Below are 106,894 nucleotides of genomic sequence, written 5' to 3'. Positions count from 1 at the left end.
GCTGTCAGACTCCATAATAAAGACTTTAACTGATCAAGCACACACATCCATACATATGCAATAATACTAAGTGCAATAATCCTTTCTGTCATCGTTGTATTTTTACTCAGTTGTATATAGTATTTGTATTTGTATTCTATTTTTATCTTATTGTATATTTATTTTATTTTATTCTACTGTATATAGTATTTTATTTTATTCTATTCTGTACAGTTGTGTACTGTATTTATTCTTATTGTATTCTAATTTTTGCCTCATAACTTTTGCACTGTCCACTTCCTGCTGTGACAAAACAAATTTCCCACGTGTGGGACTAATAAAGGTTATCTTATCTTATCTTATCTTATCTTAAGTTATGTTGTAGGAATAACTTGGGGGCCCATGACCCTCTTACGGGACACGCCCATCTGGGACTTTACACCAGTTGCACCTAAGAACTGAAGAAGCTTCTGGGATGAGAGATGAAACGTCTTCAAGAAACTTAAAGAAGTGCAGACGCTTTTCTTTCCAAGCTCCTTAGTCTAATAGTTTACAGATTAAAATGAGAGAGAAGAAAAATAACTTACAGATGCTAAATTACAACACAGTTCCTCAAAATTATTGCATGAATCAACGTTTTGATTCTGCAAGGTTTTTTTTGTTTTTTTGTATTTTATTTTATTTTTTTTTACAAATAAATTAGTTATTCATTGTACTAAAACATTTTGAGATAAAGAAATAACAAATAAGAGCTGTTGAATGTAAAATCCTAAAATAACAGCTTTTTAAATGTACACACATCTAAACGCTGGAAACTATGGTGGAGGGTAGCTCACAGACTCAGCTCTGCTGTCAAAAGGAAGCTTACAGGAAATAACAGCTTAATGTCTGCAGAGTCCACACGTTAGTTTGTTACACTGAGACATTTGAATGTTTTCTGGCATTTGCCTTATTTTAGTAAAACATTTTTATTTAGTTTTATTTAGCTTTAATTCACATGTTAAGCTATTTTTGTACGATTTTTAAAATATTTTGCTCACATTTTCACTTGTTTTATTAATTTTCTTTATTATTTTATTCTTTTTATTCTACCCTATGTATATTTTCATTTATGTTTATGCTTATTTAAAACATTGCATGTTAATTAATGTGAGCACTTAAACATAAGCAACATTTTAACTTTTTATTTTATTTTGTCGACATTTTTGTTTACATCCGTTTCCTTCAGTTTTTTGTTGTTGTTTCTTTCTTTTTCAAATTCAGGGTCATATTTTGGCTGCTCTAACGGGAAGCTTGGGACAAATAAAGTGTATTAATAAGCGAACAGACTCTAGTAATTAATGACTACGTATGTACTGACGTCAAACGTATGCTGTAGGAGCGTGTTGCGATGGTAACGGACAACACACCGGACAAGAGCCGCTAAACAGGGTCGAGATGACCATGTCGCAGCTGGATGTCGACGGTTTTCCAATTTCGTGGAAAGATCCACAGGATGCAGACACAGTATCCATGTTTGATGTGATTTACGGCAAAGTGAGAGAGGTTTGTGTTTTTAACGGACACGTGGGTGATGTGTGAGTGAAAATGAAGCTGAAAGACCCCAAAACATAAGCAGCAGTATATATACACGCGTTGTGTTATGAAATGTCATTTAAATGACATCACACAGATGAGTGAAGAGTTAGCTGGACAAGATTTAGGATCGAAAACGAAAACAAAGATTTAAATAAAGACATTTTACTATTTCAGGAAAAATATGATCTAATGGCAACAACAGGTCTCAAAAAGGGAAGGGGGGAAAACAAAAGACTGGACAAGTAAATGGGACTAAAAAGAAACAGCTGGAGGAACATTTTACAAGTAATTAGGTTCATCAGTAACGTTATTGGGTATAAAAAGAGCAACTCCGAGAGGCACAGGCTCTCAGAAGTAAAGGTGGGCAGAAAACTACATCTACAAATTGTGGAACAGTTATAGAATATTCTTCCTCAGTGATGGAGTCAAAATGAAAGAGTAAGTTACAAGGAAAGAGTATGAATATCTCATCATCTACAAATAATACCATCAAAGAAATCTCTGTGCATGAGGGACAAGGCTGAAAATCAACTTTAGCACCAAGGGAAATGGCAGCTTGCACATCTGGAAAAGCAGTGCTGGAATACGTATACAGGTTTTAGTGCAACATTTACACCCATTCAGAATATTGCAGTATGACAATGCATCATCAGCATCATCATAGTATAGACAGTAAGAGTGTGTGTGCAAATCACCATGTAGACACCTGCCATCCCTACATGCACTGTCCTTCTTCCTGTTGGGGTTGAAGCACCCTGATTATGAGGCTGTGGTGCTCTGCGATTGGCTGCTGTGTTAATCGCACCAGTGTGTTTTGCAGCAGGCTTTGTTTAATAGGACCTGCAGAACAATAGGTTTCTAGGATATGCGCTTTTATAAACAGTGAAGGCGGGCAGCTCGCTTAGCCCTCACTCAGTCAGTGCTTCAATCGGACGGCGAAAGAAGTCAGACGGAGATTAAAGCAAAGAGATGGAGAAAAAGGGTTTTGAGGAAAAGGAGGAGGAAGAAACTAGGACTAGTTTATTTCACCACTTAGTGACACGGAGGAAGAATCTGGGGGATGATGTGGTTTGTATTTAGCTTAATATGGAAAGGAGCTCAGGTTGTAAATATTGGCACACGGCCTTAAATTTTAAATGCGCACCTGACAATGATCCTCCTTTTGTGCCTGGATTGCATGTCAGAGCTTATTCTGTTGTCACTCTGCAGGCTTTCTAAGTCCCCCCCACCTTCTCCCCACAGAAGATCATCCTGCAGCGGCTGATAATGATTTCTCGGCTCCCCCACGACCTTGCTGATAGGACAGACCTGGGAGGTCAGCCAGCAATTACCTTAGAGCTACAGAGACTGAGGGACTAATCACCTGATGCCAACTGAACCCAGTTTTTCTTTAGGGGAATGATCCTGTTATACTGGCAGGACAAATTAATACTCCTACTTAATTTGCTGCCCTGAAATACCGAGGCTTCTTGTTGAATCTTAACAAAAGCAGTGAAAGACTGTCTCGCTTCCTGTGTTTGGTGCTTTTATAGCTTTCACACCTCCATGTGTGAGTGAGTCTGCAGGCCTTACCTGTAAAAAAGAAATAAATTCTTTGACTAAAGTTAGAATAGAAAGCCCACAGAAGCCCCCAGGAAAAGCTGTGCCTGTGTGTCGAAAACAGAAGGAAGCCTGAATACAGAGTTTTTAAAAACTGTGATACTTTAAAAAAAATAAGGTCTTAATTTTTTTAATGATTTTCCAGTAATGAAACAAATAAATTATAGCAAATAAGATTCTTTTTGAAAATTATTTTTTTTAAATTAACCTCTTAACCCTCACCAGAAGTGTGTGCTATGAAACAAGATGAATGGGTTTGTTGGATTTGTTATGTTGCGATTAAAGTCAGACTTCTGTGCCGTGAAGGTGGCTCTCTTATTTACCTGGCTAGATCACCATGGCAACTGATTCTGAACACATAATTTGGTTCAGAGCAGGTCGTGTTCAGAGTTTAAAATAATCTGAAAGCGCCATATTTTCTACTACACTTCTGGAATCGCAGCTAAGAGAACACAGATAAGAAGTTTAATTAGTCTGTCTGATGGATATTTATCTGAGAGAATATTAATCAGTAAAATCAATTTCACTTTGATTTGGCCAAAGACTCACCCCAGATCAAAGGGACTTCTTGAATCTCTGTTCAGTGGCCTAAAAACTGAAGAAATATGCCATGTTCGGTCTTATGCTTAGCTAGTAGTTGTGGCTCGTTTGTAAAAGGCTGAATATAATACACAATTCTGCAATTATTAGGTCTTGAAAAGACTTTAAAGGCATTCATTTTGCTTTTTAAAATGATGAACACTAAAACAAGAGGGTTTTGTCTTCTGTTGTTTCCACGCAGCTCATTATGAAAATCTCAACTTTCAGCTGAACAAACAGTACATATGGGATCACATAACAGGCCTGCTGCTGATTTATCCATCCTACCTGCTGCACATCATTGAAGTAAGTTCTCCTGCACAGAAACAACAAATGTATGGCTGAAGTTTGTGAAAGTGTGTGCTCAAAGTTTGCTGTGCCTCTCTCTTCCAGTCGTCCAGGGATATTCTGACTTCTGTTTTGAGAGACGTCAAAGTCATGCAACAACAGCCACACCGGTAATCTTTCTCATACTGCGGGTGACTTCTATATATATATTATACGCTGAGATACGGTGCATCCCATTTCACTCATATTTATTGCTTGTCTGCTGTCTGTTAAGAAATTCATGCCACAGAGCCCACAGAGAGGGCAAATATAATCCCGTGGTTGCCTTGCATCAGTTCAGATTCACAAAAGCTTATGATGATGTCTGAGCAGTCGACTCCTTGCAGTGTGTTTTAGCATAAAGACGCAAAGCTGTTGCATCTCTGCTGCCGTCATCTCGCTCAGAGTGTCTGACCATTCCATACTTTTGTGCTTCCTACTGTTCTAACATGTCAAAACTAAGCTTTTGGTATGAAAAACAGCATTTGAACCTTAACTATCATAAATACATGTCTGGCATCTGTAATAATTCAAGCTGCATGGCAATTAGTAAAAAAAAATTTAGAAAGTTCTGGACTGAAATGATGAGGCGCTGTTGCCTCGCTCCAAAACGGCCACCACATTGACACATCTTTCCAGTCAACAGCAGTGGACCATTGTGGCATTTTTGTGTATATTTCTATGAAGCAGCTCTAGCTGGTCGGCTGTTGCCAGTGTGGCAAACCCCCACAGTGCTTTTGTTGCTTTAGACCAACAGCTGCTCGCTCTGGCTGCAGGCAAATAAATATTTAAGCTTTCACACACAACCTGCTGTTGTGTGTTGTGTGAGCCATAATAATTATTAGCACATCCTTTTTAGCACCTTGCTGGAAGTAAAGATTGTGTTTTTGGATCACAACCCTCAAAGAAGGCTGTTCCAGCAGTGGAGCTACAAGGTTAGCTGTCTTTTATCTTTGCACTTGATTGCTTGAAGTACTTTAATGCATGAGAGGATTATGAGAATACAAACGTTTTAGTACATAAATGAGACATAATAAATACCTTCAGTTGTAGCCAATCTCATGTTTTTAAAGTTCAAGACATTGGATTCTCTGATTGTCTCCTGTGTGTATGTATTGCTGTGTGACTGAAGGTGCTGGGTGCAGATCAGGTGATCAGGGATCCCGCAGTTAAGGTACTGGAGGATGAAGATGTCAGCATAGAGACCCTTGTATGCAGCGTCCTGTCAACGCTGCAAAATCTGAGCAAAAAGCTTGAAAAATCTAAGGTGTGTTTCTTTGCAGATGATCTTTTTCCGTTTTGAAAACCAAAACTTTCTCAGAGTTTTTCTATGACTTCATGATTGCAATCTAAGGCTCTTCCTGGGTCAGTGTTGGATGAGACACCGCAGCTGATCGTCCATCAGAAAATTCTGGAAAGGCTTTTGGGTCGAGAGGAACTCCTGAGCCTGCAGCAGTACCTAGATATGTACAAATCCACCTTAAACATCAGTATTGAGTTTGGTAAGTGACAGCTTCCAGTTGGTGTAAAGATTTATAAGAACATTTCCAATATGAAAATATTGGAACTTAGTAAATACGCACTGATCCTTGTGTTGGATCAGATACATATGAATGGAGATATGATACATACGTAACTCTGTCAATTTTCTGATGGTTTAACAGGACAGCTGAATCCAAGAAACCTTTTCTCCGCTGTTTAACCCCTGAACAAAATGTCAAAGGCCAACTGTTTCCTGACTGACTGTTTCCCTGTAGTGATTTTGGTTCCTACACTGAAAATATTTGCTGCACTTACTGTTCACTTATTCTAGTGATACTTGTGGTCGTCAGACATCCTCTGCCTTTCCTGTCTTTTATGATAAATAGTACGTGTCCAAAAGATCCATTCACTCTTTGCTTCCCCTTTATTGTCTGTGTACCTAGCCATGTATTGCAATCTAATAGTGTGGCATTGTTTTCCCATTCTAAAATAAAGACATATTCAAAAAATACATCACTTATGTCTTCCAACAGGTTTTTGTATTATAACAAGTCACGTGCAAATTGTCATCTGTCACAGTACAGTGGTCCACTACATCCTCAGTTAATAAATGCCAATAAATGAATAAATGCTAGCATTCTGCTACTGCTAACACATACTTGTGCTCAGTTAAAGATTTATAAGGGCACTTCCTTGAATCTGGATTAGTTAAAACAGATTAGAAGCTTTCATGTGTGTATAAGAAGCTGGTGGTTATGCAGGTTAACAAGGACAGTTAAGGCTTGATTATACTTTCCGCCGCTGTGTCTGCCTTGGTTTGAATGACATTGTGAAACTGATCATATGGGTTCGTCTGGACTTCTATGTGCCGCCCATCAGAGAATTTACTTTAAAACACAGCAGCTGCAGGTGGTGGAGTTCATGCTCGGCTGTGGTGTCTGCAGCTGTCCACGTTCCTTAAATCAAAATGACAGATGCTGTAAAGAGGCTCCTGATGCTGTGGTGTCCCGAACACTCACAGGAAGCTGTTTTACTACAGTCAAAGGGGTCTTCATGTTTTGTCTTGAGCTCTTCTAATAAAAACGTGAAGAAAAAGTTTACCTACAAAGTTTTCAGTTTTTGTTCTATAGTTCAGTATCTTACAGGCTCCCTAAAACCGAACATCGGTGAGCGGAAGTGATATTAGAAGTTCTCTGAAATACCCCGTGAGGATTTAAATGTCCTTTTTCACTGTTGTACTTGCCGGAAATATTTTTTGCACTCCTGATATTCCAGAAGCCTTTCTGTCATCAGTTACACCGATTTAAATGACATTTATTTGGAACAAAAAGCACAGAACATCCGAGTAATATAAAAAAAAACATTTTTAATAGTTTCAACATTCGGATGAGGATTAATTTAATTTTTTTCTCATTTTATCTTACACTGTGTTCCACTTGGCGACTGAGAGAAAGCAAGTCCAAGAAAAGGCATTTCATCTGTACTCCAAACTTTAAAGAGTCCACAGCATCACTACAGTTTGACACAAAGAACTTTTTAAAAAAAGATTCCTTGATCGATCACGTTTTCCCTTTTTGTTTTGGCCCCCGTTACTTGGAACTTAAAGTTATGCAAAGAAAAGGATGAATGGAGATGGCTGCATGCACCACAGTGTAATCTACAGACTGCGCGGGTCCACGTGACCCTACACGTCACAGTTTTTTTCTCATTTGTAGTTGATTTTAGCAGATGTTCAGTCCTCTGAAAGTGAATTATTCTGTCTTATCCTCCATGTTGTTTCGTTGTTGGTCTGTTTGGAGTCTGATGTGCTTTTCTTGATTTGCTATAGATAAAACCGGTGGAACATATGAGGATACGTGGTGAAAGCAAACAGGAAATCATGAATGATTTAAATAAACTCTTAGCAGAACTGACGGGGGAGCTTGACTCAAAAAGGTCAAAGGGCAGCACTGAATTTTCTTCTTTTCTTGCAAAGGTCGATCTATTCACTTATAAAAAATAAATACAAGCACATTTAAATAGGACCAAAGATGAGATGCATTTCATAGGCATGGTTAAAAAGCATGCTTCCGACTTCCACACAGCACAATGTCGATATTTGATACCCCTGCACACTCTTACTCTTGAAACTATGTCACAACACACACAATCCGCCTTTATCACAACCTATGTGGTGGACATTGTCTATCAGTACATTCCACCGATGTAAAAAAAGGCCTTTGAAGTTTAGTGCTCAAAGGGCATGCTTGCAAAAGCTGCAATACTGAAAACTGTCTCTGGAATCTCTTGCCGGCTGTCTTTGCTCGACTGGGTTATTGTTAATAAAGTCGTGTTTGACGTGTTCTGTATGTACAGGCTTTGATCTGAGACCCTTTAGTACAAAAACGAAGAGCAGCACATTGTAACACAGAAACAAAGACAGGACAGACCATTCACCTCAGCACAGCCTAACTGCAACAGCAAATTTGAAAAAGAAACTTTTTTCTAAATATTAAATTTATATTGTAAAACCATGCTGCATTGATTCAAAATCAGCATTTCTTTTATGGCAAAAAATAAGAAGTTGGTAGATTCAAAGATCATTTGAGTACCAGGAAATAATCTGAAACTGTTTTTATCAGTAATTAAATGGATTTTCCAAACATAACAGAGAAATCTGCTCAGATTTGACAACTTTTCTTGGTGCTAAGTGATAGAAAGCTTTCTTTTTCTACAGTTTTTGGAGGAAGCTTAATTTATAGTCCTGTGCTGAATCTGCCTATGCTAAAAAAAAAAATCAAGGCCCTGAAAATTTAAAATCCGGGCCACACATTTAAACAGGTTCTTAATGTTCGGCCTGGCCAGTGTTCTTTGTGGTCTGCACAGCAACAAGCGTCCCATCAAAATGACATAGACAGGCAGACATCCACAGCACCTGCAAGCTAACAAGCTAGCCAACGAGGAAAGCAAGAAAGGGCTCGGTCTCGTAGTAATAGAGCTGCTTCATTCACTGTTATGTGCATCCAGAAAGGCTCGGCTATGGTACAGGGAAACAACACGATCAAAGATCATGATCAATCTACGTCTCATGACGGCTTTATGTCCACAAAGTGAGGAGGCTATATGAGTGATACATTATTAATTAAAACTACAAATTAAAAATGTCTGGATCCTCGTGTGATTTCTCTTTCCTATCATGGTCCTTTAGTGACTCCCACGCCATAATGAGTGGCGTGGTTTTACAATCATACTTGTGCACTGTTGTGTCTGCAGTGCTCTGCTGTGTTGGACTTGGAGCTGATAAATGCGGAACAACGGGAAAGAGAGAAAAACACCACACGATTACGGTGGTAAATCAGACCCAGCGTTGCTTAATCTTACTGCTCTCATCAGCGTTGGTTCAGACTAGATCTCAGGACCAGTCACTATGAGATCACAGTGGAGCATTTAGTATCTTGACAGCCAGACATTCCTCTGAGGAGGTGGTGGAAAGCGAAAACACAGGTAAATAGAGAGCAAATAGATAAAAAGGAGCCAGAAACACCTGCCCAGCTGAATGGCAATGTGGCTCCGCAGCTACTGGATGTGTAAAAACCAACTGTTTAAAATGTCCTTGTTGGAATTACAGTCGTAATATAAAAAAAATAAACATGAATGGAGTCATTTCCCCAATATTCAATTCTATTAACTGTCAAAATGAGTTGTTTTTCAGTGTTACATTAACACTGGGTAATGAATTAGCACTGTGAGCACACTAAATGCAACTAGAGCCTATTACACGTTGGTTCACAGAGGCATTATCCTTGTAATAATCAATATACATTTTTGAGCATATTACCGCCACTGTAGGCTGCGTTGCCACAGCAGCAAGGTGGATGCCAGACTATGCCAGAGGATATAGGGTCTCTACAGGTTAATGCAGCACTATAAATTAAGCTTTAGTCAGATAAAAGAAGCATCTTGATGGTTTGGATGACCTCTGGTATTTCTTTTTTGTACCAATTTAAAATTTTCTGCTTGTAAAAAAATCTGTTCTATGCAAACTGTTGTTTAACGTCTGTTTTCTCTTAAACATATAACCTCTGTTGCATTGCTGTCTGGTTCTGCTGTCTAAAAGACAGTAATGCAGCAGTTTTCATGCAGAGTCTGTTTAAACCTTTCAAACTGTGATCGATGTGTCACTGCAATTGCAGCACCCCACAGACACTTATTTTTATTTCTAAAGAACACACAATCACATTTCCACGAATCTCAAATATACCAGGAAATGTGCTCAAAGCTGCACGAGACGTCTTGAATTTTCACGTAGCTGCAGTGATGTGTTGTTGTTTTTTTGTTGTCTAAAATCAAATCTAAAAGTTCAAGAGGTTCATTCTGAGGTCAGAAACTGCAAAACAAGCACTAGATTTGACCTTTCAGTCTGCTGTACCATGTTAGGCTTATGCTAGTTCCAGCAACATTATAATATTATACATATAGTATGGATGTTCATCATCATTTATCCTTTTCAATACAGTATTTGTATATATCTATATATTTATATATATATATGAATTTCTCCCTTCAGTATATACAGAACAAACTGTATAGAGGCTTCGGTATTTACAAGAGTCCTGTGAGTGATATCGCGCTTTAAAGAAAGACACAGGTAGAGCAGCACAGTGACTTTGAGGCCATGTGTAGTGGATGTTTTCAGGACAAAAGGAAAGTCGTATAAATCTGGATAGGTCACAACAAAAACCCACCGCAAGGCAAATAGCAAACTACTGCTGTCGTACACAAACCTTGTTACTCCAGTTTAACTGATTTTCAAGTTTCCTCTTAAACTGAACCTGCGATTCCTGAAAAGGTTTTGATACGGCAGCAGAGCAATTCTGGTCCCACGTTTGAATACTTGAAAAAAAATTCCTCGGATTCATGTGCAGCGGAAACGACCACAGCTCCTCATACCTAGTAAAAAGTATTCAGAAATATATCTGTATAAATACTCTCATCAAAATAAACACATATACACACATATCTTTGCACTTGCCTCTGGTTCACTAAAATAGACCAAAAATATCAGCATCATCAGGCAGGGTTCCTATAAACTGTAATGTGAATGTGGCTGAAAATGACAGAAAAACTGTGCTTATTTATAAGAGACCAAGCACCTTTTTTCTGAAAGTGTCTCTAGACTGTTTTCTGGCTTTGCTACGATATGATAGGATGTTAAATGTGTCAGGGCTGTTGCTCTTTCCCAAGAATGGTTCAATATGTCAATACAAGTTTGCACTGTATGAATCCTGGAGTGTGATACAGCAGGTTCATAATCTCTAAAATCTTTGTTTTTTAGCATCTTTCCACCTGTTGTTTGCGTTCTGTGTCAGTCTTACTGGTTTCATCAGTGTTGTTTCAAACAACATCTGCTAAGCTAACAGGAAACACAAAGTTAGCAGCTGGCCGGTGCATTTAATGGAGTGTTGGGCACCTAAAGAGCCAGATATGTCTCTCTCATCAAGTGGTGGAGACCAAAAACTGAGCTAAAAAGAGAAAAAGTATAAAGAAAAGCAGATGAATTGAATGATATTGCTTGCTAAGGGTGTACGGCAATCACACATGCCTAAATATGACTGCCTAGCAACCACTGATCGCTAAGGAAAAAGTTATATTGGCCGAATCGTTGGAGGTGAGTGACGGGTGAAATTGGTCACAAAGAGGGTGTTGCACCAAGAACCTCTGATCTAAATTATTATTGCATGGCACAAGCATGCAATTGGGTTTCAGAGTGCAGTGAAGCACATGCTACTTCCTATGTGGAAAGGAAACTAAGACTGTTCACCATCAAAGTAAAAGTCGTGCCTTACAACTGCATCCAACACCTTTCAAAACATGAAACTTTTTTACTTCAACTGTTTTTAAGGCGAATGATCTCCATTTCCACTTTGCATCCCACTTTCCACAGTTTCATTACTGCTCAGCAACTGTGGCAATCTGCAAGCAACCAAAGCAATCACAAGGTGGTCTTTGGTGCATTACCGTATACCGCTTTCTGACCAATTTCACCTAGAGACTGCCAGCAATTTCTAGCAACCATTTGGCAACCAGTACAAATTTTCCCTAGTGACCGGTGGGTACCATGGGATCACTGACAGGTCTTTAGGCCTGTGCGACTGGGACCTTAATCTACAGAGTCAGGATGAGGAGGTTAACCATTTAGGAGTTCAGAGTAGATCTGCCAACTCAGGTGGTTTGATTATGATGCCTCCTAAGTGAAGTGTTGTCGGCATGTCTTACTGGGAGGCGACCTTAGCCCAAAGCCAGCAGACGCTATTCAGATTTGAGCTCTCGGCTGGCTGCAGAATTCCCCGGTTTCCCACCAGAAAACCTGGAAATTGGGAGATCTGGGCATCTCTGCCTACCATGGCCTGAACCCAGGTAGGCTGCAGAGAAATAATGGATGGGTGGATAGCAGGTCCAAAAGTGATACAATATAAATTAATTAGGTTTGCCAAATTATTTAGCATAGTGTTTGAGGACAAGCATCGAATCGCTATCGAGCTAATGCGCTGACCAACAGTTAGTGGGAACAGCACAGCAATGAGCCCAGCAAAAGTAAAGAGAGGACAACTACCTGCCAGCAAACTGCCAAGTAAACAATGCAAAATGTTTAATATTTAATAGGTTTCTGTCTAATGTCTCGTGACAAAGGAAACACACAAGAAAACCCCACAGGGCACCCCACCCACAGAGCTGGCCATTCAGAGCCTCCGCTACTGCTATGTGGATGAAGTTTATTTTATTTTTAAAAAATAAACGATGTGGTTATGCACTCCAGGCTTCACAGTTACAAACTTGTACATCCTTGAAACTGAAATGATGCCTAACTCGACAAAGAAAAATGAAAGATCTCATTCGGCTTTGCGTCCTGCCAAAAAATATTTCTGAGTAAACACAATTGAGTTTTTCATTTTTCATACTGGTGGACGTTTCATAAACTACAGCATGTATCTCATATACTTTATAGCTCCCTGACAGCATCAACTATATAGCTCTCCCATGGATACAAAATATGATCTGGGTTAGATTGTTAATCGTATCATACACTCTGAAAATGTACAGTATAAACAATAAATATCCAGTGACTGATATCCTGACTGAATGCCTTGTTATAAAGAGAAAGGAGTGATTGGGCGTTTAACCGCTTCCCAACCTGCTTAGTTAACTTCTAAACATCTAAAACATTCATTCCTGTTTTTGCTCCACGACACCGACAGTGCAACATCATATAATACAATTACCACTTCACTTAACACGTCACACACACTAGCAAAACACACACGCGCGCGCTTTCCAAAACGACACACTGGCACACTCAAAGTGAACGCTCAAGTGGGACTGAAATTCGGGGCCAGAGGCGTTTCAAGCCAAGAGGAGATGAACGGTGAGAGAAGGAAGTTAACAGGACAGATATACAGCACTGTGTTAGTTTGTTCTGAAATTCACTCATGAAAAGCAGCAGCAGCAGCAAAGAGCACTCATCCTCCCAGCAGCCTGTTTCCAGTCTCGTGTGAGTGAGGTTAAAGGCAATATTGCAAGTGAATCAAATAAGGCAGAAAGAAAAAGAAAACATTAAGTTAAATTAAAAAAAACAAACATCCAGCCAATGCAAAATGTCAAATCTTCCCCTGACAACACTGTCGCCAAAACCGTGTGTATGTGTGTTCACCAGATTTTTTTGTTTTACTGTATAGAAGTGCTTTTTTCTTTTGTACGCGCTGGCCCCTCTGGATCGAGCACAGGTGAGGCGTGATGAGGAGGTCCAGAGGTGGCCGCTGAGGCCGAAGTTAATGCAGCTGGAGAGGTGAAAGGTCAATGAATGATCGAGACGGCACAGCAGTAGCTTGACGGAGAGGGTGGGGGAACTCGGTGGCGTCATAGCACTGTGCTCTCAGACTCTTCCTCCGAGTCCTCTTTGCTGTTGGCCGACTCCAGCTGTGCCACTGAGTTCCTGAAGGGGGAGATGTGGGTCAAGTCAAAAATACTGTCCAGTTCCATGTTAATGACGGGGATGTCCAAGTTGCAGAGGGAATCTGGCAGAGCAGAGAGAACAAGCAGAGGATAAGCAGACAGATAAAAACCGTGCAAACAGAGAAAAAGATCCTTCCAGATGTGATTCATCAGCGCTGAATGATGTCACACACAGCAGACGTCCAAACCAAGGTTGGAAGCGTGAAGAAATAAATTAAAAATGCATGACAGGGATTCACAGTGTAAAAAGTGTATGTGTCTGTTGAACATCACCATTCCCTAATGGTGGGCAGGGGTGTCAAACATGAGGCCCAGGGGCCAGAATTGGCCCAGAGAAGACTCCAATCTGGCCCGTTGGATGACTTTGAAAAATGTGAGAGCTTGTGTCTGTGTGGAGCTAGCTCTGTGTAGAGGGGACAATGACACAACAAACACTAACTATCGATAAAGTTAGATCATTTTGACCAAACTAGCATTTTATGCAACACAATTAAGATTTCCTGTCACTGAAGGCTATTTGTCAAAATCAAAATCCTGCTGATGTACCACATGGACTTAATATATGCAGGCAAAACAAAATCCAAACAATATCTGTGCAGTTTACAAGCTCTTTTTATCCACTGCAAGCAAGCAGGCAACAAAGGGTCATGGCTTCTGAGGCAAGGCAAGTTCAGCGTACCCAGGATCTCTTTCTGTTATCTGGATTCACCCTAACGTCAACAATCAGGCTAAACCCCGGCATGCATCAGTCTAACTATGAGAATCTGACCAGACACTTTTATCAGTAAGACTGGAAAACAATTGCTAAAAAAAACAAGGTTTAGTCTATATTAACCCACAAAAGAAAACTAAAAACTCAGACTGTAAGGCTGACAGTAAAAATTTGATGGTTTACAATCAAGAGGCTCAAGGAAACATGATGCTATTTTACAGAGAACTGATTGGTCAGTAGGTGGTGACTTCATAACTGTTAATGTCTAATTTTAAACATTTTCTGCTTCGATCCAGGTTAAGTCTACGCCATGTTACCATGGTAATATACCTAGTAAAGGCAAACGACCTACATAATACTGAAAACCCCAGGTTAGACCTGAAGTTACCTGGATAAGCTGAGCTCTCCCTTCATATATTACAGACCTTTGGTGCTTGTGCTTACCTACCTATATAGAAATTTGGCTAGTATGCCATGCAGTACATGTGTACTTATATAATATATTACTATAATATTGACAGTGAAGACATCTAGTGTACAACATGTGATGGAAAACTGGTGCAGACAGGAAGTGCGCTGACTGAGGGGCAGAGGTGGAGTCGGCGGGAAGCGTGAGGGGTGTGTGGGTGGGGTGACAGATGAAGCCAGGGAGAGGAGGGGCAGCTGGAGCAGGGCATTATGGGTGGGAATCCTAAGCGCAGGAGAGGTTGGGATCGGTGGACAGTCCGGTATGCACGCCCATGTAAGCCATGCATCAGTCTCAGCCACCATGCAAAGGCCAACAAAATGAGTAAAAGGTGGACTGAACACAGCGCCTGTATGGTCATATGAGTGAGGCTGCCGTAGAGCAGCGGATAATCTTAAACCTGCATCTACTGGCAGCTTCACTGTGTTGTGAGCATGTCAGCGGGCGGCTCCATGTTTGGGGTTTGAGGGTACCGAAGAGGAGGGGAAGGGAGGCTTTAGCACAGAAACTCCTGCTTACCCTAAAAGTCCCTCTCACACACAGAATCACACTGAACCTCTCGCCTCATACCGCTGCAGGTGAGACGATAAGAGGGGAAGAAATTACATGAAAATCATGATTAGAACCTGCAGGTGATGGAGAGGCAAACAAATGCATAATACACGACTCCTCTCCTGATGGAGAAGGACACCAAAGGATAGTCTGCTGTTATCCTACATCTATCATTATTGCCAATAAATGTCATGAATAGACCAAAAACAGTGCATATACATCCAAGTACATGAACTTAAATAATAAGAATTCATAATATTTGTCAAACTATGGCATATTATTTATCAAATCTACATATAGCAAAAAGAATTACGAACACAAAGTGCTTTAAAAAAAACGGTCAAGTTTAGCATTACCAGTGGACATGCTTTCCCCAGGAGAAAGGCCGTCCAGGAGCCCAGATGAGTGCTCCAGAGGCTGGGGACTAGTGCCAGGTGTGGATGGAGGCTGAGGAGGAGGCAGGCTGGGTCTCTGCCGGGGCGGCTTGGGGGTCGGTCTGGCCTTGGTGAGAGTCCCAGCCAACGAGGGCGGAGAGGACAGAGACGGGGTGGTGACCATCTGCAACTGACCCGGGGAGCTGATGGTGGCATATCCCTGCGGGTAGCTGAAGCCATATGGGGAGGGGGTGCTGGGAGGAGTGGGAGACAGGCTGACTGGAGACGGTTGACCTGTGGACTGGTCGGACATGGCTCCCGTTGGGCAGTAAGGGCCTTTAGGCGGGATCGGAGCCAGCTTCTTTGCTGTAGAGAGACCACCAAGAAAGAACACAAGATGATCGGGGTCTGCAATATTTCCAAAATAAAAGGCATTTAGGAGTCTGCTAGCATGTCTGTTTGTCAAATTAAAAGTGTTCAATTTTTATAGAAATCTGCGGTGATGCTTTAAAGTACCAGATTTTCAACATAAAAGAAAAAAAAACAAACTTTGACATGCCCATTTTTCCAAAGTAAAAGAAATTTGCTTTAATTTGCCAGATCTTCAATATAAAAGCTGACAGTTATAAAAAAAAAGTTACCATGATAACAAATGTCTCTATATTTCTGAAATAAAAGCAACCAGTTTGCTTTAAGAATAAACAAATGTTTTGACATGCTATTTCAAAGTAAAAATCACTTTTTAGTCATCAAAGTTTAAGTGTAAAAGAGATGCTTGTCTCGTCTTCAGTCTAATAAACTCTGAAGTTCCCCAGACAAATTTACCCATCAAATTGCTCATTAATTATAATATCTGCCTTAATTAAACCCTTCAATCATACAGCATCAAGTCAAGTTTATTTCTTCAAACTAAACATCGCCCTCTTATCCTTCGAGTCTGAGGATATTTTAGCAGATAAAACTCTACTGCAGCCGTCAGTCAGTTATTATGTGGTTTTCCAAGGACCTTTTCCCCTCTTTTGTGCAGCAACCAGAGTGGAAACAATGAATGAAAACACACTTTTGCAGATTTACATCCTCTCCACACGAGAGGTTCCACTGTAACTTAAAATGACCTCATTCACAGCACTGACTAATAGATTAGACAGATTCTATTAGAGCCTGAGAGACAGCTAAATGAACACAGCGTGCTGCATCTTTTTTTGCTGTCACAGTACTGGGCAAGGTGCAGAGTTTTTAAATCCCCAAAAGTAATTACTTTTACTATTTTTACCATGTTTTTGAGACAAGCTGAGATCCCTGTCATACACGCCCAGTTAGTTGTATTACCTCTCCTCAAGGTGTGCGGACTGTGGTCAGAGAGCTGCGACTGTCCACTAGAGGTCACTGCTCCCTGGAGCCCCTTCTGTCCAATCACTGGAGACAGCTCCTTGTTCTTCAGAGTACTGAGGAGAGAGTGAAGGACAAAACACACAAACACACACATTATGATATACTTTCTTCTGTAATTTACTAACCCTGCCTCCATAAATCTCTTTGTTTTATAAAAAAAAAGGAAAATATATGAGAGCAGCCATAATTCCCGGTGACCACTGTTGCAGATGGACATGTAGCTTATACAGTTGAGCAAAAAAAGAAGGAAAGAAAATTCAAACATATCCTGACAGCTTAATACATTTTCCTTACTCCTACAGCCCAGTGTAGCCAGAATGCCAATGGGAAGAAGGTCTTAAGGTCAAAACATAACCAGTTTACTCTCTGATCGACTGACTCTCCTCAGCTACGCCTCAACACACTCTCACTCTTCAGCAAACGAGACATGGAAGGCGACTGAAGCAGCCAGCATTCAAAGGGAAGCTATTATGCTGATACGATATCTGGATTTTCATATTAAACATGGCTGAAGTTTCAAATTAATGAGGTCAGCATATGTAAAAGTAATATCTGTGATACTACTACTACTTACCTTCTGCCCTATTTCAGCCAGTTTTTCCTGCTCTTAGCTCTGAATGATGTCAGAGAGAGTGGACAGACCACCTGCTGTTCAAATCTGTTTATAAGCGGCAGACGATAGCAATGTTTTCTGATATTTACTAAGATGTATTTGACTGTTCAACACCTCCAAACATCTCTTACAGGACTGTGACCTCATCTTTTTTTTAAAGGACGCTTTATGAGACTGTGGTTGTCTTTGGTTTTGTCTGACATGTGGTAGTTAGCAGTGTGTACTTCCTCCCTCTTTTAATGGTTGCTGGTAATCAGCTTGTAGATGGGTAATGCAACCTTACATAAGGGGAAACTATTTATTCTCTATCAGTGCAAATATGTATAAAAAAAGCAAAATAGGTCCCCTTTAAACTCATATGAACATGTTGCTGTAAACCAAAGCAGATGTTTTTTGGGGTTTCCTTAAATATCAAACAGTGCTGTTTTGCTCCTGCATACATCATTGCCTTCGCATTCAAAATCTCACTGACTCATTAACGCTGACTTTTATAATCATTGACTGAAAGCTTTGGATTTCCTTTGTTGCCTGGCAACAGGCTCCTGAATACCCTGCTCACATGGAAAGTTATGGATTGCATACATGGCAGCAAAATTAAAGATGGATGTGATAATGGAATCCTTAAAGCGCTTTGATTTCTATAAGTGACAGCTGCAAACCAAGCGAGTTAATAGGACACAGAGTAGGGTGGCACTGAAGGGAGTTTCTTTTTTTCTTTTTTTTTAAAAATCACCCCTCTCTTGTGCTTCCTTGTCCCTGCGGGGGCCTCTCCTTACTTGTGTGTGATTTGTGTTAGTGGGAGCGGGTTGAGCAGGGCTCTGTATTTACCTCGTCAGCTTGGCTCCTCTCTCCCGGCTACAGGCACAGGCTGCCCATGGAGGTGGAGCAGGGAGAGGGGTGCTGGGGGTTTTCGGGGAGCCAAGGAAGAGATCGTGACGAGTGAGAACGAGCGGGGGTTTGATGTAAAGGGAGGAGCCATTCGTTTCGGACGGGGGCCCATGCGGAGCAATAGACGGGGAGGCCGGTTTGGGCAGATGCAGGGAGTTAGGTTTGGGGTTGGAGTTGACGTCAAGCTGCTGAGGGGACGGGCACAGGGAGTGAGGGAGCGGGGGCGGGCTGTACCCAGTGCGGCGGGGTGGAGGGGATGGGCCAGGGGGCACAGATTCGGGGCTGGGGGCAACGGGACGCATACCCGGAGGTGTTCGGGTGCGGAAATGGTGGTGAGGGAGCGAGTAGGAAGAGCAAGAGGAGGAGGAAGAGGAGGAAGAAGAGGAAGAGGGGTAAGGGGGAGGCGGCCTCTCCTCCTCTGGGGAGGGGTAGGCGTAACAGGAGTCCGACCAATTGGAGGATGCATCGTCTGAACTGCAATGATAGAAATATCAGTGATTCAAGCGGATGAATTCATTAGTTCTAGGACGAGGGATGTGTGGATTTGAAACTTTACGTTTGGTCCATAACGAGGGAAAAATCAGGGGAAAAATCAGGTGAGGAGTAATCGTTGTTGGGACAGTGAAGTGAAGGCTCCAGGAGGGGAAGAGCACAAAGAAAACAAAATAATAAAACAGAAAATCAGCCACCTCATCCATTGCAGGCTCCTGCGACAATGGACCGTTATGCTGCTAATGATGCTCGGACTGATGGCAAAAGAAAAATAGAGATGTGATCCATGCACATGCAGCAATAAATAGTTTTCTACTGAACTGTGGATGAACCTTTCAACACATTTTGGTTAAACCCAGCCCTAAGTAGAAGTGAAATCTTCACATGATATGCAGTATCACCACTCAGGCAGAAAATTAACTCCACGCGTGACTCAGGAAATTCAGGGGGTGAGGAGATGTTGAAATGAAAAGAAGTTCTAAATGACATGCCTCATCAGGGTGGGTTCACACAGAGGTGAGGATGAACGACAGACAAGAAAACAAGGGGTGGAGGTGGGGTGGGTGGGGGTTGGAAGGGGCAGACAGCGCAGTTCGGGTGTCATTTGCAGGGCGCGGCAGCAGACGCGGTGACGAGCGAGCAGCGGCAGCAGGTGTGTGTGCGGGCGTGGAGCAGGAGTAAAGGAGGGGTGGGGAGGTGAAACAGGAGGACGGGTGGGGCCACAACTGCCTTACCTGGCTCGGTCGCTGCTAGTGGGAAGAGGGGTGGGGGAGGGGGAGGCTGAGAATTCCCCAGGCTGCTCGGGGATGAGCGCGTCAATGGGTGGGGTGGGGGGGTGCACACTCGGTGGCGTGGACAAGGATTTACGCGTAGACGACGATCCCCTGCGCGACACCCAAGTAGTGTCCATCACCCTGACACCCATGCTGCAGTGGGACAGAGATGCACAGCCAATCAAGTCAAAGGGCGTGTTTGTCTGTGTGTAGTTCAGGGGTCAGGTTTCCACACCCAAAACACATCATCCGGGGGGTAAAAGGGATCGGCTTTCCTGTCTCTCATTTATATCAGTGCATTTAAAAAAGGCCGACCCCAGACGAGCAGGTAGGGTCGCTCAGCTTCACTCACACGATTCCCAGCATGCAACAACACACATTCTCCTGCAACATGATGGAAAATAACTAATATATATTTTAAATAACTCAACAAACAAAAATTAGTTTGGATGAAACAGGATGTGCGTTTCCGTCCTTTTCATTTTAAGTGCAAATCAGCAGAATTAATTGATGGCTGCATGCAAGTGGAAACGTCCAGGACTAAGGAAATGAGGCCAGAGCAGGACTTCGCGAAGCAGTGTGTGACATCACAGTTGCTACATCCATCTTTTCCACTGTCTCCTGATGAGAACGGTATGTTGTTTCAGGGCTTCAACTTATATATAATTCAGACGGCTGGTGCTAATCCAGTGAATTTTGCAGGGTTTTTAATGCATTTATCCCACTGTGGGCTTGATTCTGCTAACTGAAGAAAACAGTCATTGTCAAACTAATTAATTACACATGTACTTTCCTGTGTCATTAAAACAGAATTGATCGATCTCATATAGGTCTCTTGGCTGTCTAGAGTTTGAGGAAGATCGATGCCACACTTAAGGTTTGTCAATTCTTCTTAGGGTTTGAGGTAGTTTAACTTAATATGGCACAAAGTCTGTTGAAACAGCAGGCCCAAGGTAACTAAATCCACCCACCACTCCCTTCTTAGCTGCTCTTCTTCTGTATAAAACCAAATGTGGTTTTATGTATTTTATATCTAAGGTGACCCTTGCCTGGAAACAAATGCCTATAGAAAAAAAAAGAAAAAAATGTAATTGAATTCAAAAAATGAAAGAAATCTACACAAGCCAAGCCAATACAAACAAACAAAATAAATAAATAAAAATAAAAAGATGGATATGAAAAGATATGAAAGTGAAGCCAATGCATCAGACCTGCATTCTTTCAAATGGCCAGCAGGAGGCAACTCTTCTGGATCCAAACAGAAGTCAGATTCTATAAAAGTAAAACCTTTCCTCGCAAGTTTATGCTTTGAATCACTTTGTTTCTTAGCAAATACAGCATTATGTTGTAAATGTTGGCCCTATTTAAAGTAAACTAGAGGAAAACCTTGGTACATTACCTACTGTACTACGTGTGATGTCAAGGTGGCTACTTTAAAGTCAATAACTGTCTCAAGTTGGATACTTTGTCTATACACTTACCATAAGCACACAAGTATACTACTACTAGTGTAGTAGTAGTGTTGTCTTAAATCAAACACAAAAGTAAACTTTTCAGGGCGATGCTGCAGGTCATAAATCACTAAACCTCCTGAGTTTTCCTTTGTTTAAAAGAAGTATCCTCTAATGAGTCTAAAATGCGTTTTGGACAAATGAATATTAGAAAGAAAAATTCCATCACATGTAGACAGCTGACTCCGGCTGATGGAGCAGAGCTGTGCTGGAGGGCTGATCTAATTCGAAAAGCTTTTTATTTAATTACTGAAAGGCTGCACACTGTATAGATGGTTGACCACAAGCAGCAGACATCCCCCTACACAATCTGCACTTAGACAATAACACAGATAATGCAAGGTCAGTAAAAAGTATAGTGTTTTACCCCAGCTAAACTAACTGGCTTCCATTTCAAACAGATTACCACAAAAACCCCTCAATTAGTACGATAAGACAAAAACAGTAACTGTAACTATGCAGTCAGGTGAGATAAGCAACAAGAGACTATTGTATCCACAGGCTGAACGAGTCAGTTCAGTATCAGAAACTGCAAAGATGCCTCTTACTTATGTAAACAGAGAGAAACAGGCCTGTTTATTCATGTCCCCCCACTCTGCTGAGACACTGAACTACAGGAGTCCAAATATATAATTTCACACACACCCCTATGAAGCAATACACACTCAGACACATGACAAATGAGAGACAGCTCCTTTCAACGTGCAGCTGAGACGAACAGATGATGAACAGAGTGACATGAGGATGAGTGGAGGAAAAGGAGCTATACCGTACCTTTGTATCTTCCTAATGCTGCAGTGTTAAAACAGAGACAAGCACAGTGAGGACACGAGCAGAGACCACAAAAGACTCATACGCTTGGACTCGATAATAGCATTGTTATCAAAGAAGTGAAACAGGATAACGCTTTAAGAGAGGAGAACAGTGAAATATTGAGGCCATGTCGAAAACTAAGGAGGAATTTAGCTATAATCAGGTCAATGTTTCCCTGCTGGATACAGTAAAATCCCCCAAAACATGCGAGAGGTTTCCTGCAGCTGCAGTGAGTCTTTAGTAAGTGTGGTTTCTCTGCAGTGGTAGAAACACAAAGTAAAAATGACTGGCACTTTGTCTTGACATTCCTTTTTGTTGGTCTCTGATTGAGCAATAACAAGCATTTCTACTGATATTACCAAGCGTGTACACACAGCCTGGGAAGAAACAGGTTTTATGAAGGATCTTTCAGTGAGTTTTGCACAGACTTTCACTCCCAGTCACAACCAGCAGTGATTTAGTGTAGTTCACGATAAAGGACGTGTTTCAACAGGCAGCATTTCTGAACTCTCAACATCTGTTTTCTATAGAAATCCAGCCTATAGTCAGACCCTTTGGCAAGTCTTTGAATATCAATTCTTTCATCAAAATCAAGAAGTGAACAAGATTTATATTACCAACATTAAATATAAGGGTGGCAGAGAAAACCTTACCAAAGATGGTTTTGTAACCCATAGCAATGATTTGCTATAGGTTACAGAGACTCTAATGAGGCATCAGTCTTTCTTATCGGTTTACACGAAATACAGATGTTATTTTGAGATTTTTGTAACAGTTTTCCTAAAAATGAACAACTTTCCCAAAAGATCCCAACAAGTCATCAAACATCAGTAGGGGTTAAAGTGGGATTTGGCAGGTGGAGGAGTCCTAAGATCTGCTGTAATAGGGCAGCAGGAGACTTAAAAAGGCATAAAATCTCTATGGATTTAACCAGCTTCGTCATACATTATATATAAGCAGATGTTAGAAGAGCCATCATGGCTGCTCTCCAACCCCTGGCCAGTATGAAGCCAGTATAAAGGTGGAATGTGGAAATGTTGCTAAAGAGCATCACCAGCTTAAAGGACTTCAAGTAGTTCTTCTGGGAGCAAATCCTGCAACTTGGCAGATAGCATGAAGTACCTCTATTTAGACCTCAGGAGAGTGAATGAGTCCTAAAACCTGGAATGAGTTAGCATTTTGCACTTCAAGTTCCCTGAACTCGCAGGCAGTGGGTTCTAAAAATGTTCATTTTTTTTTAATGCTTTAATACATTCTGTAGTAGTTTTTGTAGCTCTGAACATGTTTTTGTTCTATTGCAAAAGATTACGTAGTAAATACCTGACTCATGAAATTTGAAGCTTTTACTTCAGGAGATAAACGGCTAAACAAGCAAAATTAACATTCAGGATAATTGCGGTGCACATAGAAGCTTAGTGGTGGTGATTTAGCATTAGCGTTGCACTTCTTGTGATTGATTCAGTGATTGAGTGCTATCAATCAGGTTGTGTTGTGTAACAAAACATAAGTATCATAAGTCTAACTAGTCTAATGGAAGCCCCACCCACCTGCTGTTCAGACCTTCTGTTTGTGTGGCTCAGCCAATCAGAAGAAAATGGTTGGAGCTCAAACTGTGAGTTTCAGACAGAGGATGAAGAGAAGGGCTGTAGCAAGGCTGAGGTAAGACATACTAGGATTGTTTTGAATTGTGAATCATGCAAAGCTACTCCAGGAGAATCCAAAAATAAGATTACAGGGCTGGAAATGGCCGTAATAAGTGCCCTTTAAACTTACACTTTTAACATTAAGTGAATATAATGATTGTTGCTTTTTAATCCAAGCTGGGATCTAATCTGTGCTATCAGTGTCAAAGAAGAAGAAGAATGTTGGGCTATTTGTCTAATCATCACCTGCTCTCCCAGAGTTGCAGAGAAGTGCCGCAAGTTTAGTATCTAAATATTAATTAACTTATTAGACTGACATAAATTAAGTAAGAAATTAAAGAGGACTCATGTAAAAGCAGACTTTCTTTTGGTGGAGCAACAGCCTTTGGTTCTAAGGACTGTTTCTACTGAAAGTTGAGCTCTATTGATCCGACCCACACAGTCCAGGTTTAATTAGTCGGGCTACTTGTGGCCCCTGGGCTGCAGAGCTCAGGCTCCCCTCAGGCCCTGATAAGACCATGGGTGTATTAAAGCATTAGAGAAAGACACTCAGATTCAGACAGTGAAAGAGAAAGAAAGCGATTGACTGGTTTTCAGCTAATCCCTCTTCACAGTTTGAGGATTGTCGGATTGCTCATTTCACAGACTAAATGTCAGCTCACCCTCAGTCTTTTTCTTTCTCACTTCCAGATGTCTCAGTGAGCTGCAGAGAAAAGTTATGAGGGCAGGTCCTGTAGATAAAGAGTGAAACTGTATCGTTTTCTGTCCACCTCAGAGTGAAACTGAGCTTCTCACTGAGGTCACTTCTCACGGCAAACTTGTGTAATCGTTGGGGAATTTTCCTTCTCTTACTTCACACGTCCAACCCTGTCAGGAAGCAGTCGTGTGGAAAGTTTATGAGCCTCAATGTGGCCTTGTGTAGAAAAAATGTCTCTAGCTGTCAGTCAGCTGGATGACAGTGTACGCAGAGAAGACTGCTAATTAATTCAGAGACAGGTTTAAACAGGTGGAATCAGTGGAAGTTTTAGACGAGAAAGTTTTATTTAGGGAGTCAGTCTGTGCACATATAAACCGTTTATATTTGCATATTAAATTCATGCTGCAACAGACACCCACCAGCCACTTTATCAGGCACACCTGTTTAACTGCTCATTAATGCAAATTATCTCATCAGCCAATCATATGGCAGTAACTCAATCTATGCAGACATGGTCAAGATAATCTGCTGAAGTTCAAACCAAGTATCAAGAAGAAAGAACAAAATTGTGACTGGCTGACAGAGAAGCTGGTCAGAGTATTTCAGAAACTGATGATCTTCTGGGATTTTTCCACACAACCATCTCTGGGATTTACAGAAAAAGACCAAAGACAAAAAATATCCAGTGAGCGGCAGTTCTCTGGGCAAAAATGCCTCGTTGATGCAAGAGGTCAGAGGAAATCGGCTAAGTTAGCCTGAGCTTATAGAGAGGCAACCATGAGAGACACAGAAGAACATCTCTGAACTCACAAAAGGTCAAAGCAGACTGACTCTAGCAGCAGACCACACCAAGAACAGGAAACTGAGGCTACAATTTACATCAGCTCATCAAAATTGGCCAATAGAAGAGCAGAAAGATGTGGTCTGGTCTGAAAAGTCTTGATTTCTGTTGCAACTTTGCAGTAAACAGCACAAAAGTACGGCTCCATCCTGCAGGTCAGGCTGCTGGTGGTGTAATAGCGTTATTGGCACACTTTAATTCCCTTAGGACCAATGGAGTGTCATTTAAACGCCACATCATACCTGAGTATTGTTAATGATCATGTCCATCCCTTAATAATAGATGTCAGGTCACAAAGCTCAAATAATCTCAAACTGGTTTCTTGAACATGACAGTGAGTTGATTGTACTTAAACGGCCTCCACAGTCACCAGATCTCAATCCAGTAGAGGACCTTTGGTGTGCGGTGGAACGGGAGATTCACATATTGGATCAGCAGGAACTGTGTGACTCTATCACGTCAGTATGGACCAAAATCTGAGGAATGGTTCCAGCACTTGGCTAAATCTATGCCTTTAAAAATGAAGACAGTGTTGCAAGAAAAAACAGGGTCCAACCGAGTAGTAGCAAGGTGTACTTAATAATGTGGCTGGTGAGTGTATATTCTGTACTAACCTACACTTTCATAACTTGCCCAAGCCAATCTTTCCAGATCTGCAGTGACTAAAAGTACACTGTAACCCTTCTCTCGCTTGTTTCTAAGATTATGTGCATTCTTACTTTAAAAACAGTATTGGGATTAGGCCTAATGTACTGATACTTGATTTTAAGGCCGATATCAATATTTGGCGATTTAAAAATCTAATATATTTGTTATGTGCAGTTATCTATGAATCTATGACAGTACAGCTTAAAAGTAATCTTGTTCTGTGAATTATTTGTTTACGTTCTGCTTGGATCTGCTGATTGTTGTGTTTCAAACATATATGCTGCCAGTGGGAAGTTGCAGAGAGCTTTCTGAAACAAATCATACAAGATCAACTCTCATAATTTTCAGCCGTCATAAATGCCAGTACCAATATCCGCAAATAGCTAATATCTGCCAACATATCGGTCGGGCTCTGAAATGCATCGCTAAGAGACACAGAAGAGTCATACCCGTCCTTCTTATAAAACTCCAGCATCATGTTGTCTGTGGCGACGCTGAGCGGCCGCCGGCTCTGGTCGTTCTGCTTGCGATCCATCTGATCCATATCTGGAGACGGCATCGAGCTGTAGTTGGCGTTGTGGTTGGTGTGGACGGGGCTGCCGTAGTTTCCTGTGACATTGAACTCGATCTCTAACGAAGACAGAAGAAAACAGGAACAACTCAGTATTTTATTTTCTAAAATGCCATTTTAAGACTTCAAGAACAAACAAAGCAGGGCTGTTTCCTCTTCTTTTTCCCTCCTCACCTCCTGGGAAGAACCAGTCGGCGTGCTGGATGATGGGCTCGATGATGCCGACGATCTGTAGGGAAACTGTCGTCATCATCTCCGTGATGTTCCTGGAGCAAACGGAGAAGACACACTTTTTTTTAATTGGGGGGGGAGAAGTGTCTGTCTGTCTGTAAGAATTTCACACAGAGGGTGATTAGCACATTTTCATGATATTACCAAAGCATTAAAATGAGAAAATTAAAATCATTTCAGAACTGTGGGCTATTAAAGTACTAATTAAAAGTTAAGGGGGATGACGAGTTTGTAAGATTTACACAGAGATATAAAAGGAGACGTCCTTCACCCTTCACCCTATTCAAAACTGCCAAGTCATCATCTTTCTCCTAAATATATACGGTATAATAACAGCAGTCTCCTATGGATGAAGTTGTGTGTCTGCAGGCCTTTTTGTTAGTAGCAGCCCATGTTTTTTGATTAAGGAAAAAGAGGAAGAGAAACTGAGCTGCAATGAGAGAATCCCTTTGAGTCCCTCCATTCGTTGTCTGCCACCTTTAATCATCAAGTTACTGCATGAAAAAGTGATTTTAAGGGCCGAGCAGGAGGCAGTGCATGATAAAACCTGCAGCAATTACAATAAAACTAAAATGACTTCACTCGCTTGCCTCTAATTAAATCTGGCCCTTGCTTTTGTTTGTTTAACTTCATAATTAAATTGTAACTGCAAGTCATGGTATAGAAGGTATCTCAGCACATGCATAATTCATGATGTGAAAATATTAGGATGAGATAGCAGGATGAAATAAGTGCACAATAATAATCAAATCAAACACACGGCACAACTCTTCCTCTCATCATGAGCTGATTTGTTTCCATGGTTCACTGGTACCAAGATCCAGCATTTTGTGTTCAGTTATGATCACACAGAAGAGGATAAGGTAACAAGCCACATGTATATGCATCTGCTATAACTTACCCATCATTCTGAGTCCACAGCAGGTTGGGTCCGAGGACAATAGCAATGTTTCCAGGCGTCATCTTGTTCACATCCTGGTAGTCAGTCAGTTTGGACAGGAATTTGATTAAATACCTGTTAATTAAGGTGCAGAAAACAGATTATTCAATAAAAACAGAATTTAAATGTACATTCAACCTCTCTATCTAAACATTTAGACCATGAAACTGTTACTACTATAAATATTCTGATAGCTGTCATAGGGCGAGAGGCGAGGTAAACCCTGGACAGGTTGCCAGTCTGTTGCAGGGCTAACACACAGAGACAGACAACCATTCACGCTGGCATTCATACATATGGGCAATTTGGATTAATCAATTAACCAATCCCCACAAGCTGCATGTCTTTGGACGGTGGGAGGAAGCCAGAGTACCCGGAGGCAACCCACGCAAACACAGGGAGAACAAACTCCACAGAGAAAGACCCCAGCCTGATGGCGGAATTGAACTCAGGACCTTCTTGCTGTGCGGCAACAGTGCTAACCACCGTGCCGCACGCATTTGGAAAAAATGTAAAACAAAAATTAAACATTACTAAAGCAAAATTATTATTTAATCGTTTAATTTAAAATAAAAACACCATTTATAAATCAACATTTTAAAATGAATTATTAATCCATTAATAAATACTTCAAAAATGAATTTCACAAAAAAGTATTAAACTCTCAATAAAAACCTCATTTCAAATTCCAAATTTAAAAACTGATTTTCACAATCTTTTTCCAAAATCTCAAGCAATCCAAATTAGCCACGAGGTGTGACTTAAGGAGCTCACTGATTGGCTGGCTGTCTCGATTTTTCTACACTGCTGTTTTGTGCTCATAGCCTTGCAGCGCGTGTGTGTGCTTGTATAAAGGCCATTCAGCCTCAGTATTTACACTCTACCCAACACGGATATATGATGAACGAAGGGTGTGCGCCTGTGGACTCACCCTGACCACCTGTTTCAGGTAACGTGCTAACACGGCTAACGCTAGCGTCACCGCATGTTAGTGAAGAGTTAGGGGCGTGGCTGTTTTGACTGATTGGTGCTACTTGGTTGTAGTGATGGGATTTCCGACTCTTTTTAGAGAACCGATTCTTTCGGCTCGACTCACTAAAAAGAGCCGGACCTTCAGGTTGTTTTGCTGCTTTAATTAATTTATATATGTTTATATATAAATATATATGGTGGCCCCTAGAGACAAAGCACGTACAAACTCCAAAACACATTTCTAGCGTTAACTGAACTTCCAAAACAGAGCTACCTAGAGCACTTAAATTACACAATTGAAAGCATACGTGTATTGTTTGTGTATTTATGCACAAGCATTCATATATACTCAAATAATTAAAAAAAAAAATGTTCATTTACCTGTTACTACCAAACACCAAATCCGGTAGTTGGTACTTCCTGGCTTGTGTAGCCACTAGGTAACAAAAGCTCAACACTGCCCCTAGCATCCTGGAGCACTTCTGTTGTGTTTGTACATGTTTTGGAGTTTGTACGTGCTTTGTCTGTAGGGGCCACCGTAAATATTTATTCACTCCACATAAAATGTAAAATGTAATAAATAAATCATATAATACAAAAACCAATTATTTACATTTCAACTTTTAACTATTTAAATTTTCAGCTTTTTCCTTTTAAACAAATTTAAACACTAAACACTGCAAACCACAACACAATTAAATATAAATATGAAAAAATATAAAAACAAAAAGAAGATGCACATTCTCTTTCATATGGGCCTGCATCAATAAACTTTCTGAATCCTTTATCATCTGTAACTGAAAATAGTTGTGGATGATTACTATACCTTTTTAATATGACGTTGTTGTCCCTGGCTCCCTCCCGCTCTGTTCCTGTGCTACTGAGTGTAACTATTGCCCCTCCCCCCTCTTCCCAGCGCAAAGCACAAGGCTCGCGTGCGGAGTGAAGCGGAAAAAAAGTGCGAGAGAGAGGGCGAGAGAAAGAAAGGAAAAAAAACAAAACACGACTCCCAATAAGGAGCCGGCTCGCGTCGTTCACTTCAAAGAGTGGGCTTTAAGAGCCGTTTCATTTGCGACTGACACATCACTACCTGGTTGTGATACAGGCAGCTGGAGCCAACTGAGATGTGCTAACCCCACCTCTCCTTCAACTTTGTAAGCTGGACCTCGTTTTGATGCCTTTTGGAGCACCTTAAAGAGTTTCTGTGCGGGTTTCAGTTTTGGTGTATTAGCATTATATTAGCCTATATACATGTTTCTGCGCATTTATGGATACAGCTGTATCCTGCATGCTGGCATTTGCTGATAAGTTAGCAGTCCACGCTCTCTTCCAAAATATGATCACTTCTGGCTCAAAAAAACATAATGATGGCTACATCCATCCCAATATGTTCCGGTCAGTTTCAAACAGCAGATACTGTAGTGTTACAGCTGCAGTCTGAATGATAACTGCGTGCCTGCTGAATGCACAAACCACACTGAGTCAAAGCTTATTATTGCAGCCAACCATTTCTGTGTCTGATGTTTTCAGAAATGGATGGGCTGGTGGATGTCTGTAGCTGAGCTGAATGACTCATCCAGAGCTGAACATCAGGCCGCTCATCACGGCAAACAGCAATCATCTGGACAGGCCTGACAGGTCTCTTCAGAGGAGCACCGTCTAAAAATACGACGCATTTGTGCGATTCGATGATGATGCTGACAAGTGCCGCTGCACCTCGCTCTCCTCATTTCTGTACCATCACTTCCTCTCTTCCCTTTCTCTGTCAGGCCTTTCCACTTTCTTCTTTTGATCAGGAGACAAGCCTTTCAGCATTCTGCATTTAATCCAGCAGCCAACACCTGGGATGCAACGCCTCTTTCTCCACACTGTTTCATAAAGGTCAGAGTTTCTCTTTTCTGGCAGGTGGTGATAAGTAGCGCACAATGAATCAGCCTCCTGAAAGCTGGAAATCATTTTTCAGCTTTCAGGAAGCAAACAGATACCAAGAAGTGACTGAAAATGAAAGAAGAAAAATCCTCGAGAATCAATAGAGGTAAAGCGATATAGCTACGAGTTATTATCTCCCGACTCCACAGCTACCCTCTGATCTACAGAATGGTATTATCTGTATTGTTTTTGGTTCACGCTCAAGTTTCTGAGGAACATTATTCCAGTGTCAAAATAAATAAATATTGTTGCCAATAGTGAAGTGATAGAAGGAGGCCTAATCACAGATTGTTGGTTTAATAGTCTGGCTGCCACCATCTCGGCTTTCATTAATCTGAACCTGACCTTATTTGAACCAGTACTAAAGCTGGCTAGTTCAGGTAGACAGTGATATTAAAATAGATGCTAATCACGGCTAAAAAACAGGTGTGAAACAAAAACCTTTGCATCTCCTCTGAACAGTTGACTCCTGTCAGTGTTATTTAGAAGAGAAATAAGCATATTTCACAGCCTGCTACAAAAATATATTTGGTTTTGCCTCTTTTGCCACAAGCGTACTGAGGATGTATGTCATATATCTCTAGTTTAGAAACTACAGTGCCCCCACTTCACACACTCGCGCTACGTTCCCATATCACGTTTTTTCGATTTCTCTGTAATCTAACAATAAAGTTTGTTAAATCTTATCACTGTGTCCACTTGAGTCTGCTTGTGGGTTCACTCCCATTTACTGGCCACTGTGACAGTAAACTAGGTCTGGTCAAAGAAGAGTATAGTCTAGTGTACTCTAGTTTAGTCTAAACAAAATGCTCCCAACCTGTTATCCTCAATAGTGCATAACTTAAAGCCTTAAAACAGCAGTAAAAGAAATGTGTTACTGGCGGCAAAGACACTTATTTCTGCTCTAAATTTGGGCATTTTGAGGGGATTGATCTTAGACTGTACCAAAAAGATGGGCTTAGCCTCTGTGATACATTGTGGAAGTGTTTGGTCACCATGATGGTGATTTGGAGCCAGATGTGACCATATTTAGACAATAAGTTGCACTTCTAAATTATCAATAACTAGCTTTTTTATGCAAACTGCAATCATACTCATAAAATCTACATAAATATGTGCAACACATAAACACACATACCTGCTAATTAGCCTAAATCACATAAATATACTGGAATTTCAGTAACTATATGTGAGTCACAAATGTCTTGGATGGTCTATTCTTCACAACAAGTCAAACAGTTTGTTGGATAATAAAAAAAGGCATAAACCAACTGTAAAAGTCCAGTTCATTGACTAATTAGCAGCCATGAGGCTAAGGAGAAAACAACTGGCAACAACTCCTCACCAATTAAAACCACTGAGCTGCCCTCATACAGTTTTTATAACTGAGGGAAACTGTGCCCTGAGACCACAGCTGATTGTAAACATATTCCTGCTTTAAAGTTGGGCATTTTAACATGAGAGTCTGTGGGGACTGACTGCCTTTTGGCATTTGCCTCAAGTGGCCATTAGAGGAACTGCAGTTGTTGGCGCTGGCTTATTTTGCAAAGCAATTTTGATTTAGGTTTTTCTAAAGATTTCTCTTTGAACTTATTTTACACACTACAGATGCAACAGAAACACTCAGGGACAGTCAGCAAAGATACAGGTGACAGACTGGGGGACTCAATGATATGAACATTTTGGCCCAGCTATTTCTGACCATCAGGTCACTTTGTCATGTCTTTGGTGGTTTCCTTCAGTTAAATGAACTCCTCTTTATAGGCAGAGCCAGCCAGTCTTATATGCAGTTATATAAGGAGGTAAGGCGGAAAATAGACCTGATTCCTTCGATATGCAGTTAAAAAAACCAAAATGAGACTGACTGGGATGTTTCAGCTGGTTAACCAGATTATTTGGCCAATATATGAAAAAAGAGAGAACCAGGAGGGGAGTGAAACATGGAAATGCTGACTCACTTAAAGTTGGTGTTGTTGGCTGAAGGGAGTTTCTCACAGGCATTGAACAGAGCCTGCAGGCGCTTGTCTTGATCTTGAATGCTGCAGGACAACATGAAAGATTGGTTATAAAACAACAGTAGGTCGAAGAAATGTCTTTAACACGAAGATGGCAACATTGGTCTGAGATGATACACACTTTGAGGCTTGGATCCAGTCATTGTAGAGTTCAAAGGTCATTAATGGTTCAGGGAGCTCGCGCAGGTAGGACTTCAAAGCACCTGGAGAGAGCACAGCAAGAACCATGGTAAATACATGTCTGCACCCGTGTATTTCAGCACATAGAAGCAACCGTAGAAGGAAAGAAAGAAAGGGAGAAAGATGGAAACAAAACAAGAAAATAGAGAAGCAAAGAGAAAAAGCGGGAAAGAAAGTAAAAGGAAGCAAGTAAGGAAAGAAGATCGCAAACAGGCAAGGAAGGAAATGAAGAAAGTAAAGACATTTATCAAGAAATAAACAAACCACCAAACAAAGAAATAGAAACAAAGATGATAAACGTTTTGAAGCAACCATCTGCTCCATGATTAGTGCTTCAGCGTGGACTCTGTCTGATCCAGCCGAGCCCAGATCTGATCGTATGTACTGCATGAGAGTGAGTGTAATTTCCTGCAGCTCACTGCACAATGGCATTAGATTTCAGATTAAATCACTTTATATAGGAGCACATCTTATGTGATGTGTATATATTCAAATTCCAGGCTGAAAGGCCTTCCTTGCCAGCAGTCTCCATTACTCTGGTCCCCATGACAAAAAGCCAGAGGGATTTTCCATAATTACAAACACAAGTATGTTTATTCAGAACAGAAAATCAAAATCAAATGATTGTTTTCATGACTAGAAAAAGTTTATGTGCCTGTGAAAAGTCTGTCTGTGCACGGTTTGTCCTATCAAGTGCTCAGAAATGAGTCCCACTGGTCTACGCAGCTATCCTGTAAAACTACACAAATCCACATCGAGCTTCCGTCTGACCAGAACTGAGTTTTCCTTTACTGATGAGGAAGGACACAGCTGACCGGGTTTCACTGCGACGTGTCGTCTTCTCTCTTTGGCCTGCCGCTTCCATTCCCCAGAGGGATGGACGACAAACAGCTGTGTATACATATGCATATACATATAGGTGGTGCACTGATGGTGCAAAATAAATACCTGCAGTTACACTGAACCAGGGCTTCCACCTCCTCCTCCACAGTGGGACGAATTAAATTTGCTGGTGGAGCTGACCCAGTTTAATATGGGACCATTAAAGGGGAATAGAGCGCAGAATAGGACATTTTCTCCACATGCTCCGGTGAGCTGTGAGTTAAATTGAGATTTAATGCTGCATTATTCTGCACTGGTTGAAAATGACTCTTTTTTTCTGACTTTCATACTCGGCTGAGAAATTAAAATCTTCACTGTGCATCAGAGAGGTTTTCAGTTTGTTTGTAAAAGCAAAGATTTAATAGTTTGGTCATGAAACAATTAAGACACATTTTTCCAACAGTAGTACGACAGCTAGGCGAACAAACACAGGACTTAAATGATCTGGCTTATATACAAAAAATAAAAAACTGCGTTTTTGCTACAATATTCTGTTGCAAAAAAACAACCCAAAAACACAAGGACATCCGTAAAGTACGGCGGTTTCCTCAGCAAAGAAAACCAAAGAAGCCACTGAACATAAAACAAATGTTTTTGAAAACACACTGACAAATAATTTACTACAAATGCTGCAGATGATTATAACTGAGAGCCTCGTCATTTTAGAAATAAAAGAAAGATTACTAGCGAGACACCTCTCTGTGCTGAAAGGATGCTTACCATTAAGTTTTATTTTTCGATAGAAAAACAGCCGGTGTGATAATTTTAAGAAAAATGCACTTGTTTTTAAGATAAAAATATTTTCCACAGCTTGTAAAAAGCTTTTCATTTGGAGATGTATGGTTTTCATCTGACAACAGCAATATGCTGCTGCAGTAAAAAAAAAAAGATCAATAACAGCATCATAAAAGCTTGAAAGCTTTTCTTTCTTTTGTAGTTTGTCACAGTGCAGCTTTAAAAGCGAATACGTGACAGAAACAAAAAGACGTTTTTTGTTGCATCCTCTCCAGAAGATGAAGAATCTGTCTGACACTAATCCCAGTTATATTTGGAATTTATCACTGGGCATTTCTTGGATAGTTTATTGAAAGTGGAAGAAAAACACTTTGCTTTGTCTGCAGACACGCGAGCAGTGACCACAGAAGCAAAGTGAATCCTAATCGAGCCTCAAGTTCCTGTGTCACACCAGCAAAATAACCTTTAAGAGGAAATTTACTGCAAACAGCAGCAGGAGAAACAAAGACAGGCAGCAGAAGGGATTAAAAATGTTTCTTTGATGCGAGCAGCCTGATTATGATTATATTCATTCATTGACAACAGGAGGGTAGCTCAGCATAAGGAAAATAACAGAAATGTACAGAAACTAGACTCGAACAAGCCAACGGGGGCCAACTCATAAATCTACCCCTGTGAGGCAAATTTCAAGGGATTATCAGTTGTCATGGGAACACATGATGTACAACCAGGAGGCAGGGAGGAGGTCTAGGTATGTGGCAGTGTTGATGATAGCTCACCTGCGATGGCGTGTGGGTCTGCGGAGTATTCTTGCACGTCTAAAACCCCGCAGTCCAGAGACGCCTTCAGCTTTTTGAGTTTGGAGGCCGAGGGAGCGATTCTGAACAAACCCTGAGACACAGAAACGAAGCCAAGGTCACTTAACTCCAACAGCAGGAGAATTACACAGGCTGAATTTATTTTGTGTTACAAATGCCTGATTCTCTTAGTAGCAGAAGAGTGTAAAATGCTACATTAAAAGTCCAGCTTTCAGAATTAAAGGTGTCATTTCCCATTTCATCCATCCATCTATGCTCTACTTCTTATCTGAGTCACAGGGCAGCACTCTGAGCAGTAAAGGCTTCTTCCATTTGATACTGACACCCTCCTAAAACACCCTGGTGTGGGGTGGTTGACCCATAGTTTTGAGTTTTGGGCTTCTAAGTTCTGTTCTGTAGTCACTTCATGTTGTTTCTTAGTTGTCGTGTTTTTCTGTTTTGTTCCAGTTATCTATGTTAGTCCTCCGTTCAGTTTACTCTGCCTCCCTGCTGTTCCTCGTGTATTGTTAAGTATTCGTCTGTTCCTCTGTTTAGTTATTTCCTGTTTTATTTTGGTAGCCTTTGTCTTGTGCATTGGTATTTTGTTGTGCTTTTCCTGTCTAGTTTACCTGATTTGTTGCAGCTGGGCTCCCTGGTATTTCCCATCTCCCTAATTACCTGGTGTGTTTTTAATGTTACCCTCTCTGATGGTTGTGTCTCCTTGCCTTGTGTTCACTGAGTTTTTGCGTGGTTTGAATTTCCTGCTCTGCATGTAATTTGGCTTTCCCTGTATTGTAAAACACCAGGATTAAGGATGCATTTTGAATTCATTTCTGGATTTGTGAGTGCATTTGGGTCCAAATCCTGGCTGCTACACAACCAAACCTTGTGCTGGGGCTGCTGCGAGGTCTTCTGAAGCTTAGACATGTTTGAAAGACCTTGTCGAGAAGGTGTCCAGGAGGCATATTAGGAAGTTACCTGAATCATCTCAGCTGGTTCCTTTCAATGCTCCTGACCCTAATCTCTAAGGCAGGTTTGAAATGTATGTGTACACACAGGCTTTACCCCTAACACCTGATATGTAATTAATGGGTTACCTGTAGAATTTTTGAGTCACGTTTTCACTTTGTTTCTAGTAGTTTTAATGAAAAGTTAAACTTTTCAACCAAATCACGTCATGTCATAGTCAGGAAGTGACGTGGTTGCTTGTGCAGTTTGCCATCAAAACGAAGGAGAAATTGATTGTAGTGATATGTGATCACCTCGCTGTACAGGAACAAATATCGTAACCTGCAGCTAGCATGGCTCAGTTAGTTTGTCTTGTGAGTGAGTGATTGTCTGTATCACTTTATTCTCACTTTACTCTTTTCTTTCACCCTCACCATCCAGCAGGTCACAGCACATATTTAACCCTCCATGAGCCTGGTACTGCTGGAGGTCTCTTCCAGTTAAAAGTGGGTTCTTCCTTCCCACTTTTGCCAAGTGCTGCTCATTAGGGGATAATTTGATCCTTGGGATTCTCTCTGTAATACTCTATTTACCTTACTATAACAAACACCTTGAGGCAGCTATTGTTGTTAGTTAAATAGCCCTAATCATCTGGCATGTGTGAGTACTGCCCAAGTGAGAGCCCAGACATCCTTAGCACCCTTACAAAGCCAGCCTCTGCAGTTTCTCTTGTTTTTTTGAGTCACCCACCCACAGTTTATGGTCATAGATGAGAACAGGAATGGATATTGACCGGTAAATCCACAGTTTTGCTTTCATGCTCAGCTCGTTGTTCACAACAGCAGATGGATACAATTTCTGCTGCACCAATCCATCTGTCAGTCTCCTGCTCCACTCTCCCTCACAAGACACTGAGATCCACTTGGTGCAGCAGCACTCGGAGTGGGTGCTACATCCTTTTCCAGCTGAGAGAACCATATACTTGGACTTGGCGGCGTTAAACCTTGTTCCAGCTGCTTCATGTTGGGTTTCATAAAGCCAACAGCAACACAAATTCTGCAAAAAGCCGATCCTGTAACCACTGAATCAGTTGCTTTTCAGACATATGACATTACTCAATTATACCTATGGATGTATTAATGTGTGAGCATTAGTTTAATGTTCCAGCTGATTATTCGTTTCAGGCTTGGCCCCCGATTAGATTTCCCTCTGGTAATTAAGACTGACTTCATCTCTGCGGTGACCTCTGCAACATTTCACACCCATAAATGTGTTTCTTGTGTGTCGTGTGAAAAGCGACCGGTTTGTTTACCTCCTCCTGCATGCCACACTCCAGCAGCATGGTCACACAGGCCTCAATGGGAAAGGCAATATCTCTCCCGCTGAGCGCTAAGTGCTCCTCTAATGGCTTCCCGTAACACGGTTTCTCCACCCAGGTCTCTGTGAAAACACACACACACACACACTTAGAGTTATTCACAATCAAATGCCCAGATCATTCTGCAGCAGCTCTGCTTTTATGATCTTATGACTGCAGCGATTCAGAGTTTATCAAATAATTTTTTTCCAGACTGCAAAGCGATGCCAAAACAAATGCAAGGTTTTCACTATATGCAATAGTTTCCAACCATACCATTACAGAGTTATACTGTGAATGCCGTAGTTAACAGAGACAACAGTTATTTGACATATTTTACTGGTAAAATGACAAACTGCGCTAACAAAAACACATTCATGGATAACATGACTCAATCACTCGGTCATCCACTCTATCAATATATAAAGATTTAATATGATGTTGCAGAAAACAACACAGAGTTTCACACACAATTACTGTAATCACATTACATTTTCCTGTTATGTAGTAATCAAGTGCATTACAGTACTAATTTAAGTTATTAAACTACACCTGATAGTCACAATTATGTTGTTGCTTGAGTTTTACAAGTTCTTTTCCCTCCATTGAGTCGTTTAAAACCAGACTTATTTTACCTTTGATTCTCTCTGATTTGCTCATTTCGTCTCCTGTGACTTTTCAGCCACGACTGTATATGTTTAGCACCTACTAACACGTAGTTGACTTATTTCTTATCTGTTCTGTGTTTTGTGGAGCAAATTTAACAACAGAAACTACTCTGCTCAAAATAAGTTAGGGAACACTTCATCATCGCATTACAACACAAAGCCAGTTACACTTCAGGGACACCAATCTGTCCACTTAGGAAGAATAAACCACTGTGGACCCATTTCCGCTGCTTTGGTGCAAATCAAAGTGACAGCAGGAAAATTTTCCCTCTTTATCCCTCCTGGCTGATTTTTGTCTAGTTTTTGCTTTTTGTTAGTTTCTTGTCTCTATGTCTAGGGCTTTTATTGTGAAAGGAAACACATGCATATCATCAAATCAGGTTTCTGCTCCAGATTGGACATTTTGGTTTCTATTAAAGCAAAACACTGTAAAGTGTATCATCAGAAATGTAACAATTAACAATTAAATGTAACAAATTAAAAAAATTTAAATTCTTCATGTTTAGTGGTATATGTGAAGTGAATGGGGCGACACTACAACTTCCATCAGGCATGAAATAACTTCAGTTAATGTTATAAAGAAATTCTCAGCAGCGTCAAACCAGAAAACACAATGTAGGTAAATGGGTGATAAAAGCACTTGAAAGGATAAAGCACCACTTTCATTTGTACAGCCCGACACATTGTGTTTACCCATTGTCGCTGTAATATGGACTACAGCAGAGGCAAATGTAAGCAGTTAGAGAGAAAGAATAACAAAATAAGACTGCAGCATGTTGGTCTGAGACTCACCCTGATGAGCTTTGATCTGAGGCAGAACACTCTGAAGCAGCTCTAATGACTTCCTGTGGTACTCTGCCTGGACTTCTATCAGCTAGACAGAGACAGACAGAAAAAGGCAATCTGTAGAGTGTGTTTCTTTTTCTTTTTTGTCTGTTTTAGAGACGTGAGTGCACTTACTGTCTGGAAGTAGCTTGCATAGTCAATTTCTTTGGCCACAAAACTGTACATGTCTGCTGATAACTGATCCTGAAAACACATTTTGAAACATAGAACGCATGAAAAACAAAAAGAGACACAAGGCATGTAACAGTCTGAAAAATGTGTTTTTGTAGTTCAAACTTTTGTCTATTTAGAGCAGGTGTATTATTATTATTATCATTTGATATACTGTCACATTAAAGAGTCCTTAGAAAGCATGGCAACTCAATTAATGTAGCTGAGAAAGAGCCATTATTAATGCCATTAGATACACTGATACAAATCAAAATATATGCTTCAAAAAGTGTTTAAAATAATTATTAATATAATCAAAGTACTCTCATATTTTTGGGAATACCTAAACCCAGAACTTCACACTAATTTATGGCTACTTGAAGCCAGCTAATAGCTAAAAGTGCTCATATCTGTATGTATAGAAGTTAGGTTAAAAAAAATCTCTCCTCTTTCTTCTATTTGCTCAAAGTTTGAAAAATTTTGTTCTATATTCTTCTGCTGAAAGTGGAAAGTTTGTCTGTTCTCACCTCATATCAGATTCAGTTACACACATTTGTGCAGCGTTAGAATACCAATCAGGTAAAGCGCCAAACTGTGCTGAGCCAAAAAAGCCCAAAAACTCTATTTTGGTTTTGTAATTTCATAAATGACAAATTTCACAAAACTTTTGCCTTTCTTGTCTACGAGAGATAACATATCATGGCTGACTAGGATGCCTATAATGACGCGAGTCATTGCTTATTGTAGTAATTACACATGATTTCCTTGTTTCCTGTATATTGTGCACATAATAGGTCAAACGGTCCGTTAAAAGGATGTATATGCACATGCAGGATGTGGAAGCTTGAACACTCTTGGAAGCAAGAATGGGCTATTTCAGGACATTTATAAATATCCTTGTAGGTTCACTTTACAAAAACATCAACAAAAAAAAGATGACAACAATCTACTTGATACATATAACAACAGCCTAGATAGATAGATAGATAGATAGACTATGACTGGCGCTATGTTAGTTAGTTTATTGGGATAAAAAGTGATCACTGACTCGACAGATCTCCATGCGGTTGGCTGCCTCCTCCATCTCTTCCCTGAGGTGGTCGGCCTTGGCTCCTGTTGGCTGCAGGTTGCTGGACAGTCCAGAAGATTTGGTAGACTGAGTGTACCTGTGAGCAGAAGGTAGGTTTCAGTAAGAAGTGAATTTGAGTCACAAAAGTATTCAGGATTTTTTTAGGGCAGCATGTTAAACTGTTAGAAGGCATTTTTCTTTGCCTTTAGCAGATCTAGACTTTTGTTCCCGAGTGAGAAAAGCGTTGACAGCGAGACCTGACAGCTACTTTAACAAAGTGACTCACATAAACAAATCAAACTGTTGAAGGCAATGGATTAAGTCTGTGGCTGACAAAATACTAACACTTGTCTTTCTATATACCCTCATTTATTCAGCTTAAGCTGTTTTGTCTTTTAAGTATTGCTCTCAGACTCTCCTCTTCCCCCTCCATCCATCTGTCTGTCAGTGTAGATAATGTGTAGAACTGCCAGAGGAGCTCAGCACACGGCAGCATAATGGGAAAAATTGCTTTAGATTTGGGTCACTAAAGAACTGGCTGGCTGGACCGCAGTGAGGAAAACAACATTTCTGCATGTCACTGCTCAAAATGGCAGTGAATCAGCTGAAAGAAACTGTGGCAATTGCACGTTTCAAACAGGATCAGGCACTACTGACTTTATTCTGCATCAGCTAGACACCATTAAAAGTTAAATTTACCTGAAAGTTAACTGAAGTTAAGAAATAGCTGCATAAAAACCCTCAAAGTTACAAAGCCAGTGCAGCTGTGAGACATCAGACCAATCCTCTGCAGAGTAAAACGGATTATGTGGTGAGTTATTAATGCATGTGTATATATTAAAGCTGGATGCAATCGATTGGTTTAAGAGGCCACATTTGCGAAGCCTCGAACAGCTGCCACCTTAGCTTTTTGAAACCAAACATCACGCGCAAGAAACCGCGGGACAGTCCATGCTCATATCGTGGACATACCTTGCTTTACTGCCTTTCTGGACACTAATGGGGACCATAATTTAAAAACTGAAAATGATGTTGTTCTTATTAAGACAGTAGTGTCAAAATGCATCAAGAGCCCAGAAGATCATCGAAGTACATGGAGGACATTTACAACACACGCCGCCTCAGCAAAGCCACCAGTATCTGTGTGAACCCCACACGTGCATCACACATCTGAACCCCTCCTCGCGAACACCCAGAGACATACGAGCGCTTAATGAGCCCATCATGTTTGGACTATCTCACTGCAGCCGATAAAGCTCACAATCACAGCCTCATCTTCAACAATTTACACTAATGAGCTATATTGGCAGATATTTTATATTTTTTTAAAATTTTAATTAGTTTACCAAGTTTCTAAGGAGAAGTTCCTTTTGTATCTCATTGGACTGTAAATAAAGGAATTATTTAAATCCATAAACTAATCAGGAAAACAATTCCTGAGTCACAGATCAAGGGAGTCTATGGTTGCTTTCCCGTAGACTTCTATACAACAAATGTCTTTTTGTGACCAGGGGAGTCGCCCCCTGCTGACTATTAGAAAGACTGCAGGAAGCTACATCCGTTCTCTAATTTTATAATCTGATATAAAGCACTCCTATGTCAACACAGCCATAAAATCAGGCTTAGAAAGCCTCTATCCAATTTTGTCCTCTAGCATTTAGTTCTAGTCAAAAATAATAAACAGCACCCTCAAAATAAAAGTCCGCTTCTACAGCAGCTCAGGAAGTAAAGGTTTCATTTCAGTGTTTGAGCCTATTGCTCTAAACACCTTCACACTGATACACAATCTGTTTAGCAGGAAGTGTGAGGAGGAATCAGCCAGTGGTCTGTGGTATTTGAAGCACGAGTGTAACAGCTACAGACATCAGTATGAAGGTCCACACTGAGTGTGTTCGTTACAGAAAAAAAGGACAGTCTGGTTTAAAGTGAGGTTTTCACACACGGGCAGCAGTCTGCGGTGTGAGACAGACGGCGGCGTCACGGTGTGCAACAAAATCCCAGTGACATTCAGTGGGAAGCTGCACAGCCAGTCCATTCACAGCTGATGGAGTTTCTCCGATAACAGCCAAGCCTCTCTCTCACACACACTCACACACAGAGAAACACACTCACCGTGTGCGTGCAGAATCCATGTCCAGGACCAGCTTCGCTAAATGTTTCCTTTGTTTCTGGATATTTGGGATTTCCACCTGAGAGGACAGAGCAGAGATTTTCCTTCAGTCTGCTGTGTTAGTGTGAAAGAGGACAACAAACAGCCTCAGTATTGTGAGGCTTTGCACCTGTAGCAGCAGAATCAGTCTGGGCAGCACTTTCTCATTCTCATGGAGATTAGCTTACTGGCTAATTTGCAGAGCAATAAGTAGAGTTCATCAGAGAAGTCCCGTGTTTGGGGACTGGAGGCAGGAAGCTCCAATCTTCTTGCTATCAGTTTCTAACTTTTTATCACTTCAAAGTATTTTATTCATAGATACAGGGCACCTTAATGAGCAAAACTACACAACAGTCCTGTCATGCTGAAACAGCTCATACCTCGTGTGAATTAGTTGTCGCCCCCTTTCCTTCTTTTCTATTTTTCTATTAAAAAAATAATGAAAAATAAACCATTTTTATAATGTTTTTCTGCCCTGTTGAATTTCAGATGCTCTATAATCATATCACAATTATATTTCCACTTTTTCTTACCAGGACGCATTTTGGACTCCTTTTCTAATCAGATGCTTGCTGTTACTGCTGTTAATGTGACTGGAGCTCATTTATTAAACAGTTAGTCGCACGGCATTGTTTCTGTACCTCTGCGAGCTCGTACAAGGGTTCGGTCACGTCCCTCTCGATGGTGAGCTCGAACAAGATGAGCTCCTGAGCGAGCTTTTCCTGCGTGTCGCCGCAGAGCTTCAGCATCTTTCTGCAACAGGAAATATCACAGCGGATTCACCGAGTGCAACATACGCAGGTCAGTCAGTGTTACAGCTCGCTTCCTGGTTTGTAATATTGAGGTTTCTCTTGAATCACTGTGAAAAACTCATTTCTTTATAGTTTGCTTCTATAATATCTGTAGTTGGACACTGGCTGCTTTTTCACTCATGCTCAGTACAGTTCTTGTACCTAACCATTTTCAAATTGTTGTTTTAAGTCACTTAAAGTGACTCATGACTCAATCAAGCAATAAAAATGCAACTCAGACATTAAACCAGTGTTGTATCTGCACATAATAAACAATTATTAACTAGCAAAGAACCTTGTTTGTTGCAAAAGCACATAATTTCTTCCCATTTCTTTAGTTGAAGCCGTCTGACAGGCATAAAATACTATTTTTGCACCAACGAGGTGACTTCTAAAGAATGTCATTATATATCATTACAGATATTATTATTATACTCGGGATGTGAAAAGCAAATCAGTTCTGGGTCATAAAAATGTTCCTCTCTGCATCAGCCTTTCCAAACAAAAAGTTTCCAATCTCATCGATGATCAACAATAATGTAAATTAGTGTGTGTGTGTGTGTGTGTGTGTGTGTGTGTGTGTGTGTGTGTGTGTGTGTGTGTGTGCGCGTGTGTTTACCCTAGCAGAGACTCGTCTCCGAGCACAGCTGCCCCCTCCACCATACATTGTGCTAGCGTTGCGAGCGGAAGCTTTTTCTGCACAGAAACACAAACAGTCGATGAATCAGCTGCAGTTCATAAATAAAACCACAAACACAGAGAAAACATCATAAAAGCATACGAAGATTATAAATTATCTTTAATATAAGTACCAGAAGTTAAAACACGTGCTCATGTCACATCAGTTCATCACTTTTTCAAACTTTTATTTTATTTTTAATTAATGAATTTTAAAAAAGCTTATTTTTCTCTCTTTTTTTCCTTGGCCTTCTCACGAGTTACTGTCTTGGTTCCATCTTAAAACATCTTCATCTCAGGCTCCTCTAAGCTTTAGGATGAAAACATTTTTAATCCAGTGAAGGATTAAAAAGATTAACTTTCCACAACACAAATGGCACATTATTGTGCAGCACTTGAATATTTTGTCACTCAGTCTCTTGGTTTGCAGGAAAATATTTTCTCTGTTTGTTTTTTTAAACATTTACTGGAGGATGAAACATGCTTTCCAATATCGTTGCTAATCACCTGTCAGTGTCCTTCTGTCCTCTCTGAAAGTCTTAAAATTTAATTTGTCATTAGGAAAACGTTTAGTCTGAGTTGTTATGAAATTACTGAGAGCACAATGAAGAAAAACTGGATAGGTAGAAAATGATTCATTTTCATTCTATTCCATTAAAATATAACAATGAATATTAAGTTGTGGCTGCTGCTGATTAGCATGCAATGTTTTTAAAACAAATCAATAAGACAAATGAAGAGCAGCAGCATGCTCTGACTGTAGAAATAAAGCGTAAAACATGCCCAGAGGGCAGATAAGTCTGCTGTTTACACCAATCCTGGAACATTTTACTTTGTATACTAAGATTTAACCGCATAAACTTCACTGCAGTATAACAACTATTGATCGATTTATTCAATTCATTTGAGCGTACACACAGGCCTCGATTTGCTTTTCTTGTGTTACTAACCATCGGTCACTAGTGGACATTCCAGACCCCCGGTTGCCTAGGTAACCCTCTAACGCATTTACCAACTTGTCATATGTCCGTCAACAGTGTTCTTTGCTGTCACTGGTCAGTGATACCCAAATTCTTACCACCTCTCTGCCCTTTCATATACATAAATGTAAAGCCAGAGGCAGAGAGACCAGCAGCAAGACCACGACACAGAACAGAGCAGGCATGAATGACAGCAGATGTGCCACTGAATTAACCAGCATGAAAGGATGAGCTAGGTAGAAGGTGGAAGTGGGTTGCAAAGTGGCCTGCAGATAACCATTAAATGTATGCAGACTAAAGCTGCCTACAGAAGCTGCCCTACGTGAGATTCGTCAGTAGGATATGAAGAAAGGTGTCAAATGAGCAATCAGTTTCTTCTTCACGTTTCTTCTAAGTCCCGTCGTTGTTGGACTTTTGGATGAGTTATAAAAAGATTCACGTCTTCTCTGAGGATTGGACCTCCCAGTGATCGTTTATTGGTTAGGCAAATGTGTAAACCTACCCCATCATATTTATGGCTCCAACCTAACATGGCCAAAATACTAAGGCTGTAAAAAAAAATGTATATGGTTGTAGATCATGTGATTTGTACCTTGATCAGCACACAAGCCCACACTGGTACGGTACAGCTCAGCTAAAATACCAGATGACAGAAAAGGTTTTATCAGATTTGTAGTGTTTATTTTCTCTCACCGAGGGTGACCTGACAGACTTCTTGTCCACGTCCACGCCCTGCTGGCCCTGCAGACAGGCGGTCAGCTTCTTGTGTGTGCTGTGGGAAACCTGCTTCACCAGCTCCAGACGTTTCTCCACCTGAAACACACACAGAAGGGAAGGAAGACAGAAAAGTCAGGGCACAGGCCTCAGCCAGAACCATGCACACACTGTGAGCTCCTTCCACTAATGCACAGCTTGTGTCAGCTTCAGTTACAGACATGCACTCAAACCTCAACCCAGAACAGGGTTAGATTTAAAAATAGAAACTCCATCTTTCCATCAGAGCTTTTCCCCCAATAAAACAACATCATTCTCAGTTGGTGTGAATGACGCCGCACCATTACCTGTTGGGCTTCAATGCGTCTCATTTCATTATTAAACCAGCTGAGTGGAAGCGATGTGTCTGCCACTCAGAGCATCATTAATCTGATCAATTACAATATCGCACCCCAAATCAATCAGCGAGGACGTTTCGCTTTTTGTCTCGCAAAGAGGTTCAATTTCAGCGTTCGTTAATGTTGCCCGAAGGCAGTTCAGAAAGCCATTAAAAATAACAAAATATATTAAAAAAAAATTCATGCATGCTGAATATTTTGCTCCACTAATGATTTTTCTTGTGAGATTTTTCTTGTGAGAAGCAGTGACTATCGAGCCAAAGAGGAAAAGCATTCGCACAAACACACAGATTCGATGAAGACTCATTAGTACCTGCAGCAGATCTTCACTCAGCACTTCTGTTTTTTCAGCCCTGGAAGAAAAGAGAAGAGCGGCTGTTAGGATGACAGAGAGAGGGAAACGTTAAAATTACAGAACTTGTTATTGTGGGAACTTGGCAAGTAGCGCACAAACCACTCAATCACTGTAATTGCATCATTTGCTCGACTTCTGTGCAAGAAATATAAAATGCTGCAGCTGCCTGGAGCTAATCGTGTAAGAGGAATGTTTATTTTCACAGTTGCACAGGACTCACGCTGGTCTGGTTTAATTACAAAGTCTCAAGTTGGCAATGTGACAGAAAACAGAGACTGACTGACACTTACAACATTTTTAAACTCTTTGACTTATCTTCCAATTATTTTATGGGTTGGGAATTTTTTCTATCCTAATAACTAAATAAACAAATCTAAAAACTATCAGAATCATCTGAAAACACACAAAAAAGCTTCTTTTAGTTCATGGAAAACGTCCAAAAACTCTGCTCCAAAAGTGAGTCAGTCTCCATAGACTCTCCCAACTTTACAGCCAAATAAACATGTTTATAGCCCGCTGCAAAGAAACGTTTTGGTCTCTATAGCTAAAGCTCCAGTCAGATAGTTAGCAACCAGTTGGCAACTGCCGGGCAACCACTGGTAGCTGTGAAAACCTCATCCACACAGGCCTAAAGACCAGTCAGTCCCCTGATGATAAGCAGCTGCTAGGAAAAAATGTGTGTCCCTAGGGCTGGGCGATATGACCAAGAATTCATATCTCGATATTTTTTAGCTGGATGGCGATATAAGATATATATCTCGGTTTTTTTTTTTTAAAGCCATAAGTTAAGAACAAAAAGAGAGTTCTAGTCACACTGTGTCCCAGATGTGGGCGCTTTTATTTACATACAGCGTAGATGTACATGAAGAAATTATTCAAAAATAAATTATCAGCATTTATTAAATAATCATGGTCCATAAATAAAAGAAAACAATGTTTTTTTGTGCATAACAAAAAGCTCACAATTGTGCAGTCAAAATGTAAACTAATAGACGCTGAGCATAGTAACAAAGAGACAGATTTCACAGCTGCACCACGTCTCTGAACAGGTGCCGTTTGTGGTCCTTATACACACACAGTACGGTAATATTACGTTGAAGCACAGTACGTATCACTCCGCGAGGCTCCTCCCCGGTAGCCCTAATCCTCCAAGACAATCCATCAAGTGGTGCAGCTCCGTAGCTTAGCAAAGTCATATTAAAACATTTTTTGACAGATTGCTGAGCGCTGTATACCACATAAAATCGGTTCGCGGTCAGTAAGCACAACCAGAATTCATACATAAGGCGCACTGTCGAGTTTTGAGAAAATGAAAGGATTTTAGGCCGTGCAGCCCCTCCTGGCTGCATGTCGTTAGCGCGGTTAGCTCGTTAGCGCGGTTAGCTCGCTAACACGTTGACGCCGTCCAGCCCCACGCACGGTAACTCGCTAACGGAGATTTTCCGCTTTCATCTTGTCATTGCCTGCAGGTGAAGCTATGGGGGAGGCGGAGTTGTGTTCAGTGAAGGAGAGGCGAGGCCGAGTAACGTTGCGTAGAGACAAAAGTGGACGAAAGAGAGGCAAACCTGCGGCTCCACAAGTATAATTATAACGTAACATAGACTATATCGATATAAACGATATTGTCACATCTTATATCTCGTATGAAAATATATCGATATTTTTAAAAAACTCGATATATCGCCCAGCCCTATGTGTCCCCCCAACCAGTTGGTGAGAGCTTGTTTGCTGTCAGTAGGTGAGATTAGTTCCCAAGAGGTTCTGCCCCAAAAGCCTCTTTAGAGTTGCTTTGGTTGCAACTGGTTGCCACCGTCCCCTGTAGTTTGTATGGAAGACACCAACTTATCTCCAACTAAAAAAAAAAAGTGCAACAAATTCATCCTCAAAGTAAAACTGGCATCTTTTGCAGCACGTTGCTCTCTGAGATAAGACACAGCTTTTATTTTGCAGGTGAGCAGTCTCGCCTTCCGGTCTGTAGCAACCAAAACAATAACAAGGAGATATTTGATGCAGCAACCTTTTTTGTGACTGATCTCATTTACAGTAGCAACAGCCAGCAACCTCCATCAACCGCTCGCCAGCAGTTTCACTTTCGTGTAACTCCACAGGGTGACATTATTTAACTCACAATTTCAGCGTGTATTTAGTTCCAAAACTATATTTTTTAGCGGGGCTTCTGCTTTGACTGATAAGTGGATGCTGAGTCAGGTAACCAGAGCCTATAGCTGTCTGCTAGGCCTCACCTCTGTCAGTTTAAACCACTGAATGTGACCTTTCAACCACATTTGTGCTGTTTGTTATTATTATTTAATACGTTTCTGTCTTGGTGATGCACCCATACAGCTTTTCGATTCAGCTTGCTTGCGTTAGCTGATAACTTAGCACTCCTCTATCTGGATCAACAAATATGCAATAAAATATTATAAAGACACTACGGTGGTGACTCAACAGAAGAAACTACCGGGAACTTCTAGTGACAACAAGAGAAATAACCCTTTACAGAGGCAAAGTGGGCAGTTCCTGATATTCTCAACCGTAGAGTGCAGGACTGAAGTGACTGATATTTGAAGGGGATCTAGACAACTGCACACCTGGCATGGCCATCAGCCAGCAGCCAGCTATGAAGCAACAATTACAGTGTATGTGTGCCAGGGCTTAAGAGTCAAGTCACAAACCGAAATGCCAATGTTACCATAGAAACATGCTCCCAGTGGCAATGCAGTGTTACTGATATTAACTTTGTGTACTGTTGATTATGTTCAGTGAAGATGAAAGGATGTAAGGAGCAGAGGTAGTGAAGGTGGATGAGTTTAAATACCTGGTGTCAACCATTCAAAACAGTTCAAAGAAGAGATGAAGAAGAGAGTGTAGGCTGACAAAGACAGGATACTGGATTAATTTTACATTTCCAGAACTAAGTATGAAAGTATTACCCCAATAAAAATTTATTAAAAAATGTTAATGTTGCCTCTTTCAGAGTCAGACTTTCAGTTAGTGTGCATCAAAGTAGTAAACATATGTATACATATAAGAATGTTTCTTATTTATCTTTTCTTATTGTCAATAAATCCCACATTGACAAGAAGAAAGAATCGCCTCCTCAAGCTGACAATGGTTCATACTGAAGACGCAAGCCTTTAAAAACAACCCACAAATATATCATTTCATTTTCCAGAAAAAAAAGAGCTTAGTAGCCCTAAAACAGCTGCTCTCCGCAGGTTTCAGCAAATGTTTCTCAAACAAGAAGAAATGGAGCTTTTGTTGGAGACTATTATCTGCATCGCATTAATGTACACATGGTACTCTAGTGAGTTTTTCAGGCAGCAGGATGGTGTGTTTGTGAGATTGAACCATTATAAACCAGTGTATGTGTTCATGATAATGAAGAAACATGTCACCCAGTGCAACACTGATGTGTTTTTAATAGTTTCTGCACAACAATGAAGCTCGATAGCACGCAGGAATAAAAACTCTCAAGCTTTAAATGTGCAGACAACACATGGGTGTTGTTGTTATTCATGGGTGTTGTTGATATCAGGCTTTAACTAATGATGAATGATTTTAATCATACCAACGATGTAGCATTTAGAAAAACATATTCTACTCCATTATTTGATCACCAGTTCCTTCAGGAAGCCAAAGCGCCATGCACTGAAATAACACTAACAGACTGCAGCACTGCCTTCAGCAGCAGTTGAACAGCTGATGGAGATCAGTGTGGATATTTCGGATGCTAAGATGACCTGTAGGTTAATAACAAAGACAGCCTCTGGAGGAAAACGTTGCCTGGAGTGTCAGAAAGCCTTTAGACAATAGATCTGATAAGATGCATAACAACAAGCTGCAAATTTAAAATAAGGCAAAACCTGCAATTACTGGTCTTATTTCACCTGGCTAACGTTTGCAGAGATATTTATCTATTGGCATCTTCTTTTAACGCTAATAAGGAAGTTTTATGCATTTTTTAATTGTCCATTTCTTGAAAGTCTCTTAACATTTATGTCTATCTGCTGGTTTAGCATTGCTTACTCCTGCTTTAAAATCACGGGGGTCAGACAAAGACATCTGTGTCCAGTAAAGATGCACAAACCTACCCGTTTGAATTTCAAAATCAATCCAAACACCTGCTAAAACCAAATTTTTGCTCTTTCAAAGTTGACATGAATGCACGACAATTTATAAAGTTTCAAACATCAATCCTGAGATGAAAGACATGAAGGTTACAGTAAGTTTTTTCCCCCCACATAAGTATTTCATTATTTTTTGACAGTTCGAATGCGTTACTGTTAAATTTCCTCTGATGGCTGTTGCAGTATTCCTCTATTGTTGTTCATAAGCAAACACAAAAAGTCCGAGTGTATAAATAGCCAAAATGCTCATTTTTTGTTGCTTGTAAAACTAAACAATGATGAGAAATAGATCCAGCAGTTAAAGATGAACCACAGCATCCTCACCGCCGTACAGGTTCTTTCTTGGGTTAACTTTCCTTCTCTCGCTCTCTCTTGCACATTTCCCCCTGACAACCAGTTAGTTTAACAAAGTTCAGAGAACAGTTAAAACAAATCACAATGCAGATACTCGGAGCTGTAAATAGAACAGATGCAGGCAGATGAGTGGATATAAAAACAGAACCAACAGCATTGAAACTACACACACACAGCTACAGCAGACATTTCTTCTCTCTGTCTGCTGCGATTCAGCCTCACTCACACGTCGATTATACATCAGGCATCAGTTTCCTAAAAGCATCTTAAGACGGTCTTTAGAGCGCTGTAATGCTCAGAGAGAAAATATGTTTGGGAGCTCTGGTTTCAGACTGAACTGCTGCAGACAGAAATGATTGTAACTTGAGTGGCTTATCTGTCACTTATGAGTAGCAAAGTGCAATTTGGTGGGACCAGCTTAGCAAGTGGTTTCAGGTATCAGATCACCATGTGTCTTAATGGATATTTTCACGTGTATTTAACACTGTGCACTTGTGATCTGATAACCACGGATGCACTTGAAAACCAACTGTAAACCGGGCCAAGATAAAAAGACTAACTCTGTACCTTGTTAAAGTTTTTGTTCTGCTGAATTTTATCAGCCCTGATGTTACGCTCTGCTCTGAACAGCCTTTAGCAACTGTTTCAGTTTGTATTCAAAATATCAGTAGCAACACTGATAAACAGGTAAGTGTGAATCACCTGCGGTGCACTTCCTTCACCCTCGCAGACAGAGAAACCTGTTATTAAACAGGCAGATTAGGTTTTACAAGGTCACCTCCAGAGCCTGGAGTCTTAACTACAAGACTAATTCATTTATTTTACAAGGTCATTACCTTAATGCCTGATGTATCATATTTGACAAGTTGAGTTTTGTGAATTTGACATCAGTGTCACAAAAATTAAAATTCAATGTACTGAATGTAAATAGTTGGAACGTACTTACAGACCAGATTTGTGTGACTAAGGTCTTAAATAAAAATATTATTTACAGTTTTCCTTCACAGCAGATTAAAACTGTGTCAAAAGCATCCGTGAATAAAACTTTAAATAAAGCCAACTCTGTCTAAATGCTGGATTAGCAGAAACTCTTTGATGAATAGATGAAAATATGTTATTTTCAGTGTAACTAATATAATATATAAGTTAACACATTCAGCAGCCCTTTGCTTTCTGACCGAGAACACGCACCAGACCAGTCACACCTACCTTACCTGCCTTTCTGAGCAGCACAGACACATGTTCCCCTCTAAATGTACCTACTGTCACATACAGCTATACATTTCACTCAAATTTAGCTCAAATTCAAAATAAAAAATAAAACACAGAGTGAGCCTGCTGTGGCCCAGTGGACTTACACAACAATTCTTTTTCTGCTCGACCTCTTAGTCTTGCCAGAAATCTGCAGCTTTCTCCTCCACATCCCCCCTTCTCACAGAAAGGAGATCACCTGTTTTCAAGCAGGAGTTCTGTGACCACAAAGAGCAGAGAGGAGGTGGCGAAAGTGGGAGGAAGAGAGGGAGGGGAAGGGCGGCGTAAAGAATGAGACCTGACTATCTGGTCCTTTCACTCACTCATCGTCACCAGCCTCTGCTTTATGTTCCCCTCTGTGAACAGATTGGACTTTCAAATATGTACACATTATGTGTTTATGACTGAACAGACACACATCTCTTTCTCCCCAAAAGCCAACATTTTACATTTTGTAATATATTTAAATTCCAAGGGTGTCCTAATAGTTTTTTAGCCCTCAGTACTGAGTAAAAAGACCCATGCTCTGCTTGTATAAGCTGCGCTCTCAGATTCGTACCAGTGGAAACAAATTTATTTTTTCAAAGAATGGGCCATGGAATTTTCCACTGCCAATAAAGTCCAGTTTATCTAGCCTTAAGTGTTAGATTTAATCCTAAAATGTGAGTTGTAGCTTTCACTGTGAGGTGTTATCATGTTGTTTTTTTCACTCTAAAACTAAACATTCAGTTTGAGTCCAGATGAAATATTAAATTAAGTACTTCACTTTTCAATTCAGCACATGGAAACTCGTTATTCTTGTGAAAACATGAATAAAGTTTTCTGTTCTGAAGATTATTCAGACCGTGTGGAGTGGTAGAGGAGATCCCAAATGCAGAGATGTGAAAGCAGACTGAGTGGAACTGAAAGTAAACCCTTTATTGACTGGTTTCAAATTCTACAAGAGGCAAAACATAAAGTCCAACAAGGAAATACTGAAAACTACAAACATCTGAAATATAAAGCAAGAAACTACACAGGGGCAAGTCGGAGCAGCCACTCTCACAAAAGACAAGGGGAGGCAGTGACTATATATACACTGAAGGGCAATCAGAGAGACAGCTAGGGAGACTGAGACGGCTGAACTAAATCACAGAAGAAAAACTTAAAACAAAGCACAAAGAACACTACGTTTCAAAATAAAGCAGGAAGTGTGATAAGTAAACTGGGAAAATACAGACACATGAATGAATTTGACACAAGAGGATGAAACAGTGAGGAAATAATTTAAGAGGAATAAACACCAAGAGTCAAGACTATGACAAGAGCAGTTCTGTGAGGCTGTACTTAAATAAAGTAGCACTATTAAGCCTACCCTTATCATGCTAACATGCTCACAGTGACAGTGCTAATATATCTTATGTTTAGCAGGTATAATATTTATCTTGTTCCATCAATTACTATGTTAGGATGCTAACATTTGAGCCACAAGATGTAATCTCTCCAGCGTGTCCTGGGTGCACCCTGGGACCTCGTCCCAGCAGAACATGCCCAGACACAGGAGGACACAGGATGTCTGAATGTTTCACCTCAGCTGGCTCCTTTTTATGCAGAGGAGTAGCGACTCCACTTTGAGGTGATTGACAGAATTCATCACCCGTCTCTAACGGAAAGCTAATTTCTGCTGCTTATATTGGTGATCTTATTCTTTCAGTCATTACTCAGACTCGTGACCACCGGTGAGAATAAGGGCATAGATCAAACCGGCAAATTGACACCTTTGCTTTTATGCACAGCTCTCTCTTCAACCCATCGCCCTAAACTCCCACTCCCCTAATGCTCCCCTGTGACTCATCACCTCAGTGTGGTGGAAAGGTTTGTGTGTTTCTGTCATTCCATGGGCTTTTATGTTGGTCCCCGTGAAAGCTAAAATAACAAGGGACCAGTTTACCCTGCCAAGGAGAGGATGCCCCCACACTGGAACAAGACCTGGGTAGGAAGCTTGAGGGAGAGTGCTTGGTGGTCTTAGTCCATGGGGCCTGGCTAAGCACAGCCCAAATGTGTATCGGACAGCAGTCAAGACCGGAGGCCCTGATGGTCCAGTCCCCGGCTGCTGATGCTGGCTACTGAGGTTTACAGTTGGGATTTAATGATGTCTCCATGACATTGTGGTGCTGAATGACAGTGTTTCTGTTTGCAGTCACAGTTTCCTGCTTCAGTAACAAAACTGAACTTATTTCTGACACAATATGTACAAACCGCTGCTCTTTCTCTCCCTGAATTCGTCTTCTCTCTGGCACTAAAGAAGTCTAAGCAAGATTCACAGTCTCTGGATTTAACAACGAGATAATGATCCTTATGCAAACACAGAGATACACGCACGCACACTAATGATGAGGTTAGCAATTGCTCACCCGTCCTGGAAAGCCAGTTGCTGCAGAGAGATGGAGATTAATGCACGCGCACACATTGAATCCAAGCATGCTCAAATTCAATGCACATTGTCTCGTTCCCTTTCCTCAGTGACAGTTTTGTAGATTTCACCCAGGTACACACACAAACGTACACATCCACTTTGTCTCTTTCCAGGTGTGACATAATTAATGTGAAGGCTAACACAAGCAAAACAAACTGCTGTCTGCTGTCACGGTGAGTTTTCACACCCAGGAGATAAAAATTCAGACTGTGTGCATTATGTTTGCAAAAGCACCTGCATAACTGAGAATAACAATGTCTAACGGACAGTTGAATAAGTCTTCAGTTTGAACTGTCCTGTCCTCAATTACCAGAAGGAGGCAAGATTCCATAATACTTTGACCACACTTATCCCAGATGGAAAAGGATGTATTATTAACTGTATATTAAAGCTATAATGTGCCTGCAGTACGACTGGACACATGAATTTGAAGGTAGATTTCTATAATGTGGGTTTGGTAACTACAGCAGCAGCAGAGCAAGCATATGGACATACACCAGTCACCTTTCTGCAAATATAGGGGAAAAAGAGACATGTTTGCACACAGTTCATACTACTGTGATCAGAAATGCCCTTTGAAGCATCTCCATCTAAAGGTTTAATTCTCCAGTTAAAATGTTGTAATTCCCAGGAAACGTGTGCTGCTAGCAGTTCCTGATGCTTGGCTGCGACTCTGCATATCTGCACGTGTAAGGAGAAGGTCAGCTGTTTATGTTGTGCTGACGTTTCCACTCGGGGGATTTGGGCCTCGTAACGCAGCATGACTGGGGTCACAGCTGAGGAAGGGAGAGGCTAACAAACACATGGTTCATATTTTGGAAATGCCTGACTCAATGAAATAAGCAGCTACATGTTGTTGACGGCCGTGTTTGCTCCAGGAAAAAAAAAGTGGGCAAACAGGAGAAAGAGAGCCACGTGTGATGAGTCTAAACCGCACTCGTGATTCAGCTTGCTCTTCTACCCTTCTCACTGCAGGTTTTTTTTTGTTAATTGTTTGACACATCAAGGGCACTACAGCATCCTGAATCAAAGCCTCAGCAACAGAGTCGGTGCTTTACTGCGGCATCAGCTTCTGGCGTCACAGCCGGGATTCCCACCGGCACAGAGAGGCAAAGAGGGGGAGGCAGCGAGAGGTGATGAAGAATACAGAAGCAGAAGAAGATAACAGATGTGTAAAAGGGATTTTTCAGTCATAAATCTTGTGAGGGGGAGCTGAAGTGACAGAGGTTGGGAATACAGAGCGTTCTCTAAAATGACTCAATTCTGTTTCCCCCCATCTCGACAAAAAAAGTCTGTCTGAAAACTTTTCGCACAGGTAGTGCAGTAAAAAGAGTTTCTCTGAACAGCACTTGAGTTAAGTTATATCGCTAATAAAGTGCAATAACAGAAAAAGGGGTTTTTGGTATGAAGCAAAATGCTGATTTGTTTGAGGGAGTGAAAATAGAAGCATGTGGAGAATTCTGCACAATCCACATTTTTCGAGTTATAAGCAAAACATTTGCAATGTGACATTTTTTCTCGCTTTCCTGGAGTTGTCTTTAACTGCCTGAAAAATGTGAAAGCCCAATCCATCAGAGTCATTCAGAACATTAAAACTGTAATGAAACAACATAAGCCTTGTTTCTTCCTCGATTTTTCTCCAGTAAATGCTTCCAGGGGAGCTTTTTTATTTAAAGCCATTGTTTCTCTTACTGAAATATGTCATGGTCCGGGTGAGCACGGGGTTTTTCCACTCCGCTGGGTTCTACCTTCAGGCAGAGACTCCAATCAGCTTCCACACCTGGTTCCAATCAAGTCACCTGCATATAAGACCAGCATTCACAACAGACCTCTGCCAGATCTTCTGCTAACCCATGTCAGTGCTAGGCTGCGAACCCCTTGTGAGAACCCTCAACTACTGCTTTTCCCTCACCGTGTTTTTCTTTGTCATAGGACCCACCTGGCAGTCACGTTTCCCGAACTACTCTCATCTCCGCCTGGACGCTGGTTCTGTCATCTGGTTTCTTCCTCTCCACCATCGGACTACACCTGCCTGCCTCCCTGCCAAGTCCCTCACTCCACGCATATTCTGGATCCTCTCTGGACACTCCTCACCCGGAACCCCCTGGACACCCCTTCCTCGCATGACACTTTAAACCTGCAACGCGTAAGCCCTAACCTCCATAGCCTAATCCTGCAGCTGTGATTCACTGGACTGCCACTGACTACTTGTCTCTTCTCATTATAGTGACTGTGTACCTCCATCCAAGCCGCTGCCCCTTTTTTCCATCCGTGAAATCCAGCACCTAGCCATAGCACTCAGTTTCATGTTCACAGTTTGGCCTCACAGTTCACAGTTCATAGCATTTCATAATTCATAGCATTCATAGTCTCCTGTTGTGTAATTTCACTAGACACTTGTAAATAAAGCACTGTGTTCACGCCCGTTTGCCTCCCTCTGTGTCTGCATTTGAGTCCACACCCATAGCCGGGCCCTCTCGGCCGTAACAAAATATCTGTCAACACGCCACAGCAGCAGTTATGTGTCAGCGCTGCTCTTAAGTTCTTCAATCAACTTTACACAGCTTAACACTTGATGTGTTTTCACTGGTGCCGATCTAAACCTGCTCAGCAAACCAAAGACCTTTTTATAAACAGCCTCAGTGTTGACATATTAAACAGTAATGCACGTTGAAAGAGAAGAGAAAAAAAGGAATTCAAGGTCACATTCAGCGGCTTTGACTCATAATGCCAAGCCACACCATGTTTTCATCACTGGATTATTAAATTTTATTAAGGTTAATGTTTAAGCTACTCAGATCTTAATTATACCTGTTACAATAAATAAATACATTTAAGATTTTAAAAAGCGATGTAACGGAGTAGAAGTCTTAGGCTACATCCACACTAGCGCGGTTCTGTTATCCATTTGAAAATTTAAGATTGATTATTTTGTGTGATTATTTTCAAGATGCTTTTTAAGGCAAAGTCAATCAGACTTACATTTTTTCGTCAATTAATCAAGTGCATATGATTTCCTTCACTTTTAATTCCTATAGAAGCAGTAAGGCTATACTTAGTTTTTCACAGGACTGCGCAGAGTCCTGTGAGGACTATAGAGTGGAAAACATAAAATTATCAGGATCTAGAGTCTATCCCAGCTACCACTGGGTGAGGAGCAGGGCACACCCTGGACAGATCATCAGTCTGCTGCATTGCGAACACAGAGAGATAGACAACCATTCACACTCATAGGCAATTTATCATTACTAATTAACCTAACCCCACTAATAGCATGTCTTTGTACTGTGAGAGGACACACAACATGATGCTAACGCCACAAGGAAAAGCCAGATGATGAAGTCCACCTTACTGTGAGTCAGCATTGCTGACCACTGCACTGCTTCCTCGTTTGCTGTGGACAAGTGCTCTGCTGCTTGTGTTTAGACCCACAGACCCACAGCTAAAAGTTAGAAGCTGCTTATTTGTGTGGATTAGTTTATAAGTGTAGCTTATAATTATTAAATGTTTTCCCAATAGAAAACAGAAAAATACTACACTAACCTTTGTTGTGTTCTTATTGAAAATCAAGAAACTATTGCTGTGGTGATTTTGTGCTTTCAGATCAGTGATTCAGAATGAGACGATTTTATTCAAAATACATCAGCAGAATTTTCTCTGTAACCACCAGCGAGTGTTAACGAGTAAACAGGTGAACTGAGCTGAGAAATTCAAAGATTAGATTTATAAACTGAGAAAACACATCAGCGATGTTTTGACAGTTTGTGTCCTCAAAGGTGCTTTTTTTGTTTTGCTTCTCGCTCTTCTGCTGCCGGGGAGTTTCCATCAGTGACACAGAGATCCGACACTCAGAAGCTTCAAAGAAGAAACTGAACAAGTCATCAACAGAGATTATTGTCCAAACTTTGCCTGTAAATAATTCACTTTGCGAATGTTATAAGACAAAGGAAGTGCATTTGGTAGGCCTTGAGGATGTACACGGTACTTTGTGAAAAGAAAACTGAACGTGGAAAATATAAATACTTGTAGTTCCTCGACTCTTATTGTAAAGGTGTTTCTAACACAGTGTTCAAATTCAGGCTCTACAATACACACAGTGAATACTATCAGCTAAACTACACTTCATATTCTAGACAACTCTATCAAATAAACCACATTCATCATTGCAATTAGACCTCAAAAGGCTACTAGGCAGAGACAAGCCATGTTTCTCTACTTTTTTGTCTATTATGAATAACAGCCATATATATGGTCATATGCTTTATCAAAAATGAAAGTTTTAAGCCTAATCTTAAAAATAGAGAGAGTGTCTGTCTCTCAAATCCAAACTGGGAGCTGGTTTCACAGAAGAGGGCCATTTTTACCTTGCTCAGTTTTTATATTTGCTTTTATACTTTTATGACTGTTTATGTCTAAATTTTATCTTACTATGTTTGCTATATATACATTTTTCTTATGTTTTTATGGTATGTTTACGTGTTACTGTAAGGTGACCTTGAGGGTCTGAAAGGTGCCTATAAATAAAATGTAATTATTATTATTATTATTATTATTATTATTATTATTATTATTAAAAAAGCTGAAGGCTCTGCCTCCCATTCTACTTTTAAATGGTCTAGGAACCATAAGTAAGCTTGCATGGGGCCAGATTCTTCAAGACCTTTCATGTGAGGCGAAGGATTTTAAATTTGATCCTATATTTAAGAAACATACGATGAAGAGAAGCCAATATTGGAGAACTATGCTCCCAGTCTGCATCGTGGCTCAAGAGTTGGCAGTTCGCCTTGTAATCGGAAGGTTGCCGGTTCGAGCCCTGGCTGCAACAGTCTCGGTCGTTGTGTCCTTGGGCAAGACACTTCACTCGTTGCCTACTGGTGGTGGTCAGAGGGCCCGGTGGCGCCAGTGTCCGGCAGCCTCGTCTCTGTCAATGCGCCCCAGGGCAATGTAGCTTCCTATCCCCAGTGTGTGTGAATGGGTGGATGACTGAATGTGTAAAGTGCTTTGGGGTCCTTAGGAACTAAGTAAAGCGGCATACAAATACAGGCCATTTACCATAATATCTCCTATATGTGTATACAAAGCCCCTTTTATACATAATACCATGAATAGTAACTTTCCAGCTTTTTATTTAATATCACTGCAAATCATAACTGTACAAATATACTTATTCAAAACCGCAGACTGCATATAAAACACGGATGGGGCTTTGAGGTCAGGAATGGAAGTCCTTAAAAGTGCATTCATTCTAATGGCCAGTAGGGGGCGACTCCTCTAATCCGCCGCTTTCTTAATCTTTAATCTTGAATTTTTACCTTAGCTCAAATGGGAGGATAAAGCAAGTTGTGATTTAAAAGGTTTAAATTGAGTCTTCACCAACTATCTTTTATACACAGTTTAAATTTAAACATATTCTTTAGTCCATTCCCTGAAAGCATCACATAGTAAATATGCACAAATGTCTGAAATTTAACAAACTTTACGTCTGTAGATATGGGATCCTTTAACACGGTCCAAACAGATGAGCTTATATTTGAAAACGTCTTATATGCTAAATACTTAATTCAGTCCACCTCGGGCAGGAAAATTGGTGCATGATGAAGGAAAAATGGTTCAAGGACAGAAAAGTCCCCGAGGAGAAACGTTTTAGGTGAAGTCAAATTACCCAGCATGCTTCTCTCTCACTGCTAACCAGGGTGGGGGTGGTTTTGGGGTTACTATGGAAACGGCAGAAGGATCAAGCGTGGAAGTGAAGAAGGAGGGTGAAGATGAATGAATAGCTGGAGTAAAGCGGAATCATTCCTCCACCGGCAGCCCGAGGTGCGGTGCCGGCGGTCGAGCTGTCGTTTGTCACAATGGCAGAACCAGCCGAGATGAGATCTGTATCTTTATGTCTATCACACACACACGCTCACATCTTCTTTTGGCTTCAAGGTCATTGCCTCTACTCTTTTGGTGACTGTGGAGTGGGGGTGGAATAATAAACCTTTGAACGACGAGTTCCTGGTGAGCTGACGTCTCACGAAGATGCAAATCTGTGAATAAAATGCGGGCACATGTGCCGTACGTGTGTGTGTGTGTGGATGAATAATAAACTTGTCAGAGAGATTCTCTCTCTGCAGATGAAAGCAATAAAAAGATCTTTTTCGACCATATTGTATTTATAGATGGCTCTATTTTCAGCTATTTGATCCACACTCAATATAAAACACTACGCGAGACAGATATTTCAAATTCAGCAGTCTTCAGAGCACAGTCAGTCTCTGAGCATTAAACATGCTGAACGTTATCCTCTGATTATTCACCGCTCCTTACTGCACGTTCATTAAACACAGAACTGCATATGTCAGCCCAGTCAGGCATGAACTGCAACAGTACTGCTGGTAAAAACAAACAGTTTGTTTTTTCATGATGAATTTTAACATTTTAATTTGAAATTTAATCCTCTTGAAAACTCTAATGTCAGCTAAACCCCGTTAGGACTTTGTGAAGTTTGAAAACTGAAAAGCTGTCTTCTCAGACTGTGGATATGACATCCCTTTACATCTAAGAGGCAGAATTACTAAACGGGGTGTGACTGCAATCCCCAAATGAAGCCTGTGTGCAAGTTCACTAAGGAAGATCTGCATTCACTCATCTGTCTTCTTGTCCAGGTGTTTGGCTGCTAGTATGTTAATTACATCACTTCCACTTTCCCACACTGTAAAACTCAACGACGACATCATTTCTGTATCTTCAATCAGTCTCCACGCTATAATCCTGCTCCTCATCTTTCATTCTCCCTTGCAGTGTGCTTTGTGCAACCCACCTGCTCACTCCATCTTATCTTCATCACCACTGGCATCTAGACTACAGGGGGGTCTTGCAATTCCCATCACCGCTGGGATTTCATTCTGCTGCGATGGGCCATCCGAGTCTAATCGCCAAATAGCATAACTGAATTCTGTATATCAATAAATGACAGTCAGCTCCTTCTAATGATCTCTCCGTATTGAGACAGCACTCATAGGTGTGGTTAGTTTTACAGGATTTTACAAAAGTTGTTTAACTGTTGGATGAATCCCTCTGGGTAGCTCATCATGATGAAGATCAGGTAATCCTGATTCACATATACTGGGATCACTGGTTTTGGGGATAATTATTACCAGGGACAAGAGATTTTTTTAGATTAAAATGATGTGACTATAGTGCACAGATACAAAACAAGACAACATGGGTAGTATTGCAATTTATGCTGCAAAATCTTTTAAAACCTAAAACATTTTCGGGCTAACTGAGTAATAAAATTTAATTCTTAGTGGAAAACAAAACAAAACACATGATGATATTCAGCCTTGTGCTGTCTACACAGACCACCTTGATTCAGATGTCCAAGCAGTGTTGCATAGTAATCAGCGGGCACACAGCACAGGATAACAACACATAACCGAAGGGGAGGAAAAGCCTGTTCCTAAGAGCACAACCCATCAAAATGCTGCTCACAGCCAAAAGTTTCGAACGCCCAGGTCCAGCTCTCCGGAGAGCTTTCTATTTTTCTCAAGGAGCACTAAATCCCTCCAGCTTCTCTCCGATGAATACAATGAAATGGCCTGACTCATTCCAGATTCACCCGGAGTACCTCGGCCTTGTTGGCCCTCACAATTGACAAGCCAACAAAACAGAGCAAAGCCTGGAAAAATAAAATCCACCGCAGGAGGTTGTGAACTGCTTTAAAGCTGCCAGAGATTCACTTTTCACCTCCTCTTACTAAATGTTTTTGCTTTTAAGTAGCACAGAGCGTACACACCTCTACTTTTAGGGGTGAAGGAGCCGAAAGCCTCTTATACACAGCACACAAAGATGGATTAATGTGGCCTGGAAAGTGAAGGTAAACAGAAAACGTATTGTGAGTGAACAGGAAGGAGGCTGAAATTAACATAAAAACCTATTATTAAACTAAAGGATGTGTTTGTGAAGGATTTTCATTCTTATTTCCTATTTCTTGCATTCTTGTATGTTCAAATTAACTGTGTAAAGAACAAATAATTAAAAATAAATGTTGGCAGAATAACAAAGAACAGAAATATACTGTAAATCACTGCATTGTAATCCTTATTTCATCCTTATTTTGGCATTTGTGATTATACTTTTGCATAGAAGGACCTGGTCCACTGTTTATCACTGATTAATGTTAAATTCAGCCTTATTTTTATGGTAATACAGGACAATTTAAACCTTTTTTTCAGACCAAAGTAATATCTGCACACAGCTCCAGCAATAAGTCTGTATAAGAGGACAAATTCAGGGGCAAAATAAACCGCACTGACTAGAGCTTGTAATAACTTAGATGCTCATTTTTAAATTATAAAAGTTGAGAAAAGTAGGTTTGTGGAAACTGAAGGGGAATTTTAAACTCTCATCCACCCTTCCTACCTGAGATTTAAAGGTCTTTATAATATGATCTTTTTAAAAATGATTTTTTTAAAGAGCAGGAATCGCTCAGGCAGAGCAGACTGAAACTTTAATGCTCCATACTTTAATGATATCAATATTGCAGTACAGCTAAAAATACAGTCATTTTAACATAGAAGTAAAAGGCTGGGAGCTGTAAGGATAAACCTCTGATAAATTGCTTTCTCATTAACTTACCTATTTATATATAAAATGGCAGAAAAAAAATCTCCAAAGCCCAAAAATAATTCATTAAGGTATAAAATAGAAGCAGGAAGAAGCATAAATATGTTTGCTGATGATTACTGATTACGCTTTTCAGCTCTACACATGAATCACAAGCTTTAATCGCAGATAAGTTTAGGTTACTTTTGTAACCCTGGTTCTCCGAGTTGCATAATTGAGACGTCTCATCAGACAGCTCTTCTTGCTGGAGCAAAGTGATCAAAGGAGTTTATTTTGATTAATAGTAACACAAGTAACACTATGTTACTATTGTGTTAGTAACATAGTTACTAACACTAGTCATGCTTTCCAGCTAAGTCCGTTTCAAAGAAAAGGAGCAGAAAATAAACTCGATGGCTCTGTGGATCTCTGCCAAGGACCAACAGTCCACTCTTCTATGAAAGTCAACAAACAAATCATTGGAAACATCAAAGCTTTTTTTTTCTTACTTAATATTATAGTAAATTCCCCCCAAAATGTGAATGATTGGGTGATCGCATTTCCTGTTTTTTGACTCTTTGCCACTGATCAACTTTTGAAAAGGAAAAATCCACATACTCTAATATTGCTCAGGAAGCTTTGTCTGACGATCATCCGAAGCCAAATTTGGTGAAGTCTGGAAAAACTTTTGGTATGAAAAAAATACATATATGTCGTCCTAAAACGCATTTGTGCCAGAACACTGTGATTGAACTTGTTTTGATGTGAGAAATGCAAAAATAACTTAGTTCAAACATTTTTAGCATAACCCCACCTAAATTAGTCCTACTTGCTCAAGGCAGATAAGCCAAAATTTTAATGAAAAATGTTATGTTGTGTTTACTTGATGTTAATTGGCAGCTCAGTGGTTCACAGCAAGAGAGTGTGAACCTGCCCAGAGCACGTCTGTGTGAAGTTTGTGAGCTTCGGGTTCCTCCTTGGTGGAGGTGACAACAGTAGTAGATAAAAGACAAATAAAATAATTATTATATTATTAGAAAAAAGTGTTCTTTTTCACATTTCCAGCTGTTCTCAGTAAGATTTCAGCAATTCCTGACACAACAAATCAACCTACAGCCTTGACTGCAGTTGACACACCATCTCCTCACACACGCATGAATGTGATGTGCGAACCTTGCTGTCACTGCGGCCACCCTGCTTGAACTCTCCCACACTCTGCATCTCCTGAGCTGTGAAGAGCTGATGCACACACAGAGACAGCGAGCCCTCCGACCCCATGGTTTTATTTTCATGTCTTTACACAGCTGGTCTGAACAAGACCGGTGGTTCTTCCTGTCACCAGAGACCCTGAAATATGTTGAAATGAACAGGCTGAGGACACTGACTACAGACTGACTGACTGGACATCTGTGTAGTGACGTTCTCAAAGCTTTTTCTAAAACACAGAAATCCTGTCTATTGCTAAGAGTTCCCAATGTGTAGATTTCAGGATGGTTTTTTTTATTTTGGCTGAATGTGTAGCACTGTTTTATCTCTCTATCGCCTTTCTTTGCTAGTAACTTACAAGAAGTTTTTATTATGTATCTACTGACAGTGTTGCAGACTAACAAGAGTGTTTGGTGGCATGCAATGTTGGGGTGTTTAGACACACGTGTGCGAGGTTTAAGCCAATATCATACATGTAGCCCAGGACTTATCTAGACACCAAGTGTATAATAATACTGGTTTATCAAATCTGCCAGGTCAAGGTTGAGTTTTTGAACTCAAACCCACAATCTTTTCATAAACCTCAATCAAGAGATTTTTAATGATTCAACCAAATAAAACCAAATGGGATGTGAACCACTGGCTCTTAGGATATAAACCTACTACAACGGGACCGCTCCAACCAAACGCAGGCCAGTATTGCTTCTGCCAATGCAGCTAATTATGCTTACTGTTATTATTATTAATACTATTAAACCCGTTTTTAAAACGGTAGAACCATTGAGGTCAACTATGTAACAAGCTTATGATCAGCTCAGTTCAAGAAAATTGGGAGATCCAACCAAAGACTTAAGTATCTTCAGCTTTATAACCATGTAGGGTTTGAATATAGACCATGAGTTGGATACTTTTAGGTGACCTTGTGAGAGATTTCTGAAATCTAGTGGAGACTTTACCTGAACTCTTTACACTCTACTGTCTAAGGCCTGCCAAGTAAATATGAAATCAATTAAACAACTGATGATCTGAACTGATTGCTAATGCCGAAAGACAAACTGATTATTTGACAGCCCGAATTGAGAACATGTTTTTCTGTAATTCAGGTGCAAAAAATACGTTTCATTAGAGGCCCTTTGATTCGTTGGCCCCTTGCTGAGAGGTGCTGCTTCAGAGAAGCAAAAGCAAACCTTTAAAATGTAAGACTAAAACACTTTGTATCTGATCAGGTGAAACCCCACTGAGCTATTAGTCTGCAGCTTAATTTGATGTTAACAGATCCTCCAGGGCCTTTCCTGGATAAAACTGAACATCTGGCGAAGTGGCTGTTCTTCAGAGAGCTACAGACATGTTTTGTTTATCCTGCCCCCCTCCAGCCACCAAGTCCAAAAGGAGTTGGGTCACAGCCAGCGATGGGTTCCACAAGAGCCTTGCATATTTTGGCAAGCAGGTCAACGCTCTGCTCTGTTCACTTGTCCTCTTTCGCTCTCATTTTTTTAAATTTTGTTTGTTTAGTTTTTTGTCAGCTCAGTCCCTCCCTCCATAAAATCAAGCCATTTCTCTCTGAGCCTCTCGTCCCTCGTTGTAGCTCAGGAAACACACAGCCGGGTCTGGCAGCCGGGCTGAGGACAGCCCATTGGACTGGTCTCTGCAGGAGTGCTGATTGAGCAGGGGAGGCCTCTCTCCTGCCAAGTTCTCATCATACTCAGCACTTACAGGGAATGACTAATAGCTGTGAGAAGAGGACTGAAGAGGGAGGAGAAAGACAAGACAAGCACCCAAAAAGTTAGAAAATGCACTAAGGGTGAGAAATTCCTTGCTTGCAAACACGCCTTTGTATTAATGCTGCCATTGCCAAAGCTGTGAAATAACTCAAGCAGGTGACAGGCGGGACGAGACAATATGCTGCAGGGGCCTGGAGCAGGAGCAGCATTGTCAAGCTGACGCGAGGTTTACAGTTTTAAATGGAGTGTTTTGTCGTTCATCCCACTGACGGCTAACAATAACGATGATCTGCGAGAGAGCAGGGATGAAAGGAGTCGGACGCTCCCTGAGCTTCCCTCCCTCCCCTCTCATATCTTCAGACTTTCTGTCTCTGTGAGGTTAGGCCGTCGCTGTGGATACCATTGACCTCGCTCATCCTCGGTCAGGCTCAGCCTTTTGCGATTTCACATTTCTCGCAGTGACATTTTATGATGAAAATCACTTCTGAGGACAGCAAGCTCTCGTGCAGGACCACAGTCCTAGTTTTCTGCATGCAAGCTGTGAGATCACTTCCTGTCACTGACAGCTCTGATACTTGTGAGCCAAGCATGAGCATACAAGGGTGTTGCATGGCTGGCAAATGTATCTGAAATGTTGCATCTGAAATGTTGCCAGCACTTGTAATCTAAGCGTGAGCTCACAAAAGGCTTTTGGCAAATTGGCATCTCACAGCATCCAGACTCATGAGTTCAGAAAAATAAGAAAGAGACTGGTGGAAATCTATAAACCTGTGCTGTGATAGGATTCCCCAGCGGCTCTCTCTGATTTTTAAACACATTAAAATCACCACAGAGGATAAATCACAGTCACTGCAGTCAGATACTCTCTGAGTAACAGCTTTTTCTATTTTCACAGTCAGCTTCTGGGACTTTATCATCACTCACACATTTTAGTTTTTAATGTTATCAAAATCGAGCAGTGCAATAAAAAATCTGTACCATGTTATTTGTAACATATTAAAATAAATCTCTCAATCTATTTGTGTCATTTCATCTTTTCATAGTAAAACAATAATTGCTGGCAATGGTTAAGCATCCTTTATCTGTAAGCCTACTAACTCAAGGAGTGGCAACGCTGTGGGGTCTAAAAGTGTGAGAGCACATCAAAAATATGAAATATTTTCATCTAAACTTAGAAATTATCTGAAACTTGTGAGAATTAAGAAACATAAGCTCTGACATGTGGAAAATGGAGGACTGTGGCTCACATCAACAAGGCTCTGGGTTCAAACCCAAGCAGGTTCACCTGTGTGAGGTTTGCATGTTTATCAATGGAAAATGCACTTACTTAAACCATTCCTTGCCCAGGTCCCATCATTGCTCAATTCCAGCTCAATATTTTTGTCCTTGGACTCAAATAGAGCAGATTTTATGATTCATAGCTTAAAATATGTATTTTTGTTTTGTTTTGTCTTTTCTTCGACCTTGGTGCAGCCCTGAGTTCATGCTTTTTCTGAAACATCAGCCCGATCTCATGTGGATGAACAACAAAACACTCCATTTTAAAAAACTCTGTTTCTTTGTGTTCATGAACACAAATCTCTGCAGTGTGTAAGTAACGTATTTAGAAATGAGGCATTTTTTATTATTTTGTCCAGACAAAGTGGGGACGTGTTACCACAGCAACCAATAAACCCATACAATAAACCAAAGAAGTGGCTACCATTGTATTATAACAAAAAACATGAGATTTTTCTAACCTTATCCAGTGATTTTAATGCTTAAACTTAACCGAGCAACAGTTTTTTAAAATAAAATAATGTATTTTAAAAGGTATTATACAAATGAAGTGTTAAAATCTTTGACGTGTATACATGAAATGTGCGTCTCTGGTGTGAGCTTTCAAATGATTTGGCCTGACACCATCCCCTCCAGCCTCCAACCGAACACCTTTGCACCTTTAAGAAGTGGAAAATATAGGGACACACAAGAAAGGTGTAACTTGAGTCCACAATCATGGATCAACAGACCAGAGATCGTGTCTAAACTATGAAGCAGCCAGGCAGGAAGAAAAGAGGAAGACCACAGCAAAGGTTCATGGATGAGGAAGAGATGCGGATGAGAAGCAGGATACAAGGGAGAGATGGAGGCTTTGGTAACCCCTAAAGGGAACAGCTGGAAGAGACGGAGGTGAAAGGTGAAAAAGAAGAAGGATGAAGAAGAACAGTGACAAAGAAGGAAGAAGAAGAATGAAGAAGATTTTTGCCACGAGAAAGAAGATATTTAAACTCCTTCCTCTCAAACAGAAGGGGTGGAAGCAGGTGGGTGGAGCTTCACAGCCAGACCTGTGTGCCTGAGATGCCACATTAGGGAATATTCACTCTCTGACATCACAAAGAGCCAAGAGCAGAAAAAACGATCCGAAAAAAGGAGTACAAAACGATGTGTTTTGTGGTCAAATGTATGTGGACACTTGAACATCACAGTTAAAACTCTGCTGCTCTAACAGCCTCTGCTCTTCTGCCTGCAGACTTTCGAGCAGATGTTGAACCTGCTGCAGGGATTTCATCCACAGGAGCTTTAGCGAGGTCCAACACTGATGCTGGGTGATAAGCACCGACTGGCTCACAGTTGGCGTTCCACTTCATCCCAGAGCTGTTGGACAGAGTTCAGGTCAGGGCTCAAGTTCATCAGCACTCCAATATTATCAAACTGAAACAGGAAACTACTACACAAAACAGCATCATGAGCACTTGAGCCAAAAGCTCAATGAACTGATTAATCATCAGAGATAAAATCAATCTGCAACCATTTTAATTAATGTTGAAATATGTCAAACTCTTGCAGATTTCAGCTTATTGCACACCATAATTTTCTGTTTTCTTTGATATTTATGTAGGATGCATATGTCATAAAACATATATGTGGGAAAAAGCTGAAAATCTTTGGGATTTGGGGGAAACAAATGACTTAGAGATGTCAGATTGGACATTTACCACTGAGAAAATAGCTTACATGCATAGCTTACAGTGAAAGCAGCTCCTGGCTGTGACCCTAACTTTGTGCTGCAGCATGTAGATTTCCCTTAAATTCAATTTAGCCTCAGGCAGCCTCAGACTAACAAAAGCTTTTTGTACAATACAACTGTAGTAGGAAATCAGCTCTGGCATATTTTACTCTGGTCTATTTTGAGGACACAATATAAAACATATAGAAATAAAATGTAATTCAATTCAGTATTAAGTGAGAAATGTAACTGCTATCTTCTCATTTTTCCTCCATATATGATGTCAAGCCTGTTACTGAGCAGAAATAGATCTGAAGGCAGGGATCAGGAGACACAGATGCACATTTAGAAAAACTAACACACACACACACACACACACACACACACACACACACACACACACACACACACACACACACACACACACACACACACACACATATATATAAATTATGTTTAGTATGCAGTCTCTGAAATGTCCTTGTGTGCATCGGACTAATAGCCGCCTTGGGAAATCCTCCACTCTCACAAAACATGAATCTGTGCCAGCAGCTTTGTTAGCACTTAACCAGCCCCTCAGTAACAGCTATGCAGACATCTATACATATGCATGTATACACACAGGCTCAGAGTCACACACACTTCACACTCATGCACACCCAAGCAGCAGAAAGCTGCTGGGGATGAAACTTAATGGATTTACAAGGCTCTTCACAGGAATGAGCAGTTTGGCCAGTTTGTATAAATACAGATCAACGTATGTTAGCAACAAAATAATATTTGTAGAGCACAAAACAAGTCTGCTCTCTCAGCTTTTTCCAGCTGTTTTGGCAGCTTCTGAACACCTGAGACTGCAAGCTTGACTGTTTCTAATAGGACCCGCCCACACCTGGAGGCAGAATCTGTATAAAGGACAGCATGCGATTTACAGGTGACAGGATGTCTCTTAGTTTAGCTTCAGTTGTTATGGATCTGCACTGTCCACCAGCATACATATAAACAATCATCAATAACACTGGTTTCAATCAGCTGTGTAATCCGCTCTTCATCAAATTAAAAACACTCACATTTAAAGCCCACAGAGTCTTTGAATTTGTTTCAAGCGTCCACCGAGAGAAAACTATGTGTTTAATACCAAATCTATGAATATGAGGACAATTTGATTTGAATTTGGCTTTTCTGTTCTGCTGAGTTCTCACTCTGCTCATCTGGATATGACTATTGTCCATTATTATTGATGTGCGCAAATTTATTATTATTGTATTTATTAATTTTGTATTTAATTTTATTTATCTAAATATCTAAAAGCAGTATTCAATTCAGATGTAACTGGGTAAACTGTTTTCACTTTATAAAGACAAAAACTTTGATTTTATTGGATGACAGACATTCTCCACCATCTTGAAGCGGAGTACCGGCTGTAGTCCTCCTGTCACCAGCTGTAGTCAAACATATGGAGCTGTAGAGCATCCTCAGGCTGAGAGACTCACTGCTCAGTTATTCCTCACAAATTAATTGGTAAATAATGTCATTTGGAGGGGAGAGACTTGTAACTATAAGAAGAATTAACCCACCCCACTATCGTTGCACATGAAAAAAAACGACACTCAGTGCACACGTAATGATACATGAAGAAGAAGAAATGCCCGTGTATTTGCTGCTTTGGTGCCACATCCCTCCTTAAACTGTCATCTTCCTCAATGCAATAAATTCCACCACGGTGAATCATGAAGCTGCTAATTTTGACTTTTTGAAGTGTTAAACACCTGCGTGTGTAAATAAAAACACCGATATCCAACTGCATTGTATCGATGATTGCTCAATCACAAGAGAAAGTAATAGGAAGTATTGCAATAAGCAGTACTTCAACCAGGATCTTTGAACATGTTTTTAATCTCATGCTATTCATTCCTCTCTTACTGCTCTGTCTAAATTATGTTATTAAGTATTAAAATGTTTCTGTTTGAATTTTGCCAGGTGTCATTATACCCTCCCCTCATCTTCATATTTCAAATAACACAAGTAAACATCCGACTAATTGAAATATTGAGTCCACAGGCTTCTTGAAAACAGCCATTAGTCCTCTCAAATCTTCTCTGCCACAGTAATTACTGTAGAGAGAATTTAATCTCTTTCCATTACTGCCACCCTGACCAATGGAGACACGATCTCACGGCATAACCAAACTGAATTGGTTTGTCCTGAGAAACGGGAGACTTATAACGGTGGTGTGTTTTGTTTGTTTGTGTTATGAAGATAAGGGGGAGGCTTTGCCAGGGCCTCGATTTACTATGTGCAAATCAGAAATGTGCCAGCAGGTGAGCGCGACACATTGTGTGAGATATGGCAACCATGCAGGTAATATTCCTGCAGGAAGCATGCGGTTATACATCCCGCTGATGGAGCCAGAGATGTGTGCGTGCGGGTGTCGCTCGTCCATCCAAAGATTTAAATCAGCCGTCACAACAAACACAAAACAGTGGGTGGAGCTTAACAGCAAGCTCTTTAATAATCGTTTCATCTGTGGCTGTAGTCCTTTAAAAATGTGGAAAATGGGCTTTTTGATTAGTCAGAAGTACAAACCAACGTGGCTATAATATCATTTTGACTGTTATAAATAATAATTACATGTGTCTATATATGTATATAGCCTCTGTAGAAACTATCTACACCCTCACTTACCTTAACTGCACTACTGTATAGCTCTGTGTAAATAATCATTCTGTACATACGATAATTTTTAATCCTACAACTGTTTACAACTTGCATAGTTCCCATTTCTGTATAGCTGTATATCTCAGATTTCTGTAAAGTTATTTATTTCATATTCTGTGTAGTTTTTCATATTTATATCCTGTTCATAGCCTGTACATAGCTTGTACTCACTACAGCCTGTACATACCTATAGTTATAGAATATTCACAACATACTTCATACCGTGTACATTGTAACATACCATAATAGACCCATTTCTGTAATATACTCACATATCTATATTATTGCTAATATATATTGTAATATATCTACCGGTATATCACTAAAGCACTTCTGGATGGATGCAAACTGCATTTCGTTGCCCTGTACCTGTGCATGTGCAATGACAATAAAGTTGAATTCTATTCTATTCTATTCTACGACTTCAGAAATCTAACTGTTGCAGATTTCCCTTCCTGATACAACCCCAAAGGTATTTGCGCCTGGGATCAAACCAGAGATTTTTTTCCTCTTTGAGCTTACATGTAAACCACTACACTATAGAGCCAATTACTCTAGTCTAGTTGAAAAACTGATCCCAAACCTTTAAGTGGGATTTAAAGTTGCACAATTGTGTGTAGAGGCATTTTCACCCAACCTAGACGCACTCCTGTGCAGTCCTTCAAAATCCTAACCGCGCATTGATGTCAGCAGATGATGTAAGCATCTTCCAAATGCTGATTGGTTGACTAGTGTGGAGCAGGGAAATTATTTTACTGCTATTGTTAAATAATTGTCATCATTACCATTGCATTAATAATATAATCTGGAGTTTATATTGCATTCAGGGGTTGAACAGTGTGTCTTTCAGAAAGGCTAAAAGTCACAGGCTGACAGGAAACAGGCTTGCAGAGAGTTTGCAGAAGCAGGAAGTTATTTTGAGCAGCAGGCTAAGACGAGGCTTTAACAATGTAACAGATAGCTTTAAGATGGCCTTAAGATGTTTATGATGATGTTAATTTTGTATTTCAGGTGCAGTTATGACTATTTTATACACAATGCATATCTGTGCTTATTAAAGAGTTGGAGCTCGGTCAATTAATTGGGGGTTGGAAGCTTTGTTCGGCGCGATGTCCGGACAATCTATTGTGCAAGTGACTTGGAGCCATAGAAGGAATTGCAATACATGCTTACAAAACACTTATATATCAGGTCATTTTATATTAAGGTTTTAGTAGAGGTTCTTGGTTAAAACATTTATTTAGTAGAAGACATACACATAGTCTCAGTGAGCCTCTGTCCTGGTGAAAGGTCAGAAGTGCAACAGGTGAATTGAGAAAGAGCATTTGAGGACGAGACACAGACAGTTAGTAGGTGAAGAGGTGACACAGAGAGCATGTGAGGTCAACATACACACACACATGAGTTAGATTTATTTAGAGGAGAGATTAGTCATGTCTCGGTAAGAAAGAGGAACAATTCACTTTAAGACAAGAACGGAAAGTACCAGCCATGAAAATAGAAGATGATCTTCTGGGTTAAAAGTCATTGTGGTGTTGATCTGATCTATGTATAAAATGTATCTGTGACGCATGAAGGGGCGTCAGTAAATCAAACCCTGATGCTATAAAATATCTGTTTATGCTTTGATTAAGTCGGAGATCACTTGCTGTCAGCGTACAGAGTGTTCTTCCCACACGTGTGTAGTCATTAAAATCATTGTTTGACCAAGACCTTCTGGACCAAGGGTGGTTTGTACTCTCCTTCCTCAATTTTGAACCTTAACACTAGTGTGCCAGAATAGAGCAGTGAGCAACAACGGAGTTCACTGGGAACGAACAAACTGTGAAAAAAAACTTCAAAGATCAAAAAATATAGAATGAAAACAGAGACGTGACTGCAGTGGACGCTTTTCATTGGCTTTCACACTCAGTTTGTAACCCAGACCGCCTTCACCACGTCATTTGTACACTGCCTCCATCTGACATCAGTGCTCACTTCATCCCCGGAGCAGAGCGGACAGCAAACGTACCATCTCCGCTGGACCATAAGTCCCACTTTACTCACTCTGACGGACACAAACAAGAAAATGAAGCTTTTATTTTTTTAAATTTCTTTCCATCTTCTGATGATTCACTCGTTCAATGTGATTCCCCATCAACAGCTTTGCTTTCTAAAATCAAGTTATTTCCAAATAATCATGAGATATAAGTTCAGGATCAAAAATAGCTCAGAAAAGGAAGAACAATAAAAAGAAAATAATTTCTAAAACAACACAGATTTGTTTCATTAGTTCAGTTTCTTAAAGGTGAATAATTGTAAACTTTAATCCAAAAGGATTTTCTCCTATAAAATCTGAAGAAAGCTGTGTCTAAAAAAAGAGACACAGACACACACAAACACACACACAAAAGGACATGAATTAAGATTTAGAGTTAAAAAATAGGCCTGTTAAATGTACATTTAAGAAGATGCAATTCTTTATAATTATAAGCAACACGTACCATCGTATGTGTCGTAGTGCACAAAGCACCAAAGACATTTTCTCGAGGTGCAGAAGTGGATTAATGAGCTCGCCACACACTGGCACAGCTGGGGTCTCCGACTGCGGGTGCGGAATAAATTCGACACATTTGCTTTAAAGTTGGCCTCAAACCTGATGAATGACCTCTTTTTACGTCCATGGAGACACGTGGGGAACTTCCCAAAGTCTGGCTTTCACAACCTTACACGCTCCCAAATCAGCGTTGCCCTGAGTTGTGCTGCAGGTGCACTAACCTGTTGTTACCTGAATAAGTAACGCAAGCTTGGTTGTTACTGCAGTTACTTATCAGCAATGTGGGTGTTCAGCTTTGTCATTACTCATGTATTTACTTATAGTTGTATGTCAATGTATGTCAAACTCAGCTGAGGCCAAACCTTTTTGGATTGGCCTGCATCCCCGGGGCACGCCAATAACACTGACGCCGATTAAACTAGAGGTCATCCATGATATCGATACCAAAGCTGGTATTGTTACTAGCGCAATAGGATTGATACTTTATTTCTATCTTCAAAGTTCAGTATGTAGCTTAGTTGAACTGTGTTTTTTTAAATGTCTGAACCTTTTTGTGTTAAAATAGCACGTCTATTTTATTTATAAATCACACTTAAACATCAGAACTTGATCCAAAGTGCTTCAGAGACAGAAACATTTACATTCCAGGTATCCAAAAAACAAAACAGCTTAAAAATACATGAAAAGCTGAAAGGTGTTTTTTTGTTGTATTAAAGTGAAAAATGTGATTTAGTGGTCATTAAAATGTGTTCAGAATTTGATAATTAATGATTATTCATCCCATGAATCATGGCAGACTGCTCTCAACATAAGCTGCCTTTGTAGCTGAAAATATCAGTGTTGTTATCGGCCCTGTATTAAAATTTACAGTATCGCCAGCTCTGTTCTAGGATGCCCTCTGGACCCAGTGGAGGTGGTGAGTGACAGGAGAACGGCGGCTAAGCTGTCATCCCTGTTGGACAACGTCTCCCACCCCATGCAGCAGACTGTGACAGCACTGAGCAGCTCCTTCAGTGGGAGACTGCGGCACCCACGGTGTGGGACGGAGAGATTTCGCAGGTCTTTCCTCCCCACTGCTGTCAGACTCCACAACAAAGACTTTAACTGAACAAACACACACATCCACACATGTGCAATAACACTAAGTGCAATAATCTTTTCTGGCATCGTTGTATTTTTACTCAGTTGTATATAGCATTCGTATTCTATTTTTATCTTATTGTATATTTTTATTCTATTTTATTCTACTGTATATAGTATATTATTTTATTCTATTCTGTACAGCTGTGTACTGTATTTATTCTTATTGTATTCTAATTTTTGCGTCATAACTTTTGCACTGTCCACTCCTGCTGTGACAAAACAAATTTCCCACGTGTGGGACTAATAAAGGTTATCTTATCTTATCTTATCTTAAAACCAGATTGATTAGGATTATAAGTACATCTTATCTGGTATGTTTAGCCTAAAGATTAACCCATATAAAACTTTAAAATATGATATATTTCTAAGTGAAATTAAGAATCGTTTTTTAATAAATTTTTGTAAATAACCTTTTGTAGCCCAAATTCTTGCTGTAACCGAGTTAAAACTAGTTACTACCAAAAATGAGTGACCACCAGAGGTCATTGTGTCTGTTCATGTTCATCTATTCATATTACGATTTATAAATACATATATATGTAAACATATATATAAACATAAAATAAACACATATAAAAATGGACGCAGCTTTCAGGTCTGAGAAATTAAGCTGAAAATGAAAATGTTCATGATGACTAGCAGAGGGCGACTCGTTGCAAATAGAAATTGTATTGAAGTTTGACCTACGACCTCAGTAAACACTTTCCTGATGGGTTTTTGGTCTCAGTTACTAGTTTCATGTTTTATTGAATGAAGCGTAGATTTATTTTTGTGAAATATTGTTACATTTAGACAGAAACAAACAAAAAAGCAGGGCTTGCTTTGAGGCATGGGGTTGCAAATCCCCTCTGTTTCTCTGTCACAGCCTCCCCTCACTTCAACAAACAACTTCACTAATAAATGACACCCATCTTTTCTATGCAGGCTATTGTTTCACCTGGACTCACCTTTATAAAAGAAAGAGGCATGACTAAACCACTTTCAGCTCTCCGCAGGCAGCACTATCAAAGGAGTCATGTGTGCCTTTTACACAAGAACAGCACAGCACGAGTCTTCCCCCTTTATATTTTCCTCCCTTTCTCTCTTTGTATTTTTTTGACACAAAGGTTTTTTTTGCTTCTTTCTCATTTTAAGGAACTCCACAATGCCTGGTGAAACAAAAACAAGAGATTCTCTGCAGATGAAGTAACTCCTCGCCTCGGGCTCCTCAGAGCTCCTCTGGGTTTCCTTGGACCTTTTTACTTGTGAGCTGCACAGCCCTAATAAAGCACAACCATTAAAAACCAGAGAGAGGGAGATATTTATGGCGCTCCCCGCAAGGCCTCGCTTCCTCGCTGCGACCCACATTCTGTAACGGTGAAATATTCATCGGCGTTATCGCTGCCGATCAGGATGGAAGCCTTGAACAGCAGCGTATGTTGTGTTTGGCGAAGCCGCATCAGGCAACACTGAATATTTTAACAGATAGCGACCAATGTGTTTGTTCCTCTGGATTACGCTCTCACGTCAACGTGATAAATTTTCAGCACGATCTGCGAGAGACGTGAACGTTGTTAGAAATCCATTTACGAGGCAGAAAAGGTCGCTGAAGGAGGAAAGAAGTGGAAACAACAGCGTGGAGGAAAGAAAGAGGCAACGATGGAAGGAAAGGGTGAGAAAATTCAGGGCAAACATAATCCTTCAGTTTACTTTATGCTTCCTTTGCAGGGCGTGGGGCTTTTTTTTCTTCTATATGTCAGCTGTGATTAGATCAGACGCCGCGAGGCAGCAGATGCCTTCTGAGGAGAGGCCCTCAGGCCGCACACACAGACTCCATCTTCATTCAACACTGCAACAACATGAGCCAAAAAGGTGAGGCTGCTGCTGTTCTGCAACCCAGTGCCAATGCAGAGCTTATTATGGGTGGAGGCATGAAAAAGAAAAAAAGACAGACTGCATTACAGTCTTGGGAGGAAGACTTTGAAGAGTAACACACCACAGAAAGCCTGCTTCTTTGCATGAACAGAGAAGATCACCTGCTGTGTCATTCGGGAACATATGCTGCCGTTCTCAGCTATAAGTCAGTCAGGGAGCGTCGCTGCAGGATGATTTGACAACAAGTGTTTCAAGCCAGAGGAAGCCTTCAATCACTATAAAAAAGAAAGTTGTATGTTCGAAAGTGCTGCGTGAATACAGACATTTAAGGTGTGCACAACCAAACCATCTGCCTGTTTTTGAAATGCTGAGCAGATTTATAAATTTGAGGACTGTTTGATTCAAAAAAAGAATTGGAGGTCAAATAAAAAGCAGCTTTAAAGAATCCTGTTTGTAGGTCTCACATCACCTTAAACTTGCCCTGTTTTCCTGCTTCCTCTTCTCATCCAATGGCAGTGCAGAGAAATAACCATGAGCCGCTTTTTAATGACTGAAGCGAGGCAACACTTAATATCTGATCAACTGATAAGGACCCAACAAACAAGCCTGCAAGTGTGTCGCTGCTGCAGAACAGCAAAGAGTGCCGGGAAATCCTTTACATCGGAGCTCAGAGTCATGATACTAGATAAGATTCTATGAAGAACCACTAGTACAACGCTTTCTGCTGAAGTTATGTTTGATTGCCTTAGATGCAAAGAATATCCCACAATTTGTTTAGGAGACATTTCTACAGCTCTAATATACATTTACATACATAAACTCAAAGGAAAATAGGTTTGGCCTAAGTGCAAAGGCTTAAATCACATACTGGGATCACAACATTTTAGGTTTCCTCTCTGTCTACACCGACTAATGAAGGCAAAAAGCTGTTAAAACATCAAAAGTAACAAACTTAGACACAGTGTTGAGTATGTGGACAACTTAGAATCACTAATTAACCTAACATGCATGTGTCTGGACTGTGGGAAGCCACAGAACCCACAGAGAACCCAAGCAGGCACAGGGAGAACCGGGACAAAAGGAAAGAGGACCAGTGAAGTTCCTAAGTATCATCCCGAGGAGAAAATGAATGTCTGCACCAAACATTATCCTAAGCTGGGAATCCATCAGCTCAGGGCAGGGATAGCTCAGTAGGTAAAGTGGTCGCCCCATGATCGGAAGGTCGGCGGTTCGAATCCACTTAACGGCTACCCTGAGGTACCCCTGAGCAAGGTACCGTCCCTACACACTGCTCCCCGGGCACCTGCTTGGTGGGCTGCCCACTGCTTCACTGAGTGAATGGGTCAAATGCAGAGAAAAACAAGTAATTTCCCCATGGGGATCAATAAAGTATCCATTATTATTATTATTATCTCATGGTTTAGCATCGAGGGCAGCAGCCAATATTTTGGGGTTTCAGGACCAGCAAAAACACATGGTTCACACTTCCTATTCTGGTCATTCCTCTGTTCCAGTCACTGGTTACCTCATCCTTTCTTTTTTTTAAAACACCAGTTCCCCACCTGAAATAGGGCGAAAGGCTGAGTAACGCCAAACAGGTCACCCTGCCACCATCACAGGGTGCATTTCAGCCAGACTGCATTTCCTTTTGCTATACATACACACTGTTTACCTGGTGCTCAAACATGATTAATCAATACTCCTCAGATTTCTGTGAGCTGAAAGCTGAAAGCTTTTGATACCTGCCTACAGATGCTGCATCTGTAGAGATTACAGCATATGGCATCATTGATGTTTTAGTGTGAAATATGAACAGAAAGGCGAGCTGGTTTAGCTCAGCCGTTAGCCCACACCGAAGCCCTTTTTTCACAGGATCAGTTTTACAAGGAGACCTCAGGTTATTTGAAAATGTCCCCATAACATTCATGTTTCATGCAGAGCATTCACACTGCTTCAGTGAAGTCTGTGTTTTACTGACTTCTGCAGTCAGCAGTTACAAATCAGATCTTATTATTAAGAGGCTGCAACATAAAAACTGTGGAGACAGCAGCATGCTGCTTACCAAATGCTGCCATGCGTGTCATCCATCTCATCTCAGCATCCTTTGAGATTTCACTGTGCTGATACATTTCACTTTATTCTTCCTCAATATAAATTCATGCCCTCCTAAATGTTAGTCAAACCTTCTTTTATGATTTCCAGTAAAAAAGCTGAAATCACCAAGATGCCTTTATCACAAGACCTGTGTTTCTGGCAAAATATGGTGGGTAATGTTTAACTATACATATATTATGATCACAGGTGACCTCTGCAGTTATCGCATGGGTGGATTTCTCTGAGTTTTAAAAGTAACACGGAGGAGAGGATGCAAATGCAGGACACTCAGAGATTAAATAAAACTCCAAAATGCAATTCTTTAATCAGAAATAAGCAGTGAGGCAAACAATCAGCAAGAAGTTAGGTCATTAAAAGGTCATGCACAAGAAGACAATACTGGAAAAACAGTAGTGAGGGTCAGATACACATGGAAGGAGACACAGGTGAAGCTAAAGAAGGTGTGTCAGACAACACAAACTTGTCCCTTGCACACTTAAAATGCAAGCAAGTTTCTCTTTTTGAAAACAGGAAAAAGCTAAATGAGGCAAATAATTGATCATCTAACACGGACATGCGGCGCTTCGAATAATAACTCAATTTCTTCTGCAAGAAATCTCACATTGTTTTAAAAGCCTAGATGCGCACGTAAGCGTGCGACAACAAAAACACACACAAGCCGAAGCCTTTTCTGTCCTTTTAATCAAAGGAATTCCTGATGATTATGAGGAGGCAGATAAAAGGGAAGTGCTCCTCTTATCTGCCAGATAATCAATTTACACTTTCCAAATGTTCGCCTCTGTCACTGGCCACCTCACAGAATGGATGTCATTTAAATCATTTTTAAAAACTGAACCGTGCCAGTATCTGAGAGCAAGCCTCCACCAAATCCCCAGCATTCAGCTCATTTATGTAACTTCGATGCAAACAGGATACTGTCATTTACCTGCATACTGTAAATACCAGCCGTGTGTGTAAGTGATGTGCTCCAACGTGAACTCTAATTTTAGCTTCGATGCAGGAGAGAAACCTGCGGCGAATGTGCAGGAACCTTTCTTCTCCGGAGCGATGGAACGAATTGCTATTTACTGTGTTACATAAATGACATTTTCCATTATGTGTGTACGCCACTGCTTGAGCCAGCTGCGTGGGACGATGCAGCTCGAAACACGCTGCAGAAATCCATCCTGAGATGTTAAACCGAGGCAAGATGTAACGGGAAAGGGGGGGGGGGAGCGGGGAAGCCTGGCCGGGTGAGTCATCACCTGCATCATTTACCTGCAGGCGGCACCGACACTGAGACAGTCTGAGACTTAAAGACACCGTCCAGGAATCCTTTCAGGTCTGATTACGTGCATAAATAAATGCTAAATGTAAGATATTAGGAGGTAAATGGACATTATATGAATTTAGGTGAAGGCAGTTTAATAATAATGTATCACTGAAACAACAATCATGGTGTTCAGTGAAAGTGAAATAACAAATGATGATACTCAAGATCATGTGTGATTCAGAGGTTACATTACAGTAAAGTACCAACATACAGCGCGCAAGACAGACGGGTGGAGACGGGTGGAGACGAGTCTCAGGGGATTTGTGGCAGAAAGTGAAAGGGAAGGTTTACGAGACGACTGTGAGACCTGCGATGATGTACGATTTGGAGACGGTGGCTGTGACGAGCGAACGACAGGAAGCTGAGGTTTTCATTGAGAGTAGAGACGATTAGAAATGAGGACATCAGCGAGACAAAGTTGGAGAGGCAAGGTTGAGATGACTTGGACATGTGCAGAGGAGGGACAGAGGACTCCCTGGACAAAGGAAGACGGAGCTGTCAGGCAGGCAGAAAAGAGGAAGACCTCAGAGGTTTGTGGATGTAATGAATATTAATTGCACATAAGCGTGTGTGAGCAGCTCTGTAAAAGCAGGATTTTACCAGTGTGCTGGTCTGGAGCGTTCAGGTGTGTGTTAACACAATGCCACAATCTTCTCAGCAAATTCACCCAGAGGTCAGACCACGCTGTCAAAGCCTAAGTTAGAATGTTAAAGGTTAAAGTTCATCACACTACAGTGGAAAAAGAGTTGCTGGGAGAAAAAAAATCTCTTAAAAAGACAATCAAACACAGGATATCAGCGTGAACACCTCGCACTAACTGTCAGCACAGGGGTGATGATCTGAGCACTTTACAGTCACTGAGTTGACCATGAACTCCTCCTCCTCTACACCAAAGTACAAGTGAAAAGTGAGGCCGATAGATAAAGCTTTCCACAAACTGGATCCTACAACAGGACAATGATCCCAAGAACAGCAGCAAATGTACAACAGCGTGACTGAAAAAGAAGTGACTGATAGGCCGCAATGAGTCCGCAACTCCAGAGAGCAGTATGTAAACAAATGCCTGCAAACTTCAATGAAATGAAGCAACATAATTCAAAAGAGTCATGAAACAATTGCTGCACAACAATGCGAGAGTCCGATAAAGTAAAACAGAAAGACATCACTTTAATGCTGCTAGAGGTGGTTCTGCAAGCTGCTAAATCATGGGGTGACGCCTGTGAGACGTTCTTATAGATTATTTTTAATATTTGCTGATCATTTTTTTTAATTTGCCAAGTTTTTTCAGATGCATACAGGATGTGATCTACATCAGTCACGCAGTAATGGCATAAGCATTTCCCCCCTAAAAAGTGCTTCCCATCTCTGTTGGTGCACTTTAAAGTACTTAATCTGGAGTTCTTCAGGGATCTGTTCGAGTGAAGAGCTGCGAAGGCTGAGTACATGTGTGAAAAGCTGGAAACCAAAAACAGAGAAACCCACTTAGCCGCTCATCAAAGTGGGTCAGAGTTTTGTTGATTGTGACAAAGAAGCTGCCTCGAACCCGCACAGGGACGCTTTGCGTAGACAAGAACAAGGTGAAACAGAAAGTGAGCAAACTTGTGATTAACACCATTTCCAACTTGATGACTTATGCTTCAGAGATGAAGCCGTCACGTATACAGAAAGACCTTGAAGCCAACTTCTGACGACAGACAGAGACAGTAAATCAACAGCTGCTGTCACAGTTACAAAGGGTAGACAAAGAGCAGGATGGAGTGACATGAAACCTCTACGCATGATAAACAGACTAGCCCAGCAGCTACACTGGCATCAATGAACCAGAGATTTGTCACTCCTGAAAGGAAGAGGAGAGCCTTTTACTGCGAATAATGAGGGCTGAGACTCATTACACAGCGGGGTGTCTTTAACAGCCGAAATACACTCTTTGTTTTGTTATCTTCAACTCAAAGCAAAGCCGGCGCTGCAGCACAACCAAGGACAAAACTCACAGCGGCTGTCGGCTGAACGGGCAGGTTTGAAAGTTGGAAGTTTTAAGGTTTAAAAGCACATTAAGAGGCACATTTGGTGTGGACTTTCGTGGTTTATTATCAGGCTAATTATATGATGTTTTCATATTTGCACCATGTGACAAGTGGTGTGTGATTTAAGGTGGCGCGCATAAGCGTTACCATCTGATAAAGAGCAGGTGTGCTTGAGATGTTACGTTCTTTGTTGTGCCCGGTAAAGGTAAACCTGGTGGCTGCAGTGTGAGAGTCACTGGTCTGTTTCTTTTGTTGTGTTTTGTTTAAGTTTGCCTGGAAAAAACAAGGAAACGTGAACATTTGAGCTACAAGAAGAGGCCTAATGGAGAAGCTTAGGTGCTGGTGCTGGTTTGAGCTTGTTTGAGCAGAGTCCTGCACCACAGAGCAGGATTTAGGTTTATGGCTCACTTTGTCTGAGCATACATCACCATGGTAACCTACCTGCTCTAGAGCAGGTTATGTTCAACATCAGAGATCAGCAGGTATGAAATCAGCACCTGAGCACTGAAGTCTTTCACTGATGAGAAATATGTATTCATAGATTCAGTGTTTTTGTTCTATCAACCTCATTGTATGATCCTAAGACGAGTCAGTTATTCTGTTTTTATAGTCAGTCTGTGCTTGCTCTCACACTGGTTAACACCACCAGGCCTGCAGCTGAAAGAATAAAAACTAAAACTGCCTGACACACATTTAAATATTGAACTTAATTATGTTTAAATAGCTTCAAATAGGCTAAAATTTATCCTTCGGAGCTTTTTTACTGTCTCACTGACCAAAGCACTTAAAGCAAACACACATTCATGCAGCACTTTTAATACTTTAACTCTCACGCTGCTGATGTTTCTGCAGTAGCTGTTGCTTTCCGTTTTTATTATTTCACAACATTAAAGCTTCATCTTTATTTCCTGTAAAATCAGCTGCTCCGCTGCTAGTCAAATACTGCATGTCTGTGATTGGTCAGATAACACTCATAGCTAGAGGGAGAAATCCTGCTTTGACTATGAACTACAATGCTACAGCTCAGGTTTCCTACAAAAATGACCTGCACACACAAAATTGTTGGTCGACTGTCTATGCAAATCAGCTTTATCTCTCTGATTTCCACAGTAATATAACTGAACCAAGCGATGTAGAAGAGCCAAAGAAACACGTTCAGAAACTCTTAAAGTGATAATAGATTACTGTTAATTTGGTGTTTCCAGAGAGAAGTTTGAAGTTTTCCTTTTCCTCTCTTCAGCAGGGCTGGGGTGTTTCCCAGTGATGGCCAAGTATTATAGGAATTCCCTTTTATGACTCATCTACTGAGTCATAGAGTACCTGCCAAACCACCTGCTCGAGGTTTATTTTTATCCTTTCATGGATTTAAATCGCACAGAAGACTATGCATCCATGTAAATGCTCTGTTTATCAACATTCTCTGCATTAGTGATAATGCTAATATAATAGTGTTGAGCACTCTGGGCAAACTGTGGACTAGAGCAGCAGGTAAAGGCTTTTACTCATTTATAGGGAAGTCTTTCAGGGGGTTAAATGCAGTTTTAAGATTCAGGTTCAAGTAAAACTGAAATCATTACTTAAATTGTTTAATAATCTATATTTTTTATTACCAGAAATTCACCGCTGCGTTTTCTTAACATGTTACCTCACGTTCTCCACTCGTGTCTTTTTGCGCTGTATGAATAATCTTGCCTATAAATAATTTTGTAGATACATCAATAATCAATAAATATGACAAAAAAGCTCATTAGAGTCAGTCCCATGTTAAATTGTCTGACTGTACAAACCTACTACAAACAAACAGTGCTGGTCTCTGGACCAGTTTTGCCGATACTGTTAATACAAGTAAAGATTTTAAGATATTTCTGTTGTTTAAATGTGCTGTGGGCTTTAAAAAATAGATGTGACAGTAAACACAGAAAGGTTCAGAAACTGCGTGGGCCAAATACTGAACTGAAAGATAGAAATAAGTATTGGTCCTATTGTCCGAGTATGAGTCTGATACTGATACCAGCATTGGTATCGATACTATGGATATTTGGATTTATCCGCCCGCCTCTACTTTCAACCAGAATATGGTGACTTCTGGGAAAACCAAACTTCAAAATGCAGGATGGGGATTCATCTCGTACTGGCTCCGAACTTTAGGCCAGTATAATTAAAACGTGAAAATGTTAAAAACCCCAGCTCCCATATTAAATTAACTACAGCCCCCCCCCCCTCCAAACCATTCTTTGTAGCCCCTTATAACCATGTTTAATGTTGCTGTTGGAGATTTTACATGTCCTGTCTTTTGGAGCCAGCCTCAGTTCAGCTGTTAAAGAAACTGCAGCTTTTGGCTTATTTGTCATCTCAGGAGGTTAAACTTACCAGCAGACTAAAAAAAGCTTCTTTATTTTTCTCAAAAAATCATTATTATATTTAATCTACGCCTTAATATATCTGATAATCTTTAGCCTTATTATCTACCATGTATTATAATACAGACATGTTTTTTTTTTCTCCATCTGATCTCAGCCGCTGCTAAGAAAAAGCTGGCCACCATGTGAAACTAAATGGCAGCAACATGGAGGCACATTAATTTCTGAGGCTCAAGAAGCGCTAACATGGGGGCTTACCGCACCCCTGTAGTGTGACAGCTTGTTTCAGAGGCATCGCGCTATCAGCAGTGACATCTTCATGCATCTTATCACGGAGCTTCTCTGCTGATTGCTCTCAGATAAAAATTAGTTTTTGAAGAGAGGGCACGCAGAGTGCATCGAGCTAAAATAAGAGGTTAGCTGTCAGCGAGGGGAACGCTCACGCAGAGGGGAGTCCATGATGGGTGTTGCACAGCCTCTAGTGCTATCTAAGGTTCCCCTGTGTGTAAAAACACCCTCCTGTGGGGAGCAGTGTCTCATCAGCTGTGTGATGATACACCTGAATCACTCTTGAAGTGCTCGCGTGTTCTGGTTTGAAACTGTATTTGACTCCCTGCAGCAGTCTGGGTCTGGAACCTGCAAATGTGTGATTCACGTATTTCATAGTTCAGTCACATGGAAACAACCAAAGATGCAATGCATTTAACACACGCAGCAAATTTTGGACAAAAAAAACACTCATTTTAGTTATTTATTTACAGCAACACAAGTCTGTGTAAACTAAAATATGCAGGCAGCTATCTGTGTGCTTCACTGAGCAAGCAGTGAGAGTATGCCCGCCTCTCAGTCTGCGCTGTCCTACTATAAATGACTTTAATTATTAATTACTTCGAACAAGCCATGAAATTGGATTTCTACTCCTTTAAAGCGACATGTTTCTTGACGATGGACAGGCCAAATTATTTTAAAGATTAAACAAGAGGAAAAGTAGTTGGACAAAAGCTAGAAGGTCAAATAATTTTTAATTAAGGTGGTTTCAGCTAAGTCAGGAAAATTAATGTCTTAGTAGTAGAAAGGTGATTTTATTTGTAAGAGACACATTAGAAATTCATTTAATGGGGCTAAATATGGGCAAAGCTTCAAATAAGGGCAGTGTACATGTGTAAGTAAAGTATAAAGTATAAGGATGTCAGTGAGAGGGGAAGTCCTTATATGTTCAGAACAGAAGCCCCACCCACCAGTTGCTCAAACCTGTTGTGTCTGTGAGGGGCAGCCAATCAGAAGAAAGCTGGCTTAAAATAAAGCTAATATTTTAGGGTTAAGGAGCTTTGACAGCTTGTTTCAGATATTCAACATAATGATATAAATAAGGATCATTTTAAACTATGAGTAGATATGGAGCTGGAAATGAGAGTTTAAAGGGGAATGTCAGGAGCATCCTTCCAGGATACACAGATAGGCGACATAATAGTTTCACATTAACATGACAACATTTTTCATCTTTGTTCCTCAAAATCTTAAAATGTCTGGCAGTTTGTGGTTGAAATCAGTCGCAATGAGGTATACAGTATGATGCTGCAGAGGCAAACTTGTCTGCTAACACTCAAACTGCTTGCAGCATATCTGCACCCTAATCCTCATCTGTTCCTAAACAAAACCAGCAGTGTTTGGTGCCTAAACATAACCAACAAGTGAAAATAAAAGTGAAGAATAAAGTGGGTGAAAATAAAGCTAAACAAATCTGTCTCCTGACAGGCAAACCCGTGACTCATGAAGCTGTTTCGCATTGCTTTCATGTCATCAGTGTTTGTATAACAATACGAATAACAGCAAAAATGTGAAGCACATTGTCAACATTGCCATCCTTAAAAAGAAAATCTTAATTGTACTGTGGGTCCGTGCAAGGATGCCAAATCCAGTCCTGCATGAAAGCCTGTTGTGCTGCTTGTGTTTGTCCTCTGGATGTTTATCTGCACAGGTTTGTGCAGCTTGACAGCTTTATATAAAAACAATGTTCAAGCTTACAACATGGGCCATTAAAGACACATCACTGGGTAAATAGCTTCAAAACAGTTAAGCTGTGATATGAAATTAAGTAATTATATCTTGCACTACAGTAATGGCTTACTCATTACACAGAAATTATTTAACAATGAAAAATGCACTTATTTTTAGACTGAGTGGGGCTAATTTAACAAAAGGGGAATGGCTCAATGATAACTGTGTCCCTCTTGTTTGCTTTAACAGTAATAAAGTTCCATAAAAGCTGCAGAATACATTTGCATTTTGTGTGAGGGAAATCAGCTCCATTCACCTGCCTCTGGCCCATAATCACGGTTACGGACAGCTGCTGTGGTTTGGCGTGAAAAGCTCAGCTAGCACATTAGCAGCTTTGGTGTTTAAGAGGTGAGCAGAGAGGACCCCTGCAGTGTGGAGGGAAAAAAATTGATTAACTGCAGCTGGTGCTCCTGAATAACTGCACAATGAAAGCCTCAGAGCCTTAATAAGCAATCAGCATCGGGTCCAACTGGCGTTATTATTTTATTTCAGGAGCGTGATAACACGAGGAAGGACAAAAGGCAGGAGCTCAGGTGTATGAAAAGCTGTGCCACAGATAAAGCCGAGGGCAGTTTACCCCAGACGCCTCAGCCTCCGTTATCACTACACTCACTGAAGTTGCCTACGCTCTCAGTGTGTTTACATCATCACCCCAGCAGCTCCTCGAGTAAATGACTCAACTGTTGCCATGGGATTCCTGCGTGGAAACGAGGTCGAGTGGGCGGCGGCCTGTTAGAGTGATCTATAGCTGATGAGGCTAATGTGAGGCAGAGGAACAGATGCTGGAAATGAAGGTGAGAAAATGAAGAAAAAGAGAGAGCAGATGCTTCTGTAGATCATCACTCCTCTGTTTCCCTCAGGCAGACACAAACCATGTCACCCTTCATCCACAGTGCTGTGGAGACCATCGTGTGCCATCAGCACAGCTCTAATCCATCATAAAAGTAGACAAAACATAACTTGAGCAAACACAAAACAGTTCATTATAACAGAACATGCAACTTTTTTAGCTCAAAAAAGCTTTAATCCAAAACGTGCCTCTTTAATGTGGAGTATTTCAAAATAAAACACTTCCTGGTGCTGCTGCTGTGCATAGGGAGGAATGTGCATGCTTCCCAGCTGACACACAACATCCTTGTTCCACCTGTAATGAACAAATAACAGGATTACGTCCTGCGACAGCATCCTGCTGCTGTATGTGGATATCAGCAATGTGATATATATGTGGATAAATAGCATCAAATTTGCATTTCAACAGGATTTTTTACATGATAATATTGTTTTATTGAAAAACCAATCAGCAACATCTGTCACAGTCAGCAAAAAACAGGTCACATGTGTATAATATTACATTTTTTGCAGTTTTTCTTTTAAGTTGGGACTATTTTCAGCTGTGGATTAATACAGCTGTGGTACTCTGCTGTGTACCTGGAGAGAAACTGTGCATCTCTCGGTGTTTTAAACAGTTTTTGCATAAAGCAGAGCCCTCCATCAGCCTTGTAATTGGATTTGCTGAAGGTGAGAAAAGAAACTAAATATAGCCAGACATGAAAACGCACGCAGGTGAAAATTTCCTGCTCTTTGTGTCCTCTTCACCCCTGCCCCTCGTCTCACACCACCGACAGTGACACCTGAGCTCCGAGGGTTTGACTTCCCATTAAAGTTTAACAGACATAGATAGGAGTGGTGGTAACAAGGCAACAGGTACAGTGGGAGGAGGCAGCACGGCTGCTTGTCTGACCACACCTTCAAACAGTGTTAATCTGTTGATTCCACGTGGATCAAATGGTCAGGCGGACTTTACTTATGAACGCCGAGGAGCCTTATGGAATCACACAGGAGCCAGTTATCCCACCAGACTGCATGGAGATGATCCTTGCTGACTGGCAGGTGACACAGCAATTTCTCCACCTTTCTACCCACTGATTCAGGGTATTTGTTTCATGTTCCACAAGCACATTTTATCCAGAATAAAGGAAAATCACCAGAACTGTAATTAAAAACAATTTTAACCACTTTTATTAGACTGAAATGGTTTCAGACAACAAGAAAATGTGGAGATTTGTTGGGAATGCAAACTCATTGCTTTCATTATACGATCATACAACTGGAGTCCCTCCTGTTCCTGTTCTTAAGTTCAAGATTAAAGAACTATTCCCAGTACACCAACTTGCAAGACAAACAGTGTGATATTTGTGTAAATATTGCAGGGATTACCGTCTCAGTTTGCATTAGGTCAAGCAAGACACAAAGTGCAGCACAGCCATAAGCCCGACAGAGTTCAATGCCAGCCTACATCCACCGATGGCTGCAGATCTTCAAGCCATTCCAGATCCTTCTTTCCATTCTGCATTTCTCTCCACATCTGCAGTTTACATGAACGTGCAGGGAAGGGTGGGGAGGTCGCAGAACACGAGCTGCACGGCCTGAAGCTCAGCCACAGTCCGAGCGGCTCCACTGATCTCAGCGTCAGCACACATCAGCTGATGGCTCAGCTAATACTGTTTTACAAAATTTCATACAAGACGTGTTATTTAAGATACGTCATGTGGACACAAGCATTTAGCCACACTTTAATCTTTGAATTTAGGTGTTTTCATTCTGCCTCTCCAAAGTTCTAACCAGCATCTACTAATTGTCCCACACTGAGGTTAAAACCAGAAGCAATCGTGCTTTTGAGGTTGTGGTGCCCAAACTTCAGGTTGGCTGATTCTGCTTTCCCTTAATCTTTTCCCTTTATTTTGGGCCGCAGTCTTCACCTAAATTATTTGCACGCATGGAAGTGTGTATGTTGGGATTAATATCTGACCGTATGGTTGATTATGTGTTGGAACATTTATACTAATCTTTAATGTGTGGCTTTAATTCAAACTGTGAGACGATGTCAACAGCTGTTCATCTGCGGTGACCAGATTCGACCATGATGTCGCAGATAGCTGGGAACGCGCAGATACTCTTTAAATACTGTCGTTTTAACTGAAATCTATTTTGAATGAGTAAATAAAATCATGGCCGCTGTGTCTCTCATATGAGGCCAAAACCCTCTCCCTGCAGGGAGGGGAAAAATCTCTCTGACAGCAGGGCGAGGTGCAAAAACCTCTCCCCATTAGACACAGAAATGAATGAATGAGTCTGGCTCTTTCTGGGAGAGCCGGCTACACAAGATAATGTGTAAATAATGAGGAGGGTTTCTCTACTCCATCAGCCCGACTGGTCTTTTGAGATGGTCGGCTCTGAGGTCCATTGTTTGATGTGAGCACGGCTGAGAGGGAATGTGCTTGACAACAGAGGAGAGCTCAAACAGAGCCGAGGTTCCAGACAGATCCACACAGATTTGTTTACATTTCTGTGCCGAATAAAGCATGTCAAATTAGCTACTGGCAGTTTTTCGGTTTTCTTCTGCAATGCACCCAAATGTATACAGACAGCCTTTGCTGGATTAGGCTGATACTGATGAAATATAAAATAATTTGAATATTCTGAGGCAAATTCTGGGGTTAAACAGCGTGAATGAATACTGTCTGCGTGTTCAGCTCATGGATGTTTGTAGAGAGTTAGTTAGTCAGTTATGTTACCTTCAGCCTTTCTTGAAATGTCCCTGACCCTTCCAACTTCTGAAACATTTCGCCTTTATAAAAGAAACTTGTCATCCCAGAGGGTTTTATCAAAAGCTGCTGAGGGTCTCAAAAGGTGCTGTGATGCTTATAGTACAGCAAAATTGGAGAGCAATAATCTCTCCAGTAAGAAATGATAAGATTACAGAGAAATCGAGACAAAGGAAAAGTTATACAGGCCATATCACAGTCCATCAGGCTCTGATCCTCTTTTACATAGTTACAAACTTCTGAGGTTAACTGAATGTAACATTTTCATAATGTGTGTATGATGTATAGTGCAGGACGTGAGGATTTGTGAGATTATCCTCCCGCACCTACAACACAGGAAAGAAAAACTACTTTTCAGGTGAAAGAAACAAAATTAAAGCTAAAGTTTTAGAGTGACCTGTAGAGGTCCACGAACTTGGAATCAGCTTCAAAGCACTTAAAAATGTTAATCTCTTTTTCTGTCTTCAATCAGACTTAAAGTAACATTTGGAACTAAAATATGTTTGATTTTGAACACTGAATGGTGAGCATCTTGCAAAAGCTCTCTATATGAGATTCATACTATTAGTTTCTCTGCTACTGTCTTATTTATGTGTTAGGATCCTTGGGATAATTTTAACTAGTATGATGATGTGTGTTGGGAATTATATGTGTCTTTGGTGCACATCATCTGATGTTTGGGCAGCTATTCATATGCTTTGAGTATCTTTTCCACAAATAATTATTTTATATATTCACCAGTTGGGCCCAGGCCCTCATTTTAGGGTTGACAGTGTTTTAGTAGGTAAAGGTGAAAAGCTCGGACATGAATTGAGCTGTGGTTTGGGGAAGGCCTCGAAGGGGACTGGGCCTGGCAGATCCCCATGTACTAAACAGAAGTTAAGAAGGGGAGGAAGGGTGGGGCACGTAAACGAGAATAAACAGGTTGTAGAACTGGGGGAACCTATATAGATGAGAATATGAATTTGTATTTTAACTGATTTGTGAATGAACTAAAACCGAAGGAGGGTTTGGAGGCGTGGCACCGGTGTGAATCATTCTTAATGACCACATTATCTTCTGATAGCGGCTTCTAGCAGGATAAACCGCCACGTCACAAAGATGAAATCGTCTCAAACTGGTTTCTTGAACATGACAATGAATTCACTTTGCTCAAACATCACCAGATGTGGTGGAACAGGAGGTGACATGGCAGTCGACAAATCTGCAGCAACTGTGCGATGCTCTCGTGTGAATACGGATAAAAGTCTCAGAGGAATGTTTCCAGCAACGTGTTGAATCTGTGCCACAAAGAATTAAAGCAGGAGGGAAGGAAAAAGGGAGTTCAGCCTGGTACTGGCAAGGTGTCCCATGAAGTGCTTGGTAAGTATCGCTGAGCTGCTAATAAGGGGGAATTAGTGCATATGTTGAGACTATGTCTGTGTTTGTGTAATATTGCATGTTCTGAACTTATTATATCTCTCATTTGATGAATTAAAAAACTAAAAATCTAGATACACACTGGAAAACTTGAGCTCAGAACAATAAAAACTTGTGTAAACTATAATAATGATGTTAATCATGCTGCAGTGTTTGAAGGCCTGTGAATAAAAACTCTAAAGCCTTTTAATCTGTGACTGTGGGCCCCCTCAGACCGTCCCTGATCCACATGAGCCCTCCTGTTTGCATCAGCGGGTGACAGGATGTTGACGTGATGTATTTTCTCCAGAACGCTGCTTGGCAGCTCGGCTACGCTCAGCTGCAGAGCTGTGAAAGAGACATCAGCGTGCCTCCACCTCCTGCAGCCACTTCAGCGGATTTCATCTCACAATTAGGTTCAATTACAACTGTGAAAATATTTGAGGAGCTCTGGGAGTACCCGCTCCGTGGTGACGTCGTTTCCTGTTGTGTTGAGGCTCCTCTTGGTGTGGATGCCCGTCTCTGGTTTCAGCTGAGAGTGTCTAATAGTCCGCAGAGGCTGCAGGCTGTTTTTAAGAGCGGTGGAAACCGGTGTCAGCTGAGCTAATGTTTCCAGGATGAGTCAGCTGTGCCGGGTGCTCGTCATCACACAGGATAGGTGGAGTATGGTCGGAGCTGGGTGGATAACATCGGTGTCGACAGAGCTGAGGCACCCCAGCTGTTTAGGCAACATGGGTGTGTCACAGAACGCCGTTTGGGCGCTTGCACCCAGGAGTTGTGGGGAATTGGTTTCTGTGCTGCCAACTGAAATTATGTGAAAACCCATCCTGTTGTTTCTGATGCTTTTAGGACCCTTCAGTTCTTTTGAAAACACTTTTCCAACATGACGAGAAAGACAGCCCGCACAGAGCCCCGACATCAACCTCATCAAACCTCTTTGGACTGACTGGAACACCAACTGTGAGCTTTATCAGCCGACATCAGGGTTAGACCTCGCTAATGCCCCGGCGGCTGATAAGGGAGGAAAAATCCCTGCAGCATCTGGTGGAAAGACTGAAACCAGAAGAGCGGAGCGGCAGATTAACACCCGCGGTTTTTCAATAAGATATTGAACACAAATCTCTCTATGGGTTCAGGTGTGTATGCACAGATAGTCCCAGAGCCTGAGATGACGGCTTAAGCTGTCAGGTTTTGTTCAACCAACAGTGCCACCCTGAATATATTCTATCCAGTCTGATAGAAAGCATGAGAAAATCATTTTTACCTTTGCTTTTTCCATGTTTACTGGACGAATTAGGGAAGTAAATATGAAATTAAATATCCACTGAGAACTACTGGACTATTCATCAAAGATCACCCTAACTCTTATAAAAGACTTCTGACTATCTGTCTTGGTGAGGTGGACACCTTTTTCTAAATTCTCACCATCTCCCGTATCCACAGAGCCAAAAGATGTTCAGATTAGTCAAGCATCAGCATTATGGAGGGCCTCAGGGGTCCAGCCCACACAATAAAGACACCTCAGCTACAAGTTACAGCTATTAATGCAATCTGGTAATGAAACACACCCATATTACTGAATTCAGAGCAGCTAATGTTTCTCGCAACTGTTGTCAAAACAAACCGCTGCCATGGTGTGCTGTCATCCTAAGGTGTCAAGTACTGTCACTGTGCCAGAGTCTGACCAAAACACAGAAGGGCCCTTTGGTAGCGTTCACTGACTCACCGACCACGACAATTATTGGACACAAAGGGATACTGGAATATTTTTAAATGCTAAATACTCCACAATGCACCAGCGTTACGGTTTCCACACAAAGATGAATGTGGATGTCTTCATGGCTGTCCATTAGTTATCACCACTGCAGTATTCTCCTTAACGATAAGTATCACCACTCAAAGTCTCCACATCTGCACTGGTACAGGAGAAGAAGAAGTCAAACCCTGAAGCCAGGAAATCGCAGAGTTTTTTTCCAAAGTCAAAAATGTCTCATCTTTTCAAATATGTGAATCTCTGACCTCCTGTTCGTGTCATAAAAGAAACCAACACCATGATTGTACACTCTTGTCTTCAACTAGGGTGCGGCGCCAACGTCAAAACGTGCAGGTAAAGAAATTGAGGGCTGCATAACCCTTTTCCCACACACACATTCATACAAGCACTTTTTTCTAAATCTAAATGTGTGCTCACATTCCAATGACATTTGGTATCATTAACTTTAATTTTAACAAGCGAGGTCATTGTTGTAAAGCAGTGTAAACAGAAATCAGGATCCTCATTCAGTTTTGATGCCTGAACTTAAATTCAGTTTCATTTGTATTGCACGAAATCACAACAAAAGTCACCAAGAGGCACTTTATTTTGAAAGGTAAAGACCCTACAACGATACAGAGAACAGCCCGACAATCGGACCTCCTCCTATGATCAAGCATTTGGCAACAGTGGGAAGGAAAAACTCCCTTTTAAGAGGTAGATCCCTCCTCAAGGAGGTGCAGCCATCTGCTGTAACTGGTTGAGGGATTAATAATGACTAATAATTAAAAGAAATATATGAACATTTAGAGGGTGAAAAGAAACACAGCAAAGAGACAAGACATGTCATCACTGCCTCACCCTGCGTGTCCTTACGCCCTCGCCGCACTCTACTGCTGAAGGACAGCTTGTGCATTTTTGTGAGGCTCCGACAGATGTGACACAACAGCAGTATCCGACGTTCTGGGAATGAGAACTGCTATGAATAAAGAAAACACCACAGCAGCAGTGTCATCTGCAGTCTTCTCCTATCTGTCACCTCTCAGATATCTAATAAATATCCAAATGAAAACAGCAACTGTTCTCAGTCAAACCTCCCTGAAGGTAAAAAAGATGTAAAACCTCCTCCCTGCTAAGCTATTCGAATAACTAAGCTGGCATCTAAGCAGCATGCTGGTTGATTTCCAAACTTTGTAAATAAGAAAAACAATTTTCTAAATGCCAGCTTGTGTTCAGCAGCAGAAGGAGCAGAGCTGAGGAGGTTGGGTATCTGTTTGTCGGCTCCTCGGTGGCTCAGCAACAACCCAGAGCAGCGTCTCCATCAACACACTCCAGTGATTTCAATAACGCTCCACTGGCAATGACATCTCCCCAAGTAACTCCGTCAAATTCACCCAAGTACCTGGCGTCTCACAGGAGCATTGACAGACAGGACCAGAGAACGTGTCTGTGGTTCTTTTTTTTAACTCATATTTGAACCTAAAATCTTCACTTTTTTTTAAAATCGCAAGTAATTAAAACTGATACACGATCCAGTTCTGTGAGCTGGAGGAGAATATCTAATCAGCCGTCGTGTCAGACGAGGCTATTTTTGTCAACAGTCCCACCATATCATCTTCTCTCTCTCTCTATGCTAATTACCTTCAGGGCAGAACTGTCAAAGCAACATTTCAGAAGGTGCTGCGCTTTCACAAAGTAAAGTTTAGGCTAGAGGACTGAGGGGCTGCAAAGGATGTCAAACTAACAAGATGGTGAAGACAGAAAGAGACGGGGCAGGCATGGAAATGAGCATGAGAGGCAAGCAGAGGAAAAATACAGTCAAGGTAAGGAAAACCAGGAGGGCTGGGAATGCTTCTGTATCCTGACGTTAACCACCTCTTTATTAATAAAGGTTTAGTTGTGTTGAAGTCAAAGCAAATTTTTCTAAAACTTTAATAATAAAATAATCCTGAAATAGTAATGTTTCAGTTTGAAGCATTTTTGCATTTCATGTAGAGAAATAAAGCATACTACTTAGAATACTGTCTATAAATGACAGCTGTAGCTTCCAGGTTTGAATGTGAATGCAGTTACTCAGCCCCCCCCCCCCCAATAATTCGAAGGGCTCGATTGGTAGTTTCAGGTCACTTTGAACATGCATGCCTTTTGTAAATTTAGTTCATACGCTGTTCGTACGCTTTTTAGCCAATGAGGATGCAGTCCTCGGTTTCACAGTCAGAACCACCACCTCGCTCGTAAGGTAGTGACGGCGAGGACTTTGGTACATAGACTGTCTCAAATAGTTTCACCACGAACGGAGGTGGAGTCATCATGTTAGCCCAGTTAAACAGAACAGATAAAAGAACCATGAGAAAACCGCTAGCCTGGCTCACCTGAGTTTAAAAAATACAGACTCCAGCACTATCACAGTGAGTTACGACCTTACTGACCTAGATAGGCAGCAATAGCGTTAGCTGATAGCTACCCATCTCTACCGTCTTATCTGAAAAAGGTCGCGTTTGGTTTCACAAAACTCAGATGGCCCAATGATGCCAAACTCTTTAAATTGGCAGGCAATTTCAAGGTGGCTACATCCATCTTTTATATAGAGCTGGTATATGGTAGCATCACAGTAAGATAACAGAATCACCCAAACACGCTCCCTGAGCCCCTGAGTTTAAAAATATATATATTAGATAACCACTTTTCCTTAACTAGGTTTTCATCCAAATGTAGATCAATTTTAACTGAATTTTCAGAAAGCTGAAAAAAATAAATGTACATTAGGTTAAAGGTGCTGACAAACCCAGCTGTAAGAGTCTCACCTCACTCCCAAAACAAAACAAAACAAAAAAAATCTGTGCATTTCCCAAACTGCTCCTTTAACTGTGTTCTGTTCCCTCTGCAGTGTCACAGCTGCTACTGTGTCTCACAAATTTGTAAGCACTGTGAAGGTAGCAAAACGGGTCAGTTTCCAACTATTTGTAGGAAGCCCTCATTAATAGACTTTCATCATGATCAGTGAGGAAGACTTGGACAGGTACATGAGCCCACACACACAGATTTTTACGTATATGCACACACACACACACACACACAAATGAGCCCACACATGAGTGTGCACTGGTAGACAGAAATGCCTCTAATGATGCTCATAACAAACCTCTCCGAGTGCCAACACCTCAGAGGAGCCTGGAGAGATGCAGCGCTTCACGCTGTAAACATAATGCCACCCATGTCCGTTCCTCTTTACGCCTTCAGCTCGTAGCTACCATCAGCGCTAACCTTAATTATTTCATTTTGCTTTCAGGTCAGCATATTTCCACTGTACACACTCTGCAAAGCAGCCTGAAAACTTAATTCTGTTCAAATTAAGGGCGATCAATTATCAAATCCAGAGGATGATACAGCTCCGTGTTTGACAAATGGGCTCATTAACTTTCAACTGGATGATCTGGCATGTGAATGGGATGGGAGGGAGGCATTAGCATAATTTATGTTCAGCTCTATGGAGACATTTGTACAAACCCAACATACACATGCAAGATAGGAACGCTCTATTTGCACAAACAACAAAACACAAACTGTAAAACACGTTTTAGAAAGTGGCCAATAAAACACGGAAGTGTACACAGCTGGATTTAGCAGCCACGAGGAATCCTGCAGCCGCTTACAGACACATGGAAGTCCAAATAGACAAATAATCAATTGTTGGGGCTTCACTGAGCTCCTCGCAAGTTTCCCAGACATTGCAAAATAGATCTGACAAGATTCTGTATATTAAGAAACGCAAAACAAGAAGCAAGCCTTTCACTGGCTGATGGCAAAAACATGAACAGAGCACAAAAATTCCAAAACAACTCACAGAGCAAAGGTTTCAATTAAGAAAATTGCCTTAATGCAGCTGTTTTGCTGATTTCGGCGCTAGATAAAATTCTGGAGAACAGACCAACTGTTTGAGGAGAAATGAAACAAAGATGATGGCGGGATGAAGAAATGATACAAAAGCAACAAAAAATAATTATTGAAAATGAAAAAGGACAGCAACGTAAAGACACAGAAAAAACAAAGGTATTCAAGGACACGTGATCCACCGGTTTATTTGCAGGAACAATGTGCTGTATATCTATATATTTATATCTTATACCTGCATCTACCTGCAACAAGTGCACAGATATACATGAATGGATTTTGAATGGATTTATTTCATAAATGCATTTGTTGTGTGTTGCACTGAATTACTATGCAACTATGAAACAGCCTCGTGTGTGTTAACACCACAGGGTGACAGCAGTATTTGCTGAAGCACACTTCATTACAGTCACAGCATGCTGTCTTTAACAGACTCTGCTCATGTGTTGATCATAATTATTGATAGCTTGGTATAATAAGTTGCCTCGTTTGCAGTTGCAATGTTGTCTGCGTCACTGTTTAGATTTCTCAAGGTGTGACAACAACAAAAGTGGCCAGTAGGTGTCCCTGTGGAGAAAACACCTAGGTCACATGAGCATGGCTAACTGATGTTTAGCAAGTGAAACAATCATGTTAAAACCAGATCAGTTAAAATCAGTTTTGTTTATATAATGCTGAAACAGAACAACATTAAGGTTTGTTTTGCTTGTGCAATACTTGTCCGTAAAATAGCATTATCAAAGTATGATGACAGCAAGAGTGGCCAGTAGGTGTCACTGTGGAGACGACTGTCAGATTGTTTTAAAACCTCGATAAAATTCATTTCAGATTTTCACAAAGCTGCTGAGGCACTAACAAGTGATGTAACAGCATGAGGCGGGAACAGGGTGTGTTTCTATTTTATATTCTGTTTTATTTTATTGTAACTTCCCCTCATTCAGTTTATAATGGTTTGATCCACTCGTATATCGATTGCTCTGATTTGGTTTGGTCAGTTTTGAAGTATGGAGGCTTGTTTCTCCCACTTGGGAAGAATGTTTTTTTACCATCAACAGGTGGAAATTTCAGGTTAGAGATCTCAAAAAGTTGACCTGGCGATGATTCAATTATGGTTCAAGCTTTACAGTGTTAAATAGAAATTTTGAGATAATAGCCCAAAATTTTTGACTTATGGAAGGCAGAAGATTTTTTTTTGGTTTCGGCTTTTTAAGTAGTATTTTTTGATTTGCAGGCTTATTTGTTTCTTAGAAATATCCCGTTTTTGAATTGCTCTGTACCTGCAGTAACATTACACCTGAACCTGTGTTACAACCTCATAAATATTTTGATTGTGGCTTTGTCTGCAATCGTTAATATAAAAGATCTAGTTTCACACTGATGACAGTGCAGAGATCTAAAACAGACGGGAGTATAAGAGGACAGCACATAGATGAAGGGAGAAGAAAATGACTCGTTTCTTTGATGAATCTCAGCGTCAGGCTGTTCAGCTTCTTGCTCCGACAGATCAAACCGTGTCACGGGCAGCAGCAGAGGTCTGCGAGCCTGTCAGCATCACCACGGGGCGGCACATCGCGCCATCCTCCCTCCTGCCGTCGAATAAAACCTAACAAGCGTGGCCGGGTACTTTCTCAGGTTTCATCAAAGGGAGAACAACAAAGCACAGACATCAACAGCGTGCATGCAGTCCACAGAGAACAACAAGAATCACTGGTCACACAGGTTCACCCATCAATCACAAACTCACTATTGTGTCCTGCAGCTCAGAATATGTCAGGGAAAATAACAATGCATGAAATGAATAACCAAAATAATAAAGGCATTAAGGGCATGCCTGTTTTTTATTTTGGGGGTTTTTTGTGCTGTGAAAGAAACATATAATTTACCTGGGCTGACGGGAGGTGATGGTTTGGGGACAAAAAAATAAATAAAATGGAACAAATACAAACAGCAGTTTCTGAGGTTTGGTGAACTGAAGCCTGAACATTACACAGTGACCAAAGGAAACAATTTCCCTGCCTGTCGATGAAGATTGCGAATCCATTTTTCCACAAGTCTTTAATAGATTTTTTGCGGTTTTTAGTCTTATCTCGCCGTGACATTCTTCAGCCTCCTCTGCAACGCCTCAACTGAATATATTTCTTTTTCTGAATACTATAGGGACAAATGTTTTTACAGAGTGACCCCACAAGGCAAATAACCAGTCGGATTCATTTATCACCGACACAAAAATGTGAATGAGTAGATGAGTTAAAAATACTCTGCAGAAGAAGTGACGGCGCCAAAAGAGGATTAAGCCCATCGCCTTCCTGCCATAACCTCGCTGTGCTCACAGAGAGTCACACATTTTCATTCAGGCACACAGTTTACGCAGCATTACGCAGGATTAATGGTGCAGACTGACTGTTTTAGAGATGATTTTAACTGTGTCTGAACCTCTCTTGACCTATATCCTTAACTGGAGCAATGCAGCAATGTCATCCTGGAGGGAGATGCTTCATTAGTTCGAAGATGCCAGTGTGCCTGTTTCCTGCGGTTTTTTTGGAAGCTGCAAATGCCACTCTAATGCTGAAGACAAGCAGAAAGGAAAAAGATAAACTACATATTCCATACATAAGCTTAAATTGCACTACAAAGCAGATACATACTTAAATAAAATGCAAAGATATATGAATAATACATACAAAACACATTAGCCAAGCTTGTGAGAGGCTCACTGTATTGTGAAGTAAGTCTATAGACACAAAATTGACAAATAAACATGTTAGAAGTGAATTAATACTAATAAATAATACATGGTATGAGCTTAATCTTTCTCGTGGTTACTTATGTTGCACCTTACTGAACTGTAAAGGATGAAAAATTAAATTCAAATGCTTTACGGGGTAAAATATGCATTCATATCCAGACTGAGTACAAACACAAATGAGCGTGCTATGTGTAAACAAAGTCTGGGATCAGATTTCCAGTAAAATGTTAACATAGAGAGACAACAAGGCACTTTCACTTCTGTTTACATGAGGCGGGAAAGACTGAGTTTAGGATTATAGACTCTGCATAAAAGATGGAAGCAGAGAAGTCATTGTGGCAGGGGCTTAAACCTGCATTTTTTTCTGATGGCCAGCAGGGGGAGAAAACAGCTCTCCACTCCCTACTGCCTGAATAAACCCAAAGCAGACACATTGGAGTTTAATCTGGGTTACTGATGGCTTTCTCAGGCAAAAGTTAAGGTCAAATTTGGCCCAAAGAAACCACAAACATGGGCCAAACAATTATTTTGTGGGAAAACCTTCCAGTTGACGTCTCAGTCGCTTCAAGTCCCACTGCGTACAAAATGTTTGCTTTATAAATGATGGTCACTACTGCAGCTAAACGAAGATTAAAGCAGAGAATGCAAGCCTACCGTGTAACTAACAGTACCCCCAGTTTCACAGTGACATCCAGCCCTGCTCATGACACCAAGAAAAGCTTGTAGCCTCAAAGTAGCAGTTTTCACTTACTCAGAACCAAACATCTTTTCTAATTGGAGGTAGCTTATCTGTCATTTGTTGTGTCTGCACTGCAGGAACTGGGGCCTGTTGTAGTTCTTACAAATCTGTATTCGGGGTGTTAAGCAGCTCCTGCTATTGAGTAGGTCATAATAGCGTCTTGGAGTGACGCGGGTAAACTGTGATTGTTCAAACACACTTGACGCAGCACAAGCAAAAAGCCACCTTCAAAAAATATTAGTGTAAGATTAAGCAAGAGCTCTTTACGTTACGTTATTGAGCCTCTATGCAGCAGAGTAAATACACAACACAATGCAAAAATCTTTGCTAGCTATTCTCCTCAACTTGCTAAACATTCACAACGAAGAGAGAATTATAGCGCTGACTGCATTTCTCCACCAAGGATGAAAAGTCCCTCCATGCATCCACAAAGACATCTGAATCCAAATCAGCCTGCGATATTTTCATGTCAAGAAAATGTCTCCCAATTTCTACATCATTTCAGTGTAATATTTGTCAAAATGGGATTAGAAATGTCCAGATTTTTTTAGCATTTAAACAAGAAAGCTAAACAAAAAACAAGCAGGAGCGACATGATAAATGTAGATAAATAAATAGATATGTGACAGTTGACCAGAACTGAGCAGCGTAATCTTCATCAACAGACAAAAAACAAACAAACAGATAAATACAACCAATGAAATGAATTACCAACCTCTCGCTGGCTATGATTGCGCTTCAGATTTCTTATGCAGCATTCCATTTGAAGTCGGAATTGGAATTTCCAAAGTTGGAGCTGCCCAACTAACCCTGATTTAACAATCCCATGTGGCGGCAGATAAAACTGAGAAACTAAATAAGCCGTAAGCAGCGCACTGACCAGGCTCTATCCATGAACGTGCTGCAAAAAAACAAGCACTGCTCTGTATTTCTGGCGATGCATTGATGGCTCTACCTTACTAATTAGCAAAAAAAAAAAAATGCAACTTTACTACTGGAGTGCACTGACCTTGGGAGTGACATCACTCCCAGCTCCATTGGAACGCAGTATTATCAGCAATGCCAATGCAAACAGAAAACAAAGCTTTGAATTATTTATTACCTCTGCAGTTTGTACTCACCCCCAGCTGGTCCCCAGAACTTCTAAAACCAGCGTAACTGCTGTTGTATATTGATTGTTGAATACTGAATTGTTTCAAATGGAGTTAAACTGAATATTAAAGGATCTGGAAAGCAGTATTGGTCATACTTTCCCTTCCTAACTGTCTTTTTACTTTCTCTTAGTTAGTTTCGGAAGCTCATACCTGGTTACGAATGCTAACAAGATGTTATTTAGACCCTCAAGCAGCATGTGAAAAAAGCTGGCCTCAAATCTGCAATTTCACAGCTGAAGAATGTAAAAAAATGACTTGTCAACATTAGTGCACGTTTAGGGGATTTTAGAAGCACTAATTGTGAAATGATAATTATGAAGCGGACAAATTGTCCGTGTAGTTTATGGTCACTGAGGTCAGCAGCAGCTGATGTCTGCAGCCGTCAACACAAACCGGGTGATGCAGGCTGCCAAGGTCAAGGAGAAGATCTCAGCAATTACCTGTGTGGCCAGCCGTCGGGCAGCGTGTTGAGTCTCTACCCTCTAAATATGACTAATTGCCCCTGCTGTTCTGCTTCTTATGATACAGGTTAGAACTCATTACCAGGATGTTCCGCCTCACTGGGCTCTAGAGAAGAAGAAGAAGGGGAAATAAACAAGCAACTAACCTACCACACAGGCCTTTTTGTGTCTGTAATACTTACCAATAATTGTTTGGTTTTATTTGGTGAAGTGCATTAAAGCTTTTGTCCCCTCAGGCCCAAGTAGGGCATAATTCCCGTAATTTTTTCGTAATGGGAAAATGTTCTCCGGGGATTTCTGATACCTCTACCAAGCTCACTTTGCTTGGCATTAGCTGCAGTAATACCTTTTTCATTGATTTGTATCAGCGCCTCTGCCTGCACTCTGCGTGTAGCCGAGTAAGATGCTGCATAAAAACGTTTTAGCCTCCAAAAGTAAATTGAGGATGCTCATAACAATTTGCCTTAAACCGGCTGCAGCTTAGTGCAGTTTTTCAAGGCACGTAGCACTTGGTCCCAGAATCTAGGGGAACTTTTTGTAAGTTTATAGGGATTTAAGTTTTTCTTCATGAAATCATTTATGATCAGGTGGTTTGGGGCAGATTTCAGATCTCTGGTGTCTTCTGTCACTTTAGGGAACCTCAGACTCACTGCATGATGCTAAGCTGGGGATTCTGGTTTTAGACAACTTTCAGGCTCTACTGGTTTTGGACTGAATAAGGAGCTGGGTTGAAGACTGATTTTGAGGTTAATCTCGGTCATCATTGGTGGCTGGTTTGGACCTGTTTTGGCTTTGGTTAATTTTGGACTTGGTTTTAGAAGGTCTCTTCACGTAACCCTGTAATATTCAGATCTGGTTTCTGTGGGGAAAAACTCATCTGCTGGGGGACTGTATATTTTGGTACTCTGCACTGCTAGAGAAGAAATTTAGGATGATGAGACAAATGTATTACTGTATAATCTGAAGTACTAATCTACAGTAAAAGTTTTGCATGCCATGAAACCTTGTCTGCATGCCAGCACTGTCAGTTAGTGCTGTCAGCCAAGCAAAACAAACAGGTTTTACAGTACTTACATCACCTCAGCAGTGCATACCATAATGCTTTATAATAAACCTGGTGGAGCTGCAGTTAACAACAGGCTACAAATCACTCCATGTCCTTATTAGACAGGTCCTGTTTGCATATACGACAGTCTTTCTGTTGTAAGGTTATGTAATAATTTTAATGGGCTAAACAACACGTCAGAACACAAGACAAACTGCCAAGGGTGCAGTATTAACATATGACATTTATTTTCAGTTCAGCTATGGGTGTGGTGGGAAAACAGAAGCAGAGACAAAGTCTTCACAACACCTATTTACAGAAAAGCTTTAGCTACACCTATCTTAACTGGAATTTAAATATGATTCCTTCCTCTCTAGGCTTGGCCCAAAGGCTTAAAGAGGCTACGACACCCGTGTCCTCCTACATGGATCAAATAGCACTTTACACTTGATTGAGGAAGCATATTGAGCATGTTTTCAAACAATGAAAGCTAAAATGAGCTATATACTTTCAACAAGACTCAATCTTGACTGAGAGCTTAACAAACTCCAGAGTTATCTGCAGCATCAGGCCTGGCAGGAAGAAAACAGATGCACTGATAACAAATAAATCACATAAACCTAAACACATTAATCCTAAGTATTTTCACATTTGCGTACTATCTGATGCGAATTTGTGCAGTCAGGATTTACTATGGATTAATCACTTCTGCATTCTTCCACTGGGTTTGAATGGTGAGGCACTTCCAGGATTAAAAAAAAAAAAAGCTCTTCCTGAAGCTTGACACCAAAACACTGAAAAGTAATTTAGACAATAGGGACCTACTCTGGGATTTCACCATGAATTGGATATATAGGTGAAAAAGGTGGAGTTACAAGTTATAAGCTTTTGCACAAAAAGGCCAACCTGCCCCACCTCAACAAGGACAAAAAATAGAAATGGAGCAAACACTTGAACTCTGAAAGACTCAAATGTTGTTTGAGATATTAATCAAAGACGAAACAGCAAGAAATTTTCCCAATTTCTAATGATTTCTCCCGTTCTTAACTGAAATATGCCATTTAAAAGCAATAATTAGCCAAAAAAAATTCCAATACAGTTAGTGAAAATACTGTATTTTACACACCTGTTACAGACACTTGTAAAGTAACATATACAAAAGGTTCTATAATCATGTATTAACTTAGTTACTGAGTTGTATTAGTATTGGAGTTCCTCAGGGCTCAATATTTGGTCCTCTTTTTTATTTTTATTTTTTTTTAGCATCGATATGTTTCATTAGACCAAACTACGTAAAACAGTCCCACATTGACTACAATCCCTCGGGTTCTGTTTCCAATCTTTATGGTAAGCTAAATGACCTGTTTTTGTTTTATCAGCTGTTTTGGAACCATTATATTGTATTCAGGAACTTTTGAAGATGCCAAATCTTTCTTAACTCGTGAAAACACAGATGATGAACTCGATTTCAGGATACTGCAAGACAAAACAACATAATGCAAGACTGAAGAAAATGTAAGGTGAATTCTTGCCTTGTCTGACCAATAAAGACCAATCCAGGCACCAGAGATAAACATCTGATCAAATCATCTGTTGGTCCAGCTATCGCACCACTGGGGCAAATGGGCTGTGTGGGTAGGTAGAGCAACTTGGTGAGATTATGTGAGGCAGCACTGGTTGCCATTGTGATAATATTGTGTAGTCCGAATGACTCACTGGGAATTCCCATCTCGAATTCTTCCTACTCAGCCCATCTATCCTAGAACTTCTTTTGAAGCTCAATAGACACAGCTGCAGTTTTAAAAATATAACTGTAAAATGTTGGGATAAAATACTCAAACGATTAACATCACTGCAAACCCCACCCCAAAACTTCCTGCACTTTTATATAATATTACTACGCCCTAAGCAGGGACTTGGACCCGGTTACATCAGGGTTTTAAGATTGGTCTTTGAATGCCTCGTCAAACATAAAAAAAAAAACATATTTCACCAGTTTACATCCCACAGATCACCCGCTATGCCACACTAATTTGATTAAAAGGCGCCTTGAGCATCTTCATAGAGGCTGTATGTTGACTCCCCTCCAGCAGCAGGATGCCTTGAAGCTGCCCTCTGCTTTGATTTCATTGGTCAGTGGGCAGTAGCCCAGCTTCTTGGGTACCATGTCAGTTCCCCGCTCGTCTGCGTGCGGGTACGCTCCTTCCTGCTGAGCTCAATCAATCACACCCCGTTCAAGCTGCAACTGTGACCTACACTGACAGTTAATGCTTTGTGCAAATCAAACCAGCTGAGCAGCAAAAGCCCGACGCGTGAATGACTGAATACTGTACACACATACACACACACAACCGACGAATTCCTGCTTTGGCCGCTTGACCCAGAGCCAATTAAAGCGGGACGCATGCAGCTCGGTGTGGCCAATCTAACGCGCCGTTTCACGCTTACCTGCCCACTGTTTGGTTGGCGAGCTGTCTCATTCGGTTGAACTGCTTCTTCATCTTGTGTTTTTCTGCGTTACCACCGAGCGGTAGAGCCACTCTACATATCTCATTGATGGGATAAAGTCAGATGTCCGCGCTGGTCTACAGCAGGCGAGGAGGCTTTAAACATCCACGGCGTGCATCGCGGTGGGAAACACACGGGAGACAGTCGGCGCGTTAATTCCTCCTCATTTTGCTGATGAGGACTGCGCGTCTCTGTATCCGCTCCGCTCCGCCGCTCCGGAGATGCTGGACCAGTTTCTCTCTCCCCCTCTCTCTCGGCCGTGTCAGCTCGACGTTTCCAACCAGTGCATCCTGGGAAATGTAGTTTACCTACATTCCTCCTACTGGAGAGCGCCATACTAGTGCTAAACCATCACATTTATAATCCTGATTCAGGAAATGTCCTTGCACTGTGAAAGGGGGACAACAGGGACTTAATTTTTGCCTATAAATAAAATCCTTCATATTAAATGAAAGTGTTCTACCTAAAACTTCTCCTCA

The 106,894-nt window shown here is 40.8% G+C and overlaps 2 protein-coding genes across 5 annotated transcripts; one reads left to right on the top strand and one right to left on the bottom strand.

Annotated features, from left to right (window-relative positions):
- The first annotated feature begins 1,335 nt into the window (after positions 1-1,335).
- tex47 (testis expressed 47) lies at positions 1,336-6,064 on the top strand. Of its 2 annotated transcripts, none has more exons than XM_085415376.1 (8): positions 1,336-1,524; positions 2,800-2,872; positions 3,938-4,041; positions 4,129-4,193; positions 4,922-4,997; positions 5,195-5,329; positions 5,417-5,564; positions 5,727-6,063. In XM_085415376.1, exons 1-8 carry the CDS (start codon positions 1,417-1,419, stop codon positions 5,762-5,764), a joined length of 747 nt encoding a protein of 248 aa, XP_085271502.1. In that variant the 5' UTR covers positions 1,336-1,416; the 3' UTR covers positions 5,765-6,063. The 2 variants fall into 2 exon arrangements, with proteins under 2 accessions (XP_085271502.1, XP_085271503.1); XM_085415377.1 differs by lacking the exon at positions 1,336-1,524 and adding an exon at positions 2,486-2,625 and having other exon boundaries at positions 5,727-6,064.
- An 869-nt stretch (positions 6,065-6,933) lies between these two features.
- Positions 6,934-106,633, bottom strand: LOC146664033 (rho GTPase-activating protein 44-like). Of its 3 annotated transcripts, XM_085417039.1 has the most exons (22): positions 52,146-52,258; positions 46,262-46,301; positions 45,530-45,649; positions 43,798-43,874; positions 43,029-43,140; positions 42,351-42,427; positions 40,218-40,335; positions 39,134-39,202; positions 38,966-39,047; positions 37,461-37,588; positions 35,183-35,294; positions 32,728-32,809; positions 32,550-32,630; positions 27,652-27,765; positions 26,694-26,785; positions 26,398-26,578; positions 22,081-22,098; positions 19,757-19,948; positions 18,471-19,004; positions 16,967-17,082; positions 15,620-16,003; positions 6,934-13,595 (listed from the first exon to the last, which is right to left on the bottom strand). In XM_085417039.1, the coding sequence occupies exons 1-22, from the start codon at positions 52,208-52,210 to the stop codon at positions 13,438-13,440; spliced, it is 2,952 nt and encodes a 983-aa protein (XP_085273165.1). In that variant the 5' UTR covers positions 52,211-52,258; the 3' UTR covers positions 6,934-13,437. The 3 variants fall into 3 exon arrangements, with proteins under 3 accessions (XP_085273165.1, XP_085273164.1, XP_085273163.1); XM_085417038.1 differs by lacking the exons at positions 18,471-19,004; positions 19,757-19,948; positions 22,081-22,098; positions 52,146-52,258 and adding an exon at positions 106,356-106,633; XM_085417037.1 differs by lacking the exons at positions 18,471-19,004; positions 19,757-19,948; positions 22,081-22,098.
- Between the last annotated feature and the right edge of the window lie 261 nt (positions 106,634-106,894).

The sequence above is a fragment of the Rhamphochromis longiceps genome, linkage group LG8 (assembly GCF_057381845.1).
Source record: "Rhamphochromis longiceps isolate RC_006_pf linkage group LG8, R_longiceps_female_GT1.1, whole genome shotgun sequence".
NCBI lineage: Eukaryota > Metazoa > Chordata > Actinopteri > Cichliformes > Cichlidae > Rhamphochromis > Rhamphochromis longiceps.
Note: the sequence above shows the minus strand (reverse complement) of the source record. Positions and strands in the feature narration are given on the sequence as shown.

Excerpts from the sequence above, each read along its gene's own strand:
- tex47 (XM_085415376.1), top strand. The coding sequence starts at position 1,417 with ATGACCATGTCGCAGCTGGATGTCGACGGTTTTCCAATTTCGTGGAAA. Across the intron at positions 1,525-2,799 it reads TTTACGGCAAAGTGAGAGAG|AAGATCATCCTGCAGCGGCT; the intron begins GTTTGTGTTTTT and ends TTCTCCCCACAG. Across the intron at positions 4,042-4,128 it reads ACCTGCTGCACATCATTGAA|TCGTCCAGGGATATTCTGAC; the intron begins GTAAGTTCTCCT and ends TCTCTCTTCCAG.
- LOC146664033 (XM_085417039.1), bottom strand. The coding sequence starts at position 52,210 with ATGTGGAGGAGAAAGCTGCAGATTTCTGGCAAGACTAAGAGGTCGAGC. Across the intron at positions 39,048-39,133 it reads ATGCAAGCTACTTCCAGACA|CTGATAGAAGTCCAGGCAGA; the intron begins GTAAGTGCACTC and ends GTCTCTGTCTAG. Across the intron at positions 35,295-37,460 it reads AGTGTGGCATGCAGGAGGAG|GGTTTGTTCAGAATCGCTCC; the intron begins GTAAACAAACCG and ends TCTGTGTCTCAG.